This window comes from Taudactylus pleione, unplaced genomic scaffold, assembly GCF_031769625.1.
Source record: "Taudactylus pleione unplaced genomic scaffold, aTauple2 ptg000185l, whole genome shotgun sequence".
NCBI lineage: Eukaryota > Metazoa > Chordata > Amphibia > Anura > Myobatrachidae > Taudactylus > Taudactylus pleione.
In genome coordinates, this window is record NW_028284587.1 from 463,395 (window position 1) to 607,573 (window position 144,179).

General features: G+C 46.5%; 1 protein-coding gene and 1 pseudogene across 1 annotated transcript; one reads left to right on the forward strand and one right to left on the reverse strand.

Moving 5' to 3' along the window:
* Window positions 1-6,917: 6,917 nt before the first annotated feature.
* ADAMTS8 (ADAM metallopeptidase with thrombospondin type 1 motif 8) lies at window positions 6,918-76,362 on the forward strand. The gene is made up of 9 exons (XM_088476230.1): window positions 6,918-8,251; window positions 38,299-38,538; window positions 40,320-40,452; window positions 41,690-41,857; window positions 50,711-51,009; window positions 59,917-60,100; window positions 62,088-62,260; window positions 65,401-65,576; window positions 70,557-76,362. The coding sequence occupies exons 1-9, from the start codon at window positions 7,460-7,462 to the stop codon at window positions 71,290-71,292; spliced, it is 2,901 nt and encodes a 966-aa protein (XP_088332356.1). The 5' UTR covers window positions 6,918-7,459; the 3' UTR covers window positions 71,293-76,362.
* On the reverse strand, window positions 76,338-79,188 carry LOC148519669 (uncharacterized; annotated as a pseudogene).
* Between the last annotated feature and the right edge of the window lie 64,991 nt (window positions 79,189-144,179).

Here is a 144,179-nt window from a genome sequence, read left to right on the forward strand (position 1 = left end):
AACAACAGAGCAGATGAAGCTGCAAAATGGGCAGCAGGGTTAAAAATGTTTTCTCCAACTGAAACAATTATGTCATTCCAAACAATTGATATGCTGAAATTAATTGAGATGCAAAATTTGTGTTCAACTCAAGAAAAATCCATCTGGAAGTCCAAGGGATGTGGGCAAGAGTCCTCCGGGCTCTGGAGGGACGGACAAGGTAAGCCAGTAGCCCCCAAGGCACATTACCCCAGCCTGGCTTAGGCAGCACGCGGCCTGACTCATCTGGGCAAACAAGGTATGTGCAAGTTGGTGAGCATACTGGTGCGCACCAGGTTTTTCTTCACAAGCAGAAAAGATAGCAATGTCCTGTCTGACCTGCTTGAGAAAGAACATAGGGAAAGTGATCCCTACCAAACCGTCCCACATTCCACCACGACTGATGGACCTTTCCAGGTGATACAAATTGATTTAATCCAATTACCACCCTGCAGGAACCTTAAGTATGTATTAGTGTGCACAGACGTATTTTCTAACTGGGTTGAGGCCTACCCAGCGGCCACTAATACTGCTGCGTTTACTGCCGGGAAAATAGTACAGGAATTTGTATGCAGATACGGTATCCCTAGAATCATTGAAAGTGAAAGGGGTACTCATTTCACAGGTGATGTTTTTCAAAATATGTGTAAGCTGATGGGTATTAATAGCCGACTTCATACCCCCTACCGACCGCAAGCCAGTGCCAAGGTAGAGAGGATGAACGGGACTATTAAAAATAAGCTAAGTAAAATCATGGCAGAGACTGGACTAGGATGACCAGAAGCGTTACCTTTGGTCCTACATAGCATAAGGACCACTCCTAGACCTCCCTTAAATCTGTCCCCATTTGAAATATTGTTCGATAGACAACCTCATTTGATTATAAGTGCACAGGAAGACCTGAAGGGTAACAACGAGGTAACTGTAAAGTATCTTATATCAATGAGTAAGCAGTTAAAGCAACAGCAGCAGAAGCTGAAATTGTTGTCTAATGATATGCCTGAAACTAACTGTCATGATGTTGAACCAGGAGAATATGTAATGATCAGAAATTTCTTGCGTTCAGGTTGTTTGACTGATCGGTGGAAAGGTCCATACCAGGTGCTGCTGACAAGTACTACATCTTTGAAAGTGGCCGAAAGAGATACCTGGGTCCATTCCACTCACTGCAAAAAGGTCAATCAACCGGTGAAGAAACAAGTCGGAGACAAGACTGATAGTGTGGACCTGTCGCTCGCGAGCTTGTTCCGGGAGGATGGAAAAGGTTGTAGTGAGATACCTGAACTCAAAGAAACTTGCAGGTTTTGTTGTGACAATGGACGGGCCTGCTGTGTTCATTTTCATATTCTCTTTTAGAGTGTTCACCATCTTGGTCGGTTTGGGAATATCCAGTTTCTGTGATGGGAGACCGATTGAGGAAACGGGAGCTGATGGCAGTGCTGATGGAGTGGAGTCAGGAGTACAATGCCAATCAGGGGAGTGTCTGACCAATCTTAGTACTGTTATTGTTAAGAGAGCTGTCATTTCAGATACTCGGGGACGGTGTGGAGGTTTATCGTCTGAAGATTCCTGTATTTGTGAGCTATGTGGGTCCCAAGTTGATGAAAACTGTATCCAACGGTGCCAACCTAAATATAACCCGTACTGGGGTGGGTATTCTTTAGAGGATTACCATAGCATGGTAGGCAAAGTGTTAAATCAAACTGATTGCTGGGTGTGTTCATATGTGCCACAGGGACAGCATAATGTAGGGTTGGTGCCATTTCCGCTGAATATCACGGAAATTTTAGAATTAACAAAAAGGGAAAACATTGGATGGAAAATTCCTCTCATCCAAACCACCTCATTTCAAACTCTATCAATTCCAAGTAGATAGATCAGTTTTCTGTTTAAACATAACCAACCCCAATAAACCCGGGAGTTGGGAAGTGACGGGGAATAATCAGACGATGACCTTCTCACAAAGAGCTGATAATGAGTGCATAAACCATGATCTGTTACGCTCCATTAAGTCTGGTGGGAAACATTTTAGGAATCGGTATACATTGAGTTCCACCAAAGAAATTATTGGTAAGGTGCCAAATGGTTATTGTGCTAAGATAATACAACCAGAAACTTGCATGTACCAGATGGAAGACCCAGAAATAGGATTGTTTGCAAGGGAAATGTGCTTAATGATAATGATGCATACCATTTCTTATGTTCTCCCTGATAATGTATATTTCATCTGTGGAAGAAAAGCGTATAAATGGCTCTCCCCGAGTTCCGAAGGTTTGTGTTACCTGGGAAGAGTAGTGAGAACAGACAGAAGCGGCCGGCGCTCATAGACGGGGGCAGGGGTGTAACACCACTAGCAGCTCTTTGTAAGAAGTATCCCCTCTTCCTTGGATAATTGAGCAAATTGAAAAAAGCGCTCCGTGGTGTTTGGACAAGATATAAAAAATAGCAGACTATGGTCCTGAACCCTAATGTTCAGGACCCGTATATATATATATGAGAACGGTCACAATAGAAAATCTTTAGAAATTAAAACTGGTGTGCAAAAACTTGAGGCTGGGTGTTCAAGACTTTAAGTCCCTTGACCCACAATTAGGTTTTTCTGATAGGGAGTGTTCTGACGGAAACCTTTTAAAAGTCAGTATAAAGTATGAGTCCAATGAAAAGTTAATATACAGGTGGGCAAAAACTGTTGGCTGGGTGTTGGTTTTGACAGTGGCAGATTAAATCAGTTATGCAAAAACTGTTGGCAGAATGTTGCGTGAAAATCAATGGGCTTTGTCCAGGATTTGGATACAAATGGCCTCCTCCTCCACTGCTCACACCACCTCAGAGAAGGAACGCAGTATCAGAGTGACAGGTACACTAGAATGCAGTGTCATAGGTGAGGAATAATAACTTACCTGACCATGATGTCTGCTGGTCCTGCACGTGATGCTTCTGCAAATGCTGATTGCAAGTGTCAGTGGGTGGCTTGAGGTAGGTAATGAAGACTGAGTATGCTGCACTTATTGGAAAGTAAAACTGTGTTTGGATGGGGATCACTGAAGCACAGTTTATGGTAAAACTGTGAAGAGTAGTACCAGAAGTTATGACCCTCACACATGTTGATATGCTGGGTGTACATAAAAACACATCGTCACCATATCTTCACACACAATATGAACACAGAGGCAAAAGAAATATGATACCTGGTGACGTGCATAAAGCCACTCAGTTAATCAGTGAGACAACTGGCTTTCAAGTTTTAGTCGCACTGGATCCCACCAGGATCGCTCGGGGTACATTACATTTTAGATATATCCAGGAACTTGCTAAATTTCTAGATAATATCACCGAGATGTACGATGACACATTCAGGTACACAGGGAGAGAACTACAAGCGTACAAGAAAGAACTGGTGCAAAACAGGCTAGTGTTGAATTATTTAACTGCTGTTACTGGAGGGTATTGCGTAACGTTGGCCACCCAATTTGGAGTAAAATGTTATACTAGCGACCCCAAGGAGGTGATAGACCAAAAGATGGATGAAATTCTGCAGCTAAAATGGGAGTTTCGTAAGAGCCATAATGCTTCAGTGGCTGAAGTAGAGGAAAAGATAGAAGGATGGGTTTCATGGCTGAACCCAGTAAAATGGTTCTCAGGCCTAGCGGAATGGGTCCAGGAAGTGATCACCAGCATAGGCAAATTCTTGATCCTTATACTAATTGTCATCATAGTAATTGGCATATGCGTCCGGTGTGTTCCTATTGTGTTGAAGTTTGGAAAATGTAAAAATAGAGTAAAACGTAAGAACAAAACTATGATGGTGGTCAGTAATGACATTATGAATACCGAGGTAAATATAGAACTGCATTACAACCCTGAACTAGGAAATACCATCATTTGATGTATTATATTTAGACATGCATAGAATGTATTATTGAAATGTTATCTTTTTTTAGAACACCTCAGATAATGTAAAGTTTCAATTCCCCTTCAAGACTGCTTTTATAAGACTGGTGCATTGCCACACCTTTCACATGATCTTCCAAGATCTGCGGTGTGCATATAATAGTAGTTTTATGTCCCCACCCAGAGACACATTATTGATGGATTAAGGACAACCTTGTGCCATCCCACAATAACACTAAATAATATGTAAATGTAAGCCTAAATTAAATTCTAATAGAAGATTATGATAGCATGTTGTTTGCTATCAAAGGGTGGACTGTCGAAGCTGAGTAATTGGCTGAGACAAGTCCAGTTTAAAATTGAATCGCAGCGACGCCATCTTGCGACTGGCCGCAAGATGCCATCTTGGAAATGAGATTGCAAGACGCCATTTTGCGAATGGCCGCCTAAGCGCCATTTTAGATAAACTCACACTTTAGTACATGTGGCGATAATACTATTAGCACCATGCGATTGCATCTTCCATCATTTCTCATATACACAATAATAGGGCAGAGACCCCCAGTTGTTAGAGGCTGGCAGAGTCTATTTGAATCAGCCTGTTAAATGCTCTGTAACAGATGGATCCCCTTTGGGAGCCAATAGCATCAGCAACAAACTTCTCTATTGTTTTGTCTATCCCTGGGGGGTATAAATATGTGTGCTCCAACACTGGGTTTTTAGTCTTCGTGCTGATTGCTGATAGACGAGGGGTTTCTTGCTGATGCCTAACACCTGGTACCGGAAGCGCTGGTTATGTATACTGTACTTGGGTCTGTATAATTCCTTTGCACCTAAATTGTGTCTGGATCAATTGCGTGTAACTGACTGTACTTTTACTTGAATAATACTTGTGCTGTGGAACCACAGATTCCAGGTCTTAAGTCTTTATTTACTGTATGGCTGCGTACGCAAATTAGCGTCATCCTTAGAAGGTATAGACAGGATATTAGAAGGTATAGGCAGGATATTAGAAGGTATAGGAAGGTGTATAGAGGTTGTGATCCAGTATCGTTATTCTCCTGGCAGATCATAGGGTAAGAGTTACTGACCAAGGACGCCCCTACTGTTCTCCTGGCAGATTGTAAGATAAAAGTTACTGACCAAAGCTGCCACTAATGTTCTCCTGGCGGATCATAGGGTAAGAGTTACTGACAAAGGCCGGGTCTTCTGTTCTCCTGGCAGATCATAGGGTAAGAGTTACTGACAAAGGCTGACCCTAATGTTCTCCTGGCAGATCATAGGGTAAGTTACTGACCAAGGCCAACCATCCTGATCTCTTGGAAAATCCTAAGTTAAATAATGTATCACTGTTGATCAAGGGCTGATAATGCTGCCAGGTTCTATTGCCCTTAGTAAAGTTTATATCAGTGACGTTGGCTGGAAACCAATACTCTTTTGCACTCTTGGATGAATGTAGAGCTCCCACTTATCTTCCCAGTACAGTGTATATAGCTCTAGAGTCCTGATACATATTAATGAAGTTTGTCGGAATATGAACCTACAGTTGTTTTAGTGCATTTGTCATTGAAATGAAAATAAAGTAATGCTTCATTTTACATAGCTGACTATGAAGTGTCCGCGCTCGCAATATCGCTCCAGGAAACTGAAAGGTTAACTATCCCCTGCCATCCCCAGCACACAGGTCAGCAACACGGCCTGGCAACACGGTATTACTGACAGGTCATGTGTTATCTATTATCCGGAAACCCATTTCTAGTGATGTCAGTGGGATGGGCAGGGAATGTTGGCATGGGTAATCAAGGGTTAACTATTCTCATTCACCCACTAACATGGGCTGGCAATCATTACTTGCTTCGAAGGGCGCTCCTTCCCTGGGAATACAAGTTATATAAGTGAATATACCTCCCTGCAGCCAGACAAATCTGCAACTCATTGATTCCTGCGCAGTTCATGCAGTGCTCTATTATCAGGGTTTTATTAACCCTTGTATGTAAGCTAGGAGACCCACTCGTACAAATTGTTCACATGCTGCCAGTGATGGGCCAGAAGTGCTTTTTGCACTGCTATCGCCTTAATGCAGGGGTCAGGGAACTTTTTTACCTTTTGCCCCGAAATATATTTAGATACGCCGACGTTACCCTCTTGATTTGAAAGGAAGGAAATCATATAGTAGTGCCCCCATATAATGCCCCTGTTGTACCGCTTGTACAAAAAAAACACATACCTTAATCCCCGCTCCTGCATCCGCCACCATCCTGTCCGCCCGGCTGCTCCTCGAAACTATGGGAGAGACGTCATGACGTCTCTCCCATAGTGCGCACGGAGAGAGGCGGAAGCTGGAGTTCAGAAGAGAACTCCAGCCTTCACCTAACGCGGCGCTGCAGGGATGGAGCTGGGCGCCCACTGGTAATAGCATCTCAGCGGGCATACGGCTTAGAGCCTCCCTGCGGCACAGTCGGGTATGCATATGAATCATTCTATAGAATGATTCATATGCATGCCCGGCTGTCCGTCCATTACCCCCAGGAATTTAATTTTTACCCCATGTGGGGTAATTTACCCCTGTTTCTTGACCACTGCCTTAATGGATATTGTTTTAGCAGGATTCAGCTGAAAGGGGTGCACCCCCGATAGGACAGGAGTCTGTACACTACGGCTCAGTCACCTTTAGTTAGGTCTCAGTGGCAGAGAGGTGTGTTACCTCTGGGAGGTATAACCTCTTTCCATACATTGCAGCTGTATCTAGGACACCCAACTTGCTCTAGACTTGACAGGGCAGAGGAAGGGTTAAATTACTCAATGATCCTCTTTTTTTTTGCCTTCATGTCTCTCCTCCTTCTCCTGTATGACAAGGAGGAGAGGAGGGAGGGACAAGTGTAGCTAAAGATCAAAAATAAACCTCTTAGGGGGTGGAGGGAGCACACTGTGTGTATATATACTGGGATCTCTCCCAACCAGCTTTGGTGCTTCAACTCTTTCTGGGAATAGAAAGCAGCAGAGCAAGGGGCTGAGAGTTGCAGATACAAGACAAGGAGAATCCCTCTGATCACCCACCTCTGCCCCTAACTGACATCTGACTGCTGCTGTCCACACAGAGGCTCCCAGCCACCCATCACCTCTATACAGTCCACTTTGGGATGGATTTGTCTGGATGACATCTACAAGCCGCCCCTCTCTGCATCTGATACACTGAGAATTTAAGCTGCATGGACACATTGTGTCACACACTAGTGGTTTCTTACATTGATTCATATATATTTTGCACGAAGATCCTAAGGGGTTAGTTTGGCTTTTTTGCAAATGATTAACATATGTAGAAAAGTTTTAGGGAGAAATTGGCAGGTTTTCAATTTTTGCGTCTCGTAGGCTAGAGACACTGCAGATTTCAATTACATGATCATTTATATATTGCATAATACCCAATCCCATGATATTTTCATTTGGTTTCCTCAGACGTAGTTAACCATATTGAAGTCCCTGCTTTGTGACTGAAAAGCCCTGATCCACCTACCTGACATTTTATTATATTAGCTAGAATACTGTCACTATGGCACTGGAATGCCTTCAGGGTACTTGGCTGGCGTTTACACTTTGGCTCATTGGCATTAATGCTTTGCCTAAAGAAGACGTTACAGTACCAGAACTGCTGCCTGGTGCTGATGGAAAGGTGACCTTGAGGTTCACAGCTTTAGGCGAAGCGATGGAATTCCACCTAACTCCTGATGAAGCTTTCCTTGTACCAGGGCTGCAAATTGAACACATAGGCAGGGATGGTGCTAATGAGGAAGGCATGGCTGGTCTGAGGAACTGTTTTTATTCCAGCCAAGAACCATTAGCCGCTTTTAGTATATGCAAAGGAGTCCAGGGTGCTTTCATGAAGGGCTGGGATAGATATGTCATCCAACCCATGAAAAAATGGATGGGTCACTGGACACTGGGTCAGCACCGTGTATTAAAAACTTATAAAGCAGAAACAGAGAGACTGGGCAGCAAGAGTGGTGCCTACAGACCCGACATCTATAGGATACAACGCGATAATCCTGCAGGCACTCACAGGCAGAGCTGGAGAAACACCTATGGGAAAGAGAGTGGAAGGAGCATGCCTGGCTTCTCTGATACCACCTGGAGAAGCAGCAGTTCCTTGCAAGAAACTAAGGATGACCGAGATCCTCAGAGCTCAGACACAAATATCTCGGAGAAGTCCAACGCTGAATCCTTGGGAGGAGCAGCCAAGGTTCACCAACACCGTCAGAAGAGGTTTGTGTCTTCAGAGCACTTTGTGGAAGTTCTCCTGGTGGCTGATGTCTCTATGGTCCAGTTCTATGGGGAGGATTTAAAGGTATGAATACACACTTATCCTGTCTCCAGATTCACAATCACTAGAGTCACAATTGCAGCCTGGACAATCAGAGATTGGGATTTCCTCTCTGGGTTTCAGGAAACTCTTTGGACTTCAGTGATTTTAAAAAATTGGACACTTTAGCGATAAAGTCCTGAATAGCCTTCAAGTCCAGTATGGGAGCAAATCAAGGAAAGTGAGAGGGATTAATAAATAAGGGAAAAGTGCTGTGGAATTTGCTGGTGTTATATATATGATGATGATGATGATGATGATAATAATAATAATAAAGTATATATTATTAATTATTATTATAATAATGGTGCAGAGATAATTTCATATACTAGTAAAGCCCCTGAAGAACATGATCCCTACTGCTCCCTATACGTATCCACTTCTGTTTTCACCTGTGAATGAGTTGGTAACCCAAGTAGACTGGATTTTTTACAACACTGAATGAAGTTACTTTGCAAACTGCATATTTAACTAGACCAGGGGTGGGCAATCTGTACCACTCCATCTGCTGTGGAACTACACATTCCCAGCATGCCCTGCCACAGTTTTAGCATACAGCAGCTGGAGTGGCACAGGTTAGCTACCCCTTAATTAGATGATTAATCATCATATGTATCCTACCTGTTACTTTATCTGGAGAAATACTATAGTAGATAATTAAAGCACTGTACCAGTATTTCGGGTAAGGTGGGTGCTGTGATAGCCCTCCCCGTGGGTGTGATAATAGTGCAGCGCACATTACATGCGGTGACTGTAATCCGTCCTGGCAACATCGGAACCTTCATTCAACACAGTCATAATCTCAGGTTTCTGTATTTTAAAGCTGCTTTTTTTCCCCAAAAAATATTAACCCCCTGAAGCCCGGAGCAGAAAACCAAAATTAGGAATGCTTCTACTTTACATATAAATATACATTCAGTAATATGACTTGCACTGTGCTCAGTTAGTGTAGGGACATTCCAAGGGACAAAGATTTCCAGGGACAATTCTTTACAAGCTGGGAATTAGAGACAGCTCTACTCTCTGTGAGGAACTGGTTGCAGCAACGGCTTCAGTTTAGGAGAAGCTGGGGCCAGCGGCCCCCAGACCGATCAGTGAGACAGGTGACTGTTGTGATCCAGCACTGTCACTGTACTTCAGGCTGCAGCAACCAATCGCAGAGCTGCATTCAGTGCCATTATTCTCACATATTCCACTCTAGTCATTTCTACTTAGAACAGACACTGCAAGCTGCACACTAATCATTACATACTGTACATATCCTGTACGGCTGCATAGTTATTTATGAGTCTATGGGGTCTATGTACTAAGCAGTGATAAGAGACAGAGTGAAAAGTGATAAGTGATAAGGTGCCAGCCAGTCAGCTCCCAACTGTCATTTTTCAAACACAGCCTGTGAGATGACAATTGGGAGCTGATTGGCTGGCACCTTATCACTTACGTATCACTTTTCACTCTGTCTCTTAGCACTGCTTAGTATATAGACCCCTATGTATGTATGTGTATCGTATCCATCCATCTATTTATCTATTTACCTATCTATCAAGGTCCTATGGGGTTTTATTAACACTTTATTATTTATGTTTATTGGAATTCTAAAGATAGTATTGTTACGCTTTTTACACCAGTGTGTCTGTCTAAATATATAGTGTATATTATGCATACAGCGACACAGGTAGGTGGCACTCCCCACAGACAATAGTCACAAACAGCAGGTGCCTTCCTAACAGACTACCAAATCCTGGGAGCTAATGCAAAACATCTCACATTGGCTGGTGGCACTCATTGAATAAGTAATGCCAGGAAACAAAACGTAGCATAGAGACCGACGTTTCAGTGTTATATTGGGAACACTTTCCTCAGGAGAAAGTGTTCACAATATTAAGTGTTCATAATACAACACTAAAATGTTGGTGTCTATGCTACATTTTGATTCCTGCCTTTGTTCACATTTAATGAATACAAATACTCCTTGATCTTGTCAACCCACCCAGGTCTACACAAATAGACAGATCCATACTAAATGTACATCAACAGCCAGATTCATACTATAGTGTGGATCTATCTTTTTTTCTGCAAATTTAGTATGGATCCAGCCTTTACCCACAATCCATAAATCTGTGCAGATAGACTGTTAGTGAGGGACAGCCACCGGGACGAGGCACCCTCCAGCAGCACTACCTCTCCGTGGTCAGGGGGAGCTGGATGGCCCAGCCATGGCCTGATGAGCGATACTGCTGCAGAAATATTAGTTCTTAGTAGAAGACGCCATATCCCAGAGGTGATGTCCCAGTAACAGTTGCTTTAAGGTGCCCATACATCTGCGACGGGGATGCAATCGGAAATTTCCGATCGCCCATTGGATAGTTCCGATCTCCCACCATCGATGTTCTGTGATCCGTCGCCAGATCGCATACATTTGACATGTTAAATGGACCCGAGTTAACGATTGCGATCATTTTTTGATCGGGATCGTCAAATCGCCGAAAATTCAACATGTTGGATTTCTGTGATCCTGCGATTTCGGTTTGCAACAATGCGGGATCGCGGCAATCCATCGCAGATGTATGGGGCCCATTACATTCTGCGTCTTCCCCGACAATCTGAGGTGTGAAATTCTGCCAGGTGTTTGTAATTCCACAGAATTTATAGTTTATAAATAGAGCTAGAGCAACAATGGGGTCAATTCATTCTGCTCTAATGAGATCTAATAAGTGAGAAATCTAGATGGAGTGACCGTCATACGAGGCAATGATGTACAGAACAGTTAAAAAACAAACTGAAGTGTTAAAATGGTCAGAAAACTGCCCTAGTGAGAAACGTGGACAATATTTTGCTGAACAGTTTTGAAAATGTCATTTATCTCTCATGGCTGTAGTGTAGGTTCAGCTTCTTCCAAGGTCCCGGCTGATTTACTTTCCCCAAACTTCTTCCACAATGAAAACAACATTTTTGGGTTAATTAAGCAGTAGCAGAAGAAACGCTGTAAGTGTGTTACTGGTCTCTGCCAATTCCCCTCTGCCTGTGCCTGCTGGCTGCACCGCAGTACATGGAGCTGGAGATGAATGCCGGCACTCTCCCGGACACCTGTAACACATTGGAAGCTGACAGCAGGGGAAACATTAGTGCCTGTAATTCCCTCAGGGGGGCCGGAGCGTATTTCATGTGGTCAGAGCAAATACTCTGTGGTTACTGATGCATCTCATATAACAGTTCAGAGGGGAATTACCCTGTCTCCTGAGTGCATTTGTGTGTATTTAATTATATATATATATATATATATATATATATATATATATATATATATTATATAAATTATATAAATATTTAACTCTCTCTATATATATATGTGTATGCGTGTGTATATATACATATATATCAGGGCAAGTTATACGGCCAACACCGTTATAATGCTTTAAGCTGCATATACAGGGTTGGACTGGCCCACAGGGGTACAGGGGAAATCCCCGGTGGGCCCCTTTCTTCTAGGCGTCAGGTTCCAGAGCTCAATTTATAGGTTGATACTCTATTAGATGGTCAATTACCTGAGGGTGCAAGACCACTGACCAACATGGGGGGCTTATTTCCCTTCTATAGAAACTATACCAAGATTTGCCTAATGGTTAGCCAAATGTCTGTGGTGGCTGGCCACACCCCACTGGTGGATGACCACTCCCCTTAAGCATGGGCCTCTACCACTGCATTCCCCCAGTGGGCCCTACATGCCCCAGTCCGACACCGTGCATATATCCTGCTTGTCGACATAAAGATTGTCGATATCATGAACGCATCCCGTAAAAAAACATTAATTGCCAGGACACCCAGGTATTGTCGATCTTAATGCTGTTGACAGTCAGTGTGTCGATAGCATAATATAGGCAGGACAATGCCGACACTGTTGTAAAGCTATTTAAAGCATTGTAACATTGTCGGCATTATAGCTTTAAACATGATCGTAAAATGTAACATGTTTAAAGCGGACAACGTTACACTTTTATTGACTATCGACAGCATTAAGAACGACAGACTAACTACTTTCCCCGATGTGGTATCAGTCATTTAGAAGGAACATTGGCCCTCATTCAGAGCCGCTCGTTAGCGGCAGTACGCTCGTTCCGAGCGATGTTTGCACATCTGCGCATGCGTACGCTTTTTAGTACGCATGCGCGAACCAGTCAGTGCGGCCGAAAATCGTTTGTACGCTATATAGCGAGTGCCTGCTATTTTGAGTGACAGAATGAGGCGTATGTGGGTGGTAACAGGGGAAGGTGCTTGAAAATGGGGAGTGGAGATCCGAACGCAGGCGTGCTTAAAGGTCAAAACGGGCGTTTTATGGGTGTGTATATTTAAAACAGCAGCGTCATTGACCACGTCACTGGGTTATTTTATAGCCAGAACTGCACGCAAATTTGTGGTAGCAAACACCAACCACAAGAATAGCGAGCAGTTCATACGCTGGTCGATGTACTCGATTAATCTAATAAATAGCGGACATGACGTAGGATGCGTGCGGCCAGGGGGCGTTTTTAACAAATAAACGAGCGTATGTTTTGCTCGTTCGTTCAGACTTAGAGGTGTGAACAGACTGCAATGTGCGTACGGATCATTTGAATAGCCACCCCTTGTTTTTAAACGAACGACCGCAAATAGCGAACGGCTCTGAATCAGGCCCATTATCCAAATAATATTGTGGAAATATATTTAATTACACAGTAGGTACCAGCACAACTTCCCCTCGCCATTGACCCTCTGCAGTTTTGATGTCACTGGCCATTCACCTGCCCCCCAGTAACGTAAGTAAATGCAGCATGTAACTAACATTACGGCACCACAGATTTGTCATCGCAGATCACTCCACAAAATTGGCTTCCAAAACTGTTCTTTAATCCCCTAACAAAGACTCCAGTGAACTGCTTCGACCTCCTCTATGCCCTCCCACCCCTACCTGTGCAGCTATAGTTTCAGAGTCAGCCAGTTCCCAGACAAAGTGGTCTGATCGCCCAGGAAGGGTCCATTATATCCAAGTGGCCAACCCCCCCCCTCTTCCTATTGCAGCTCTGTGGGAATTGGTACAGCAAGACCAGTGGGTGGCAATGTGGGTCAAAGCATCTTTTCTGGCTCCTGTCCTCACAGTTAACTATATCACTGCTGTACTTAACTGCTCTTTACTAAGAGAGATCCATCACAAGTCATGGGAGACTAAGGAGGGTGGTCCCATAACATCTGACATCAAAGTCTCTGCTGCTGGTTTCTATCCAGGGTATTTATCATATTGTGGATTTTAAGGGGCCTACTCATTACCCCTTCAATTCTAAATTTACATTTTCACCTACTTTTGAAGAAATTAAGTATCAGGACCATTCATAATAAAGGTAACGCAGGAGATATCACTTACCTGTAAGTCCCGATCTGGCCCATGTGCGTCTGACACTGCACTAGTGCTGCTGAGTAAGAGGCATCCACACTAGTGCTGCCGAGTCAGAGGCGTGTGCTCTAGTGCTGCCGAGTCAGAGGCGTGTGCACCAGTGCTTCCGAGTCAGAGGCGTGAGCACTAGTGCTGCTGAGTAAGAGGCGTCCACACTAGTGCTGCCGAGTCAGAGGCGTGTGCACTAGTGCTACCGAGTCAGAGGCATGAGCACTAGTGCTGCTGAGTCAGAGGCGTGAGCACTAGAGCTGCTGAGTCAGAGGCATCTGCACTAGTGCTTCCGAGTTAGAGGCGTGAGCACTTGTGCTGCTGAGTAAGAGGCGTCCACACTAGTGCTTCCGAGTCAGAGGCGTGAGCACTAGTGCTGCTGAGTAAGAGGCGTCCACACTAGTGCTGCCGAGTCAGAGGCGTGTGCACTAGTGCTTCCGAGTCAGAGGCGTGAGCACTAGTGCTGCTGAGTCAGAGGCGTGAGCACTAGTGCTGCTGAGTCAGAGGCATCTGCACTAGTGCTTCCGAGTCAGAGGCGTGAGCACTAGTGCTGCTGAGTCAGAGGCGTGAGCACTAGTGCTGCTGAGTCAGAGGCATCTGCACTAGTGCTGCTGAGTAAGAGGCGTGTGCACTAGTGCTGCTGAGTCAGAGGCATCTGCACTAGTGCTGCTGAGTAAGAGGTGTGAGCACTAGTGCTGCTGAGTCAGAGGTATCTGCACTAGTGCTGCTGAGTCAGAGGCATCCCCACAAGTGCTGCCGTGTCAGATGCGTCTGTACTAGCGCTGCCGAGTCAGAGGCGTGTGCACTAGTGCTGCAGATTCAGAGGCGTCCACACTGGTGCTGGTGAGTTAGAGGCGTGTGCACTAGTGCTTCCGAGTCAGAGGCGTGAGCACTAGTGCTGCTGAGTCAGAGGCGTGAGCACTAGTGCTGCTGAGTCAGAGGCATCTGCACTAGTGCTTCCGAGTTAGAGGCGTGAGCACTTGTGCTGCTGAGTAAGAGGCGTCCACACTAGTGCTGCCGAGTCAGAGGCGTGAGCACTAGTGCTTCCGAGTCAGAGGCGTGAGCACTAGTGCTGCTGAGTAAGAGGCGTCCACACTAGTGCTGCCGAGTCAGAGGCGTGTGCACTAGTGCTTCCGAGTCAGAGGCGTGAGCACTAGTGCTGCTGAGTCAGAGGCGTGAGCACTAGTGCTGCTGAGTCAGAGGCATCTGCACTAGTGCTTCCGAGTCAGAGGCATGAGCACTAGTGCTGCTGAGTCAGAGGCGTGAGCACTAGTGCTGCTGAGTCAGAGGCATCTGCACTAGTGCTGCTGAGTAAGAGGCGTGTGCACTAGTGCTGCTGAGTCAGAGGCATCTGCACTAGTGCCTCTGAGTAAGAGGTGTGAGCACTAGTGCTGCTGAGTCAGAGGCATCTGCACTAGTGCTGCTGAGTCAGAGGCATCCCCACAAGTGCTGCCATGTCAGATGCGTCTGTACTAGCGCTGCCGAGTCAGAGGCGTGTGCACTAGTGCTGCAGATTCAGAGGCGTCCACACTGGTGCTGGCGAGTCAGAGGCGTCCACACTAGTGCTGCCAAGTCAGATGCGTCTGTGCTAGCACTGCCGAGTCAGAGGCATGCGCACTAGTGCTGCTGAGTCAGAGGCGTGAGCACTAGTGCTGCTGAGTCAGAGGCATCTGCACTAGTGCTGCCAAGTCAGAGGCGTGAGCACTAGTGCTTCCGAGTCAGAGGCGTGAGCACTAGTGCTGCTGAGTCAGAGGCGTGAGCACTAGTGCTGATGAGTCAGAGGCATCTGCACTAGTGCTGCCGAGTCAGAGGCATGTGCACGAGTGCTTCTGAGTCAGAGGCGTGAGCACTAGTGCTGCTGAGTCAGAGGCATCCCCACAAGTGCTGCCGTGTCAGATGCGTCTGTACTAGCCCTGCCGAGTCAGAGGCGTGTGCACTAGTGCTTCCGAGTCAGAGGCGTGAGCACTAGTGCTGCTGAGTCAGAGGCGTGAGCACTAGTGCTGATGAGTCAGAGGCATCTGCACTAGTGCTGCCGAGTCAGAGGCATGTGCACGAGTGCTTCTGAGTCAGAGGCGTGAGCACTAGTGCTGCTGAGTCAGAGGCATCCCCACAAGTGCTGCCGTGTCAGATGCGTCTGTACTAGCGCTGCCGAGTCAGAGGCGTGTGCACTAGTGCTGTGGATTCAGAGGCGTCCACACTGGTGCTGGCGAGTCAGAGGCGTGTGCACTAGTGCTTCTGGGTCAGAGGCGTGAGCACTAGTGCTGCTGAGTCAGAGGCATCTGCACTAGTGCTGCCAAGTCAGAGGCGTGAGCACTAGTGCTTCCGAGTCAGAGGCGTGAGCACTAGTGCTGCTGAGTCAGAGGCGTGAGCACTAGTGCTGATGAGTCAGAGGCATCTGCACTAGTGCTGCCGAGTCAGAGGCATGTGCACGAGTGCTTCCGAGTCAGAGGCGTGAGCACTAGTGCTGCTGAGTCAGAGGCATCCCCACAAGTGCTGCCGTGTCAGATGCGTCTGTACTAGCCCTGCCGAGTCAGAGGCGTGTGCACTAGTGCTGTGGATTCAGAGGCGTCCACACTGGTGCTGGCGAGTCAGAGGCGTGTGCACTAGTGCTTCTGGGTCAGAGGCGTGAGCACTACTGCTGCCGAGTCAGATGCGTCTGCACTAGTGCTGCCGAGTCTGAGGCATGCGCAGTAGTGCTGCCGAGTCAGAGGCTTCCACACTAGTGCTGCCGAGTCAGAGGCGTGAGCACTAGCGCTGCCGAGTCAGAGGTGTGCGCACTACTGCTTCCGAGTCAGAGGCGTGCGCACTAGCACTGCAGTCAGAGGTGTCCGCACTAGTGCTGCCGAGTCAGAGGCATGAGCACTAGCGCGCCGAGTCAGACTCAGCAGTGCTACGTTTCACCACTACTGAAGTAGCAGAAATAAGGATTAGCTGTCTCCGCATGGAGTAATGTTGAATTGCTCCAGTGATTATGTATCCACCACTGCTACTCGCAGCGAGTTGGATACTTATTTGTCAGGGGCCTACCTGTCCCAGATAATGAAATAGTTACATAACAGGACCTGGCTTTCATTGCAGAAAGTTGTGTAAGATTTGCCTCCTATTATTAATCCGGACCATATGATTATTACATAGAATGATTATTACATAGATCGCATAGTCACATGATTATTACATAGAATGATTATTACATAATCACATAGTCACATGATTATTACATAGAATAATTATTACATAGATCACATAGTCACTTGATTATTACATAGATCACATAGTCACATGATTATTACATAGAATGAGTATTACATAGATCACATAGTCACATGATTATTACATAGAATGATTATTACAAGGATCACATAGTCACATGATTATTACATAGAATGATTATTACATAGATTACATAGTCACATTATTAGTACATAGATCACATAGTCACATGATTATTACATAGAATGATTATTACAAGGATCACATAGTAACATGATTATTACATAGAATGATTATTACATAGATCACAGTCGCATGATTATTACATAGAATGATTATTACATAGATCACATAGTCACATGATTATTACATAGAATGATTATTACATATATCACATAGTCACATGAATATTACATAGATCACATAGTAACATGATTATTACATAGAACGATTATTACATAGATCACAGTCACATGATTATTACATAGAATGATTATTACATAGATCACATAGTCACATGATTGTTACATAGAATGACCAACATGACCAGCGCAGATTGTACTATGGCCCTGATTCAGACCCGCTCGCAGCCACTGGCCGCTCACTGGGTTTGTGGGCAGTTTTTTTTCTCGTGTTCTCCGGCCGCTCGCAAAGCTGTGGGAGACCACCCACAGCTTGTGCAAGCGGCCAGGAGACCATCGCGATAATCGAGTCCATCGGCCTTACGACGAGACCCTACGGCAGGGTCTAGGCTGCCGCAAGGCCGAGTGGACTTCCTGCTCTAATAGAGCAGGAAGTCTACTACTGACATCAGTAGTGATGTCAGTAAGAATTCCCAACAAACGCCTGCGTTTGTCCAGCCACCCCCCCCCCCCTGCTCACCCACAAAACGGGGCGAGCTGTCACTCACCATCGACAGCCGCCCGTCTTATTGCGAGCCCCACAGCGGGGCTCGCGCACACCGGACGCGGCGCATGTGCAGTGCAGAAACATTGGGTCGTTTGGGAGCGCACAGCGCTCGCGAGCAGCTCTGAATCAGGGCCTATGTGCATTAATCCTGGTAACAAGGAGATGGACCATTTTACAGCTCTGATAGAGACACATGATCGCGGGGATTTGCTTTAGTTTAGGAAGTGTATATATCAACTTTAGACAGAAATCTTCCTTTCCAAATCTGTTTATATTTATTCTATGGACCCTGCCTGCCGTTCCCACGTGTGACTCATTTGGAAGATGTACCGTGAAATAAGGCAGAACACATCTGGGTCTGAGGATACATTTATACAAGCAATGTGCACTTTGGTATAAATAACACATAGGGAAGGACACAATTTTGTGGCCTGTACATAAGTGTAGATTTGCAAAGCCCTGGCCTAACGTGTGTACTGTATTTAGAGTTAGGTGCTACTCACACAATACACTGTAAGTATGTGACCGCATAATGACGCGGCTACAGTAAAGATATCCATTGTCATCATAAACTTGATTATAGTGAATGGTTTAAAAGAAAAAAAAAATAAGTATACAGTACTACACAGTGCTATATCCTGGGCTGGTTAACACTAGGGGTGAGCGGGTTCGGATTTCTGAAATCCGAACCCCCCCGAGCCCCCCCGATCCGAGTCCGATCCGAATCAGGCTCGACTTTTCCCGCCTGACTCGGATCTGAAATCGAGGCAAAACGTCATCATCCCGCTTTCCGAGTCTCGCGGGTTTTGGATCCTATATAAGGTACCCGCGTCGGCGCCATTTTCTCACTCGGCTGTGGACAGTGAAGAGGGAGGGTGGGAGTTAGGGCTGTGTAGTGTAGTGTAGTGTAGTGCTGCTGTTGTCCACTACTTCAAAGTCCATAGGGGCTGGCTGTGTTGTGCTGTGCTGCTGTTGTTAATAGGGGCTGTGTCCACTACTTCAAAGTCCATAGGGGCTGGCTGGACTGTGTTGTGCAGTCAGTTCTCCATAGGGGCTGTGTCCACTCCAAAGTCCTGTGCAGTGTCCCAGTCCTAAAGGAGTGCTGTAGTGTTGTCCAGGGGGTGCTCTGTCCATCAGGGGTGCTCCCCCCAAGTGCTAAAAAAATAATATATTTTCTGTGTTTGTGAATTGTGTGCGCAGTAGCCGCACGTGCATCAACAAAGTAGTGCCAAGCGTGCGCCTGTGTCATAAGTAAAGGGCCGGCTGGCTTGACCGTTAAGGGTGCTGTAACCCCCGAAAGTACACTCCAGTCCAAACCAAAAAAAAAATTATTTTCTGTGTTTGTGAATTGTGTGCGCAGTAGCCGCACGTGCATCAACAAAGTAGTGCCAAGCGTGCGCCTGTGTCATAAGTAAAGGGCCGGCTGGCTTGACCGTTAAGGGTGCTGTAACCCCCGAAAGTACACTCCAGTCCAAACCAAAAAAAAAATTATTTTCTGTGTTTGTGAATTGTGTGCGCAGTAGCCGCACGTGCATCAACAAAGTAGTGCCAAGCGTGCGCCTGTGTCATAAGTAAAGGGCCGGCTGGCTTGACCGTTAAGGGTGCTGTAACCCCCGAAAGTACACTCCAGTCCAAACCAAAAAAAAAATTATTTTCTGTGTTTGTGAATTGTGTGCGCAGTAGCCGCACGTGCATCAACAAAGTAGTGTCAAGCGTGCGCCTGTGTCATAAGTAAAGGGCCGGCTGGCTTGACCGTTAAAGGGTGCTGTAACCCCCAAAGTACACTCCAGTCCAAACCAAAAAAAAAATTATTTTCTGTGTTTGTGAATTGTGTGCGCAGTAGCCGCACGTGCATCAACAAAGTAGTGCCAAGCGTGCGCCTGTGTCATAAGTAAAGGGCCGGCTGGCTTGACCGTTAAGGGTGCTGTAACCCCCGAAAGTACACTCCAGTCCAAACCTAAAAAAAAATTATTTTCTGTGTTTGTGAATTGTGTGCGCAGTAGCCGCACGTGCATCAACAAAGTAGTGCCAAGCGTGCGCCTGTGTCATAAGTAAAGGGCCGGCTGGCTTGACCGTTAAAGGGTGCTGTAACCCCCGAAAGTACACTCCAGTCCAAACCAAAAAAATATTATTTTCTGTGTTTGTGAATTGTGTGCGCAGTAGCCGCACGTGCATCAACAAAGTAGTGCCAAGCGTGCGCCTGTGTCATAAGTAAAGGGCCGGCTGGCTTGACCGTTAAGGGTGCTGTAACCCCCGAAAGTACACTCCAGTCCAAACCTAAAAAAAAAATATTTTCTGTGTTTGTGAATTGTGTGCGCAGTAGCCGCACGTGCATCAACAAAGTAGTGCCAAGCGTGTGCCTGTGTCATAAGTAAAGGGCCGGCTGGCTTGACCGTTAAGGGTGCTGTAACCCCCAAAAGTACACTCCAGTCCAAACCAAAAAAAAAATTATTTTCTGTGTTTGTGAATTGTGTGCACTGTGGCTGCACGTGCATCAACAAAGGAGCAGCGCCAAGCGTGCGCCTGTGTCCCATAAGTAAAGAGCCGGCTGGCTCATTTCTTAAAGGGTGGTGTAACCCACAAAGTGCACTACTCTCCAGCCAAAATAAAATAATATTTTCTGTGTTTGTGTGCGCTTTAGCCGCACGTATATATATCAATATAACATAAATGGAGGACCAAACTTTCTCCGATAAAAATAAAATAGGGAAAGATCAAGAACCTCTTCCTCCTAGTGCTGTTGCTGCTGCTGGGAGTTGTTCATCATCCCAGAGAGGAAGTAGGAACATCACTACTTTTACTAAACAATTGACCCTCCAACAGTCCCTAGCGATGAGGATGAAGTACGACAGCAGTCATCCTGAAGCAAAACGTATAACTGAGGCCTTGACTGCTATGTTGGTGTTAGACGTGCGTCCGGTATCCGACATTAGTGCAGTGGGATTTAGACAATTGATGGAGGTAGTGTGTCCTCGGTTCCAAATCCCGTCTAGATTCCACCTGCATCCTCAAAGCAGCAGCGACAAGCGTGCGTCTGTCTGTTAAAGGGTGGTGACACCCTCAAAGTGTGCTACACAAACAATTAAAATATTGTTCTTTTTTTTTCTGTCTTTGTGAATTGTGTGGGCTGTAGCCGCACCTGCATCCTTAAAGCAGCAGCGACAAGCGTGCGTCTGTCTGTTAAAGGGTGGTGACACCCTCAAAGTGTGCTACACAAACAATTAAAATATTGTTCTTTTTTCTGTCTTTGTGAATTGTGTGGGCTGTAGCCGCACCTGCATCCTTAAAGCAGCAGCGACAAGCGTGCGTCTGTCTGTTAAAGGGTGGTGACACCCTCAAAGTGTGCTACACAAACAATTAAAATATTGTTCTTTTTTCTGTCTTTGTGAATTGTGTGGGCTGTAGCCGCACCTGCATCCTTAAAGCAGCAGCGACAAGCGTGCGTCTGTCTGTTAAAGGGTGGTGACACCCTCAAAGTGTGCTACACAAACAATTAAAATATTGTTCTTTTTTCTGTCTTTGTGAATTGTGTGGGCTGTAGCCGCACCTGCATCCTTAAAGCAGCAGCGACAAGCGTGCGTCTGTCTGTTAAAGGGTGGTGACACCCTCAAAGTGTGCTACACAAACAATTAAAATATTGTTCTTTTTTTTTTGGTCTTTGTGAAATGTGTGGGCTGTAGCCGCACCTGCATCCTTAAAGCAGCAGCGACAAGCGTGCGTCTGTCTGTTAAAGGGTGGTGACACCCTCAAAGTGTTCTACACAAACAATTAAAATATTGTTCTTTTTTTTCGGTCTTTGTGAAATGTGTGGGCTGTAGCCGCACCTGCATCCTTAAAGCAGCAGCGACAAGCGTGCGTCTGTCTGTTAAAGGGTGGTGTAACTCTCAAAGTGTTCCAAAAAATAAAAAACTATTTTTTTAATGTGTTTGTGACTTGTGTGCGATGTAGCCACACTTGTATCCTCAAAGCAGCAGCGACAAGCGTGCGTCTGTCTGTTAAAGGGTGGTGACACCCTCAAAGTGTGCTACACAAACAATTAAAATATTGTTCTTTTTTTTTTGGTCTTTGTGAAATGTGTGGGCTGTAGCCACACCTGCATCCTTAAAGCAGCAGCGACAAGCGTGCGTCTGTCTGTTAAAGGGTGGTGACACCCTCAAAGTGTGCTACACAAACAATTAAAATATTGTTCTTTTTTCTGTCTTTGTGAATTGTGTGGGCTGTAGCCGCACCTGCATCCTTAAAGCAGCAGCGACAAGCGTGCGTCTGTCTGTTAAAGGGTGGTGACACCCTCAAAGTGTGCTACACAAACAATTAAAATATTGTTCTTTTTTCTGTCTTTGTGAATTGTGTGGGCTGTAGCCGCACCTGCATCCTTAAAGCAGCAGCGACAAGCGTGCGTCTGTCTGTTAAAGGGTGGTGACACCCTCAAAGTGTGCTACACAAACAATTAAAATATTGTTCTTTTTTTTTCTGTCTTTGTGAATTGTGTGGGCTGTAGCCGCACCTGCATCCTTAAAGCAGCAGCGACAAGCGTGCGTCTGTCTGTTAAAGGGTGGTGACACCCTCAAAGTGTGCTACACAAACAATTAAAATATTGTTCTTTTTTCTGTCTTTGTGAATTGTGTGGGCTGTAGCCGCACCTGCATCCTTAAAGCTGCAGCGACAAGCGTGCGTCTGTCTGTTAAAGGGTGGTGACACCCTCAAAGTGTGCTACACAAACAATTAAAATATTGTTCTTTTTTCTGTCTTTGTGAATTATGTGGGCTGTAGCCGCACCTGCATCCTTAAAGCAGCAGCGACAAGCGTGCGTCTGTCTGTTAAAGGGTGGTGACACCCTCAAAGTGTGCTACACAAACAATTAAAATATTGTTCTTTTTTCTGTCTTTGTGAATTGTGTGGGCTGTAGCCGCACCTGCATCCTTAAAGCAGCAGCGACAAGCGTGCGTCTGTCTGTTAAAGGGTGGTGACACCCTCAAAGTGTGCTACACAAACAATTAAAATATTGTTCTTTTTTCTGTCTTTGTGAATTGTGTGGGCTGTAGCCGCACCTGCATCCTTAAAGCAGCAGCGACAAGCGTGCGTCTGTCTGTTAAAGGGTGGTGACACCCTCAAAGTGTGCTACACAAACAATTAAAATATTGTTCTTTTTTTTGGGTCTTTGTGAAATGTGTGGGCTGTAGCCGCACCTGCATCCTTAAAGCAGCAGCGACAAGCGTGCGTCTGTCTGTTAAAGGGTGGTGACACCCTCAAAGTGTTCTACACAAACAATTAAAATATTGTTCTTTTTTTTCGGTCTTTGTGAAATGTGTGGGCTGTAGCCGCACCTGCATCCTTAAAGCAGCAGCGACAAGCGTGCGTCTGTCTGTTAAAGGGTGGTGTAACTCTCAAAGTGTTCCAAAAAATAAAAAAATATTTTTTTAATGTGTTTGTGACTTGTGTGCGATGTAGCCACACTTGCATCCTCAAAGCAGCAGCGACAAGCGTGCGTCTGTCTGTTAAAGGGTGGTGACACCCTCAAAGTGTGCTACACAAACAATTAAAATATTGTTCTTTTTTTTTTGGTCTTTGTGAAATGTGTGGGCTGTAGCCACACCTGCATCCTTAAAGCAGCAGCGACAAGCGTGCGTCTGTCTGTTAAAGGGTGGTGACACCCTCAAAGTGTGCTACACAAACAATTAAAATATTGTTCTTTTTTCTGTTTTTGTGAATTGTGTGGGCTGTAGCCGCACCTGCATCCTTAAAGCAGCAGCGACAAGCGTGCGTCTGTCTGTTAAAGGGTGGTGACACCCTCAAAGTGTGCTACACAAACAATTAAAATATTGTTCTTTTTTCCGTCTTTGTGAATTGTGTGGGCTGTAGCCGCACCTGCATCCTTAAAGCAGCAGCGACAAGCGTGCGTCTGTCTGTTAAAGGGTGGTGACACCCTCAAAGTGTGCTACACAAACAATTAAAATATTGTTCTTTTTTTTTTGGTCTTTGTGAAATGTGTGGGCTGTAGCCGCACCTGCATCCTTAAAGCAGCAGCGACAAGCGTGCGTCTGTCTGTTAAAGGGTGGTGACACCCTCAAAGTGTTCTACACAAACAATTAAAATATTGTTCTTTTTTTTTCGGTCTTTGTGAAATGTGTGGGCTGTAGCCGCACCTGCATCCTTAAAGCAGCAGCGACAAGCGTGCGTCTGTCTGTTAAAGGGTGGTGTAACTCTCAAAGTGTTCCAAAAAATAAAAAACTATTTTTTTAATGTGTTTGTGACTTGTGTGCGATGTAGCCACACTTGCATCCTCAAAGCAGCAGCGACAAGCGTGCGTCTGTCTGTTAAAGGGTGGTGACACCCTCAAAGTGTGCTACAGAAACAATTAAAATATTGTTCTTTTTTTTTCTGTCTATGTGAATTGTGTGGGCTGTAGCCGCACCTGCATCCTTAAAGCAGCAGCGACAAGCGTGCGTCTGTCTGTTAAAGGGTGATGACACCTCAAAGTGTTCTACACAAACAATTAAAATATTGTTCTTTTTTTTTTCGGTCTTTGTGAAATGTGTGGGCTGTAGCCGCACCTGCATCCTTAAAGCAGCAGCGACAAGCGTGCGTCTGTCTGTTAAAGGGTGGTGACACCTCAAAGTGTTCTACACAAACAATTAAAATATTCTTCTTCTTTTTTCTGTCTTTGTGAATTGTGTGGGCTGTAGCCGCACTTGCATCCTCAAAGCAGCAGCGACAAGCGTGCGTCTGTCTGTTAAAGGGTGGTGTAACCCTCAAAGTGTGCTCCACAAACAATAAAAATATTCTTTTTTTTTTTCTGTCTTTGTGAATTGTGTGGGCTGTAGCCGCACTTGAATCCTCAAAGCAGCAGCGACAAGCGTGCGTCTGTCTGTTAAAGGATTACATCGGTGACAGCATCCAAGTAGGCATGTCAGACAGTCCGTACCTGTACTGGCAGGAAAAAGAAGCAATTTGGAGGTCCCTGTACAAACTGGCTCTATTTTACCTGAGTTGCCCCCCCTCCAGTGTGTACTCCGAAAGAGTGTTTAGTGCAGCCGGGAACCTTGTCAGCGAAAGGCGTAGGAGGTTGCTTCCACAAAATGTGGAGAAGATGATGTTCATAAAATGAATTATCAACTCTTCCAGGGAGACCAGCCTCCAGAACGTACAGAGGGACCTGTGGTTCCAGCAGGGACGAATTAATACTCTGTGAGGATGAGGATGTACACACTGAAGAGGGTGAGGAATCGGTGGATGAGGAGGATGAGGATGACATCTTGCCTCCGTAGAGCCAGTTTGTGCAGGGACACATTAATTGCCAGCTTGTTTTGTGGGGGCCCAAACGAACCAATCATTTCAGCCACAGTTGTGTGGCAGACCCTGGCGCTGAAATGATTGATTTGTTAAAGTGTGCATGTCCTGTTTATACAACATAAGGGTGGGTGGGAGGGCCCAAGGACAATTCCATCTTGCACTTCTTTTTTTTCTTTGCATTATGTACAGTTTGGGGCCTAGTTTTTCTAACTGCCATCCTGTCTGCCACTGCAGTGTCACTCCTAGATGGGTCACGTGTTTGTGCCGCCCACTCGTGTCACTTAGCATAGTCATCCAGCTACCTCGGTGCAACCTTTTGCACATGAAAACACTATTGTGAGGTGTGAGGTGTTCAGAATAGACTGGAAATGAGTGGAAATTAAGGTTATTGAGGTTAATAATAGCATAGGAGCAGAGAAACCTACAAATTCTGTGATTTTAGCTGTTTTTATGCTTTTTTAAAAAAAAATACAGATCCAAAACACAAAACCCAGAACCCAAAACACGGAAGGGTGGTTTTGGCAAAACCAATCCAGATCCAAAACACGAAGAAAGATCCAGATCCAAAACCAAAACACAAAACACGAAAAGTGGCCGGTGCACACCCCTAGTTAACACATACTTCTAGTTGCTCCTCTCCGGTAGAAGCCCGGGGGGGAATAATCATGTGACTATGTGATCTATGTAATAATCATTCTATGTAATAATCATTCTATGTGATCTATGTAATAATCATGTGAGTATGTGATCCTTGTAATTATCATTCTATGTAATAATCATGTGAACTATGTGATCTATGTACTATACCGTCAATATCTGACCATTTCGGGGATGGGTCTAAGCTCTTCGCATACTTTTAGCCCCTTCCCTCCATATGGGCTTCACTAGGAAGTGGACGGGATGTGGGGCATACACCCACTCTTCCGGGTGTGCGGGGGACTACCCGAAAAGCTAGGAGTCTCCCGCACCTTCTGGGAGAGACATCAAATATAGGTTATCAGTAAATGAGGGAGTCTGAAAGAGTGAGGTTCCCCATTAAAGTGGCAACCAGCATCAGGCTGTGCTAGTCACACTAGTCACCCTCAGTGCGGGGCACCCTGTCTTCAAGCGATATTGACCCTCACCAGAATTCCCTAGGGCACTGTTTGCCAATCTCTGTCCCCAATGCATTCTGACAATTCAGGTTTTAAGAAGATTTATGCTTGAGCACCGATGGTTAAACCAAAGTGACTGAGGTATTAATTAACCAGCATTCCCGTGGAGATGTTGAAGAGTCTCTGTTATAGTACCAAGTAGGTTTATAACACTACTTCTGGGTAACTAATAAATGAAACACGTGGGTACAAGATGTAATCATGTTATCAGTCACAAAACCCTCTATGATCTCACTGGACCGAAGAGCTACAATTTAATTGGCTGAAACCACTGAGCTTTCTCGATATTGGCGCTCAATGGATGTGGGCGGGACAAAATTGTTCCAGGTGGTCTAGTGGAGATTTACCTGGTACAGCGGCTCCAGTATTATCTTGTGGGTCCGCTGGTGATGTCCTGATGCTTTCCAGGTGATTCCTGCATTCATCCTTTTTACTGTAGCACATATGCTTGGTATACAGTTTTACAGAGCAATCAGTATATCCATTTAGCTCATACTCTGCTTCCTGATTATCGTGCACATATCAATAATCAATACTTTAATACTTTACAATCTTCCATCATAAATAAATGGGTCTCTTCTTCAGTTGTTAGAAGTTGGACAGCGCAGTTCAAGGCGAAACCCTGAAAGCTGGTTTATATAACCTCGATCATCAGGCCCTAGGGCAAACCTCCACTGATTCTATCTTTCTTAGATCTTAAAACAAACAAACCACAGTCAGAAAACCCCTAAATGACTTTCTGCTCCCGCATTGTAGAATATAGACATCCATTGCCAATGTTTTTACAAGGCAAACTTTGGGCATCGTTTAGATTTGGATGTACAGGTTTTGTCATTGGCGTAAGTTCATCCCAGATGCCCGGAGGCAAGTTATAATTTGGTGCCCCCCCTTGTCACAGCTGATGACACTATAATGTAGCAATTCACATGCAGACGGGCTATAGATAGATGGCGGCAGCTGATGGTCTGACATGGAACTCTCCACTAGTGTATGGTGGCTTCTCAGGTGCCGGGAAAAGGTGCCATGTATTGGGCGGCCGTGACGGTACACTCCGGGTACAAAATTACAGCCCTAAGTGGGGTGAATATGTTGTGGACAATGGAGGAGGTGCCCCTTCAGAGCAGGAGCCTGGCGGCAGGCGCGTCCATTGTCTCCCATAGTTCCTACCCTGGGTTTTGTACATAAAAACAAATTTTTGACTGTAATATTCCAAAATTTCGGTCAGACAGGACTTTTTGCAGTGACACCTTTATTTTATCATGGAAAGTAGAGATGTGTGCAGAACCCCGTTTTCTGGTTTAGGTTCTAAATCTTTGTTGTGTTTTTTGGTTTTGGCAAAACCACCCTTAAGCATTTAGGTTCAGTTTTGATTTTGGATTGCTTTTCTTCCTCCTGTCCTTCCCTGTCTCCTCCTTTCTTCTCCATCTTCTCTTCTTCTACTACTCCATCTCCTCTTCTTCTCCATACCTGTCACCTTCTCCACTCCTTCCCTATCTCCTCCTCTCTTCCCCATCCATCTTCACTTTTTCCTCCTACCCCATCTCCTCTTCCTCTCCATACCTGTCACCTCCTTCCCTGTCCTTCCCTGTCTCCTAGTCTCTTCCCCATCTTCTCTTCCTCTCCAACCCCTTCTCCTCTTTCACTCCATACTTGTCTCTTCCTCCACTGCTTCCCTGTCTCCTCCTCTCTTCCCCATCTTCTCTTCTTTTCCTACCCTTTCTCCTGTTCCTCTCCATACCTGTTACCTTCTCCTGTCCTTCCCTGACTCCTCCTCTCTTCCCCATCTTCTATTTTTTTCCTACTCCATCTCCTCTTCCTCTCCATACCTGTTACCTCCTCCACTCCTTCCCTATCTCCTCCTCTCTTCTCCATCCATCTTCTCTTTTTTTCTCCTACCCCATCTCCTCTTCCTCTCCATACCTGTCACCTCCTTCAATGTTTCCTAGTCTCTTCCCCATCTACTCTTCCTCTCCATACCTGTCACCTCCTTCAATGTTTCCTAGTCTCTTCCCCATCTCCTCTTCCTCTCTATACTTGTATTCTCCTCCACTACTTCCCTGTCTCTTCCTCTCTTCCCCATCTTCTCTTCTTCTCCTACCCTTTCTCCTCTTCCTCTCCTGTCCTTTAATGTCTCCTCCTCTCTTCCCCATTTTCTCTACCTCTCCTATCTTGTCTCCTCTTCCTCTCCATACCTGTCTCTCTTCCTCTCCATTGTCTCCTTTACTTGTTGCCATCTTCTCTTTCTCTCCTTCTCTGTCTCCTCCTCTCTTTTCCATCAATCTTCTATTTTTTCTCCTACCCCATCTCCTTTTCCTCTCCATACCTGTCACCTCCTTCAATGTTTCCTAGTCTCTTCCACATCTTCTCTTCCTCTCCAACTCCTTCTCCTCTTCTTCTCTATACTTGTATCCTCCTCCACTACTTCCCTGTCTCCTCCTCTCTTCCCCATCTTCTCTTCTTCTCCTACCCTTTCTCCTCTTCCTCTCCATACATGTCACCTCCTCCTGTCCTTTCCCGTCTCCTCCTCTCTTCCCCATTTTCTCTACCTCTCCTATTTTGTCTCCTCTTCCTCTCCATACCTGTCTCTCTTCCTCTCCATTGTCTCCTTTACTTTTTGCCATCTTCTTTTTCTCTCCTTCTCTGTCTCTTCTCCCATTTGGGCCCATGCTCCTTTTAATCTCATGCTCCACCTTCTCTTCCTCCTGGACCCATCTCCTATTTATTCTTCAGCCCCAAGTCCTTTTCTCTCCTATCCCAACTCCTTTTCCTCTGCTGCAACATCCTACCTTGTTTCCACTTCCTCTCCTGCCCTGTATCCTCTTACCACAATCCTTTCACCTACTATACTTCTTCCTGGAGAGTGTGGCCAGTGACCAGGGCAAAAGCAAGGAGAGCATATGGCGTAAAACAGTCATGATTTCTGATGCATTTTCCAAAATTGTTGTGGTCTGATGTTAAAAGCAGATAAAAGAGATGTGGATTAGTAGGACCATGGAGTAATTTGGGCTAATCAGGGAAATGGTGAGTTATCAGGAATGCAGGAAAAAGCTCAATTCCATAGATCCTCCTGTTCAGTGCCAAGATAAGAAATGGCTGTGGCTTGGATATTTGGAAAAGTTACACAGGTTTAGTATAGTAGAATTACCTTCTCATTGAATTACCCTATTTTATGTATTTTATGGACTATTGTTAGCAGAAAAACATGACCACATCTGTCGTTTATACAGATGTAACACAGTGCACTATGGGACTGTTGAGGACTTTGATGTTAGGGTGAAGAGGGTGGGGGAGTAAACGCTGTGGGGGTCATTGTTTCTGTGGGGAAGGGGGGATTCAGCTTATGCACCAATAACTGTCACTGGCCAGCAATTTTTTTTATGGTCAAAAAGGTTTATTTAGCAGGGTTCCTGCCACATGCCCATGCCCAGTCTCTGTACTGGAGGCACAAGGCTGGCTGAATACACACTTCTATTAAAGGAGCTCAAACAGGCTCTGTCTGTAACAATCCCTTACAATAGAAAAGTGAACCTTCCCATACATAATAACCAGACATCAGACATTTTAATAACTCAACCAGTGGCCCACTATTTATTCTCCTTCTGTAAAAACATTTACAAAAATGTCACCAACATATCTCAGAAATAGTTGCAGGAGCTCATAAACTTTGAAGCACATACCTCACAAAAGGACAAACAGGGATTTCTGGAGTGAGGTAATATTTCCTGATGGAAATATTCAAGTCTGTAACGGTAATATATGCACAGATGACGGCGCGGTTCATCCGTGTGTCAGTAAGAGCTTCATACACAGATACTGCATGATACAGCAAGGATGTGTCTGGAGAAGAATTTTTTCTTTAATAGTCCTATGTCTGCTGTGAAAAGAAGCCTGTCTCAGACATGTCTCCTAGACAACAATGTAAGACTTGTCAACTGTCCTGGAGAACTTCTTGATACAAAGTTTAAATATCAAATTATGATATACAGTTAGGGCAGTGGTTCCCAAACTGTGCGCCGTTGGCACCCTGGGGTGCCTCGGGACACTTGCATGGGTGCCTCAGGATGGTGGTCTAGAACCAAATCAAATTATTTATGGTCAATGTAATGTAACTATGTGGACAAACAGAAGCGCAAACCTGTCCACCTCCACATTACTGAACCTAAGGATTAAGGTCAGCACAATTTACTTCACTTTACTAGTTTACATATTTTTTATGAATTTCTCAATAACAAACTTCTGGCTTAGGGGAGCCGTGAAAACAATGCTGATACTCTAGGGCGCCGTGATTCAAAAAAGTTTGGGAACCACTGAGCTAGGGGATTCACATAATCGAGGATCAAAATGCTCTGTGCCTGATACTGCTAGAATAAGGAGTGGAAGTATGTTTGTTTAGCAGTGTCCAGGACCTTTCAGTAGATCTGGACGGTGTGGTATGACTTGTCGACATTTAGAATGTCGTAAGATTCTGCATGTTGACATGGTCATTAGGTCAACAACCAATATGTAGCCATGAATTTAGGTCGACATGGCTAAATTGTGGACACTTTCGGAATGTTGACATTTAACATGTCGACACTAAAAACGACAACTTTTTTTATTTTAGCTTTACCCTAAAAATCAACAAAAAAAACATATGTTGATATTTTGGTGTTGACATACTGAACTGGGTCTAATAGTTACCGATATACAGTAGCGGTTATTACTTCAGCATAGATCTTATTATAGCTACCATTGTTGTAGTATGGGTACTATGGGCATACTTGGTGACTTTTAAATATCCCTTTGGTCCTGGAGAGGGCAACCACGTCTGCGGGCTGGCGGGATGTGGTGACATCTCAGATGCAGCTCTGCTTGCAATTGAGCGGGAGTAACTGAGTTTTGGTACATTGGATAAGTGTGTCGTGGGAGTGTAGATGGAATTATTGTCTGTTTAGCCGTGAGCCTGGACAGAGATCTGGCTGATTTCAGATGGATCTTTTGCCCCAAGGACAGATATGGTCCAAGTCTGCACTGAAAATAATGAAGGCGGATCTAGAAGGGAGGTGTGGCTGCATAGATGCGCCCAACACTGAGTACAGGCGGAGATCTGCATTTACTTCTGAGCACCCAATGCGCCCACAGATGCAGCCCCTTTTTGTATTATGATGGGGCCGTATATTATCACTGTCAGTCATGAGGAAAGTAGATACAGGAGGATTCAGATCTTCCAATCAAAAATTCTCAAACTGAGACCAGTTTTTCTAGACCCGTCTGGTTGGACAAATCTCTGCATTGAGATTTGGACCATGAAGAGCATACAAAGGCGGAAAGGACAGTAATATTCCAGGTGCCATGAACTGTCTTTTTCGCCCCACATATTTGATTGTGGCAGATAGTTTCTCAATCAATTTAAACAGATTATGAAAAAAATGCTGGAACCAAAGGTTATGGAGGCTTCTGATCTAAATAAAATGTGTATTACTGTATACTGGGCCTGATTCAGAGCCGGACGCTATTTGCGCTCGCTCGTTCAGAAAAAGGGGCCGGCTATTTAAATTGAGCGCTCGCTCTTTGCGGTCTGTTGACGCCTCTATGTCTGAGCGAGCGAACGAAATATGCGCTCGCTATTTTGTAAAGATGCCCCCTGGCTGCTCGCATCATGCGTCATCTCCTCCGCTATTTATTTGATTAATCGAGTACATCGAAAGGCATCTGAACTGCTCGCAGTGCTTGTGGTTGGATTTTCCTACCGCAATCATGTGAACAGTTCAGGCTAAGAAACAACCAAGTGACGTGGCCGATGACGCTGCTTTGTTAATTATGCACACCCTTAAAACGCCCGTTTTGACTAGGGGTGTGCACCGGCCACTTTTCGTGTTTTGTGTTTTGGTTTTGGATCTGGATCTTTCTTCGTGTTTTGGATCTGGATTGGTTTTGCCAAAACCACCCTTCCGTGTTTTGGGTTCTGGGTTTTGTGTTTTGGATCTGTATTTTTTTGAAAAAAAGCATAAAAACAGCTAAAATCACAGAATTTGTAGGTTTTTCTGCTCCTATGCTATTATTAACCTCAATAACCTTAATTTCCACTCATTTCCAGTCTATTCTGAATACCTCACACCTCACAATAGTGTTTTTATGTCCAAAAGGTTGCACCGAGGTAGCTGGATGACTATGCTAAGCGACACGAGTGGGCGGCACAAACACGTGACCCATCTAGGCGTGAAACTGCAGTGGCAGACAGGATGGCATTGAAAAACTAGGCCCCAAACTGTACATAATGCAAAGAAAAAAAAGAGGTGCAAGATGGAATTGTCCTTGGGCCCTCCCACCCACCCTTATGTTGTATAAACAGGACATGCACACTTTAACAAACCAATCATTTCAGCGCCAGGGTCTGCCACACAACTGTGGCTGAAATGATTGGTTCGTTTGGGCCCCCACAAAACAAGCTGGCAATTTATCTGTCCCTGCACAAACTGGCTCTACGGAGGCAAGATGTCATCCTCATCCTCCTCATCCACCGATTCCTCACCCTCTTCAGTGTGTACATCCTCATCCTCACAGAGTATTAATTCGTCCCTGCTGGAACCACAGGTCCCTCTGTACGTTCTGGAGGCTGGTCTCCCTGGAAGAGTTGATAATTCATTTTATGAACATCATCTTCTCCACATTTTGTGGAAGCAACCTCCTACGCCTTTCGCTGACAAGGTTCCCGGCTGCACTAAACACTCTTTCGGAGTACACACTGGAGGGGGGGCAACTCAGGTAAAATAGAGCCAGTTTGTACAGGGACCTCCAAATTGCTTCTTTTTCCTGCCAGTACAGGTACGGACTGTCTGACATGCCTACTTGGATGCTGTCACCGATGTAATCCTTTAACAGACAGACGCATGCTTGTCGCTGCTGCTTTGAGGATTCAAGTGCGGCTACAGCCCACAAAATTCACAAAGACAGAAAAAAAAAAAGAATATTTTTATTGTTTGTGGAGCACACTTTGAGGGTTACACCACCCTTTAACAGACAGACGCACACTTGTCGCTGCTGCTTTGAGGATGCAGGTGCGGCTACAGCCCACACAATTCACAAAGACAGAAAAAAGAAGAAGAATATTTTTATTGTTTGTGTAGCACACTTTGAGGGTGTCACCACCCTTTAACAGACAGACGCACGCTTGTCGCTGCTGCTTTAAGGATGCAGGTGCGGCTACAGCCCACACATTTCACAAAGACCGAAAAAAAAAGAACAATATTTTAATTGTTTGTGTAGCACACTTTGAGGGTGTCACCACCCTTTAACAGACAGACGCACGCTTGTCGCTGCTGCTTTAAGGATGCAGGTGCGGCTACAGCCCACACAATTCACAAAGACAGAAAAAAGAAGAAGAATATTTTTATTGTTTGTGTAGCACACTTTGAGGGTGTCACCACCCTTTAACAGACAGACGCACGCTTGTCGCTGCTGCTTTGAGGATGCAAGTGCGGCTACATCGCACACAAGTCACAAACACATTAAAAAAATAGTTTTTTATTTTTTGGAGCACTTTGAGAGTTACACCACCCTTTAACAGACAGACGCACGCTTGTCGCTGCTGCTTTAAGGATGCAGGTGTGGCTACAGCCCACACATTTCACAAAGACCGAAAAAAAAAGAACAATATTTTAATTGTTTGTGTAGAACACTTTGAGGTGTCACCACCCTTTAACAGACAGACGCACGCTTGTCGCTGCTGCTTTAAGGATGCAGGTGCGGCTACAGCCCACACAATTCACATAGACAGAAAAAAGAAGAAGAATATTTTTATTGTTTGTGTAGCACACTTTGAGGGTGTCACCACCCTTTAACAGACAGACGCACGCTTGTCGCTGCTGCTTTAAGGATGCAGGTGTGGCTACAGCCCACACATTTCACAAAGACCGAAAAAAAAAGAACAATATTTTAATTGTTTGTGTAGCACACTTTGAGGGTGTCACCACCCTTTAACAGACAGACGCATGCTTGTCGCTGCTGCTTTAAGGATGCAGGTGCGGCTACAGCCCACACAATTCACAAAGACAGAAAAAAAAGAACAATATTTTAATTGTTTGTGTAGCACACTTTGAGGGTGTCACCACCCTTTAACAGACAGACGCACGCTTGTCGCTGCTGCTTTGAGGATGCAGGTGGAATCTAGACGGGATTTGGAACCGAGGACACACTACCTCCATCAATTGTCTAAATCCCACTGCACTAATGTCGGATACCGGATGCACGTCTAACACCAACATAGCAGTCAAGGCCTCAGTTATACGTTTTGCTTCAGGATGACTGCTGTCGTACTTCATCCTCATCGCTAGGGACTGTTGGAGGGTCAATTGTTTAGTAAAAGTAGTGATGTTCCTACTTCCTCTCTGGGATGATGAACAACTCCCAGCAGCAGCAACAGCACTAGGAGGAAGTGGTTCTTGATCTTTCCCTATTTTATTTTTATCGGAGAAAGTTTGGTCCTCCATTTATGTTATATTGATATATATACGTGCGGCTAAAGCGCACACAAACACAGAAAATATTTTTTTATTTTTGCTGGAGAGTAGTGCACTTTGTGGGTTACACCACCCTTTAAGAAATGAGCCAGCCGGCTCTTTACTTATGGGGCACAGGCGCACGCTTGGCGCTGCTCCTTTGTTGATGCACGTGCAGCCACAGTGCACACAAGTCACAAACACAGAAAATATATATTTTTTTGGTTTGGAGTGTACTTTGGGGGTTACAGAACCCTTTAACGGTCAAGCCAGCCCGCCCTTTACTTATGACACAGGCGCACGCTTGGCACTACTTTGTTGATGCACGTGCGGCTACTGCGCACACAATTCACAAACACAGAAAATAATTTTTTTTTTGGTTTGGACTGGAGTGTACTTTCGGGGGTTACAGCACCCTTAACGGTCTAGCCAGCTGGCCCTTTACTTATGACACAGGCGCACGCTTGGCACTACTTTGTTGATGCACGTGCGGCTACTGCGCACACAATTCACAAACACAGAAAATAATTTTTTTTTTGGTTTGGACTGGAGTGTACTTTCGGGGGTTACAGCACCCTATAACGGTCAAGCCAGCCGGCCCTTTACTTATGACACAGGCGCACGCTTGGCACTACTTTGTTGATGCACGTGCGGCTACTGCGCACACAATTCACAAACACAGAAAATAAAATTTTTTTTGGTTTGGACTGGAGTGTACTTTGGGGGTTACAGCACCCTTTAACGGTCAAGCCAGCCGGCCCTTTACTTATGACACAGGCGCACGCTTGGCACTACTTTGTTGATGCACGTGCGGCTACTGCGCACACAATTCACAAACACAGAAAATAATTTTTTTTTTGGTTTGGACTGGAGTGTACTTTCGGGGGTTACAGCACCCTTAACGGTCAAGCCAGCCGGCCCTTTACTTATGACACAGGCGCACGCTTGGTACTACTTTGTTGATGCACGTGCGGCTACTGCGCACACAATTCACAAACACAGAAAATAATTTTTTTTTTGGTTTGGACTGGAGTGTACTTTCGGGGGTTACAGCACCCTTAACGGTCAAGCCAGCCGGCCCTTTACTTATGACACAGGCGCACGCTTGGCACTACTTTGTTGATGCACGTGCGGCTACTGCGCTCACAATTCACAAACACAGAAAATATTTTTTTTTTTGGTTTGGACTGGAGTGTACTTTCGGGGGTTACAGCACCCTTAACGGTCAAGCCAGCCGGCCCCTTACTTATGACACAGGCGCACGCTTGGCACTACTTTGTTGATGCACGTGCGGCTACTGCGCACACAATTCACAAACACAGAAAAGATATTATTTTTTTAGCACTTGGGGGGAGCACCCCTGATGGACAGAGCACCCCCTGGACAACACTACAGCACCCCTTTAGGACTGGGACACTGCACAGGACTTTGGAGTGGACACAGCCCCTATGGAGAACTGACTGCACAACACAGTCCAGCCAGCCCCTATGGACTTTGAAGTAGTGGACACAGCCCCTATTAACAACAGCAGCACAGCACAACACAGCCAGCCCCTATGGACTTTGAAGTAGTGGACAACAGCAGCACTACACTACACTACACTACACAGCCCTAACTCCCACCCTCCCTCTTCACTGTCCACAGCCGAGTGAGAAAATGGCGCCGACGCGGGTACCTTATATAGGATCCAAAACCCGCGAGACTCGGAAGGCGGGATGATGACGTTTTGCCTCGATTTCAGATCCGAGTCAGGCGGGAAAAGTCGAGCCTGATTCGGATCGGACTCGGATCGGGGGGGCTCGGGGGGGTTCGGATTTCAGAAATCCGAACCCGCTCACCCCTAGTTTTGACCTTTTGGCACGTCTGCGTTCGGATCACCACTTCCCGTTTTCAAGCACCTTCCCCTGTTACCACCCACAAAAGTCTCATTCTGTCACTCAAATTAGCAGGCATTCGCTATTTTGCTAGCACCCAATTTCCGACCGCAATGAATGGTTCGCGCATGCGTATTACAACCCATACGCATGCGCAGTTGTGCGAACATTGCTCGGAGCGAACGAGCGGCCGCTTACGAGCGGCTCTGAATCAGGCCCAATGTGCAACACGCAACACAGAGAACCATCGTTATGCCACATATGGTACCTATACAGGCACCAATCACCTATGCTATGGTACCACAAGAAATTGATGCCTTACTATGTATAAGTCCTTTCATTAGATGCATCTGACTTATTTTCTGGCTGGCATAGTGCCCCTAAAAATGCACGGGACGGTTTACTGGAAAGCATTACTTAGTATGGGTGGCACTTAGGGCCTGATTCAGAGCCGGACGCTCTGACAAGAGTGCTCGCTCTGAATCAGGGCCCTCCTACCTGTTATTGGAGCGGCCTCCTGTCCGCTCGCATTGCTGTGGGTTGCGAAGAGACCCTGCGGTAGGGTCTCGCTGCTGCAAGCCAAGGAGTGCTTTTGTCTCTATCAGAGCCAAAAGCACTCCCACTGACATCACTAGTGATGTCAGTGGGGCCGGCCCCAGACGGTAGGCGTTCCCATGGGAATGCCTCCGTCTGGGCAGCCACGACCCCGGGACCGCCCACCAAAGGGGGCGTGCTGTCACCCTTTGGTGTGAGACCCATAGCGACAGCTCGGCCGTTGCTATTCGGGTCTCGCGCATGCGCACGACGGAGCTCCCTCCGTCGTGCTCATGTGCACTAGGGCACCATCGACCCGCTTGCAAGCGCTCAGCGCCCGCGAGCGGGTCAGAATCAGGCCCTTATACAGTTTAATCTCTTATTTTGGTTATGTAGAAAGTAATTGAAATAATTTTGCTTATATTAGTTTAATGCATAACAAGGATTTAATTTTCCTAATGTCCGAGTACATATCAATTAATAATTTGAAAGGCTTTGTGTCTCTCTAGGGTCCTGTAATTCAGTGACGTGAGAAAAAAGCTGATTCCATTGGAACAAACTTGCTGTACTAAATATTGCAGGCACAGAAACAGACAAATCTCAGGTGCACAAAATTATTGATAATATATAAATGCAATAAAATTTTGCAATCAACAGAGGATTTTAGCATAATCATGGCCAAGGTTATGGGCCCACCCACCATATCCAGGTAACCTCTTTAGGGTAGGTCCCCAACATAGGGTTCAAATTCAGAGCACAGGACACCCCCAAACTAGCCCAGCTAAGCCACCCCAGGGCACCGCCATAGTAAGAAAAGTGCAGTGTAAAAGAGATAGTTAGGAGCAGCTGCAGCTGCATATAAAGAATGAAAATAAAAAAGTGAAATACATATATTTTAAACACACAGTGAAAGGTTAAAATGCATTATAAAAGAATAATGTGTTATAATGCGGTGCCCTGAAGCAGATCAACCAAAGCAATCCAGGGGGACCCACGCCCCAAAATTGAACCAAAGTTGCAATACAGTAGATAACTTGTAGGACTTACCTCCCATTATATATATATTCAGGTTGTGCAGTCCAGGAATCTTTCCCATGTAGTAAATATTGTACTGATGTTACCTTACCATGCTGGGAGTAACTCCCTACATTACACTATTGCTCCATTGCAGCTCCACCTGCTGACGTTAATGTCCATCGCTGCCCAGATCTACAAGCACCCAAGTCTGAGAAATTCAGTTAACCTGGTAGTGGTTAAGGTCCTGGTGGTTGAAGATGAAGGCTCCGGGCCAGAAGTCTCAGACAATGGAGGCCTGATACTACGTCACTTCTGCAGGTGGCAACAAGGCTACAACCCAGCCAGTGACCGGCATCCGGAGCATTACGATACAGCCATTCTCATCACACGACAGGTATGTGACCCCTTGTAATGGCACTTCCTAATGTCTGAGCGCCTCAGCCCACAAATGACACTCACAGCTATTCCTGGCTTGGCTGTTACTATAGTCTAGTCACAGCCATGTGCTACTGACAGGAGAAACACCACTTCACAGCCAAAATATCCATTTATATACACAGCCTGATTAAGACCTTTTGGGGCCCTAGGTAAGACACTGGTTTGGGCCCCTTTACACCTCTCAGCTAGTAAAGAAAAAAAACAGGTGACCACTCACCACTGGGCCCTTTGTTGACCCTTTGTTGGCTGCTTATGGATAATCCAGTTCTGTTTATATAGTGTGCTGCTCTCAGTAAATAAATTTCTTTTAAGTCAGTGTTGTTTTTTAATTCCTTCAGTGCTAAGAATGAGTGGGACTCATCCACAGTACTGCACAAGGGGGGGGGACTTCTCTAAAAGTTCCCCACTGCTAGTTTATGCTGCAGAGAGCCTCAGAGGGGTAGGGCTTGACTACATTACTGTGCTGATTGCATCATTAAGTCCCTCCTTACCACAATACTACATGTAATTGTGTGTGTGTGTGTGTGGGAGAGCACTAAAATTACCCTATCTCTTCCATTCTGAACCCTTGTTTGAAAGAGCCCTATGTATCGCGCCTATAAAAGTGCTGCCCCCGATTGCTCTAACCATTTTCCCAGTTTTCCGTTGGATGAGTGCTAATTACACTCTCACGAGTGTGTCCACGTGTTAGCTAGGGAATACTGCCATGACTGCATCTTCTCTCTCATGCCACAAATATATAATACAGAACCTTCTGTCTCACAGACAACACATTATGGGATAATCCTATTATTCAACTGACTTTCTCAGAACAGTTTTTAACACCGTGGAGGATTACAGCAATGCCCCATTCCCCTTCCCTTACTTACAGCAATGTCCTATTGCCCTTCCCTTACAACAATGCGCCATTGCGCTTCCTTTACTTACAGAAATGCCCCATTACCATTCTCTTACTTACAGCAAGGCCCCATTGCCCTTCCCTTACTTACAGCAAGGCCCCATTGCCCTTCCCTTACTTACAGCAATGCCCCATTGCCTTTCCTTACTTACAGCAATGTCCCATTGCCCTTCCCTTACTTATAGCAATGCCCCATTGCCCTTCCCTTACTTACAGCAATGTCCTATTGCCATTCCCTTACTTACAGCAATGTCCCATTGCCCTTCCCTTACAACAATGAGCCATTGCCCTTCCTTTACTTACAGCAATGCCCCATTACCATTCCCTTACTTACAGCAAGGCCCCATTGCCCTTCCCATACTTACAGCAAGGCCCCATTGCCCTTCCCTTACTTACAGCAATGCCCCATTGCCCTTCTCTTACTTACAGAAATTCTCCATTGCCCTTCCTTTACTTACAAAAATGCTCCATTGCCCTTCCCTTACTTACAGTAATGCCCCATTGCCCTTCCCTTACTTGCAGAAATGCTCCATTACCCTTCCCTTACTTACAGAAATGCTCCATTGCCCTTCCCTTACTTACAGAAATGCTCCATTACCCTTCCCTTACTTACAGAAATGTTCCATTGCCCTTCCTTTACTTACAGAAATGCTCCATTGCCCTTCCCTTACTTACAGCAATGCCCCATTGCCCTTCCCTTACTTACAGAAATGCTCCATTACCCTTCCCTTACTTACAGAAATGCTCCATTGCCCTTCCCTTACTTACAGCAATGCCCCATTACCCTTACCTTACTTACAGCTCTGCTGGGACCTGAGTGTGATATCTTTGTGTGGCAGGATATTTGTGGACACGACAGCTGTGACACCCTCGGCGTGGCTGACATTGGTACAGTCTGTGAACCAAGCAAGAGCTGCTCTGTGATTGAAGATGATGGACTGCAGGCTGCCTACACCCTGGCGCATGAACTCGGTATATTGAATACTATATCATTATATATATATGAGCCCCTTCACAAACACTTGTCCTGCATGGACTAAATATAAGCACTGGACAGAAAATTCCGGATACTAAGTCCTTTTACTATGAAATATTAATTTAATATTTCAGAACAGATTTGGCTAGATTCAGAGGAACACTGCATCGCTGAGCTCCATTGCAAAACTTGGGGGCTCGTCGTGCGTGTACAGTGAAGCACTATTTCATCTCCACTGTGGTCAACGCTGTCGGAGTTAGTTTGTTGTCCACAACCAGGACCCATGCTATAAGCCAGGGATGGGGAACCTCAGGCCCGGGGGCCGTATAAGGCCCACGGAATCATTTGGTCTGGCCCTCTGAGCTTTTTTCTGCTAGCCTCATCTGGCTAGCAGGGTGCCTAGAATGACACACTGCAGCCAGAATCTATGCAGCAGTGCAGCCTGGAGCGTCCTTGGGACGCTTCAGATGGGCACACTGCTGCCCTTACAGCTCCAGGCATTGCTGTAATCACCGGCGATTGTGGTCCCGCCACGTGTGACATCACACGGAGGGAGTGTGTCCTGCACAAGGCCCGCAAATAATGTTATATATATCAAAATGGCCCTCGGCAGAAAAAAGATTCCCCACCCCTGCTATAAGCGATAGATTTAATTTTGTAAATATTGATTATTCTATTATCCAGTTCTTGCAGTCAGGACATATGCAAGTTCTGATTTGGATATAAGAAAATAGTCAAACCTGTGCATAAAGAAATACACCCAAAGTATCGTTCTCTGGTGCGATTTCAGCACAGAAACACAACGCTACTTTTATTCCTTGTTTCTAACAACAAGGTAACAAACAGATGCATTTTGATATCCAGTTTTACTTTCAGTTAAGCTCTGAATGTGATCTAAAAGTTATAGTAAAGGATAGTATCTGTTTTACTGGTTGAGTAAGGGATCCCGGCCGTCAGAATCCCTCCCCCTGCAGCCTAACACTACCCCCCCCTCAGCCTAACCCTCCCCCCTGCAGCCTAACCCTCCCCCTCTGCAGATGGGATTCTGACTACATCCCTGTATTACAGATTAATCGATAATGCTAGAAAAAGACATTGGTATATATCATACGTCCATTATATCAAATCCTAATTATCACATAGAAGAAACCTGGGTACAGGTACCATAAATTTCACTAATGATGTATGGATGGTCCTTGCTCTGCTAACCGTCTGTCTTCTCAATTTGCTCAGCTCATGTCCTCAGTATCCCGCATGATAACTCCAACAACTGTAAGAAAGTATTTGGAGAGCTGAACACACACCACTTGATGGCTCCATTGTTTCTGCAGCTGAATAAGTCCACCCCTTGGTCTGCCTGCAGCGCCATGCACCTGACAGAATTCTTCGACAGTGGTCACGGTAAGGATCATCTACAGTTCATGTTTTCATGGTGGCATCATAGTGATGTGAGTGTGATGAGACCTACAACATGTGCAACAGGTGTGAGAATCTGTCCTTCACATCACCGGCCCCTTGTCTATGCGTTGTGGGCCAGAATAGCTGTAACCGGAGGGTAATACTGCAGTATTTGAATAACCTGAATATGGATTGAGGACAACACTCTATGGGGCTAATTCAGGTTTGGGAGCAAAGCAAAAGAAAAGCAGGTAGCTTTGTGCCTGGGACAAACCATGTTGCAATGCGAGCAGGGCAAATATATGCAAACTCTATCTTCTGTCTCCTGAAGCCAGACAGAGGGACTATTTCCGAGATTTGGAATGGGTATGTAATGCCGGCTGTCGGGAAGGCTCCTGTCAAACTACCGACAGCGGCATCCCGATGGTTGGTATCCCGACATGGGGTCGGGTAAGTATACTCCCCCTCCCCCCTTCTCCCCCTAACCCTCCCTTCTTGTAGCCAAACCCTTCCCACCCCGCACCCTAACCCTCCCCGTTAGTGCCTAAACCTAACCCTCCCGTCGTAGTGCCTATCCCTAACCCCCACCCACTGGTGCCTAACCATAACTCTCCCCCCTAGCGGTGCTTAACCCTAACCTCCCCTCAAAAAAAAACCCAAATGCTAACCCCGCTATGCTACCTAAACCAAACCCTCCCCCCCTGTGACTAACAGCTTAGGGCGCCCCGGACTTACCTCATTCGGGCTGGCGTCCTTCTGGATTCCGGTGCTGGGATTAAGATAGGCATCTGTATTTCAACGCCTATCAAGTCCCTTGTCGGGCTTCCCCCATCGGGATTTAGGAAGGCGACATTGTGGCCGCCAGTCTCATAACTACATTCCCGAGATTTACGCAATGCCCATATTGACGCAGATCGGGCGATTGCTAGCCATTGCGCATCCATGAGTGTCGCACTGCACACGCGCGGTGATTGTATTGTGATTACGCTCGTACAGAGGAAGCACTCGCAAAGTGAGTGACAGGTAGTCAGCGTTTGGGGGAGGTAACAGGGGAGTGGATAAGCAAAAGCAGGCGTCTGGCTGTTTGAACGCTGTTTGATGGGTGTGAATAAATTAGCCATAGTGCCCTCCTCCTCTCCGCGTGTCAGGAGAGACGCAGTGTTTGAGGCTGGTCTGACATGACTTACAAGCTGCGTGACTGCCTGATCTGTGTCGATAGTACAGATGTGTACGCTGTTGTACGCCCAGCAGTGGGCGTCCAGGGGTGTATCTATAATGGGTGTAGGGTGTGCTGTGCACACGGGCCTCACACACCCTGCACCCATTTATTAAATACTTACCTTTCTGGAGTCCCGTGTCGGTGTACAAATCACCTGGAAAATGGCTGCCGTGGCCATTTCCCAGGTGACCTGTGCATGTGCAGTAGTCTCTGGCGCGGAGTCTTCTGCGCTCAGTACGCTGCCGTGGACGTCCCCAAGCTCAGGTAAGCGTTTAAAGACGTTAGCATATTTTCGCTATCTCAGTCCGTAAGAGATCGCAGCAGTGATTACATTAGCGTAAATCTCAGAATGACGCCCATATATCGTTGCTATATTACAGAAGACACCATTATTATTAGTTGTGCTCAACCACCAGAGAATATGACTGGATTCAAACTGCTGTACCATGTTATCCTGGACTTTACTCAAGAAATAACCCAGTGTCTGATTCAGACCCGGTCGCAAGGCTGCGTTCGCACGCAGCCGTCCACAGCCAAAGTATGCAAATCCCACGATTGCTCGCAAGATATTAGCACACCCGCTATGTTTTGCCGTGCGATCGCGGTATGAAATTAGACGCCCACCAGCCTGACACAAGACGCCCACTTTCCCTTACTAACAGACGTCATGTTCAGGAAGTGTATTAAACAATCGGTAACATCGGCTGACATCGGAACTATACGCAGCACTTGTGGCTGACCATTCCCTACCGCAAGCACTGCGAGTGCTGCTGTGTGTAATTCATCCATGTGACGTCTACGCTGACGATGCGTCTTAATTATGCACACCCCTGAAATGGCGGTCAGATGCACAGACACTCCTGCATTCGCATCACCACACCCCCGTTACCATTGACCTCCCCATGTCACCACCCACAAACGGCACGTCCTGTCACTCATGGTTGCGGGGCGTCTGTGTACAGGGTGCAAACGTTTCGGGATCGCAGTGACTGGTTCGTCACGCGCACTGCGTCTTGTACGCATGCGCAGATTGCAAACATCGGCAAGCTGCGTGCGAACGCAGCCTTGCGGCCGGGTCTGAATCAGGCCCTCTATTTCCTATGTGGTCACAGACGCCGACTGCCACACAAACCATTCTTTAATATCCTCTCTAACCCAATTCTGAGGTGACATTATTATTAGGACATGTTTTGCCTTCATGTGAAGATATAGGGGGTCATTCAGACCCGGTCGTTAGCGCCGATGCGCTCGGACCGGGTCGATGGCCCCCCACAGAGCATACGCACGACGGCGCCAGCGCCGTCGTGCGCATGCGTGAGACCCCGCTACGACCGACAGCGCCGGTCGTAGCAGGTCTCGATCCAAAGGGGTGAGCTGTCGATGTTGATTGACAGCTCACCCTGTTTGGAAGGCGGGCCGGGGGGGTGGCAGCCCAAACGGAGGCGTTCCCATGGGAACGCCTGCCGTTTGGGGGAGGCCCCACTGACATCACTAGTGATGTCAGTGGAGAGCTTCCGGCTCTGACAGAGCCAGAAGCTCTCCGGGGCTTACGACAAGTGAGACCCTACCCTAGGGTCTCGTCGTAAGCCCCAATGGTCGCGATGGTCAATGACCATCGCGACCATCAGCCTAGCGGTCGTTAGAGCTGTGGGTGTTAACCCACAGCCTAACGTCCGAAACAGAGGTGGGCGGTCAGGATGCAAGCGGCCGCCCAGTTTCTGAGCGACCGCTTGCATCCTCCGACCGCCTCTGAATGAGGCCCATATTGTCTACGGATTCACCCTGAGCACTGATTGTTCCATTCAATTTTATTTATTTCTAAATGATTTACAATGTAAAACATGGCCCCCTCCCATTTTCGGTCAGACTGGTTTCTCTGAGCCACGCAAGGCATAGTGAGCGCTCTATTGCTGACCCCAGACTGGGCACGTTGTTTTATTACACACAAATCTAGACTTTTGTTGTAAGGAGACACCAGTATATTATATCAATAACAATACACTTTATTATTTCATATAAAAATTATCTTGCAAGAACTTGTTATGGTACAATATTGGATAAAAGATAGTATTTAGATAAAAGTGTGATAAGGATAAGGAGAATGTGAGTAATATAAAAGAACCTTATGTTCTTGGAGAACTCGTTCCATTGTCGGGAATATAATCACACAGAAATTATAATAAAATTGATTTGGCATTTACCATCTTCATGTGAGTTTGTCACACTCAGGGCCTGATTCAGACCCGGGCGCTATTTGCGGACGGTCGTTCCAAAAAAGGGGCCGTCTATTTAAATTGAGCGCTCGCTCTTTGCGGTTTGTTGACGCCTCTATGTCTGAGCGAGCGAACGAAAAATGCGCTCGCTATTTTGTAAAGCCGCCCCTTTGCCATTCGCATCACACGTCATCTCCGGTATTTATTAGATTAAACGGGTACATCGAAAGGCATCTGATCTGCTCGCAGTGGTTGTGGTAGGATTTTCTTACCGCTATCACTGCGAGCAGTTCAGGCCAAATGACAACCAAGTGACGTGGTCGATGACGCTCCTTTACTAATTATGCACACCCATTAAACGCCCTTTTGACCGTTAGGCACGCCTGTGTTCGGATCTCCACTCCCCCGTTTTCAAGCACCTTCCCCTGTTACCACCCACAAACGGTATATTCTGTCAATCAAATTAGCAGCCCCTCGCTGTTTTGCGAGCGCACAATTTCCAACCCCAATGACTGGTTTGCGCATGCGCATTACGACCCATACGCATGCGCAGTTGTGCGAACATCGCTCAGAGCGAACGAGCGGCCGCTTACGAGCGGCTCTGAATCAGGCCCTCAGTTCCCGCGAGTAGCGTTTCATCGCCAATACAATGAGTCCTAGCACAAAATGAAATTGAGAATTTTGCAGGTATTAATGATAAAATATATAATCACTTTCTATGAACTGAATATCACATATCAAAATGATAATCAGTATAACTCTAATCGGTTATTGATATTATCGTGCTCCATGGGGTTTAAGGGGTCTATTTACTAAGCAGTGTTAGGAGACAGAGGGCCTGATTCAGAGCCGGACGCAATTAGCGCTCGCTCGTCCAGAAAATAGGGGTGGCTATTCAAATCAACTGTTCGCTCTTTGCGGTCTGTTCACGCCTCTAGGTCTGAACGAGCGAACCAAACTTGCGGTCGTATTTTGAAAAAATATGCCCCCTGGCCACTCGCATCCTACGTCATGTCCGCTATTTGTTAGATTAATCGAGTACATCGACCAGTGTATGAACTGCTCGCTATTCTTGTGGCTGGTTTTTCCTACCACAATTTTGCGAGCAGTTCTGACTATAAAATAACCCAGTGACGTGGTCAATGACGCTGCTGTTTTAATTATGCACACCCATAAAACGCCCGTTTTGACCTTTAAGCACGCCTGCATTCTGATCTCCACTCCCCGTTTTCAAGCAACTTCCCCCGTTACCACTCACATACGCCTCCTCCTGTCACTCAAATTATCAGGCATTCGCTATTTTGCGAGCACATGAATTTCGACCGCACTGACTGGTTCGCGCATACGTATAACGATCAGTACGCATGCGCAGTTAGGCAAACATCGCTGGGAGCGAACGAGCGGCCGCTTACGAGCGGCTCTGAATCAGGCCCAGAGTGAAAAGTGATAAGGTGCCAGCCAATCAGCTCCCAACTGTCATCTCAGGCTGTGTTTGAAAAATGACAGTTGGGAGCTGATTGGCTGGCACCTTATCACTTTTCACTCTGGGCCTGATTCAGACCCGCTCGCGAGCGCTATGCGCTTGCAAGCGGGTCGATGGTGGCCCAGTGCGCATGCGCACGACGCGCAAAATGCGAGCGCGCTCTCTGTGTGAGGGCGGCCGCTTCTCTATAATGAGTCGGCCTCCTGGCAGCTCGCTAAGCTGTGGGTGTCTACCCACAGCTTTAGCGAGCGGCCAGGTTGATGGTCGCGACGGTCATGACCTTCGCGACCATCGGGGTTTGCGAAGAGACCCTTGTGGTAGGGTCTCGTCTGCTGCAAGCACCAGTGAGCTTTCGGCTCTAATAGAGCCGGAAGCTCACCACTGACATCACGAGTGATGTCAGAGGGGCCACCCCTAAACGGCAGGCATTCCCTCGGGAACGCCTCCGTTTGGCCAGCCACCCCCCACCCCGCCCACAAAACGGTGCGAGCTGTCGATCACCGTCAAATTTCTCTCTCGCTCCGGGGCTTGCGCACGCGCAGTGCGGCCGCTGCGCACGTGCAGAGCTTCAACATCGAGCCGCTTGCGAGCGCTTAGCGCTTGCGAGCGGGTCTGAATGAGACCCTTAGTTGCAGGGTTCTCATATGTGACCTACTGTATAAGGAGAAAGTCAAGGTCTGGAAAGGTTCCAGTATATAAATGTGAGAGCTGAAGAAACGCCCCATAATTTAACGTCACTTGTATCTGTAGCTTTGTCTCAGCTAGTCAGTGAGGAATGGGTTCTGTGGATAATTTATCAGGCAGTACTGTCAGAGCAGGATGTTCTTGTGATCTAGGCCCAGATCGGTCCATCTTGAATGACAGAGAAAAAGCTTCAGGATAAGAACTTCGTGTTCCCCTGTCGGCTCATCCAGCAACCCCTGAGGTTGGATGGCGTCACGCCTGAACTGCAGCCTGGAGAAGGTGAAGCTGGAAGAAAAGGCAAGACTACCGGCACCTGTGAAAACAATATCTACATAAATCTCGCCGGGCTGACAAGAGATTGGATCTGGGCGCTTTGATTAAAGATGAGCCAGGTTTATAGACCATAGCACAGGTGTCATCATGGAGAGCAATGACTGATGTTACAGATGAAGGACATGTTCCCAGCTACTCAGTGATGACTGAGGATAGTTTTCTGTCTTCTAGATTTGTATCAGTCACTGCGGCAACCAAACATCCTTTCTGCAAAGTCACCTGACAATATGGTGATGACGTAAAATACATCGTTGTTAACGTTTCTGCTGGAAATAAAGTTCTTTCTGACTTATCTACCTGTGAGCTGGATACTTCAACTGACAAATCAATTCAGTTTTATAATATATTATACCCCTTTTCCATTACCGCAATAACCCGGGTTATTTCCGGGTCTTCCCGGGTCACTGCTCAGTGGAAAAAGGTCCCAAAAAAATAACACTGGCCCAGGAAGGACCTGGGTTAAGGGGCAGTGTAAACGGGTAACCCGGGTCAGACAACCCAGGTCCCATTTACAGCATGTGAAGACCCGGCTTTACCGGCGCTTGGAGGTGACGCTCTACTGCAATCGGCTGCTGTGTGAACGGCGCCGACCTAGGAATAACCGGGGTGGGCGACGTGGTGTGAAAGGGGTCTGTCCTGGGTCTGACCAGAATTAGAAGCGTGTTCCAAATCCCGGGTCGGACCTGGTATTTTGATGGAAAAGATGTATTAGTCTGAGCCTTCCCATCTCATCTTAATCCCCCAAATTTTGACTTTGTTGTTATAATGTTGCTACATTCTGATAACCAGCTAGCCCATAGTACTGCAGAGAGGATTAGATATAGAGCAGTGTTAGAATGGATTCTAGCTATGGATTCTAGCTATCCAAGTGAATGGGGAACTCTCGTCACCTGGAGCATTAAGCTCTGGCCAAGTTCCAGGCAATGTTTTCTAAGCGTAGTAACCCTGGTGGGGCAAGGGAGGAGCGATCCCCATTCACTCCAATGGGTCAGCACAGAACAACTAAGTCCTATCAACTCTACAATTCAAACCACAATTCCCTACACTCCTGGAACATCCCAATGTTTGGTGCGTCCCACAGACTCCCGAAGGAATAGGTCACCCTCCTAGTAAAATATTTGGGAGGTGGTGGGGGGAGGAGTGATGACATGATTCTCACCTTCAGCGGTGAATCAGCCAATCAGAAACAACCATCATTATCTTCAGTGAGTATTGTCCCAGCCATCAGGCACCATAACTAATTTGACTAGTGACTGGTTGTATAATATGTTATATCGCGGATTCCTGAGGGAGTCTGACTTCTCTATCACTATCGTCGCAGACACCGTTTGGCACATGTGCCAATCGGCAATCCTGCACATGTGCCAATCGGCAACCATCGGTGTTGTAGGCAGACCATCGGATCTGAGTACATCTCTGAATCAGGACTATAGTTTTTAAATTAAAAATATATAATGTGCAAAAGAATCTTGTTTATTTCATACACACATTTATGGTTTGTTTTTTTGTAAAGCGGCAACATATACTTATATAGACATTTATCACATAGCAGTTTGTTTTCCTACGTATTTTGTCCCAGATTACGATTGTGATTGGGTTAAGGGGTTGGGAAGAGGAAAAGAACAGGGAGGGGGGGAGTGCGGAGTCTGCATGGTGTAAGGTTTTCCTTGTCTCCTTGCATAACATAAATCTGTCACAAGTGTAAAGATTTGCTCCAGATAGGAAACTTTTTACAAGAACTGTTAGTTCAGACTACGGCAGGTGGTTTCTGCAGAAACTCTTATTAATGTCTGATAGCTGCAGGCATATGGAATAAATGCTGCTTATCATTTATCAGCACAGAACCTAATGTAACCTCGTGTAGTGACGTTTCATGCTGGGATATTTAATTACTATTGTCCGCAATAGTCACACATTTAACTCTGTATTGGATCCTACTTAGGAGAACCACTAAACAGCTGCTACCACTATAGCATTAGAAATGCCCTAGTAGTACAACTCATATGATACTTTACTCATCCTGCAAGCAGTACACGCTTTAATCAGTTACACATAACTGCTGCTCTAGGAATGATTTATGGGTTCGATTTACTACAGAACGCAACTGTGAATGCAATAGTGATTACGCACGTTCAACTGCGAAAGTATACTAATTTATTGCCGTCGCAGCACTACATAAGGACACCCACCTTACCTTACACACATCCGTAATGTTTAGCAAGACTGCGAAACCATCGGTACCATCGAGTACCATCGCAGCCTCACGCACACTTGCACGAGCCCTGACCTTACTCATCGCACGCTATCAGGCCTCGTAGTGGATAATTTACGCAAGGCCCCTGCAACAGCGCTCAAACGCACTGGCACGTCTGCGTTCGGCCGACCACCCCCCCTCACCACCCACAAATGGTACTTCCTGTCAATCACTCTGCGATGGGTCTGCGTCCCCATCACAGTGGCTGGTTCGCGCACTGTATACGCAGTACGCAACAATCGGCCAATGACGTGCGTATTAGCAACTACGTTCCTTGCTGAATCAGGGCCTATGTTCGGTTGACCCTACCCGTTTTGTAAACGAGTCACTGCCGCCGCTCCTGCCTCGTTCCCACCCCCAAATGTCAATCATGCTGTGGCTTAGAGGGCACTGTTGAATATTTACTATACACTGTATTTAATTGTATCAAGTATATATGTGTTTTATTGTTCCTGTATGATAGCCTCTATGTAACAATAGATAAATATATCTAATTCTGCATCAATCCCCCTCCCACCATTCTCTTTATTGCTTCACGAAAAAAGTCAAATAAAATCCTCTTTCAAAAAATAAAAACTAATGTTCAGAAAGTGGAAGTGAAGAGGGTTTGTGGAGCCAGGAATTGCGGCTAACGTCCTCTGTGTTTTAATGTGTGTCTTTCCTCCATAAGGAGACTGTCTATTGGATGCACCAAGCTCCTCTCTTGAACTTCCACGGGAACTTCCTGGAACATCTGCCCGATATGACCTGGACAACCAGTGTCGCCAAGTATTTGGAAAAGAGTTTTCTCATTGCCCAAACACCAGAGAAGATGATATCTGTGCTCAACTGTGGTGTAAAGTTCAAGATGAGCATGTCTGTCACACCAAGAACGGAAGCCTTCCTTGGGCTGATGGGACTTCCTGCGGAGATCACCACGTCTGCTGGAACGGGGTTTGCCAGGTGGAAGAAGATGTTGTAAGGCCTAAGGTAGCTTCATAACTGTGATCATTGTAATAAACGTTGTAACTGTAAAACTATGCATTTTGTACAAGTTAAGTGTACAATCCAGGTACTGCATACAATTCCACTACAGAAACCTGAATAGAATATGAGTTTTCATATTCTCCCAATGCGAACACAGTTAAAGGGGGTACACATTGGGCCGTATTCAATTAGAAGTGAAAAGTCAGGTTTCGGCTATAATTTATCGCCGATTACGTCATTTTCGCCATTTTCACTTATCCCCATATTCAATTTCAAAGACTTTTCGCAGGTGCGAAAAGTCTTTGTCAAAAAACGGAGATACATTTTCACCATAGAATAGGTGGCGAAAAAAAGTACAGAATTGGGGTTTTGGGGTGCAGACTTTAAAAAGTAAGCTGCAGCCCTTTGAATGTCCCCTAAAAGTTATCTGTGTCAATAAAATTTTAAAAAGTAGCATAGGACACCCAAAAAAAGTGCTTTCGTTTTGGGGGCAAAAAAAAAAAGTTGGGGGACTAACTTAAAAACTAGCAAAATAAATTTAGGGGGGGGGGGTCCCCAAGTATGCTGCAGGTGTTTTCTAGAATGCGGTTGGTTGCGGCAGGTGGATTTGTGAAGAATTTTAAAAGTTCACTTTAGGGACTTCAAAATATGCTTGCAACCATTTTCATGTACCCCACATTTGATGGGACTACATTTGATGGGACCCCAAAAAAATTTGCTAAGTACTATTCTTCACCACCTTTACAAAGACGCTTAAAAGCACCTGCCGACATTGTATAAAAACCCCGAATACCTTTAGCAGGCCAATTCGGGGGTACCCAGAGTGGTCCCCCTTGTCAGACCATCTTTTGGGGGGGGTGACAGGCTGATTTCCCCAAAAGTGACAGGACTTTTCAATACTTACCTTTTCGCGATTCCTAATTGAATACGGGGATAGCGGGCACGCGCCCGATACTTTATCCCCAGGAAAATTGGCGATGATGGCAAAAAGTCCGACCTCGGACTTTTCGCCTCTAATTGAATATGGCCCTATATTGTCCACATTGGCAAGTGTGTACCCACTATGAGTGACCATGCGCGCTCCCACTGGGTCGTTCATCGCATCGACAGATCGAGCCTACATACTGCTCAATCTGTCAACGACCCCATGCTTGTGGATGCGGCTGGTGAAAGAGATTGTGCGGTCGTTTACCAGATCGCACGGTGTCAAATGACGGTACGATATGTCTGCTAAGGCAGAACAGACGTTAGTATCAGGATATGTTTGGAATGGTACAAAATTACTGATATCTATTTGCCACCATTGAGGAATTATACAGAAAATAGTGAAGGTACTGTATAGCATATTTTAGGGGTGTGCACCGGCCACTTTTTGTGTTTTGGTTTTGGATCTGGATCTTTCTTCGTGTTTTGGATCTGGATTGGTTTTGCCAAAACCACCCTTCCGTGTTTTGGGTTCTGGGTTTTGTGTTTTGGATCTGTATTTTTTTAAAAAAAAGCATAAAAACAGCTAAAATCACAGAATTTGTAGGTTTTTCTGCTCCTATGCTATTATTAACCTCAATAACCTTAATTTCCACTCATTTCCAGTCTATTCTGAACACCTCACACCTCACAATAGTGTTTTTATGTCCAAAAGGTTGCACCGAGGTAGCTGGATGACTATGCTAAGCGACACGAGTGGGCGGCACAAACACGTGACCCATCTAGGAGTGACACTGCAGTGGCAGACAGGATGGCAGTTTGAAAAACTAGGCCCCAAACTGTACATAATGCAAAGAAAAAAAAGAGGTGCAAGATGGAATTGTCCTTGGGCCCTCCCACCCACCCTTATGTTGTATAAACAGGACATGCACACTTTAACAAACCAATCATTTCAGCGCCAGGGTCTGCCACACAACTGTGGCTGAAATGATTGGTTCGTTTGGGCCCCCACAAAACAAGCTGGCAATTAATGTGTCCCTGCACAAACTGGCTCTATGGAGGCAAGATGTCATCCTCATCCTCCTCATCCACCGATTCCTCACCCTCTTCAGTGTGTACATCCTCATCCTCACAAAGTATTAACTCGTCCCCACTTGAATCCACCACCACAGGTCCCTCTGTACCTTCTGGAGGCTGGTCTCCCTGGAAGAGCTGATAATTCATTTTGATGAACATCATCTTCTCCACATTCTGTGGAAGCAACCTCCTACGCCTTTCGCTGACAAGGTTCCCGGCTGCACTAAACACTCTTTCGGAGTACACACTGGAGGGGGGGCAACTCAGGTAAAATAGAGCCAGTTTGTACAGGGGCCTCCAAATTGCCTCTTTTTCCTGCCAGTACAGGTATGGACTGTCTGCCATGCCTACTTGGATGCTGTCACCGATGTAATCCTCCACCATTCTGTCAATGGTGACAGTATCATATGCAGTGACAGTAGACATGTCAGAAATTGTTGCCAGGTCCTTCAGTCCGGACCAGATGTCCAAACTTGGTCCTGCCTGCCCTGCATCACCGCCAGCGGGTTGCTTAGGATACCTAAGTTTTTTCCTGGCAGCCCCAGTTGCAGGAGAAAATGAAGAAGGAGCCGTTGACGTGTCACGTTCCGCTTCAGCTGACAGTGTGTTCACCAGCAGGTCTTTGCACCTCTGCAGGCTTGTGTCGGCCGGAAAGAGAGACACCACATAGGCTTTAAACCTAGGATCGAGCACGGTGGCCAAAACGTAGTGGTCTGATTTCAACAGATTGACCACCCTGGAATCCTGGCAAAGCGAATGAAGGGCTTCATCCACAAGTCCCACATGCCGAGCGGAATCGCTCCGTCTTAGCTCCTCCTTCACTTTCTCCAGCTGCTTCTGCAAAAGCCTGATGAGGGGAATGACCTGACTCAAGCTGGCAGTGTCTGAACTGACTTCACGTGTGGCAAGTTCGAAGGGCTGGAGAACCTTGCACAACACGGAAATCATTCTCCACTGCGCTTGAGTCAGGTGCATACCCCCTCCTTTGCCTATGTCATAGGTGGATGTATAGGCTTGTATGGCCTTTTGCTGCTCCTCCATCCTCTGAAGCATATAGAGGGTTGAGTTCCACCGCGTCACAACCTCTTGCTTCAGGTGATGGCGGGGCAGGTTCAAGAGTGTTTGCTGGCGCTCCAGTCTTCGGCACGCAGTCGCTGAATGGCGAAAGTGGCCAGAAATTTTTCGGGCCACCCAAAGCGTCTCCTGCACGCCCCTGTCGCTTTTCAGAAAATTCTGCACCACCAAGTTTATTGTGTGAGCAAAACATGGGACGTGCTGGAATTTGCCCAGATGTAATGCCCGCACAATATTGGTGGCGTTGTCAGATATCACAAATCCCCAGGAGAGTCTAAGTGGGGTAAGCCACTGGGCGATGATTTCCCTCAGTTTCTCTAAGAGGTTGTCGGCGGTGTGCCTCTTACTGAAACCGGTGATAGACAGCGTAGCCTGCCTTGTAACGAGCTGGCGTTTCTGAGATGCTGCTACTGGTGACGCTGCTGCTGTTGCTGCGTAAGGTGATACATCTACCCAGTGGGCTGTCACAGTCATATAGTCCTTAGTCTGCCCTGTTCCACTTGTCCACATGTCCGTGGTTAAGTGGACATTGTGTACAACGGCATTTTTCAGGACACTGAGTACACTTTTTCTGACGTTTCTGTACAGTCTCGGTATCGCCTGCCTAGTGAAGTGGAATCTAGACGGGATTTGGAACCGGGGACACACTACCTCCATCAATTGTCTAAATCCCACTGCACTAATGGCGGATACCGGACGCACGTCTAACACCAACATAGCAGTCAAGGCCTCAGTTATACGTTTTGCTTCAGGATGACTGCTGTCGTACTTCATCCTCCTCGCTAAGGACTGTTGGAGGGTCAATTGTTTAGTAAAAGTAGTGGTGTTCCTACTTCCTCTCTGGGATGATGAACGACTCCCAGCAACAGCAGCAGCAGCAGTAGGCGTAGCAATGCAGGATCCTCCAGAGGAATCCCGGATAGGAGAGTCAGTCATGCCAGTGACATGGCCTGCAGGACTACTTCCGATCCTGACTAAGGAGGAAATTGACGAGGAGGGAGTTGACGGTGTGGTTTGCAGGCGCTTGGATACAACAGGACAACGGGATTTAGGTGTCCCTGGACTGCTTACGGTCTTAGCCAAAGTTTCTGAACTTGACAGTAACTTTTTATGAACGCGCTGCAGGTGCCGTATAAGGGAGGATGTTCCTAGGTGGTTGACGTCCCTACCCCTACTTATTTCACCTTTACATATGGTACATATGGCAAGACAGTTGTTGTCCGGATTTGGATAGAAATATTGCCAGACCAAAGAGGTGGAATGTTTGGTCTTCTGCCCAGGCATGACCGTGATGGTCTTTTTCATCCCACGGACAACAACTGTCTCCCCCGGAGCCTGATTTAAACAAACCACATCACCATCAGAATCCTCCTCGCCAACTTCCTCCTCAGCGCCAGCTACACCAGTATCCTCATCCTGTTGTACTTCAACAGTGACATCTTCAATTTGCATATCAGCAAGTGGACTGTGGGTGCTCCTTTCAGCACTTGCAGGGGGCGTGCAAATGGTGGAAAGAGCCACCTCTTCCCGTCCAGTGCTGGGAAGGTCAGGCATCGCAACCACCACCACACTTGGACTCTCCTTGGGGATTTGTGATATCTTCTTAGAAAGCACAGTTCTTCGCTGTGCTTTTGCCAGCTTAACTCTTTTCATTTTTTTAGTGGGAGGAGGGCTTCCATCGTCATGTGAAGCTGAACCACTAGTCATGAACATACTAGGGATCGACCTTAGCCGTTCCTTGCCACTCCGTGTCGTAAATGGCATATTGGCAAGTTTATGTTTCTCTTCAGCTGATTTAAATGTCTTTTTCAAGGTCATTTTCCTGAACTTTGCCATTTGGGATTGTATGTGCCCTCTACTATGACATTGGGCATCGGCCTTGGCAGACGACGTTGATGGCATGTTATCGTCTATGTCATGACTAGTGGCAGCAGCTTCAGCACTAGGAGGAAGTGGTTCTTGATCTTTCTCTATTTTATTTTTATCGGAGAAAGTTTGGTCCTCCATTTATGTTATATCGATTTGATATATACGTGCGGCTAAACACAGAAAATAATTTTTTTTTTGGTTTGGACTGGAGTGTACTTTGTGGGTTACAGCACCCTTTAACGGTCAAGCCAGCCGGCCCTTTACTTATGACACAGGCGCACGCTTGGCACTACTTTGTTGATGCACGTGCGGCTACTGCGCACACAATTCACAAACACAGAAAATAATTTTTTTTTGGTTTGGACTGGAGTGTACTTTCGGGGGTTACAGCACCCTTAACGGTCAAGCCAGCTGGCCCTTTACTTATGACACAGGCGCACGCTTGGCACTACTTTGTTGATGCACGTGCGGCTACTGCGCACACAATTCACAAACATAGAAAATAATATTTTTTTTGGTTTGGACTGGAGTGTACTTTGGGGGTTACAGCACCCTTTAACGGTCAAGCCAGCCGGCCCTTTACTTATGACACAGGCGCACGCTTGGCACTACTTTGTTGATGCACGTGCGGCTACTGCGCACACAATTCACAAACACAGAAAATAATATTTTTTTTGGTTTGGACTGGAGTGTACTTTGGGGGTTACAGCACCCTTTAACGGTCAAGCCAGCCGGCCCTTTACTTATGGCACAGGCGCACGCTTGGCACTACTTTGTTGATGCACGTGCGGCTACTGCGCACACAATTCACAAACACAGAAAATAATTTTTTTTTGGTTTGGACTGGAGTGTACTTTCGGGGGTTACAGCACCCTTTAACGGTCAAGCCAGCCGGCCCTTTACTTATGACACAGGCGCACGCTTGGCACTACTTTGTTGATGCACGTGCGGCTACTGCGCACACAATTCACAAACACAGAAAATAATATTTTTTTTGGTTTGGACTGGAGTGTACTTTCGGGGGTTACAGCACCCTTAACGGTCAAGCCAGCCGGCCCTTTACTTATGACACAGGCGCACGCTTGGCACTACTTTGTTGATGCACGTGCGGCTACTGCGCACACAATTCACAAACACAGAAAATAATTTTTTTTTGGTTTGGACTGGAGTGTACTTTCGGGGGTTACAGCACCCTTTAACGGTCAAGCCAGCCGGCCCTTTACTTATGACACAGGCGCACGCTTGGCACTACTTTGTTGATGCACGTGCGGCTACTGCGCACACAATTCACAAACACAGAAAATAATTTTTTTTTTGGTTTGGACTGGAGTGTACTTTCGGGGGTTACAGCACCCTTAACGGTCAAGCCAGCCGGCCCTTTACTTATGACACAGGCGCACGCTTGGCACTACTTTGTTGATGCACGTGCGGCTACTGCGCACACAATTCACAAACACAGAAAATAATTTTTTTTTGGTTTGGACTGGAGTGTACTTTCGGGGGTTACAGCACCCTTTAACGGTCAAGCCAGCCGGCCCTTTACTTATGACACAGGCGCACGCTTGGCACTACTTTGTTGATGCACGTGCAGCTACTGCGCACACAATTCACAAACACAGAAAATAATTTTTTTTTTTGTTTGGACTAGAGTGTACTTTGGGGGTTACAGCACCCTTTAACGGTCAAGCCAGCCGGCCCTTTACTTATGACACAGGCGCACGCTTGGCACTACTTTGTTGATGCACGTGCGGCTACTGCGCACACAATTCACAAACACAGAAAATAATTTTTTTTTTGGTTTGGACTGGAGTGTACTTTCGGGGGTTACAGCACCCTTAACGGTCAAGCCAGCCGGCCCTTTACTTATGACACAGGTGCACGCTTGGCACTACTTTGTTGATGCACGTGCGGCTACTGCGCACACAATTCACAAACACAGAAAATAATTTTTTTTTTGGTTTGGACTGGAGTGTACTTTCGGGGGTTACAGCACCCTTAACGGTCAAGCCAGCCGGCCCTTTACTTATGACACAGGCGCACGCTTGGCACTACTTTGTTGATGCACGTGCGGCTACTGCGCACACAATTCACAAACACAGAAAATAATTTTTTTTTGGTTTGGACTGGAGTGTACTTTCGGGGGTTACAGCACCCTTAACGGTCAAGCCAGCCGGCCCTTTACTTATGACACAGGCGCACGCTTGGCACTACTTTGTTGATGCACGTGCGGCTACTGCGCACACAATTCACAAACACAGAAAATAATTTTTTTTTTGGTTTGGACTGGAGTGTACTTTCGGGGGTTACAGCACCCTTAACGGTCAAGCCAGCCGGCCCTTTACTTATGACACAGGCGCACGCTTGGCACTACTTTGTTGATGCACGTGCGGCTACTGCGCACACAATTCACAAACACAGAAAATAATTTTTTTTTGGTTTGGACTGGAGTGTACTTTCGGGGGTTACAGCACCCTTTAACGGTCAAGCCAGCCGGCCCTTTACTTATGACACAGGCGCACGCTTGGCACTACTTTGTTGATGCACGTGCGGCTACTGCGCACACAATTCACAAACACAGAAAATAATTTTTTTTTTGGTTTGCACTGGAGTGTACTTTCGGGGGTTACAGCACCCTTAACGGTCAAGCCAGCCGGCCCTTTACTTATGACACAGGCGCACGCTTGGCACTACTGTGTTGATGCACGTGCGGCTACTGCGCACACAATTCACAAACACAGAAAATAATTTTTTTTTTGGTTTGGACTGGAGTGTACTTTCGGGGGTTACAGCACCCTTAACGGTCAAGCCAGCCGGCCCTTTACTTATGACACAGGCGCACGCTTGGCACTACTTTGTTGATGCACGTGCGGCTACTGCGCACACAATTCACAAACACAGAAAATAATTTTTTTTTTGGTTTGGACTGGAGTGTACTTTCGGGGGTTACAGCACCCTTAACGGTCAAGCCAGCCGGCCCTTTACTTATGACACAGGCGCACGCTTGGCACTACTTTGTTGATGCACGTGCGGCTACTGCGCACACAATTCACAAACACAGAAAATAATTTTTTTTTGGTTTGGACTGGAGTGTACTTTCGGGGGTTACAGCACCCTTTAACGGTCAAGCCAGCCGGCCCTTTACTTATGACACAGGCGCACGCTTGGCACTACTTTGTTGATGCACGTGCGGCTACTGCGCACACAATTCACAAACACAGAAAATATATTATATTTTTAGCACTTGGGGGGAGCACCCCTGATGGACAGAGCACCCCCTGGACAACACTACAGCACCTCTTTAGGACTGGGACACTGCACAGGACTTTGGAGTGGACACAGCCCCTATGGAGAACTGACTGCACAACACAGTCCAGCCAGCCCCTATGGACTTTGAAGTAGTGGACACAGCCCCTATTAACAACAGCAGCACAGCACAACACAGCCAGCCCCTATGGACTTTGAAGTAGTGGACAACAGCAGCACTACACTACACTACACAGCCCTAACTCCCACCCTCCCTCTTCACTGTCCACAGCCGAGTGAGAAAATGGCGCCGACGTGGGTACCTTATATAGGATCCAAAACCCGCGAGACTCGGAAGGCGGGAAGATGACGTTTTGCCTCGATTTCAGAATCCGAGTCAGGCGGGAAAAGTCGAGCCTGACTCGGATCGGACTCGGATCGGGGGGGCTCGGGGGGGTTCGGATTTCAGAAATCCGAACCCGCTCACCCCTAGCATATTTGTATAGTGTATAGTGCATCTAGGTGTTCCATACAATGCTCGGATTCTATACATTGCTTGTAAAATATACAGAAAACGGTATCAACCAATGATCCATTGACTCATGGTAGATACTAATGTTTATTAAATGAATATGTGGCTAAACAAACATAATGGAGTTATAATTATATTGTACACCACTCCTTTACATGTCAGCATCAAGACCTGTAATCTGTGTCTACCAGGTGCCCGTAGATGGAAACTGGGGCAGTTGGGGCTCATGGGGCGAGTGCTCGCGAAGCTGTGGTGGAGGGGTTCGATTTTCCTATCGAGAGTGTAATGACCCTGAGCCTGAGAATGAAGGGAAGTACTGTCAAGGCCAGAGAGCCATCTATGAGTCCTGTAACACCCAGGAGTGTCCACTACAAGGTATGTATAAAAAAAACGGTGCCTTTGTTGTGGACCCTAATGTACCACAAACACTACCCAATGAAGACACTTTTTTTAATGTGTCTCTATCAGTTATGTTTAAAGGGACATCTGTAATATAAAGCTGAAGAGTGATAAAAATGATGTCATCAGGTTGGCATGTAATGACAGTTGGTGTCAACTCTGACCTCTCACAAGTGTCAGTGATGTTTCTTCTAGATCGGGCCTGGCTAACCTGTGTCTCTCTAGCTGTTGTAAAACTACAAGTCCCAGCATGCTTTACCAGCTTTTCAGTGGAAGGATATGCTGGGACTTGTAGTTTCACAACAGCTGGAGAGCCACATGTTGGCCAGAGCTATTCTACACAATCTCAGAATAACACACATCTACAGTCTCCAGACACTTCTGTTATTAATCCGCATACTTACTTATCACACACTGTACCACCTCCTGATAAAAACTCAAGCCCTACCGATAACCACACAATCACAACATCACAGCATTATCCAGAAACAAAAATAAGTATAACAGTGTAGAAGAAAGGAAAAAGGAGCACTGGCATCAGGGGCATATCTATAATGGGTGCAGAGTATGCGGGGCACGCGGGCCCCTGGGTCCAAAGGGGCCCCACACAGCACACCCTGCACCCATAATATTAATTACCTCTCCGGAGTCCCACGTCGGCGGGGGTCCGGCGCTGTAAAAATGACTGGAAAATGGCTGCCGTGGCCATTTTCCCATCGTATGCGCAGTACAGGGAAAATGGCCGCCGCGGCCATTTTCCCTGTGACCTGTGCATACTCTATAGACTCTGGGCTCACTCTAGTGTGCCGGCCGCCAGAGAGAGAGGAGGGGGCCCGTGTGCAGTCTCTGACACGGGCCCCCTCCTCTCTAGAAACGCCCCTGACTGGCATGCACAGGCCACATACAGAGAGAAAAAAACACTGTGTAGAGGAGTCCCAAAAACTACAATAGTGAGATGAAAAGGAAAAAGGTAACGCTAAGGGCAATCTATATAATAGCATCAAGTGCTCCTAAGACAGATGAGGGGGAGAAGAGAGTTATGCTGGGAACACACTAAACAGATATAGCTGCAGATGATGGTTGTTCGTACACACTGAACAACTATCATCTGTGTCCAGTGTGTAGGAGGGGGCATGTCCCGCTGGCCAGGGGGCGGGGAAGGGGAGTGTCCACCCCTTCCTAACGGCTGCCGCTGCAGACCGCCCGTATACAGATATGTCTGTGAACGACGTCGTTCGGGTTGCAGGAGAATTACCCACTATAGAGTAGGCAAGTACAGTATGTATACCACTCAGAATTATATGCAAACTCCTCTTTCTCCCCTACAAAGCTTCTCCACCTCACCACTTCCCCCTACATTCCCAGCCTCACGTACTCCCTCCAGTCCTCTGCCCTCTGATAATGATTTCTCTCCTCCCTAGTCACCAATTCCTTCTCTCACATTGAGGGTTTCTCCCGGGCTGCTCCTAACCCCTGAAATGCTCTCTCTCCCTCCATTAGACTCTCCTCCAGCCTCCCAGCTAATGTAGCAATGTATATTATCCTTGTCCTCATCCTGTATTGTATTGTACTGAAAGTCACTGGTCAACCTGGTTTATGTACTTTGTAAGGCGCTGCGGAACACTTGATAATAATAATAAAATGGAGATGCACAATGTATTTGAAGATCACCAGTTGTACCCTCTCTTCCAAGACAGAACACAAAAGTGACCTGAGCCCGACAGTAAAACTAACAGTAATTTATGGCAATCCTCAGAAAATCACTCTTGTGGCCAAGTCCTCTGACCACCCACAAATCATATTCAGCATCACTAAACCTGGTGAATCATACTGAATGGCCCTATTGGGCAGTAGCTGACACACGCACAGACCTGACCACCCCCTCACTCAGCTGATCTGCGCTCAGTGTCCTATTCGGGTTTTCACGTCTTGTTTTACAGTTTTATTTAATTCTGATTTCTAGAGAAGAGTTTCCGAGAAGTTCAGTGTGAAAAATACAACACCTATAACTACACTGACCGGCACGGGAACCTCATTGAGTGGATACCGAAATTCTCAGGTGTGTCTCCCCGGGATCGCTGCAAGCTAATGTGCCGGGCACGAGGGGGCAGTGAATTCAAAGTCTTCCAGTCAAAGGTGAGCCTTCACTTGTGCTAAGGAGTCTAACTTGCTGTAAATATAAGCGTGCACCTCTCTCCAAAGCCGTATAATGCTGCTGACCAACTTTCCACTTCATTTAATATGGAAGTTACAGTACATGGGCTGAAATAATTAACTGGGATGTAGTTTCCCGACCGTGAAATCCCAGCATGGGACTAATGATAGGCGCCTAAATATCTCCGCCTATTATCAGACCCACACCGAAATCCCAACGCCCGGCATACCAATCGTAGGTAAGCCGGGCGTCGGGAGCGCTTAGCTGCGGAGGGAGAGGGTTAGGATTAGGGACTCCCTTAGCGTTAGGCACCCCCCCCCCCCCCGGGAGGGTTAGGGTTAGGCTAGGGGAAGGGGGGAGTTAGGGTCAGACACCACCGGGGGGAAGTTAGGTTTAGACGCCCCCCGGGAGGGTTAGGTTTAGGGTGCGGAGAGGGGAGGTTAGGTTTAGGCACCCCTGGGGGGAGGTCAGGGTTAGGCACTAGGGGGGAGGTTAGGGTTAGGCACTAGGGGGAAGGTTAGGGTTAGGCACCCCTAAGGGAGGGTTAGGGGGGAGAGGGGAGGGTTAGGGGTGTTACATAGTCGGAATCTTCAGCTGCCGGCCTTCCGGCGTCTGCATTTCATCCGCAGGGCTTAGGTCCGGCGGTGATTCATACCGATTCCAATTAACTGATGTTAGGAAAAACACCCAGATGACTGCAATACTAAATAAAGTGGTTGCTCAGGGGGTGTAGTCTCCTATGTCCCAGCTAACATTAGTAACATTATGTATAGTATATGTGTAGTGTTCATTAATATGCTGAGATCTGTGACCTATAGGGGTCTAAGCGCTAAGCCCTGGAGAGAGATAAAGTACCAACCAATCAGCTCCTGTCTCTTTTCAAACACAGCCTGTAACATGACAGTTAGGAGCTGATTGGTTGGTACTTTATCTCTCTCCAGGGCTTAGTACATTTCCCCCATAGTGTGGTATGACATTCAGTTAACATTCAGATGGTCGACAGGTTCTGAATGTCGACATGGCCATTAGGTCGACAACCAATATGTCTACATACAGTTAGGTCAACATGGGTAAAATGTTGTTCAGAATGTCGATATTTAACATGTTGGAATATGGTTTTTTGCTTATTTTAGACTTAAAAATATGTCAACATTGCGAAAGTGTTGACATTTTAACCATGTTGACCTAACTGTATGAGGACATATTGGTTGTCGACCTAGCGTCCATGTCGATGTTGACCTTCTGAATGTCGACTAGCTGACCGGAAAGTGATCCATACAGTCTTTATGGTGTCAGGTGACATATTTGTATCTAATTATAATTATGTACTTGTCTAGTGTCACTTTATTACACAGAACTTTCCAGGGAATTCTGAATCATTCATATCAGTCCCTGCCCCATTGGAGTGTATCCAGCATGTAGGATGATACACTGCAGATGTTCTCCTTGGGGCCCGTTCAGACAAGTGCTTATTGAGCATTTACTAAGGATTTGCTCAGACAATATCCCAGATAGACCTGTGGGGCTGATTCACTACGGATCGCAACTGCGATTGCAATAGTGATTACGCACGCAGTTCAACTGCGATAGTATGCTAATCCATTGCGATCGCGACTCCATTGCCGCAGCACAACATAAGGATGCCCACTTTACCTTACACACATCCGTAATCCTTAGCAAGACTGTGAATTCATCGGTAACAGTGAGTACCATCGCAGCCTCACGCACACTTGCACAAGCTCTGACCTTACTCAGGAATTGCTAACTTCATCGCACGCTGTGAGTACTCAGGCTGTTTATGGCACCACAGTGGCTAATTTATGCCCGCCCCTGTAATAGCGTTCGAACGCACTGACACGACTGCGTTTTGCCGACCATGCCCCCCCCCCACCCAAACGGCACTTCCTGTCAATCACTCTGCAATGTGTCTGCGTAGCTGCGTAGCCACTACGATCGGGACTGAGATTCGCGCACGCGCACTGCGGCGCATATGCATGCGCAGATCACAACAATCGGCCGATTGTGTGCGTAATTGCCGTTGCGATCGGTAGTGGATCAGACCCAGTGTGAGAAGACTGCATTAGGCGTCTTCTATCCTTGTGTCTTTAGCCCCCTCCTGTCCAGGTGAACAGCGGTAGAAGCTGCAGGTCAGACTCTAATTTTGGAATATTGCGCATTCCGCTATTTGTGGCTGTCCAGCAATTTGCAAATTATATATCCTTTATTACCACTTATGCTCACTACTGTACAACTTGTATTCCCACATCCTGGGATAAACATCACTTGCCAGATGACCCAATCTCATGTAATAATCTGCATTAGTGTACACAGTGGGCCTGAGTCAGACGGATGGAATTGCAAAGCCGCACACAAGCTGATTTGCAATTCCGTCCATCTTAATACAAATGTAGAAGTAAGTGTCAGACACATCCTTGCTGCATTTGTGAGCACCATTGCGACAGATAGTCACGATGGTTGCTCCCTTAGTCAGGCGAGCTGAAACTTCCCGTAGCCCGAGCAGGTGTTAGTCACTTAAGAGGCCAGCAATTTGCCTCTACCGACGCAGACTCTGGCCTCGTCCCTCCCGGACCACTGGGTGACACGCCCCCTTTTCTGGGACGGTGACCAGCCACGCCCCCCAATTGCTGCGGCTTGGGGTGGCTGTGAGCGTAATCGCGGGGCCCGTTCACCTAACCATCGGAGATGTAAGTTCATCATCTCTCAATGAGGTCGGTGACTGCTCCATTGACATCATATTACACTATTACAAATAAAATAGCTAAGTACATACAGATAAAGCACAGGTGCAAACAGTGGAGACTGATCAAAACCCTACAACAACATCTGGAAACCATAAACACAACACATATAGCCCAGCAAGTGGAACATTTTGCAGACCTTGTTCCACTCACGTAAATGCTCTGCAATGTGTCAAGTTCAATTATACAAAAATGTCCTGCTCACATCAGCCTGACCGTGCCATCTATAAGGCTAGACTCATTGACATATCTGCTGGGGAGACAGATTATTAATACATAAACCCATGAAAGCCCACGTTGTAATGCACTGATAACCCTCATGACTGTTATTGGCTTTGTCTCTCCCTTGCTCTCGCTGGAAGGTGGTGGATGGTACTCTGTGCGGGCCGGAAAGTCTGTCTGTGTGTGTGCAGGGTCAGTGCGTCAAAGCTGGCTGTGATCACATACTGCATTCTTCCAATAAACTGGACAAGTGCGGTGTGTGCGGAGGAGATGGACTGAGCTGCAGGAAGATATCTGGATCACTCAACAAGTCTAAGTAAGTCATTAGGTGTCCTTCTATGGCTGTATACAGTCAGCAGCACCATACTGTAAGCCTCATATTGTATGTACAGTATATAGTGGAATAACTGCATAACACAGGTATTTGTCAGTAGTGGGATATGCTCCAACATCACACCCTTTATAAGTATAGTCTGGTTTATTTGTATAACGCCACCATTTTAGACAAGATTCAGAAAACATTTACAGGCATATTTATCAATTTTATTTTATTAAAATAATGTAAAATGGGTGTTTTCATGAGTTGGGTAAAGGATCCCGGCGTTCAGGATCCCGATGCTGGCACCCCGACAAGGTAAGGATCCCAACACTTTGTTGGTTGGTATCCTAACCCTCCCCCTCTCCCTACCCTAACCCTTCCTCCCTCCCCGGTGCCTAACCCTACCCTCCCCCCCAGTGCCTAAACCTAACCCTCTCCCTCTATCTACCCTAACCCTCCCTCCCTGGTGCCTAACCCTACCCTCCCCCAGTGCCTAAACCTAACCCTCCCACCTCTCCCTACCCTAAGCCTCCCTCCCCGGTGCCTAACCCTACCCTCCCCCCAGTGCCTAAACCTAACCTTCCCCTCTCCCAACCCCAGGGGCGTATCTACCCATTGGCCAGGATGGCACTCGCCAGGGGCGCCGTCCAAAGAGGGAGCGCCGTCCGGCAGTGCCACCAGCAGCTAATGTGTGGACTACCTCAGGGGCTTGGGCCACAAGTGTAGGGCAGACTGCAGTGAGAGCGGTCTGCCCTACACAGAAACAAGCACACAGCCATCAGTGGCAGTTGTGTGTTTGTTTATAGCAGACAGCCAATGAGAGTCAGACAGACTCTCATTGGCTGCTGCATCGTCCACGGAGGGAGCCGGCTGGAGCTCACTCATGAGCTCCGCCTTCTGGCTCCCCCTGCAGCGGGAGATGGGAGAGACGTCATGACGTCTCTCCCATCCCATAGTGCAGAGTGAGAGCGGGCCCCGGAGGAGTGGACAGCGGCGGACGTTGGCAGGAGCGGGGATCAGGTAAGTTGCTTTTTTTTTCTGTGTGTTTTTTTTTCTGGTACAGCAGATGGGGTGAGTGTGGCTACTAGGGGGCACTGTATAGGAGTAGCCGCTACTGGGGGCACTTTATGGGGGTGGTGGCTGCTACTTGGGGCACTGTATAGGGGGGCCACTACTGGGGGCACGTTATGGGGGGATGGCCTCTACAAGGGGCACTGTATAGGGGGGACTACTACTGGGGGCAATGCGTAAGGGGGACCACTACTGTGGGCACTGTATAGAGGGGACACTTCCTGAAATTATGGAGGGGGGGGCGCCAGTCCATTACCTTGCCAGGGGCGCTCGGTTCCCTAGATACACCCCTGCCCAACCCTAACCTGAACCCTCCCTCCCCAGTCCCTAACCCTACCCCCCAAGAGCCTAAACCTAACCCTCCCCCTCTCCCTACCCTAACCCTCCCTCCCCGGTACCTAACCCTACCCTCCCCCCAGTGCCTAAACCTAACCTCCCCCTCTCCGCGCCCTAAACCTAATCCTCCCTACTTAGGGCCTAACCCTAAATCTTCCCCTAGTGCCTCCTCCTAACCCTCCCTCCAACACCACTACTTACCTTCAGGATTCTGGCAGCCGGGATTCCAAGTGTCAGGATTCCGGCGTTGGCATTCTGACCGCCGTAATCCCAGCGGTCGGGATATTGACCACATCCCATTTTCACACCCTTTTCACATTAGTTTAGTATCACTTAATTGAGTTAAAGGGCTTTTGGAGCAGTTTTCGGATAAAAAACTACTCCAAGCCCTTAAGCACTTAACTGACGATTTTTTTCTGGCAAAACCGGTCAGAAATTGCCGGGTCCGCAGGAGAGTCCGGGGTGCACATATGTAAAACTGACTTCCTCTTTAAAAACACAGCGGGGTGGTTGCACCTTGTCAGCTGAAGCATAGTTGGCTGCGTTCGCATCCCATGCGACCACATCAGTTAAGTGGTTAAATTTGCATCATTTTAGTAAGCAGATTGCATTTCCCTTATCTGTAATGGGAAATGTTATCTGCTCAAGTTTAGTCAAATAAAAGTGTAAAAAAATAACTGGGGGAGCCCTGCAATAATAACGTCACCTGGAGATGTTGGTTTTAGAGCCTTCCCCTGATTCACCGACTCCTGCTCTGCTCTGACATGCAGAGCAGAAATGGGAGCCTGCTCCTGTGATCAGCCTTGTGTGTCTAAATAGGCCACAGGCTGATCACAGTGGAAAGAAAGACACTATTTAAAATAGAAGAAAAAAATAACACTTACCTGCAACCAGTGATCGGTGATCCGGTGAGCTCCACTATGGCTCCAGTCAGCTGATTGCCCGGGCTTCTGCTCTGTAAATCCAGAGCAGCTGACCGGAGTCACAAAGGAGTTCACCGGATCACCGGTCCATGGATGCAGGAAAGTGTTAGCTTAGTGGGGGAGAGGGGGGTAAAGATTGTGGGGAGGAGGGGGGGAATCTTGTGCAAGCTCTGTCCCTGCATGTGATATTTGATACATTCTTGCAATGTATTCAATTATTGCATTACGATTTTGGGTGCATTTATCACATCCCATCCGCATCTGAGATGCAGAATGTGATAAATATGCCCCTTAGTATTCACATCAGTCCTTTCCCCATTGCATCTCCCATTACAATAAATTCTCCACCACAAACTCACTATGGTCAATTCTGTCAGACGCCAATGAACCTGTACCAGTATGTTATCATTGTTTTTCTATTCACTTCACACTTGTATTCATTTTTTGTTTATCTATGGCGTGCTTGAGGTGATTTTCATATCTAGATGTGTTTTCCTGTTTGAGTATCTAAAGTCACACAGACAAGCAGATAGGGCAACTTGGTGTCTCCGTCCTTAAATGTTTAGCACCTCCCTGCAATGTATGCATATGTAATATATGTACTCAACTAATCGGGAACCAGAGGATCTCCACCTCTTCTGAAGCTGCGTCCCAGCATACTGTACCATTCAATCTGTCTGGCAGAAAATGTAGTTCTGCAACATAGATAGAGAGGTCTAAACAGCACTGTCAAGGTCGCTGTCCTCAATATAAACGTGTTTGACCTAGACACAAGGAAATACACATAGTTACTATACTGTATATACTGAGAAAACAGTCAAACAAATGTCAAAAATTCCTACCAATGGAGAAAACCCGGGACACTCCACTAATAATACCCCTTTTCCACCAAAATTCCGGGTCTGACCGGGAGTTGGAACAGTGGGGGTCATTCAGACCCGCTCGTGAGCGGCAGGACGCTCGCAAGCGGGTCGATGTTCCCCATTGTGTATGCGCACGACGGAGGGAGCTCCGTCGTGCGCATGCGCGAGACCCGACGAGCGACGGGCTTGCCATCGCTCCGGGTCTCACACCAAAGGGGGCGTGCTGTCGATGTTGATTGACAGCACGCCCCCTTTGGTGGGCGTGCCAGGGGCGTGCCTGCCAGACGGAGGCGTTCCCATGGGAACACCTACCGTCTGAAGCCGGCCCAACTGATAGAGCCAAAATCACTCCAGGGCTTGCGGCAGGGAGACCCTACCGCAGGGTCTCCGTCGCAAGTCCGATGGTCATGATGGTCAAGACCATCGCGACCATCTTTTTGGCCGCTCGCATATGCTGTGGAGGCCGCTCCATTTTCATGGAGGAGGGCCCTGATTCAGAGCGAGCGCTCTGGTCAGAGCGTTCAGCTCTGAATCAGGCCCAGAGTTCCTATCCGGATCAGACCCGGAATTTAGTCGGCGCCGACTCGCGATATTCCTGAGTCGGCGCCGCTCACACCGGAGTCGGGTCTGCATAGACCCGGCTTTCCCGGCATGAAAGAGGACGCTTGGAGATGATGTCATCTCCAAGCGCCACTGAAGGCGGTCCAATCGGCCGACTAGCAGCGCACTCCCGGTCATCGTGACCCGGAGTGTGCTGTTCTAACAGCAGGGTTTCACGGGTTACGCCCGTGTTAAACCCTGCTATTTACCTGGGTTGGATTGCCGGGTGACTCGACCCGGCGATCCAACCCTCTCCCCTTTTACACCAGGGAGCTGCACGGGTTAACCCTGCAATAACCCGGGTTTTATCTCCGGTGTAAAAGGGGTATATAAAGTCTGCAAAGAAGATGACCCGCGTTCCACTCTGGCTGGTGTGCAGACCCCCTATCAACCAACCACCACCAATGCATTTCGGCTCCTGGAGCCTTTGTCAAGGTGTACAAAGGCTCACAGAGTCTTTGTACACCTTACACCTTGACAAAGGCTCACGAAGCTGAAATGCATTGGTGGTGGTTGGTCGATAGGGGGTCTTTCCACCAGCCAGAGTGGAATGTGGGTACCTTTCATTGCAAACTTTTTAGCAGAGTGTCCTGAGCTTTCTCCATTGACAGTAGTAGGCTATGATACTTTTTCTTCTTTTCGAGTTACATGAAATGAAAAGAAGAATTGGATCGCCATTAAAGAAAAAGCGTTTTGCTACAAGGAACTATGACATTTGCTCAACACAAGTATGTGCTGTTTTGTAGTTCTACAACATCCAAAGAGGGACAGGTAGCAATAGCTTGGTGTGCAGAAGTAAAATTATGTCTACATTAACAAGTGTTGGCTAACCTTGACACTCCAGCTGTTGTGGAACTATATATCCCAGCATGCCCTGCCACAGTTTTAGCATGCCCTAATAGCAAAACTGTAGCAGTGCATGCTGGGTTATGTAGTTCCATAACAGCTGGAGTGTCAAGGTTAGCCAACACTGGGCTAAGCTGCCAAGTATAAGCTAGATGTAACAGTGAACATTGTTTCAATTTGTATTAGCAAACAAAAATACAATGGTATCCACAGCTGTGCTATTATATACATTATATTGGTTCATCGGACATCCACTGGTCCTTATGAAGCTGTGCTAAATCTGAGCATATTTATCTTTCATTAGAATCCATTAATTAACGATACATGTCTACAAACAGGTATGGATATTCAGATATCATCACCATCCCAGCTGGAGCCACGAACATAGATGTCAAGCAACGCAGTCACCGTGGTATCATATATGACGGGATCTACCTGGCAATCAAGAGAGCAGATGAAAGCTACCTTCTAAACGGGGATTTTGTGGTTTCTTCCATTGAGCAGGATGTGCATCTAAGAGGAACAATATTGATATATAGTGGCTCCAACACCACACTGGAGAGAATACAGAGCTTCCGCTCCCTACCGGAACCATTGACAATACAACTCCTCCGTGTAGTGGCAGAGTCTGTCCCACCCAAAATTAAATACACATTTTTCGTTCCTAAGAATTTGCCTTATGGACGACCAAAGGCCAAGGATAAAGTCTCCCATCATTTGCTTAGACCATTATTACATTCTCAGTGGTTTTTGGGAGACTGGTCTCCCTGCTCTAAGAGTTGTGGCTCTGGATGGAAAAGGAGGACAGTAGAGTGCCGAGATATGGAGGGGAGGTCCTCAGACCTTTGCTCGCAAGAGCTGAGACCTGAGGACATTCGGGCTTGTGGGGACTTGCCCTGCCCAATGTGGAGAGTAGGGAGCTGGTCAGTTTGTTCACAGACCTGTGGAGAAGGAATAAGGACACAGAGGGTCTTTTGTGTGGACTACGCTGGGAAAGAGACAGAAGAGGACAAATGCGACCCAAGAAAGCAACCCGAAGGGAATGTGATTCCTTGTATGCTGGAGGAGTGCTAATGACAATGAGGCATATATAACATAGAGGCAGCTATAAATGTTAGCCCCATTGCTGCTGGACATGGACATCCCCTTTCTGTTGGGCCTAAGAACTTTTGCTTTAATAGAATGTATGCATATTCCAAAGGATCACACTTCACTTCCAACGTTATGCTTGTACGCTATTGAGTACTACAATCAACTGGTCCACAGAACTAACTTATAGTACAGGTTCCATCAGCAGCAATGGGAGCAATATGTGCAGTGTACGACAAGAGCGGGATATTGCCCTGCTTTACTATAGACTAACTGCACAACGGGGACGCACATGATGTGTCAGAAACAGGCTATAAATCTACCTCACTAGAGTATAACCAAACTTGTGTATCAGCTCTGTGTCCAATGTCTTCTCACAGAAAGTTCAGAAGAATGATCTATTGTACTTGGTTTATCTTTGTTGCAAGGAGGTCATACTTTGTGTTACAGTATGTTGAAACCATGTTGCATAATTATTTCAGTGTTCCTTCCCTCAGGCCAGCACAATTTGAGAGGAATGTGTTTGTAAACTTGGTTTCATTACACGCTGAACCTTTATATAACCATTTGTTTATCTCGTACCAGATAGACATCATTGGAGATGTGGGATTTTACCAGTCCAGCAAAGTGATGCTATTAAGTGAACTCGATGTACAGTACAATGACTAACCAGATGTTACTGATTAATCTCCCTTGTTGATAGAGCATTAATGAGGTTATTTACAGGACCTCAGTACAAACAGCAGAGATAAGCTGTACTACGACATGACTGCCATTACTCCATATTATACTACTACTAGTACATTTGGGCATAATTCAGAGGTGAATACAGTTGCGATGATGGCGGAGTTGAGTGATTATTTTTGTACACCCTGCGTCCCGGTGGATTACCAGCAGCGGTCGCAGTAAGGATTTGGATGTACTGACAGTGAGCGTCTGTGGAAGGTAATGGGGGATGGTCAGTCAAACGCAGTCGCGCCACAAACGTTTCAGGGGCGTGACTCAGCCTGGGGCTGTGTACGCAGTTACAATAGCTCCTGTAGGGTTGCTCTGAGGATTGATGATGCGACCGATGGAGCAATTTTGTACGCTAGCAGCAGATCAGTGACGGCACCGATGGACATCGGTACAAAGCTCGGGGGCTGCAGCAGTTGTATACTTTCACAGAACCGCTGAGTACAGAATCGCAGTCGCGACAGGATTTGCGTCCACCATTGAATCGGGCCCTCTGTAACTAGGAGAGTACATTAGATTGTTATAGAGAGTGTGTGGTACAGTATATAGTACAGAGCCAGGGACTAGCTTAGCAGTGGGAGGTGCAGTGGGCTCAAAAAGTAAAAGATCTTGTTTTGTTACTTGGATCACTTGTACAGGCTCCAGAACACTTTATAGAATGAGTTTCTATATTCAGATAGCTTCTGAGCCTTGTATAGCCTCCGGGAGAACAGGGTGGAGAAGATTCAGGTGTCTGTTAGCCAAAGTTAAGAAAAATAGATGTTTGCTTTTGTGTACTGAATGAGGAAACGGCAAATCCTGCACCTGATCATTACATTTCCTAGGATTTCTGTAAACCCTCTATTGTGAAATGCTTTACCTGGGATGGCTGCCAGTGACTCTTACTACAGTAGGAGCGAGTACAATTGTATAGTGGCTTTCTCAGTACCATGTCCTTGTTCTCCTCAGGGAGAAATCTCATTCTTACATATGTTTATTATTACAGTTGCTGTATCTCCAGTTCATTTAATGAATGGAAAGAAGTAGGTGGAAATTACACAGCAACTCAAGAGAGTAGCGAAGGGTGACTGACTCGCTCCTAGACTGAGTCCTCAAATTGTGATTGACCCAATTTGAAGACTACATCTGGACAGTTGGAACGTGTGTATAAGACCGGGAGCTTTCTGCTCTTGCTCATACATTGCGGTGCAGCCTCAGTCAATCAAGTGGCCCATGTAGACCAAGAACAGGTGGCAAATGCCCCTTCTGCCCCCTCATAACCATGCCCCTGAAAGGAACCATAGGAAACACTCATTTTATTTTCACCCAGAACCTGCAGTTACACTTAGTAATGGATGAAGACTGAACAGCTATACACTAAGTGATACATGAGAAGAGGTCCTGTATTGTGAACTTACAATACATCATACTTGCCAACAATCAGCTCCCTCCTTCCAGGAGGGAGCTGATTGTCAGCTAATAGCGAGGGGCGTGTCAGGACAGTTATGACACATTGGGGGTGGGGCCGCACGATCTCATCATCGCGGCCCCGCCCCCTCTTCACAATGCCGTTATTTTCGGCATTGTGAAGCAGGGGGTGGGGCCACGGTGACGCGATTCACGTCACTGCCCCCCCCCACCTGCTGGGATTTCTAGTTTATTCTGGAGGGAGGTCGGGAGGGTTGGTGGATGCCGGGAGGCTTGTCTGCCTTTCCGGGGGGCCGGGAGCGGATAACATGTGCAGAGATTTGCAGTGTAAAAACAAACCTGTCCAGAATTTCTAGGCTACATGCCAAAGCAGCCAGTATTTACCCTCCAGGCAGAACAAAACAAATGTATATGAGCACCAATGTCTTGTTTGCAGTACAGATGGGAAATTTCCTGATTTAGGGGATGATTTTGAGTTGGGAGCAAAGTAAAAAAGAGCCAGACACGCTTCCACAATTTGGCCATGCCCCCTTTTCCCAAGTACCAGGGCTCATCTAATCTCTTGACGGCCCTGCCTAAGGGTGGAAGAGACCAGATTCTCATCTTCCCTCTTCCGACACTCCTGTTACCCTTATTGCAGGACAAAGTGCTGGGTAGCACAGGTCACTGGTACCCCTCCCTGCCTTAGCTGCTTAGTGACCAATAGTGTCCCTACACCAATCACTGTCAGGGGGTATATTTACTAAAGTGTGGGTTTTTAGAAGTGGAGATGTTGCCCATAGCAACCAATCAGATTCTAGCTATTATCTTCTAGAAGGTACTAGTTAAATGTTAAATAGAACCTGTTTGGTTGCTATGGCAACATCTCCCTCAGTCTCCACACCACCAAGTGATCGTAGAATTTAATTATTGCACAGCGTCCCCAGTGACCAGAGAAGGGGAAAGGGGCAAAACAAGCACTACATCTAGCAATAGAACAGGGTGGAGTGGCGATATCTTATTCCATGGCCATCAATGAGCTCCGGCCATTAAAGTATAAATAAGCTAGAATACCTGATGTAACATCCCCAATAGTTATGTTACATACATTGACAACATGTGGCATGTGTGACAATGTGCTTGCCTTTTCTGTGTAGCCAAGCACAAGCTATTGTTCTCAGTGATCAGGTTATGGTAAAAGTGGATGACTAGAGTGATCTTCCAGGTGAATACTAACAGGAAGGATGTCGGGTACAGGAAAACCTTCCCCATGTTACAGCTTTATCCCAACATATCTGTGAATGTTCCTAGTAGCCGTCTCCTACAGAGCCAGTTATATTTTGGGTTTAGCTGAGCATTAAGGGGCACATTCACTGGAAACTCTCATTGTCTGATGTTGTGCTTACCGCCTGGAGCAAAAGTCGGCAGACATCTGATTGGCGACAGCTGTCCACTCTCTCCACGATCCCTCCCAGTACCTCACATCTAAGGCTGCTGTTGTGAATTTACTGGGAACACTAAAATAGATTTGTTGTGCAAGAATCTCGATCTCCTACTTGCCAAATATGTGTTACAGTTACAGTCTGACACATGTCCTGTTGTGTTCCAGGACAAATCAATTCATCACATAGAATAACTACTTATTTACAAAAGGGGACTAGGTGTTCTAACTTCTAACAGAGCCCCACTCATTCCAATGGTAGATAAGTGCTAACACCTATCACCCCTTTGTGTAGGGCTGATGTTCCTACCGTTATAACAATTCACAAACAATGCACTCATCCAGTGACTTCAAATGAAATAGTAATGAAGCTCCAGTGTAAAAACAGCCCCTTAAATATGATTAATACCAATACGGTTACTATAATAGCTGTGCTGGCTTTCCCATAATAACTATCACTAGTGCAATAGTTAATCTGAGATAAGCGCTCCTCTGGGTGGGGTGGTTATGCAGTTTCTGACAGACAACAGCTGGAACACATGTGGGATTTCAGTGCAAATTTCCAAACAGGCTTCCAAGTGTGGGAATAATTGTGTATGGAGACCTGGTCTGAGAGGAGGAAAGGACATAGCAGGTGGGCATCCTAGTGCATTAACCATTAAAGTGCTGCAGAAGTCTAGCTGTACTCCCACCAGACTAACATGACTCGGGCAAATAGGAGCAAGGCAGTGCAGCCGGTGCCATGGCACAGGGCACCACAGGTCAGGGGGTGTTGTTTGGGCTTGTTAAATTTGAGTTTATTATCATTCTTGCTTGTAGCTTCCTCTTATTTCATCCCCAGCATCTCCTGGCCTCTCCTATTTCTTCCCTGGCCCTTCCCCATGAAGCCATGGCCCTTTTTTGGGTGCATTATGTCCCTTTGAAAAATGAGGGGGGCGCCAATGCTCTTTCTGGCACAGGGCACCAAAAAGTCTAGTTACAGCTCTGAATAGGAGATCCTGCTTCTGGTTTTACATTCCCCTAATCTGTGTAAAGCTCCAGTATCAGGACCTCAGCCTCAGGAAGAGTAGTTCCTGTTATATATTAGCTTGGAGTAATACTCACAATATAGTCAGCAATGATGGAACCCTTAAATCACTCAGTGGTCACGGTGGAAAATGTAGATGAACTTTGGTCTCCATGACAATAAAAAGATCCCACTTTAGGTCTATGGGTTGACTTATAACCATGTATCGGTGCCTTTCTGTTTGGGGGAGCAGATAAAAGAGGCAGCTGGTGGAAATTTGGGGGCCCCTCTATACAGCATCAGGATAATCACACTGAATAGAACGACGGAAGTGTCACTTGCTGCCTACGTTCTATTATCAATGACTGTGTGTCACTGAGATAAAATAGTCTAGTCTAGAATGAATTTATCCTGCTATATCTGTCAGGAATATGGATGTGAGTCTGTGACAAATAACACAATTTATAAAGTTAAGCTTTAAATGAGAACAAACATGTAAAAATTTAAATAAAACTTTTTAATTTTGTAGAAAAAAAAAAGTGTCTGTTTCTTCCTGTTTATCACAATGAGGGGCGGGGGATGTACTAAGCCCTGGAGGGAGATAAAGTACCAACCAATCAGCTCCTAACTGTCTGACATTGCGTATATTCGCCAGTACGCAGAGATACGCCGACCCCGCCTGTGTGCTTGATTTGATACTAGTCATCACCATCAGTGTGTGCTTGCACTAGCCTATGCTACTAAGGGGCAAAAGGAACACAGGAAACAGGTGTATGTACCCTTATGTGCAGCCCTCAGTTACGTTGACACAACCTCACTGAACATCCCCGGTTTTATCACGCTGGGGGCGTGCACGGGGGTGCAGAGATACTAATTGCCAGGGAATGATAGAGGGGCCCACAGCCCCCCCTCCCTTACCTGTCAGCAGCAGCTTCTCCCCGCAGCCCTGCACACGCTGCTGTCTGCTGGGCTGCGGTGGTACCCAGGAGACTGCTGCCGCTGATTTTTTTAGAAAGAGGAGGTATAGCCATGCCTACTTACATTAGGCCATACCCCCTCAATATTACCAAGGCCGGGCAAGGCACTCTACAGCCCTGGGCATGCCCAGCAGTCCAGGAAGTGCCGGGCTGCCCTCAGAGACTCTCCCTGCACTGCCGGCTCCTCCGCAGTGACCGGGAGCTGGGCGCTGCACTGTGATGTTAGTGCGCAGTGCCCGGCTCCCTGTCACTTAAGGAGTAGCTGGCATTTTGGTGAATCCCCCTCAGAAGGGGACACCTGGTGCGGTCCGTACCCCCTGCAACATTTCAGTAGTAAGTGTAGGTGCATTCAACTGCATACGATTCTGTATTGGTATAAAATGTGTGCCACAAAAATGCCATGTGTACATGTTTATTTTGAGTGACACTTAACTTAAAAATACATGCAACTGAAAATAGCATGCTAAATGCCTCCACATGTAAATATGTTTACATCAAGATATGCTTTAAACATATCATGATGTGGCCGCATATTACAGATGCTAGTCATTGTAATCAACTTCATGACTGTCATTTTAATGAAAAAACAAAATAGAAGTAGTATAGGTGGGAGTAGGGTACTGTAGGTGTGAGGATGTACCAGTGTGAGAAGTATAGGTGGGAGTAAGATAGGATTGAGGGTGTAGCAGTGTGTGTAGTACACTGTAGGTGGGAGCAGTGGCGATACAAGGGGGGTGCAAGCCGCTCCCGGGTGTCACCCGCGAAGGGGTGACACCAAGGTGCAGACTCCCCCTCAGTGACAGGAGTCAGTGCTGCACTGTAGAATTATGTGTAGCACTCGGCTCCTGTCACAGTGGGAGTGAGGGTAGGGTGTATTAGTTTGGGTTGTATAGATGGCAGTAGGGTAGGTGTGAGGGTGTACCAGTGTGAGTAGTATAGGTGGGAGTAGGGTAGGTGTGAGGGTGTACCAGTGTGAGCAGTATAGGTGGGAGTAGGGTAGGTGCGAGGGTGTACCAGTGTGAGTAGTATTGGTAGGAGTAGGGTAGGTGTGAGGGTGTACCAGTGTGAGTAGTATAGGTGGGAGTAGGGTAGGTGTGAGGGTGTACCAGTGTGAGTAGTATAGGTGGGAGTAAGGTAGGTGAGAGGGTGTACCAGTGTGAGTAGTATAGGTGGGAATAGGGTAGGTGTGAGGGTGTACCAGTGTGAATAGGGTAGGTGTGTCATTGTACCAGAGTGAGTGGTATAGGTGGGAGTAAGGTAGGTGTGAGGGTGTACCAGTGTGAGTAGTATAGGTGGGAGTAGGGTAGGTGTGAGGGTGTACCAGTGTGAATAGGGTAGGTGGGTCATTGTACCAGAGCGAGTGGTATAGGTGGGAGTAGGGAAGGAGTGAGGGTGTACAAGTGTGAATAGGGTAGGTGTGAGGTTGCATCAGTATGAGTAGTATAGGTGGGGGTAGGGTAGGTGTGAGAGTGTATTAGTGCGAGTAAGGTACTGTAGGTGTGAAGTAGTACTAGTGTGAGTAGTATAGGTGGGAGTAGGGTAGGTGGGATCATGTGCCAGTATGAGTAGTATAGGTGAAAGGAGTGTAGGTGTGAGTGTGTACCAGTGTGAATAGTATAGGTGGGACTAGGGTAGGTGTAAGTGTGTACCAGTATGAGTAGTATAGCTGGAAGGATGGTAGGTGTGAGTGTGTATCAGTATGAGTAGCATAGGTGGGAGTAGGGTAGGTGTGAGGGTGTATCAGTGTGAGTAGTATAGGTTGGAGTAGGGTAGGTGTGAGGATGTACCAGTGTGAGTAGTATTGGTAGGAGTAGGGTAGGTGTGAGGGTGTACCAGTGTGAGTAGTATAGGTGAGAGTAGGGTAGGTGTGAGGGTGTACTAGTGTAAGTAGTATAGGTGGGAGTAGGGTAGGTGTGAGGATGTACCAGTGGGAGTAGTATGGGTGGGTGTGAGGGTGTACCAGTGTGAGTAGTATAGGTGGGAGTAGGGTAGGTGTGAGGCTGTACCAGTGTGAGAAGTATAGGTGGGAGTAGGGTAGGTGTGAGGCTGTACCAGTGTGAGTAGTATAGGTGGGAGTAGGGTAGGTGTGAGGGTGTACCAGTGTGAGTAGTATAGGTGGGAGTAAGGTAGGTGTGAGGGTGTACCAGTGTGAGTAGTATAGGTGGGAGTAGGGTAGGTGTGAGAGTGTACCAGAAAGTAGTATTGGTAGGAGTAGGGTAGGTGTGAGGGTGTACCAGTGTGAGTAGTACAGAGGGGAGTAGGGTAGGTGTGAGAGTGTACCAGTGTGAGTAGTATAGGTGGGAGTAGGGTAGGTGTGAGGGTGTACCAGTGTGAGTAGTACAGATGGGAGTAGGGTAGGTATGAGAGTGTACCAGTAAGTAGTATAGGTAGGAGTAGGGTAGGTGTGAGGGTGTACCAGTGTGAGTAGTACAGATGGAAGTAGGGTAGGTGTGAGAGTGTACCAGTAAGTATTATAGGTAGGAGTAGGGTAGGTGTGAGGGTGTACCAGTGTGAGTAGTACAGATGGGAGTAGGGTAGGTGTGAGAGTGTACCAGTAAGTATTATAGGTAGGAGTAGTGTAGGTGTGAGGTTGTACCAGTGTGAGTAGTACAGATGGGAGTAGGGTAGGTGTGAGGGTGTACCAGTGTGAGTAGTATAGGTGGGAGTAAGGTAGGTGTGAGAGTGTACCAGTAAGTAGTATAGGTAGGAGTAGGGTAGGTGTGAGGGTGTACCAGTGTGAGTAGTACAGATGGGAGTAGGGTAGGTGTGAGGGTGTACCAGTGTGAGTAGTATAGGTGAGAGTAGGGTAGGTGTGAGTTTGTACCAGTGTGAGTAGTATAGGTGGGAGTAGGGTAGATGTAAAGGTGTACCAGTGTAAGTGGTATAGTTGGTAGTAGGGTAGTTGGTAGTAGGGTAGGTGTGAGGGTGTACCAGTGTGAGTTGTATAGGTAAGAGAAGGGTAGGTGTGATGGTGTACCAGTGTGAGTAGGGTAGGTGTGAGGTTGTACCAGTGTGAGTAGTATAGGTGGGGGTAGGGTAGGTGTGAGGGTGTACCAGTCTGAATAGTATAGGTGGGAGTAGGGTCGGTGTAAGGATGTACTACTGTAAGTAGTTTGGGCGAGATTTAGGGGCTATTCATCATCGATATATGGCCCAGTAACAATGCGGAAACACTAGTTTCATCATCTGGGGTCCGATTGGACCCCCTGATATTTATCAAACTCCGAAAACTGAAAGTTTTCAGAGTTTGCTCTTGAGAACATGGCGGTGCCCAGACAGCCGTGACGCGGAGACGCCACTAGTCTTACCCTGTCAGGACGGCCCGACGCTGGCAGACCTCTGCGTACACGCAATGCCAATCTCCACACGCCAGCTCCCCTGCCAGAAGGACCGCGCCACAGTACCCTCACCGGTAAGGACCGCAAACCTCCACGCCGCAAAACCTGGGTTGTGACACAGCCATTACTGAAAGGGAGAGAATGTTTATATTTTTCACTTAATTTATTTAAATTTAAATTTACTATTAAGAGTCCAGATAGCACAAACTGTATGCGTTTTGAGCTATCTCGCCTTTCATAACCATCCCTTCTCCGGCTAGATTTTTTGGCTTTTTTTCAGGGTTTAACAAGGCACACATTGATAAATGTGACACTTTGTATACATTGCATTGTGACTTTGAATTTGCAGCTTTATAAAACAGCCCTCTATCAGCAGTTTTACAGTATTTTTGTAAATTGCAATGTAATAAATGTTTCACCCTGGTCTTCGGAGTGGTAGAAAAAATAATCAATGTTGTTTTCAAAAAGAAAGAAAATGTTTTCAAATTGGTGGAAGGGAGTTAATGAACTGAGCTGAGAGTCACAAAGAAGGGGTTATACGAGAGATAACGTAAATAGATGATTTGCTGAAGTCTGGAAAGTGTGTGTGTTGCATATTCAAGAGTTGGGTTTGGTCCAGAACCTGTGCCGAGTAAAAGAGATATTTGCAAAGGAGAACTAAAGTGAAGTATACTGTGGCACACGCTGGTTATTTTAGTGGCACACCTCCTGCCAGCAGGCTGCTGGGTCAGAAAAGTAGTTTGCTGTGTGGAAAATGCTTATGAAGATAAAGTTTTCTGCTGTTTAAAGCTATCATAAAATAAGTTGTTGTTGTCTATACAGATTGTGTTCAGTTCAGATAAAATACAAGGACAAGAGCAAGAAAATTGTAAGAGAGAAAGATTGCTTACAGGTGTTTCAAAAGCTCGAGCTCAGTTCGGAAAAATGCAAAACCGGGGATGGAGTCTGCAGACTAGAGCTATGGGCCTGATTCAGACCCGGTCGCAAGCGCTGAGCGCTCGCAACCAGGTCGATGGTGGCCCTGAGCGCATGCGCACGACGGAGCCGGCTCCGTGGTGCGCATGCACGAGACCCGGATAGCGACGGGCAAGCCGTCGCTTCTTGTCTCACACCAAAGGGGGCGTGCTGTCAATGTTGGGGTGGCTGCCCAGAGAGAGGCGTGAGAACGCATACCGTCTGGGACCGGCACCACTGACATCGCAAGTGATGTCATTGGGAGTGCTTTCAGCTCTGTTAGAGCCGAAAGCTCTCTGGGGCTTGCGGCAACGAGACCCTACCACAAGGGTCTCGTCGCAAGCCCGATGGGCGCGATGGTCAAGAACCATCTTCCTGGCCACTCGCTATAGCTGTGGGTGATCACCCACAGCTATGCGAGCCGCCAGGAGGCCGTTCTAAAAAAAAAATAGCCCGGCCCTGATTCAGAGCGAGCGCTCTGTCAGAGCGTCCGGCTCTGAATCAGGGCCTATGTTACAAGGCAGAAATTTAAAAAAATGATGGTGCACTCTTGTGCTACCAGAATGGACTGAGAAGTTAAAGTGTCCCTAGAAATAATTCTAAAGGGGCATACACACAAGACGATATCTTTGAACTATATGAACAATACTGATATCGTTCAACGGTATATTGTTCATATCGTTCTGTGTGTGTGCAATGAACGACCAATGATGCGCGCTCCCACTGGACGATAACGATATATTTGGTCGTCCGTACATGCAGGCCAATTTGGACAATATCGTCAAGAATTGCCTGTTCAGAGATGTGGCAGGATGACTTCACTGAAAGATAATTTTCAAAGATATCTTTCAGTGTCTATACCCCATATCGTTTGTCCTGCACTACAGAAAGTTCAAGGGAAATCTTTCACCAATATCGTTCATACAGCATATTGTCCCGTGTGTATGCACCTTAAAAGTGGCTTTGTGTTGTGGGTGTAGCTAAATTGTCAGTAGGCAGGGTCAATTTGACAGGAGGCAGGCAATGTATGCACAACCACACTGCAGGGTGTCTCCCCTGCTGCACAATACAGAGATGTCTTGTGTCCATTGCACAATAGAGAACCTTCATGTGATCCCTGCAGAATACAGAGAGCCTTCCTGTAACTCCTGCACAATACAAAGAGCCTTCCAGTGTCCCTCACACAATACTTGTGTTTAGAGAACATTCCCGTGTTTCTTGAATAATAGAATCTTTTTTTGTGACCACTGCATAATATATAGAGCCTTCCTGTGTCTTGCTACACAATACAGTGAGCATTCCCGTGTCTGCTGCACAATATAGAGAACCTTCCTGTATCGCTTGCATAATATAGTCTTTGTGTTACCACTTCACAATATTGAAAACAATCATGTGATCCTGCTCAATACATAGAACCTTTCCAGGGTCACAAATAATACAGAGAGCTGCATAGTGACCCCTGCACTATACAGATATATTTCCAGTGGGCCATGCATAATACATGCATAATACATAAGAGTCTTCCAGTGACCCCTGCACAACACTGAAAGCCTTCCAGTGCACAATGCAGAGTCATTTAGTAACCCCTGCTTGATAAAATGAGTATCCTAGTGACTGCAATATAATATAGAGAGCTCATAGTGTTACATTTAATACAAAGAACAATCTAGTGGCTTCCATACAAGGAGAAATTGCACTCTGCACAGGAATAAATTCCCCAAAATCCCAATGCTGCTTCCTGCTCAATTGCGCCACACTACACTGACTTGAAGCCACTGTCCTGGACTGCAGCCAGAGGCACCCACCCCCGCCCGTCCGACGGTGCCCACGGCATGTGCCCAGCTCTACTTCCCCATGTTACGCTACTGACATCATATAAGCATTTTGTGGTTGGTCTATCTAGCTTTGGATGCTATTTTCTTTAAGTGCACAATCTTAGCACTGTGTTAGATATAAGGATCCCTATATGCTCCATATTTGGTGCTTGTTTAATGACGCAGTGTGCATCCTGTGGAGAACACCAGCGTCTATCCAGGTGCACACTTTTTGAATTTTAGAGCCAGATCTGCACCCGAACGTAGCAGACTGATTATCCTTGGGTAGGCAGCCCTGCCCTTGGATTACAGCATCAGATGGTGCATCATTAGGACTGAAGAGAAGGTAAGTACATGCACTACAGAAAAATAACCATCTAAACTACTTATGCTAGACAAGTTTCAAGTCTATATAGATCTACAAAGGTTCATTAGAAAACTGACCTTGAAGAAGTTTTTCAAAGTAGTCAAATACGTATACACCCTCTTTCAAACCTAAATCAGTGTTCTTTCCAACCCATAACAAGGGATGTTGGATTGAAACTTTTAAAAAATTAGTGAAAGTAGACTTGGAAATGGTCACCTTCAAACCTGTCAAAGGGAACCTGATGAAGCAAGAAAAAGAAGCATTAATTAACTTAATATCTGCAGACAACATTGTAATTAAACCCACCGATAATGGCGGGTGGTGTGGTAATTCAAAATGTGTCTGATTATAGCCAGGAGATATATAGACAACTGGTGGATATAAGTACATATAAAAAATTAAGAGGGAATCCCACTATAAATATCACTAAAAAACTCAAAGACCTGTTGTCAAGGAATATGGAGAAAGGTATTTTGATGGAGGAAGAATGGGAAATTTATACAGATAAAGAAACCATCTATTCTGTATTATGCACCCTACCAAAATCCATAAGGATAGTAATCATCCACCTGGGAGACTCATAGTGGCCGGAAAAGAGTCTACCTCTTTCAATGTGTCTTTATACATAGACAGCTTATTACAACCGGTGGTGATAAAAAACACTTCCTACTTCAAAGATTCATTACAGGTTATAAAGAATTTGGAAAATATCAAATGGGACCTGTAGATGATTCTAGTACCGGCAGACTTTACATCCCTTTATACGATTATAGATCACAATCATGGATTGGAGGCTACCAAATACTTTGTGGACTGGATCCTGAGAGGAAATAATTTATTATTGAAGGCATACTGTAACTTTTCTGGTTTGGAGATTGCTTTTATAGGCAAATCAAAGGGACTGCGATGGGCACCAGATTCACCCCTAGTTATGCCAACTTATTCATGGCCTTCTGAGAGTAATACTGTGTCTATGAAGGCCATGAATACGGGGCGAATCTGGTGTCCTGGACACGATATATTGATGACATCTTGTTTATATGGAGAGACAGTCAGGAATCATTGGAAGCTTTCTCTAAGTATCTCAATGACAATAACAGTAACATCAAATTAACATTCCAGAGCAGTCGTGAGACAGTGGATTTTTTAGACCTGATGATGTTTATCAAGAGCGGAAATATCCACATGAAATCTTTTGTGAAACCCATAGACTGCAACTCATATATAGATTACAAGAGTAATCATCATATTAATTGGTTGTCTTCCATTCTGAAAAGTCAATTTTATCAAATATGAAGACACATGCACTATACAGGAGGATTATGCAACACAGGGTGCTGTGATGAAAAAACAGTTCTTACAAAAATGTTATAACAGAAACCTTATATAAAAATCTTTTGAAAAATACTTGGAATGTGACAGGTCAAAATTAATTGCAGTAAAAGAGAGGAGTAATAAACCACATGAAATATGTAATCGATTTGAATTGCTTCAACAAGGAGGCTATGCACTGAATTTATGTGGTATATTATGTGCTGATGCTCCATGACAAGGCTACAATTTTCTTGTTGAACTCCGCACCAATGTTGAGTATATTCTACAAACTCAGTAGTTAATATCTGCCTGTGATCGCTTGATAATATCCTTTTGAATAAAAACCTTTTGTCACGATCCAGTGCAAGAATTCCTCTGTGGAGGACGGTGAGCCGAGGGGTTCGGGTGACTAGGGGAGTGACTAGACTAGGTCTCCAAGTTGCGGCCAAACCCAGGTTTGGCTAGACCTGCCCAGAGGTGCGGAGTCTAACTCACTTGGTGGTTTTCTCCAGTGACCCCTCCAATAGGGATTTGGTTTTCAGCTGCACCAAGTGAGCAGGTCGCGGCCCTCTGGACAGGTACCTGGGAATTGCAGAAGACCGGAAACTATAATGAATGCAATATGACTGGAGGTGAATGGAATGAATGAACTCTGGAAATGGAACTGAATGCTATAACACAGGCAATGACTGGAAACAGTTAAGTATGCAGAAAAACACAGACATATACTGGGGATTGCAAAGGCAAGAGCAGAGTGGACTCAGGGAATATATGGAAATGCTGGAAATGATTGGAGCTGATTACCGGAGACAAGACACTGAACAAAGAACACAGACATATACTGGAGATTGCACAGACAAGAGCAGAGTGGACACAGGGAATATATGGGAACGCTGGAAATGATTGGCAGAGACAAGACACAAAGAGAAGTCAGGCATACACTAGGAGAGTGCTAAATGCAAGTGCAGATTTGCACTGACAAGACACAGGGCAGATTGACACAGATATGTGCTGGGAGGTCCAACTGTGGGCTAATTAATACCAGCAGGTAATCTGACACCTCAGTGACACAAGGAAGCTGCAATACTAGCAGCACATATACAAAGACACACAGACATAGAAAACAAAACAGTCTGGATACTGGGAGAGAACTACTCTCAGACTAAGAATAGCTTGGAAGCTAATACTGGAAACTGGAGAACTGTGAACAGGCTGAAGTAACTCTCTGAAAGATTAGCACAGAGCAACGCTGGTATCACTGGAACAGAGAAGAAGAAGTTGAACAGCAACTTCCTGGAGTTCTGGAGGCGGATTTATACCCAGAGGTAGCAGATTACTGGAGCACAGCATCAGCTGACTGAAATCATGCTACCATAGGTTAGGAGTACTGTCACATGAGAGGAACTGTCATGGCGGCGCCCATGATGGGAACTCCGATCCCCAGCACACACAGCCGACCATGGAAGCTCGCAAAAAGCACCTAAGGCAGAATACTCAGCCCCACATCCATCACTACACTAGACGTCTGACCGCAAGGAAGATAGGGGAAGCCAGCAAGGAGGTGAGAGAGGCCGATCCTAGGCTGAACCCTGACAGTACCCCCTCCTTTTAGGGTGGGCACCGAACACCCATAAAGGCTCAACTGGACCTCCTCAGAAAGACACAAAAAATATATATTTGAAAAACACAGGAAACTCTAAAATCTTGATTGAAGATACAATAAGAACTGGAAAATGTAGAAGAACAAGGTTCCCAATACCAGATGGATCCTGAGACTAATAATTGGAAGAAATAGTCAACTTGGTCCAAGAAAGGTTGGTCACCAGGAAGTCATCGATTCTTCTTCTTTTTCCAAGACTTTTTCGAACCACTTGAAGAAGAAGAAGACTTAAGTTGCAAAGTGTCTTTCATGGGAACTACCGAAATTGTTTTTTCATCATACTCAGGATCATAGTCAGAATCTGTGTTATAATTCATCATCCTTATGCCTCCTTGAGTATTATCCTTCTGGACAGGTTGTTTTTGTACTGGATCTTTTTGAGAAGGACTCAAAGAAATGCATCTGAGCTTAATAGCAGAGGGTAATACCCCAGAACTTGAGACTTTGTTGAGATGAGTATCCTCGAGAGAACTGTAAGGATAAGTTGGACCAAATTCTTTAATGACTGCCGCAGTAAAGGCTACTAAATCTGACAGCATCAGATCCTTTGAATCATAAATAGGCTCAACCCAGTCCCAAGCTTTACCTCGGAAAGATGAAATTATAAATTTTACTACATTAGTAGGCTTGATTTCAGACCATGGAGAGGATTTCATAATAGCGATGAAATGATCCACCAAAGCATAATACTGCATTATATCTCCATTAAAAAAAATGGACATAGAAACATCAGATGGATCCTGAGGTATACCTTTAAATGTAGTGGTAGCATCATCTTGTGAACCTCTTAACGGATTGGGCACTAAAACATTTGACTTTGACACAACACTAGAAGATTCTTCCTTGAGTAAAGAACCGGAGATCTTTCCTTGGGATACAGATTTTGAAATCCCTTTTTGAGATGTAAAACTTGAGACTTTCCCCTGGACTATGAGACCTGATACCCCCTGCCAGGGTACATAACTAGAAACCTCCTCTGGAGGTATAATGCTTGAACCCCCATCTTGGGGAGTAACACTTGGAAACCCTTGTTCTTGGGGTACAAGACTTGAGACCCCCTCCTGGGGTAAGACACTTGAACTCTCCTTTGGAAATGTAATACTCGAAATCCCCCCCTGGGGGATGGCACTAGGAATCCCATCCTGGGGTTAGACACTTGAAGTCCCCTCCAGGGGAATAACACCATGAACCCCATCTTGGGGCATTACACTGGGAACCCCGTCCTGGGGTAAAACACTTGAATTCCCCTCCTGGGGTATAACACTGGGAACCCCATCTTGGGATGAGGCACTTGAAATCCCCTCCTGGTGTATAACACTGGGAATCCCATCTTGGAGAATAACACTTGAAATTCCCCCTTGGGGCACAACACTGGGAACCCCATCCTGGGGTGAGACACTTGAAGTCCGCTCCAGGGGAATAACACCACAAACCCCATCTTGGGGCATTACACTGGGAACCCCATCCTGGGGTAAGACACTTGAATTCCCCTCCTGGGGTATAACACTGGGAACCCCATCTTGGGATGAGGCACTTGAAATCCCCTCCTGGGGTATCACACTGGAAACCACATCCTGGGGTGGAATTCTTGAAATCCCTTTCTGGGGAAGAATATTTAAGGCTCCCTCCTGGGGTGTAACACTAGGAACCCCCTCTTGGAGTATAACATTAGAGGCCCCTCCTTGGGGTACAACACTTGAAACCCTCTCCTGGGGTATAGAGTCAGGAAACCCCTGTTGAGGTACTTGACTTGAGGCCCCTTCCTGGGAAACAAGATTTGAAACCTTCTTTTGGGGTGAGAGACTCAAGGCCCCCTCCGGGAGTACAGAACTTGACGCTCCCTGTTGGAGTATGGGACCTAAAACCCCCTTCTGGGGAAGCTGACTTGGCTTTTCCTTTCAGGGTACGCAATATGAAACCCCCTTTTGGGATGCAAGAACACAGACTTCCTCCTGGGGTGAGTGGCTCAGAACCCCCTTTTGAGGTATGGAAATTGAGACCCTTCTTGGGGAGTAACACTTGAAATTACCGGCCCGCTCCTGGGGCATAACACTCGAAATGATGGGCCTCCCCTTGAGGCATGAAACTCGAAACGAAGGCCCTCTCCTGGGGCAAGAAACTTGAAACGATGGTCTCCTCTTGAGGCGTGTAACTCGAAACGAAGGCCCCCTCCTGGGGCAGGAAACTCGAAATGAAGACCCCTCCCTGGGGCGTGAAACTTGAAATGAAAGCCCCCTCCTGGGGTACAACACTTGTAACCCCCTTCTGGGGTGAGAGATTTGAAACCCCCTCCTGGGACATGAAACTTGAAATGAAAGCCCCCTTCTGGGGCATGGAACTTGAGACCCCCTCTTGGGGTGCGAGACTTGAGACCCCCTCCTGGGGTGCGAGACTTGGGGCCCACTCCTGGGGTGCGAGACTTGGGACCCCCTCCTGGGGTGTGAGACTTGGGACCCCTTCCTGGGGTGCGAGACTTGGGACCCCCTCCTTGGGTGCGAGACTTGGGACCCCCTGCTGGGGTGCGAGACTTGGGACCTCCACTCGGGGTAAGGTAGTTGAGACCCCTCCTGGGACTACTGACTGGAGTCCCGTATTGGGAAAAACAGAATCCGGACTGGGACCGATGAAAATGGAATCCGGGCTGTGACCAGTAGAAATGGAATGAGTAGTGTCCCTGACTATAGAAGGTTGAAATATCCTCCCAATATTTCTTAGACGAGGGTTGAAGCATCTTGTAGCAGGGCCCCAATCAAAAACTTGAACTTTCTTTTGCTCAGTGGACATCACCTCCTTATCTGTAACTGAAGAAACGGAAATCACTGATGGATGATGGGGAGCACTGAAAGCACAGAAATTGGGAGTCACACACTTGTCACCACTTCTCAGTGGGCGCAGAGTACAGTCCTTAAGAAAGTGATTGTCATAACCACAATATAAACAGAGATGCAGTTCCCGGCGTCGCTGACGTTCAACCTCAGTAAGTTTAGGGCGCAGGAAACTTTGATGCTTTACTTTAGTTTGTTTGGAAAAGCTGTTAGTCAAGTCAGGAGTAGCTCTAGAAAGCTTGGGAATAACTTGAAAAATTTTGGGATGGAGATTTTGTAGTTGTTCTAGAAGCCAGTAGAAACTCTTGAAAGGTTCAGGGTCACGCATATCAGAAAATTGGGGAACCAGAGGACACTTGAGAGGTTCACTAGCTTGCACAGAAAATTTTTCATCTGTAGGTGTAATTGAAACTTCAGAACAAAACTGTGGAGAATTCACTGGTGGAACTTGTGGTGTGTCTGGGGACAAAGCAGCTATAACTGAAATAATAACCATCATTTGACTAGAGAGTTCTTGCAGCTGCTGTCTGACGGATTGCAAAGCTGTCTCCTGTGCAGTCACACGAAAGAGTAAATCCTGAAACCCTGCATCACCCTGGAACACGGCGGCTTGCATATTGGGCTGTTCAAACTGTCACGATCCAGTGCAAGAATTCCTCTGTGGAGGACGGTGAGCCGAGGGGTTCGGGTGACTAGGGGAGTGACTAGATTAGGCCTCCTAGTTGCGGCCAAACCCAGGTTTGGCTAGACCTGCCCAGAGGCACGGAGTCTTAACTCACTTGGTGGTTTTCTCCAGTGACCCCTCCAATTGGGATTTGGTTTTCAGCTGCACCAAGTGAGCAGGTCGCGGCCCTCTGGACAGGTACCTGGGAAAGGCAGAAGACCAGAAACTATAATGAATGCAATATGACTGGAGGTGAATGGAATGAATGAACTCTGGAAATGGAACTGAATGCTATAACACAGGCAATGACTGGAAACAGTGTGCAGAAAAACACAGACATATACTGGGGATTGCAAAGGCAAGAGCAGAGTGGACTCAGGGAATATATGGAAATGCTGGAAATGATTGGATCTGATTACCGGAGACAAGACACTGAGCAAAGAACACAGACATATACTGGAGATTGCACAGACAAGAGCAGAGTGGACTCAGGGAATATATGGGAACGCTGGAAATGATTGGCAGAGACAAGACACAAAGAGAAGTCAGGCATACACTAGGAGAGTGCTAAATGCAAGTGCAGATTTGCACTGACAAGACACAGGGCAGATTGACACAGATATGTGCTGGGAGGTCCAACTGTTGGCTAATTAATACCAGCAGGTAATCTGACACCTCAGTGACACAAGGAAGCTGCAATACTAGCAGCACATATACAAAGACACACAGACATAGAAAACAAAACAGTCTGGATACTGGGAGAGAACTACTCTCAGACTAAGAATAGCTTGGAAGCTAATACTGGAAACTGGAGAACTGTGAACAGGCTGAAGTAACTCTCTGAAAGATTAGCACAGAGCAACGCTGGTATCACTGGAACAAAGTTGAACAGCAACTTCCTGGAGTTCTGGAGGCGGATTTATACCCAGGGGTAGCAGATTACTGGAGCACAGCATCAGCTGACTGAAATCATGCTACCATAGGTTAGGAGTACTGTCACATGAGAGGAACTGTCATGGCGGCGCCCATGATGGGAACTCCGATCCCCAGCACACACAGCCGACCATGGAAGCTCGCAAAAAGCACCTAAGGCAGAATACTCAGCCCCACATCCATCACTGCACCAGACGTCTGACCGCAAGGAAGTCAGGGGAAGCCGGCAAGGAGGTGAGAGAGGCCGATCCTAGGCTGAACCCTGACACCTTTTTTTAACATAAAAGGATTACCTAACCAGGGCCACCATCAGGGGGGGAATGCCAGGCCTGTAGCCCCGGGCCCAGAGAGAGAAGGGGCCCATATGTCAGCAGTGGGGATCAATCATTAATTTACTGGCAGCCAGGGAGAAGAAACGATGCGCAGGCAACATTCCATAAGTTGCCGGCCACAAGCCAATCACAGCTCGCGGACTGGCAGCCAATCAGGAGCGGCCGCTCCTGATTGGCTGCTCGCAAGCTGGCAGGCAATCAGCAGCGGCCTCTGCTGATTGGCTGCCGGTCTGTGACCTGTGATTGGCTCGCGGCCAACGCCGTATTTAAAATGATGCCGGCACTGTTTCTTCTTACTGGCTGCCGATGCAATCTACAACGCTGACATCCAGGCCCGGTTTCCTCCATGCCTGACTGGCTGCCAGTGACAGGTAAGCATACTGACCTTTCCCTGCACCCGCAGCCAGCTTTTCCTGCGCTTCACCCACAGTCCAGCAAGCCAGCCCCAGTCCAGCCATCCTTGTCTGTCCTTTCCCCCTCTACTCCAGCCAGCCCTCCCTGCCCTGTGCCCCACCAGTCCAGCCAGCCTTCCCTGCCCTGTGCCCCCCCAGTCCAGCCAATCTTCCCAGCCCTGTGCCCTCCCCTAATCCAGCCAGCTCTGTGCCCCCCCCAGTCCAGCCATTCTTCCCAGCCCTGTGCCCTCCCCTAGTCCAGCCAGCCTTCCCAGACCTGTGCCCCCCACTCCCTAGTCCAGCCAGCCTTCCCAGCCCTGTGCCCCCCATCCCGGGGAGGGTTCCCTGCCTATTTTGTTAGTATCGGGCGACATAATTTCTGATGGCAGCCCTGTACCTAACAAATACTTTCACCCAATGAGCTCTGGCATAGAAGATTAATTTAAACTTTCAATTCAATTTTTTTTACACTAAGGGGCATATGTATCAAAGTTTGATGTGAGATAAAATTGTGAAATATATATCACCAACCAATCAACTCCAAACTATTTCTTAAACACAGCCTGCAAAATGTAAGTTAGAAGCTGATTGGTTGGTGATATATATCTCACAATTTTATCTCACATTAAGCTTTGATACATAAGCCTCTAATTTCACTGGGAAAAAATTTCAAAGTCATTCCTGGAAGTCACCACACATGCATGTCCCAGCCGATTCACGCATATGCAGTGGACTGGAAGCCTGGACTGTTTAAAACTCTGGAGACTCTTTTGTGCACCAAAACACAGGGAACTGACTGAGTAGAACTAGTACAGGTTGTAGCCTATCATGATATGGAATTCCTAACCCTGGGTATGCCCATAAATTAAATAATGTATAACAAAGCACAATGGGCAGAAGATGTAAATCTTACACAACACATATAATATGATGCATACTCAACAATGTGTGATGCAATAATATTATTGTGTCCAAGAGGAGATCTGATACAGTAGTGACAATGGCATGGACATACTGTGGAGAAGTCAACAAAGAACACTATTCCTAACAGTGTCTTGCAGTTACAGTAGGTCCGCTTCCCCTTCCCACCCTGTCTCCAGCTCACTCCATCCTCTGGTGTCTGCATTACTATCGTGGTCGCAGTGCTTCCCTATGAGTTGGGTTTGCAGCTTTCTGGAAGTTCTATAGGCACTTTATGATGTTATTCTGGCACCAAAACGTTGTGAATCCTCTCTATATAAACTATTGGGTGCCAGTGTACATGAGGTCTCACTGCCTTCTCCAGCATTCCATTAGTGTTGAAGATTTCCTGAGTACGCCCCCTGCTTGTTCTGTCACTCTGAATCTTGCCTGTCCCCCTGACCTGAATGACAATAATGCATCTTTGTCTGTGGCTCTGACCTCAGCTTGTAATATTGTTCTACATTTGTGCCTATGACCATGACCTTGGCTACCTCTGTACACAGGGCCGGATTAAGGGCAGGGCGACAGGGGTGTCGTCCCGGGGCCCCCACACATAGGGACCCCACACACTGCCCCTGGCCACATCCCCATAATAAACAATTTTTTTAAATCTTTTAATGGTGCCGAGGCCCGCAATTAGGCCCTGCCCCTCCCGCCATTTGGTTCGCCCCCTTTTCAAACTGACCGGGCCACCTCCTTTATCGGCTCCTCCGCTCCTGTCCTTTCTTCTCTGTACACACACAAGGCGGCCGGGGGCCCGGGTTCTGCTTCCTCTGCTCTGTCAGTGGACGCAGTGAGCACCATGGAGGGAGCACAAGCAGTACACTGCAGCTGGAAGGTAGGGGGGTGCCTGGGTGCTGGTAGTGTAGGAGGGGTGTCTGTGTGTTTTTAGTGTAGTTGGGGGGGTGTCTGTGTGTTTTTAGTGTAGTAGGGGGGTGTCTGTGTGTTTTTAGTGTAGGAGAGGGTGTCTGTGTTTTTAGTGTAGGAGGGGGTGTCTGGGTGCTGGTAGTGTAGTAGGGGGTGTCTGGGTGCTGGTAGTGTAGTAGGGGGTGTCTGGATGCTGGTAGTGTTGTAGGGGGGTATCTGTTTGTTTCTAGTGTAGGAGGGGGTGTCTGGGTGTTGGTAGTGTTGTAGGGGGGTATCTGTTTGTTTCTAGTGTAGGAGGGGGTGTCTGGGTGTTGGTAGTGTAGTAGGGGGTGTCTGGGTGTTGGTAGTATAGTAGGGGGTGTCTGTGTGTTTTTAGTGTATGAGGGGGGTGTCTGTGTATTTTTAGTGTATGAGGGGGTGTCTGTGTTTTTAGTGTAGTAGGGGGGTGTCTAGGTGTTGGTAGGGTAGTAGGGGGGTGCCTGGGTGATGGTAGCGTATGAGAAGAGTGCCTGGGTGTTGGTAGTGTATGGGGGAATATCTGAGTGCTGTGAATGTAAGAGAGTGATTGGGTTCTGCTGAGGTGTCGTTAGTGCATGACAGAGGAGGAAACTAATTGGTGAATGAGGGTAGTATTTGGGTATATACAGTATGTGTGTTAAAAAAATATATATATATACATATATATATATATATATATATACACATATGTGTGTTAAAATATATACAGCCAGGTGCATAAATATTGGGACATTGACAGAATTTTCATATTTTGGCCTCTATTCACCACCACAATGGCTTTGAAATGAAACAAACAGGATGTACTTTAACTGCAGACTTTCAGATTTAATTTAAGGGTAATTACATCCAAATCAGGTGAACGGTGTAGGAATTACAATGGTTTCTATATGTGCCTCCCACTTTTTAAGGGGCCAAAAGTAATGGGACAAACTAAACAATCCTATATCTAACTTTCACTCTTTAATACTTTGTTGCAAATCCTTTGCAGGCAATTACAGCTTGAAGTCTGGAACGCAGAGACATCACCAGACGCTGGGTTTCATCCCTGGTGATGCTCTGCCAGGCCTCTACTGCAAATGTCTTCAGTTCCTGCTTGTTCTTGGGGCATTTTCCCTTCAGTTTTGTCTTCATCAAGTGAAATGCATGCTCAATCGGATTCAGGTCAGGGGATTGACTTGGCCATTGCATAACATTCCACTTTTTAGCCTTAAAAAACTCTTTGGTTGCTTTTGCAGTATGCTTCGGGTCATTGTCCATCTGTACTGTGAAGCGCCATCCAATGAGTTCTGAAGCATTTGACTGAATATGAAGATATAATATTGGCCGAAACACTTCAGAATTCATTCTGCTGCTTTTGTCAGCAGTCACATCATCAATAAATACAAGGGAACCAGTTTCATTGGCAGCCATACATGCCCACGCCATGACACTACCACCACCATGCTTCACTGATGAGGTGGTATGTTTTGGATCATGAGCAGTTAATTTCCTTCTCCATACTCTTCTCTTCCCATCACTCTGGAACAAGTTGATCTTTGTCTCATCTGTCCATAGGATGTTGTTCCAGAACTGTATTGGCTTTTCTAGATGTTGTTCGGCAAACTCTAATCTGGTCTTCCTGTTTTTGTGGCTCACCAATGGTTTACATCTTATGGTGAACCCTCTATATTCACTCTTGTGAAGTCTTCTCTTGATTGTTGACTTTGACACATATACACCTTCCTCCTGGAGAGTGTTCTTGATTTTGCCAACTGTTGTGAAGGAGTTTTTCTTCACCAGGGAAATAATTCTTCTGTCGTCCATCACAGTTGTTTTCCGTGGTCTTCCAGGTCTTTTGGTGTTGCTGAGCTCTCCGGTGCATTCTTTCTTTTTAAGAATGTTCCAAACAGTTGATTTGGCCACACCTAATGTTTTTGCTATCTCTCTGATGGGTTTGTTTTGATTTTTCAGCCTAATGATGGCTTGCTTCATTGATAGTGACAGCTCTTTGGATCTCATATTGAAAGTCAACAGCAACTGATTCCAAATGCAAATTTCACACCTAGAATCAACTCCAGACCTTTTACCTGCTTAATTGATAATGAAATAACGAGGGAATAGCCCACACCTATCCATGAAATAGCTTTTTAGTTAATAGTCCCATTACTTTTGGCCCCTTAAAAAGTGGGCGGCACATATAGAAACCATTGTAATTCCTACACCGTTCACCTGATTTGGATGTAATTACCCTCAAATTAAATCTGAAAGTCTGCAGTTAAAGCACATCTTGTTCGTTTCATTTCAAAGCCATTGTGGTGGTGAATAGAGGCCAAAATATGAAAATTCTGTCAATGTCCCAATATTTATGCACCTGACTGTATATATACGCGTGTGTGTGCATTATATATATATATATATATATATATATATACATTATATATATATATATGCAAATGGATATGTGTTGATTGGAATTTGAGTTGCTGGCACCACAGTCTTTTTAACTCTATCTAAGGGAGTGCCGACCTAATGGGACTTGATATATATATATATATATATATATATAATTTTCAACTTTTATTGATAGGGGCCCCCACAGACCTTAATCTGGCCATGTCTGTACACTGTCCTGCCTGCTGATCTAGCACTTTATCTTGTTAAATCTTACTCCTAACTAGGGGTGTGCACCGGACACTTTTCGTGTTTTGTGTTTTGGTTTTGGATCTGGATCTTTCTTCGTGTTTTGGATCTGGATTGGTTTTGCCAAAACCACCCTTCCGTGTTTTGGGTTCTGGGTTTTGTGTTTTGGATCTGTATTTTTTTTTTAAAAAGCATAAAAACAGCTAAAATCACAGAATTTGTGGGTTTTTCTGCTCCTATGCTATTATTAACCTCAATAACCTTAATTTCCACTCATATCCAGTCTATTCTGAACACCTCACAATAGTGTTTTTATGTCCAAAAGGTTGCACCGAGGTAGCTGGATGACTATGCTAAGCGACACGAGTGGGCGGCACAAACACGTGGCCCATCTAGGAGTGACACTGCAGTGGCAGACAGGATGGCAGTTTGAAAAACTAGGCCCCAAACAGTACATACTGCAAAGAAAAAAAAGAGGTGCAAGATGGAATTGTCCTTGGGCCCTCCCACCCACCCTTATGTTGTATAAATAGGACATGCACACTTAACAAACCAATCATTTCAGCGCCAGGGTCTGCCACATGACTGTGGCTGAAATGATTGGTTCGTTTGGGCCCCCACAAAACAAGCTGGCAATTAAAGTGTCCCTGCACAAACTGGTTCTACGGAGGCAAGATGTCGTCCTCATCCTCCTCATCCACCGATTCCTTGGACAAAACAGGAAAAAGGGATTTAGGTGACCCTGGACTGCTTACGGTCTGAGCCAAAGTTTCTGAACTTGACAGTAACTTTTTATGAACGCGCTGCAGGTGCCGTATAAGGGAGGATGTTCCTAGGTGGTTAACGTCCCTACCCCTACTTATTTCACCTTTACATATGGTACATATGGCAAGACAGTTGTTGTCCGGATTTGGATAGAAATATTGCCAGACCAAAGAGGTGGAATGTTTGGTCTTCTGCCCAGGCATGACCGTGATGGGCTTTTTCATCCCATGGACAACAACTGTCTCCCCCGGAGCCTGATTTAAACAAACCACATCACCATCAGAATCCTCCTCGCCAACTTCCTCCTCAGTGCCAGCTACACCAGTATCCTCATCCTGTTGTACTTCAACAGTGACATCTTCAATTTGCATATCAGCAAGTGGACTGTGGGTGCTCCTTTCAGCACTTGCAGGGGGCGTGCAAATGGTGGAAAGAGCCACCTCTTCCCGTCCAGTGCTGGGAAGGTCAGGCATCGCAACCGCCACCACACTTGGACTCTCCTTGGGGATTTGTGATATCTTCTTAGAAAGCACAGTTCTTCACTGTGCTTTTGCCAGCTTAACTCGTTTGATTTTTTTAGCGGGAGGAGGGCTTCCATCGTCATGTGAAGCTGAACCACTAGTCATGAACATAGGGAAAGACCTTAGCCGTTCCTTGCCACTCCGTGTCGTAAATGGCTTATTGGCAAGTTTACGTTTCTCTTCAGATGATTTAAATGTTTTTTTCAAGGTCATTTTCCTGAACTTTGTCATTTGTGATTGTATGTGCCCTCTACTATGACATTGGGCATCGGCCTTGGCAGACGACGTTGATGGCATGTTATCGTCTATGTCATGACTAGTGGCAGCAGCTTCAGCACTAGGAGGAAGTGGTTCTTGATCTTTCCCTATTTTATTTTTATCGGAGAAAGTTTGGTCCTCCATTTATGTTATATTGAAATATACGTGCGGCTAAGGCGCACACAAACACAGAAAATAATTTTTTATTTTTGTTGGAGACTAGTGCACTTTGTGGGTTACACCACCCTTTAAGAAATGAGCCAGCCGGCCCTTTACTTATGGGACACAGGCGCACGCTTGGCACTACTTTGTTGATGCACGTGCGGCTACTGCGCACACAATTCACAAACACAGAAAATATTTTTTTATTTGGTTTGGACTGGAGTGTACTTTGGGGGTTACAACACCCTTTAACGGTCAAGCCAGGCGGCCCTTTACTTATGACACAGGCGCACGCTTGGCACTACTTTGTTGATGCACGTGCGGCTACTGCGCACACAATTCACAAACACAGAAAAAAAAAAATTATTTGGTTTGGAGTGTACTTTGGGGGTTACAGCACCCTTTAACGGTCAAGCCAGCCGGCCCTTTACTTATGACACAGGCGCACGCTTGGCACTACTTTGTTGATGCACGTGCGGCTACTGCGCACACAATTCACAAATACAGAAAATATTTTTTTATTTGGTTTGGAGTGTACTTTGGGGGTTACAGCACCCTTTAATGGTCAAGACAGCCGGCCCTTTACTTATGACACAGGTGCACGCTTGGCACTACTTTGATGATGCACATGCGGCTACTGCGCACACAATTCACAAACACAGAAAAAAAAAATTTATTTGGTTTGGAGTGTACTTTGGGGGTTACAGCACCCTTTAATGGTCAAGCCAGCCGGCCCTTTACTTATGACACAGGCGTACGCTTGGCACTACTTTGATGATGCACGTGCGGCTACTGCGCACACAATTCACAAACACAGAAAAAAAATTTTTATTTGGTTTGGAGTGTACTTTGGGCGTTACAGCACCCTTTAACGGTCAAGCCAGCCGGCCCTTTACTTATGAAACAGGCGCACGCTTGGCACTACTTTGTTGATGCACGTGCGGATACTGCGAACACAATTCACAAACACAGAAAATATTTTTTTATTTGGTTTGGACTGGAGTGTACTTTGGGGGTTACAGCACCCTTTAACGGTCAAGCCAGCCGGCCCTTTACTTATGACACAGGCGCACGCTTGGCACTACTTTGTTGATGCACGTGCGGCTACTGCGCACACAATTCACAAACACAGAAAAAAAAAATTTATTTGGTTTGGAGTGTACTTTGGGGGTTACAGCACCCTTTAACGGTCAAGCCAGCCGGCCCTTTACTTATGACACAGGCGCACGCTTGGCACTACTTTGTTGATGCACGTGCGGCTACTGCGCACACAATGCACAAACACAGAAAAAATATATTTTTTTTAGCACTTGGGGGGAGCACCCCTGATGAACAGGGCACCCCCTGGACAACACTACAGCACCCCTTTAGGACTGGGACACTGCACACGACTTTGGAGTGGACACAGCCCCTATGGACAACTGACTGCACAACACAGTCCAGCCAGCCCCTATGGACTTTGAAGTAGTGGACACAGCCCCTATTAACAACAGCAGCACAGCACAACACAGCCAGCCCCTATGGACTTTGAAGTAGTGGACACAGCCCCTATGGACAACAGCAGCACAGCGCAGCACAGCACAGCACAACACTACTCTGCACTACACTACACTACACAGCCCAGCCAGCCCTAACTCCCACCCTCCCTCTTCACTGTCCACAGCCGAGTGAGAAAATGGCGCCGACGCGGGTACCTTATATAGGATCCAAAACCCGCGAGACTCGGAAGGCGGGATAATGACGTTTTGCCTCGATTTCAGAATCCGAGTCAGGCGGGAAAAGTCGAGCCTGACTCGGATCGGACTCGGATCCGGGGTGCTCGGGGGGGTTCGGATTTCAGAAATCCGAACCCGCTCACCCCTACTCCTAACATGTACCACAGCAGGGGCACAGCTACAGGGCAGCGAGTTAGGGGCTCCTGGCATCCAAGCTCATACCACCTTGCTCTGGTTCTTGGTGAAGAAAAGGCTACCTAACTGAGGCACCTCAGAACAGCATACATTCATTCAGAATGTCAGTATTGACAGAATGTCCACATTCGACATGTCGACATTCACCATTCGACAGTGACAGAATGTTGACAGACGATTTTAAGTTTGGGTTAGGCTTGTCGACATGCCGACTGTAGACAATCACATTGTCGATATGCAGACATTCAAGTGTTGACGCTTTATATCCCAGCCCTCAGATCAGGGCCATCTTAACCTATGGGCTCACTGGGCATCTGCCCAGGACCCCACAATTCTAGGGGCCTTCAAGTAGGGACGGACTGGGCTAGGGGAGAATCTACAGAGTGTGCAGTCGCTTGCTCCGAGCATAGGGCAGTCCTTTTTCGAGGTAAAGAAAAATGCTCTTAGACCGCTCTGCACGTCCCCCCGTGCCCCTCTCTCTAATGGGGCCTCCATAGGTTAATCACAGCTCCACTGGAGAGCAGGAACTGCACTGCGAGCTGGAGAAGAGAAGAGGGAGGCGAAGTCTGTAATCCTTGCTTTACATCATTTTTTCATGTTTAAACATTGATTTTGTTGAAAGTACCAATAAATCTATATGTTTAATTTTATTGACCAAATACATTTTTATTCCCGTAAATGGGTAGGTAGCGGCCTTTGCCCAGGGCCTACAATGCTGTTAAGACAGCCCTGCCTCAGATAGCATATTCATGAGATCTTGGTTCATCCTGTAAAATAGCTCCCTCCATCCTCTTTACCAGACAGGTGCAAAGGTAAACAATTGAAGTATATTAGTTTTATACAGATGAATGTCAAACAGTGGCAATCAGTGGTTATAGGGATCCAAGCTCTGCAGAGTTGCCAAGAAAATGTTAAAACTCTCAAATTGAAATGAATTTCAAGAACATTTATATATCTCACTGTGAATGTCTGTTCATAGTACCCTGTGTTTTACAACGGCGGCATCAGAATTCTAACCTCGAACATTGTAAGACAATCAGAGCTGGAAAAGGAGCGAGGCAGAGTTCAATCAGAAACAGTCTTGTTGTTGGACTCACCTGTCTTCTATCAACATTTTCTTTCCCTAGTCCTGCCAGGAGCAGAATCAACTGAACGACTGTATTCAATTAGAGATGTGTTTCTCAACTGCAATCCTCAGGGACCACTATCAATGCACATTTTGAGGATAGCCCAGTATAAGCACAGCTTGCTTGATATTATTTATATTTGTACAACTTAAAACTAATGGGATTGAGAAACAGTAGGGGACTGCTATAATGGCAGTACTGCACCATTTATGTGATCCCTGGAGCAAAAGGAAATTTTTATTGCCTGCTAATCGGAGATGAAAGGAGCAGCAGTTATCGGTGGGTCATTTAAAAGACTAATGGGCACATTGGTGTTATTGGTCCTTCTCATACATACTCATAGTCAAACATAACAGAGTGGTGAGTAGAAGGTGAGGGGTGTACACCATGCATAGACAGCAAGGGAGGCTTACAGAAGAGTCTGTCTCTGCAACATACAGTAATAGATGGAAGACGTGTGGAATCGGTAAGATTTACCGCTGGACCCATGCCCGGCGGTTGGAATCCCGACAGCGGCATCCCGGCAGAGGAGGAAATCCCGATCGTCAAAGGTAAGTATATACTAACCTATTTCTACCCCCTAACTCTAACCCTCCCTTAGGGGTGCCTAACCCTAACATTCCCCCCCCAGTGCCTAACCCTAATCCCCCCTCTAAGTGCCTAAACCTAACCCCCCTTTTCCGCCGCCTAAACCTAAGTCCCCCAGGGGGGTGTCTATCCCTAAGTCACCCCCAGGGGTGCCTAACACTAACCCCCCCTTCCCTTAGCCTAAACCTAACCTCCCGGGGGGTGCCTAACCCTAAGTCCCCCCCCCCGGAACCCAAAACTTAACCCTACCCCCGCGGCTATTCCCACTTGGTGCCGGGGTCCCTTCCATCGGGATGCTGGGCTCCCGGCGTGTGTCTAATAACAGGCGTTGGCATATCGACGCCTGTCTTTAGACCCTTGCTGGAATATGACAGTCGGGAAGCCGGCTGTCGGGATTAGGTCCGCCGGCTTCCCAACTGCATACCAGACGTGTGGGGGAGGGGGCATTCATTAATAGGAGGTATGGGCGATTACTTTAACATTGGATAATGATGGTGGCTATTAATTGTATGGTCGGGTCTATTCATTTAGTGCAGGTGCGGTTTGGGTGCTAGATGGGGAAAAGGAGGAGTGTGTATTACATGTGTGTTAGGGGATGAAGTCAGGAAGCCGATGGTCGAAATACTGACCGCTGGCTTCTCGACTGTCTAATCCCGGCAGGGGGTCTAATGACAGGCGTCGAGATCCCGATGCTTGTCATTTTACCTACGCTGGGAGCCCGACGTGCGTCATACCAATCGAAGGTAAGCCAGGCGCCGGGCGTGGACAGACGTGGGGGGAGGATTAGGTTTAGTGGCTCCCGGGGGGGACTTAGGGTCAGGCACCCCCCCTGGGAGGGTAAGGGTAGGGAAAGGGGGGGTTAGGGTTAGGCACCCCGGCGGGAGGTTAGTCTGAGGCACCCCCCGGCCGGGAGACATGTTTAGGCTGCGGGGAAGGGGGGGTTAGGCACTTGGGGGGGAGGTTAGGGTTAGGCACCGCTGCTTTTAGGTTAGTAATAGTAGAAATACTTACCTGTCGGGATCTTCACTGCCAGTCTTCCAGCGTCAGGATTTGAACCGACTTGAGTCCGGCGGTATTTCATACCGATCCCGTGTGTTAGGGCTGGCATAGGGAAACAGAAGTTTTGCACAGGCTGTGGGGAGGAGTTGGGCAAAGCGAGGGGTTCCTTGAGTAGTATGGAGTAGGTGGAACAATATGCCTTTGCAGGCCAGGGCAGGAATGATTTTCCTTTTTGTGGAGCAAGATTATTTAAATAAGATAAGACGGCACCGTACCAATTCCACATTTTTAAGGGCACTCCACAAAGTGTTTCACTCCACAAATGTATTTTCATTTTACACCAGCCGGGACCTTACCGTCATTGGGCCTAAGATTTAAATGGGGCACTTTCATGTTGAACTTCGCTGGGGAACCAAAAGCGCTTAGAAGAGCACAGCCCAGTTGCAATCCTTGATGTCCCCCTGAGCCGACCATCCATGTGCAACATGAGAGAAACCAAAGCGATTTGCATACACATAAAGAGAGATTTACCAATAAGGTCCAGAAAAGCAACGCATACGGTATATGTAATGGTCTGGATCAGCCACCTGCAGGTTGCTATGATCTACCAATCAATATATACATAGGGTGGAAGAGTTACACAGTAGGAAGAGGAGACTGGTGAATGATGACACTTTATATTTAACTACAATTCTATTTTAACTTGTCACATGTCCCATGTTAGAACTGTTACAAGTGGTGTATGCTGAGACCTCAGAAGATAACTTTAGTACAAGATGCTATGTGAATTCACTGCTGTGGTGCCGGCTGGTGCCAATTCTCTGATGAAATAAAAAGCATTCTTTGCATGCCACAGTGATGGAACTTCGCATACGGTAAGAAGCACTGAAATCATCAAATACATTTGTACGTTTTGCCACACTGTCCTGTGTATTACTGTTATACAGTTCACAGGTAAAGTTCAGGGGACAAGTGCACATTGGCACACACACACACTTACGTGCCAAGCCTATTAATACACCCACATGCATAGCCAGACTATATGAGGAAATTAAACTGTACTGTAATGATACTACACACACTCTAGCCTGATAAGCTCCTGCCATTGACATGTTGCAATAACACCTCTATATTATCCACATGATATTCTCAAGAGACTGCGCCATTATTGTGCTTTGCATAAAATAACTGCCCCTTATGTACTAAGCATATGGACAGTTTTGTTACAGTGTTTGGACAGCCAGACCAGTCCTCTTCCATATAACATACTAGCTGTAATGCCCAATCTTCCTAGCTTTTTTTTTCTCTCTCTGACTCCTCACCCGTTATTTCTTTCCACCTCTCCCCACACCCCACACTCTATCTTCCCTCCAAATACATTCTCCCCACCTCTCTCTCTCCTGTCACCCCTACCTTTTCTCTCTGTTAACCACCCAAACACTTTCTCCCCACCTCTCCTTCTACCTCACGCACTGTCCCTCTCGATCACCATCCCCCACAGTCTCTTTGGTGCAAATCCGACTGTTGCAGCAGGAGTCAGAAGTCAAAACAACTGTAATTTCATTCCAAGGTGATGACATCATTTTTATCAGCATTCAATATTATTATATCAAAACTACATTTAACAATTCACATAGTAGAAATAGAAAGAAAAACAAAAAACTATGCAACAATCTATATAGAATGGGTTTGAATAACTCAGATAGTGCCAAAATTATCAATGTGAAGTAAATATTAGCATCATCATGTACAACTCCATGGAAAAAACAATAAATCTGGAGAACTGCTTTAGTTTCAGAGCCTCCCAAAACTTAAGTTATTTAAAAACACCAATTTTGTCTGTCATCATACACTTTCATGTAGACGGATCGGTATGTTCGTCACTGCGAAATGCGTTGCAGTTATAAAACTAGTATGACTTTTTTATCTTAAGCTTTATTTTTATGCCTGTTCTTAATGTGTTTTTATATATATATATATATATATATACACACACACACACATCTATAGTACTTTTTATGATTGTATATAATGCAATTTTATTCTTTTATTCTGTGATTTGTGACGTAAATCTGGATTCATTGTGTGTCCATTTTAGGAGTTAATATAGCTTCAGGGTTCTCGGGTACCTTATGTATTTTTTGATAAAACCATTTTCCCTTATTTACAAATAGCTCATTATTCAGTAAGAAGGGTTATCCAACAAAGACATTATAAAACTATACTGTGGTTTTAAAAAACCCTAGTTAGCACTGCAGAACTAACATATTGCTATAGAGATTTGTATATTGGGGGTTGGGTATGAAATCCCAGCGGCTGAATAGCTGCCGGGTGAAATACCGATGGTGGAAGCACGAACATGAAGAATCCTGATGACTAAGGTAAGTAAGCTAACTTATCTTGTAGATAGCATCGCCGATAATGACAGGGGCGCTGCGCTGATGCCGCTAAGGCGGTTAATACATCTCCCCCGTCTCCTGTCGTTCTTCATGCTGAGTGCCGCTGGATTCTGATGTGTGTATATTCACTCACAAGCTGGCCTACGGAGGCCACCGGTAATTATTTATGTATGAGGAGAGTGCCACTGGTCATTGGACTATGTATGTGTATAATATAATATATACAGTATATACAGTATATATATATATATATATATATATATATATATATATATACACAGGTTGAGTCTCCCATATCCAAAATGCTTGGGACAAGGGGTATTTTGGATAATGGAATATTCCGTATTTTGGAATATTTGCATAAAATAATGAAATATCTTGGGAATAGGCCCCCAAATCTAAACACAGAATGCATTTGTGTGTTATATACACCTTATACACACAGCCTGCAGGTCATTTTATACTATATTTTTCATAATTTTGTGCATCAAAAAAAGTTTGTGTACATACATGAAATTCATTTATGTTTCATATACACCCTATACACACAGCCTGAAGGTTATTTATACAATATTTTTTAATAATTTGTGCGTTACACAAAGTTTGTGTACATTGAACCATCTGAAAGCAAAGGTTTCACTTTCTCAGTCATGCTAAAAATATTCCGTATTTCGGAATATTCCGTATTTCGGAATATTTGGATATGGGAGACTCAACCTGTATATATATATATATATATATATATATATATATATATATATATATATATATATATATATATATATCTATATATATATATATATATATATATATATAACCTTTATGTACAGTATATGCTGCCACAAGGGTTCTGCAGCACCCTTACAAAGTATATAAACAATTAAGCAATACAAGAAAGTTGTGACTTATAGTACAAGACATAGCACAGGATGTTCCAGCATCAGGGCAGCGGAGACCAAGGGGGTATGGCATATATCATAGTATAAGTGAATGAAGGAAAAGCACATGAGGTGAAGAGGGCCCTGCTTGTGAGAGCTTACATATACATATTTTATTTGGGGGGGGGGGGTTCCTGAACCGGTATATTGCCTAGGGCTCCATGAGGTATAAATCCGGCTCTGCCTAACCCTAAAACTCCCGAGGTGGTGCCTATCCCTAAGTCCCCCCTGGGTGCCAAAATCTCCCCCTCCACAGCCTAACCCTCCCCGGGGGTGCCTAAACCTAAATAAATATGTAGATAAATAAATACTTTAATAAAAATTTGAGAAAATTGGACTGATGATTAAATGAATTAGTACACGTAGCACATCTAAATCTAAATGAATAGAAATATCAAAAAACATGTAACACACATATAGCGAAATTTATTGAATATCAAATGTCAGTTTGGCACACAATAATATGAATAAATACAGAGGAGATCAGTATCAAAATCTGATGATTGTAGAAATGAAAAGAGTACTTAGTTAATGATTTGTATGTATGGGTCAAAAATCCAGAAAAAGTCACAAGGAGGGAATTCCTGATATGTGGAAAATGCAGGGGAAATATAGGAAAAGTCTTGTATGCAGAATGATGATGGTACCAGCGGCGTCCCGCTGGTACCTAACAATACAGTTCTGGTGCTGGTACTGAGATGCCCGGGATAGGTTTCTTGAGGAAGGGAGTACGGACTGGTCGGCAAGTGAGGGGTTATTCTCAAACGGCTTGGCACACCTAGTGCAACTGCTAGCAGTACGCCTGGTCCCAGGCGCCTGCCAGCACCGCCCCGCGGAGTGACTGCTACGTTGGTGGGGAGGGATGTTATGGTTTGGGCTATATGAAGCCGATTACCATATACCCCCTCCACACTAGAGACTTACCTTCCTGTGTCTCGCCGCTGTCCACTCTTCCTCCGGCTGGTTATTCTTGCTTGTAGTCCTTGTCCTTCCTTCTGCTTGTGTAGTTGCACTGGCTTGGTTACGTGCAGCAGTCTGTTCCTCCGTCTGTTACTTCCGGGTTGTGATCACATGGTGGTGATCGAGCCGCGGCTTGGTGGGTCCTTATTCAGCAGTGATTTAAGTATAAAGATCTCCAATTGGTAATGATAGAGTCTCAATGTCTCCAACACGTTTCAGCCAGGTTTGGCCTTTTTCAAGGAGGTTTGTATGAATATTGGAAGTCATGTTCCATGGGTTTGTATGGAAAGGATTCTTCTCATGGATTGGTTGTATGCAAATAGAGTTCATTCTGATTGGTCATTCCATTAGTTCCTACTTTTTCTTGATAGACAGGGTTATTAGCCAATTATATGCTCTGCAAAGGCTACATGATATAAGTGCCTGACTGGTTGTCTATAGGGGCATGTTAATTACACATTTAAGTAGGTAAATAAATGTTAATAATAATTCTAAATATAAATATAACTGACAATGATAATAAATAATAAATACAAATATAAATATAAATGTAAACCCTCCCCACCAACATAGCAGTCACTCCGTGGGGCGGTGCTGGCAGGCGCCTGGGACCAGGCGTACTGCTAGCAGTTGCACTAGGAGTGCCAAGCTGTCTGAGAATAACCCCTCACTTGCCGACCAGTCCGTACTCCCTTCCTCAAGAAACCTATCCCGGGCATCTCAGTCCCAGCACCAGAACTGTATTGTTAGGTATCAGCGGGACGCCGCTGGTACCATCATCATTCTGAATACAAGACTTTTCCTATATTTCCCCTGCATTTTCCACATATCAGGAATTCCCTCCTTGTGACTTTTTCCGGCTTTTTGACCCATACATACAAATCATTAACTAAGTACTCTTTTCATTTCTACAATCATCAGATTTTGATACTGATCTCCTCTGTATTTATTCATATAATTGTGTGCCAAACTGACATTTGATATTCAATTAATTTCGCTATATGTGTGTTACATGTTTTTTGATATTTCTATTCATTTACATTTAGATGTGCTACGTGTACTAATTCATTTAATCATCAGTCCAATTTTGTCTAATTTTCATTAAAGTATTTATTTATCTACATATTTATTTATTTATTTATTTATTAGCAAGACTAGTGTATATGGGATTATGTTCCCAATTGAGAACCTTAGAGCTGAGCGCAGTATTTATCTATTTATCTAATTCATGTCCAACAGAGTCAGCTGTTAATTATACTGCAGCTTGCTAGCAATCAATCCAACTCAGTGCGCAGGTATCCCCCCCTTTTTTTCGTGCCTAAACCTAACCCTCCCCCCACCCATGGTTAAGAGCTAACAGTAGCCGGCTTACCTTTGTTCGGGAAGCCGTCGGGATTCTGTCGTCGGGCTAAAGATAGGTGTCGGGATTTAGACGCCTATCTTTAGTTCCAAGTCGAGACTTTGACGCCGTGATTTAGTTAGACGCCTTCCCGGCCGTCGGTATATTGACTACAACCTGTATGTTGGAATTGATGTATTTTCTAGATGGACTGATAATATTCCGAAAAATTGTCTGATATAGAGCAGAAGGCTTAAATGAATGAGAAAATGCGGTCCTGATCCTAAGGTGCACAGGTGAATAAGCGATGCTTGGCTACCGTATTCAGCGGTAATGTGCACAGCTGACCATCAGGCTGAATTGTATTCCCCCAGAATTTTTTTTATGACTTGGACATTGCAATGAGCAGCAATGGTTTGGTCCTACGCCATTAACGACACTGTTACCCACTGATTTGTAAGTCATAAATACTAATTTTACCCTACAGATCCCTGGAAGTTGCTCTGGTGTTATCACTTTATTCTTGTGATGGAGTTGGAAGGACGGTCAGTCTTGGGTAGAGTTGAGGGGCAGTACTAAATATTCCCATTTTAAGATAAGGTTTATATTGATGGTGTCACAGAGTTTAACAAATTGTTTTGTAAGCTTTCCAGTAAGATAGTCATCATTTATTTTTAAGGAGGTCTACGGAAATATCTTTTGAGAGGGACATAACGTTCCTTCAAAATTTATGTGGTGAGAACTTCATCAGAGCCAACATTAGAGAGATTTATATCTGGCACGGCAAGTCAATACTGATTAATAAATTATTCATGCAGCTGATCTTAGATATGCAGGGGACTGGTAGCACCTGGTATTTTGGATCACTTAGCACAAACAAACATTCTGTGGGTCTTTAGAATTAGAGATGTTGCCCATAGCAACCAATCAGATTCTAGCTATTATCTTCTAGAAGGTACTAATTAAATGTTACGTAGAATCTGATTGGTTGCTATAGGCAACATCTCCACTTCTAAAAACCTGCACTTTAGTAAGTATACTCCTGTGTGAGAGAAAGTAATTTATCTTAATACAGACACTTACTCCCGTCAATAATTATAATGTGGGTTCCATGTCTTTAATCAAGGTGGATACTGAGCTTTATGGCTACTCCCTCCCTTACCCCTTCCAATACCCAAAATCTCTCTCCTATAGTCCCAGGGAAGTAGTCGCGTAGCATGTTGCATGATAAGGACGTCTTGGCTTTGTGGGCGGGTTAGTGGCGACATACTATATTTCTAAGGGCATGATCAGGAGTGAGCAAGAGAATTAATTGCCTGGTTTGAATACATTTGGATGGTCACAGTGGTAGCCAGGGAAATTTAGGTTCAATACTGTATACCATTTTCTCTATTTAGTGAAATATACACTATAACAGAGATCTGCTTAGAACTAATGGCAAAAGCAGATTTTGTACAGACCCCCCAAAAAAAACCTAGGTTATCCCAAAGAGGGATGATGGGAGAGTCAGTGTCGGAACAGCTACATTTTCATAGAGAATTTATCGTCGGGAAGGAGGCGAGCAGAGGGAATCTGTTCCAGATTTAAATTTGTGCGCATCAAACCATGGACACGTGCTTCGCCATGTTCAGAAAACGTGGCCTTAGGCTAAATTTCCTGGTTTTCTAAGCATGTCTGATCGAGTACTGTGACAATTTGAATTTAAATTGCAACAGTGAATTATGAACTGGATTTGTCATTATACTGGTAATTAACAACACAAGATGTTTATTCAGTAAGTGGTCCAGATAAGCTCCTAAAGTCAATATGATAAGTTGATCACTGAGGGCTCTATTAATTATGTTAATTATCGGGGTCCAACCAGACCCCAATAATTAACCTTCCAACTTGATGCGAGCGCCGGAGCAATTACTCATTGACCAAATCAGCTGTCTCCCCGAGTCATTTAACTGCAGTGGAACTAGTGCATCTGCGTGACCTGCACAAAAGCCCCGGCATCCGGTGGAAGGAGCAGGACAGGGGCAGAAAAGATCCCTCTTCGCAACCCAGGACTACTTCCCATAGCATTGTATTTTCGGAGCTTGATGAATTCTGTCCCATACTAGTGTACAGGGACAACGGGCCATTTCCGGAAGTGAAAGGTAAGCAGGAGTAGTATCTGTGATATCTCCTGCGCAGTGGCGTAACTAGGGTATTTGGAGCCCAGGGCAAATTTGCAAAGGGAGCCCCCCCATGTGCGCGACAAAAAATGGGCGTGGTCACTTAAAAATGGGGCATGTCAACATGACACACCCCTTTATTTTCAAACTGAACATTCCTATCCATATGCACCTTAACCCCAGTAGTACCCCTTATACAGTACCCCCAGTATGCAGTTGTGGTCCCTCTCATGCAGGCCCATAGTAGAGCCCCTTATACAGTATCCCCAGTAGTGGTCCCTCTTATACAGCCCCCAATTAGTTCCCCTTACTCAGTACCCCCAGTAGTGGCCCCCCCAAATGCAGTGCCCCACGTAGTGTTCCCCCTTATGCAGTGCCCCCAGTAGCAGTCCCCACAATGCAGTGCGCCCAGTAGCGGTATCCCCTTATGCAGTGCCCTTTTATATAGTGCCCCCAGCAGTAGTCCCCCCCATGCAGTTTTCCCAGTAGTGGTCCCCTTATGCAGGCACCCTGTAGTGATCCCCCCTATCTAGTGCCCCCTGTAGTGGTCCCCACAGTGCCCCTAGCAGTAAGCCCCTTATATAATGCCCCCAGCAGTAGTGCCCCCCCTCCCATGCAGTGCCCCCAGTAGTGGTCCCCCTGATGCAGGCTCCCAGTAGTGACCCCCCCCTATCCAGTGGTCCCTGTAGTGGCCCTTCCTATTATTGCCCCCAGTAGTGGTCCCCCGAGTGCAGTGCCTCTAGTAATAGGCCCCTTTTAGAGTGGTAATCCCCCCCCCAAGTAGTAGTCCCCCCCCCAGTAGAGGTCCTCCCAATGGCACCCCCAGTAGTAGCCACAACTCCCCCAGTAGAGGTCCCCCCAGTAGTAGCCAACCCCTCCCCCGTTGTGCAGATAGGTTTAAAAATAAATAAATATATATAAAAATATACTTACCTGATTCCACGCTGCTCCTGCTCCTGTCCGCGATGCCGCTCCCGCCCTCCAGTCCGCCCGGGCTGGCACGCTCAGCATTATGGGACTGACGTCATGACGTCAGTCCCATTACCCACTGCAGGAGCTGGACGGAAGTCCGGCTCTTGCAGTGGGTGCTGCAGCAGTCAATGAGAGTCTATCTGACTCTCATTGGCTGCTGTTTAACACACGCATCGCCGCCAGCGCTGGCGGCGATGCGTGTGTTATGCACAGCCTGAGCCCGCCTCCTGGCCTTATTGGGCAAGCGCTCAGGGGGAGGGAACGGGCTTAGGCGTGCAGCACAGGACCGGCGCTGGAAGCCTAGCATCGGTCCTGTGCAAATGTGTAGCGCTGACCGCACTCATTGCGGTCGGCGCTACACTGGCTATCTAGGGCAGGCAGGCCGGTACCGTGGCCGGCGGCGCCCCCCCGTGCCGCCGGTCCAACGGCGCCCAGGGCACAAACCCCGCTCGGCTCGCCCTGCCCTAGTTACGCCACTGCTCCGGTTTTACCTTAATGTTAATTTTCACCTGCTTTTGTAGAAATTAAGTGATGATGAATAGACACCCCTCCAACCCCAAACAAAGGTGTAGGGACTTCATTTCAGCTACTGTAGATTTCTCAAATCTTCTGATAAACAAATAGTTTTATCCCACTCCAGTCATCCAGAATGCTGTGTGCCTCTAGTTGACTTCTGATCATATAAATGATTACATGGAGAGGAGCCTAGAACAAGAGATGAGATCATAATAGCTGAGGTACAGCTTTAATGAAGAAGCCTTCGCTGTGCCAACTCTCCCATGCCACCGAAAATACTGAAAGACCGAGTGAGTGCAAGTGGGTGCTATTTGTACATAGAGCCAGATCTCAAGAACTAAGCTTCTGTCAGGGAGGCGGGAGCTGGAATGGCACTTGGCTAAAACAGGATGGATTATAGCCTTGTCCTGGGGTGACTGCCTGTTAAATACCAGCAGCCTGCTTCTCGCAAATGACCCTGTGCAACTTGGCACCCGAGCAAATGTTATTGTTAAGGAGATGACTTCATTTCAGTATTACTTTATCTGCCAGTAGCTAAAGTCATTAACCCCTGCCGCGCTGTGGCACCAAACTGCTTGAGGTGACTGCACAATATTGGTCTGGTGACTACAGTACGTATCAGTAATTAATTACAGTTCTGACCTCAACACCTGCAGAAGTTTGAAGTTCTAATGAATAATTGTCGACATTTGGAATGTTGATATGGTCTAAATGTCAACATTGTGACTGTCAACAGGGCCTCAATGTTGATGTTTGACATGTTGACATGTTCAACGTGGTGAGAATGTCGTTATTACTATCTAACGCTAACCGCAGCCTAACCCTGTAGACATATATAATGGTGACATATTGAGCATGTTGATATTATGTCAAATAGCGACATTCAGAACCATTTCACATTGCAGCAACGGCATTGTAAATGTCGTCAATATGACGGCATACCCTGCAGAAGGGGCATTTAAGAGTTCTGAAAAGGAGCAACAATTTTCACCAATCAGCTATTAAAGGTAATGCCCTTATATTACTTGTGTTATTTCATTTCCAAAACTCTCTAACCGAATTACATCCATCTGTAACACTGCTTCCATCCCCACTGTACATTCTCCTGGTGACACAGCCTTCAGTTTTTCAAGAAGTCCGTAATTGTCCAGAACATGGAAAAGTAAGTGTTCCTAATGAGTAATAGCCTTGCCAAATGGTAATGAGCCAAGTAATGAAAGGAAGCCTGTTCTTTATACAATTTAACGTGATTATCATAGCACCTGATAAGGGGCTGCTTCATGTCCACTCCACACAATCAGTCATCAGTGTGTTCTGTATAAGGATTGTGGGCACATTCATGTGTAACCACTGGCAGATGTGTACATGAATCTGTAACTGACAATGGCTTACTTCTAGACTGTTTGTGTATAGGCAGGTCACACATTTTATTTCACACTCCTGTGCCAGCTTATGAAAGTTGCCGACCTCCCGATACTTGCCTTCCAGGGTCCCCATATGTCTTGTCGACATTTGACTGTCGACAAGCAGGGCCAGGATCCGGTCAAAATACAGACAGTCGGGATGCCAGTGCTTAGAATGCCTAGCACCGGAATCCTGACACCTGTCAGAATCCCAGCACCAGCATACCGACCGCCGACATCCCAACAGCAAGTACTGGGGTTAGGGGGAGGGTTAGGCACTAAGGGGTGAGGGTCAGGTTTAGGGTGCGGGGAGGGGAGGGGGAGGTTAGGTTTAGGCACTAGGGGTGTAGGATTAGGTTTAGGGTGTGGGGATGGGGAGGTTAGGGCTAGGCACTAGGGGGGAGGTTAGGTTTAGGCCCCGGGTAGGGAGGCTTAGGGAGAGGGAGGGAGGCTTAGGGAGAAGTGTCAGTATCCTGACCCTGTCGGGATGCTGGTGTCGGGATTCTGACTACCAGGACCCCGAGTTCCGGCATCCCACACCCAACCTGCAGGGCCGACCTGACCATTACGCTGACTTCGCTTGTGCGCAGAGCGCCAGACCAGCAGAGGTCACCATTAGGAACACGTGGTCCCTGCTGTCAGCCGACTGCCAACAACTCAGCAGCGTGCTGGACTTAGGGGGCAGAGGAGGAAAGCTCCCCGGGGATCAGAACAGTGAGACAGGGCAGAAAGAGTGAGATGGGGGGAGCTGAATGCCTGCACACAGCGGGGGGGGGGGGCCATGGCCGGGCACTGACTCCACATGGGGGCGGGGCCAGGGCAAGATTTTAATAAATAGACTACTTCAATAAGATATTCAGATTGTATTTACCTCATTTATAGGATTACATTATATACAGGTTGAGCGCCAAGGTATAACCAAAATCTATTAATCAACACGTACATCGAGGGTGGTTACCTCCTATACCTATAGCTGCTCCCACCCAGAGCCGGATTTAGACCTCATGTGGCCCTAGGCAAGATACCAGTGTGGGGCCCCACTCCCTCAAACTACCTCTCACAACAGCCCCTCATATCCTCTCCATCACAGCCCCTCTCAATCCCCCTCATTACAGTCACCTCCATCACAGCCCCTCATATCCTCTCCATCACAGCCCCTCTCAATCCCCCTCATTACAGTCACCTCCATCATAGCTCCTCATATCCCCTCTTCACAGCGAACCTTCATCCTAGCTCACTCATCTCCCCCATGGAGCCCCTCACAGCCCAGCACCCCTCATCACAGCCCCTCACAGCACCCCTCACCATAGCCCCAGTCATCACAGCCCCTCTCACTCCCCACTCCCCTTATCACAGCCCCCATATCCCTTTCATCACAGCCCCTCCATCACAGCCCTCCATCACATCTCAGTCCCCCTCATCGCAGCCCCCTCCATCACAGCTCCTCATATCCCCTCTTCACAGCCCCTCCATCACAGCCCCTCCCCATAGCCCCTCCCCGTAGCCCCCTCCATCACAGCCTCTCCTCATAGCCCCCTCCATCACAGCCTTTCCATCACAGCCTCTCCGCATAGCCCCCTCCATCACAGCCTCTCCATCACAGCCCCTCCTCATAGCCCCCTCCATCACAGCCTCTCCATCACAGCCCCTCCTCATAGCCCCCTCCATCACAGCCCCCCACTTAGACTTACCTGGTCCTGGTGGCTTCGACAGCAGAAGACTAGCGGCGGGGGACAGGTCTCGCAGCAACGTCGGCAGGAACCCTCCTGAGCGCTGTGGTGCAGTGATACAGTCTGCCCAGAGGCTCTCTGGGAGTGCAGACGAGACCGCGTGACGACATGACGTCACGTGGTACTCGCGTAGTGCTCCTCTGGGAGCGCTGTGATCAAGTAATTTCTTCGGGCAAAGGGGCCCTTGGGTCCCGCCGGGCCCTAGGCGAGCGCCTAGGATGCCTAGCGGGAAATCCGGCCCTGCTCCCACCACAAGACTTATTGATCTTAGAGCGCTTTGGCACACAAATATAATTAACTTGGAAATAAAACTTATAAACAGCCTGTAGCCCGGCATTTCTTTGAAGTTGGCCATAGTCTGGCAACATTAAAACATATTATTATTGACCATGTTCCTAAATCCATAAGAGGTGGAGACAGAGGAGGTCAGCTGCTGAGATGTGAGGCACGATGGATTCACTATTTGAATACCATTAATCCAAATGGGCTTAACGAAAAAATGCAATGGAGTGTGTTCTTTTAATATAATTGAGAACACACTAACGGTAGCATTGTGTGATATTTGATTCTATGGTCCTGATATCTAGTACCAAGCATTACCTAAGTATCCAAACTCAGTTATGGAGGTACTCTCGCTAGTTTTTGTAAGAATATAGCTGTGATTGTATTCCTCTCCTATATGGTGGCCATCTATTCTCTTATAATTATTGAATTCTTGATCTCTTTGATATTGATGTTTCTTAATATATCATTGATGCCGTTAGTAATGTTAATTATGATATTGATACTATGTTTTTACATTTTATTATGATTGATTGAGAGATATTCATTATTGCTCATGTAGTTGTTACAGCACTAGTCTGGCTGGTGAGACAGTGCACCTGTTCGGCGTAGCGTTACTATGGTAACCACGGACGCAATGCGGGTGATGTCATTGAAAGGGGACGTCCTGCCTGACAGTCCACGTGATCCGCTGGATGTGCCCCTGCCCTCGGCTGTAAGATGTTTTACATGTAACTTCTTTGACTGTATTCCTTGATAAAAGGGCCAATAGGCTCTGAAACGTTGGACATATAATACACGTTGTTTTGACCTCCTAAAGTCTTTGAGTGGCGCTGTATTTCTTTCTATATATATATATATATATATATATAATTATATATTAGGAGTGAGCGGGTTCGGATTTCTGAAATCTGAACCCCCCCGAGCGCCCCCGATCCGAGTCCGATCCGAGTCAGGCTCGACTTTTCCCGCCTGACTCGGATCTGAAATCGAGGCAAAACGTCATCATCCCGCCTTTCCGAGTCTCGCGGGTTTTGGATCCTATATAAGGTACCCGCGTCGGTGCCATTTTCTCACTCGGCTGTGGACAGTGAAGAGGGAGGGTGGGAGTTAGGGCTGGCTGGGCTGGGCTGTGTAGTGTAGTGTAGTGTAGTGCTGCTGTTGTCCACTACTTCAAAGTCCATAGGGGCTGGCTGGGTTGTGCTGTGCTGCTGTTGTTAATAGGGGCTGTGTCCACTACTTCAAAGTCCATAGGGGCTGGCTGGACTGTGTTGTGCAGTCAGTTCTCCATAGGAGCTGTGTCCACTCCAAAGTCCTGTGCAGTGTCCCAGTCCTAAAGGGGTGCTGTAGTGTTGTCCAGGGGGTGCTCTGTCCATCAGGGGTGCTCCCCCCAAGTGCTAAAAAAATAATATATTTTCTGTGTTTGTGAATTGTGTGCGCAGTAGCCGCACGTGCATCAACAAAGTAGTGCCAAGCGTGCGCCTGTGTCATAAGTAAAGGGCCGGCTGGCTTGACCGTTAAGGGTGCTGTAACCCCCGAAAGTACACTCCAGTCCAAACCAAAAAAAAAATTATTTTCTGTGTTTGTGAATTGTGTGCGCAGTAGCCGCACGTGCATCAACAAAGTAGTGCCAAGCGTGCGCCTGTGTCATAAGTAAAGGGCCGGCTGGCTTGACCGTTAAGGGTGCTGTAACCCCCGAAAGTACACTCCAGTCCAAACCAAAAAAAAAATTATTTTCTGTGTTTGTGAATTGTGTGCGCAGTAGCCGCACGTGCATCAACAAAGTAGTGCCAAGCGTGCGCCTGTGTCATAAGTAAAGGGCCGGCTGGCTTGACCGTTAAAGGGTGCTGTAACCCCCGAAAGTACACTCCAGTCCAAACCAAAAAAAAAATTATTTTCTGTGTTTGTGAATTGTGTGCGCAGTAGCCGCACGTGCATCAACAAAGTAGTGCCAAGCGTGCGCCTGTGTCATAAGTAAAGGGCCGGTTGGCTTGACCGTTAAGGGTGCTGTAACCCCCGAAAGTACACTCCAGTCCAAACCAAAAAAAAAAATATTTTCTGTGTTTGTGAATTGTGTGCGCAGTAGCCGCACGTGCATCAACAAAGTAGTGCCAAGCGTGCGCCTGTGTCATAAGTAAAGGGCCGGCTGGCTTGACCGTTAAGGGTGCTGTAACCCCCGAAAGTACACTCCAGTCCAAGCCAAAAAAAAAATTATTTTCTGTGTTTGTGAATTGTGTGCGCAGTAGCCGCACGTGCATCAACAAAGTAGTGCCAAGCGTGCGCCTGTGTCATAAGTAAAGGGCTGGCTGGCTTGACCGTTAAGGGTGCTGTAACCCCCGAAAGTACACTCCAGTCCAAACCAAAAAAAAAATTATTTTCTGTGTTTGTGAATTGTGTGCGCAGTAGCCGCACGTGCATCAACAAAGTAGTGCCAAGCATACGCCTGTGTCATAAGTAAAGGGCTGGCTGGCTTGACCGTTAAGGGTGCTGTAACCCCCGAAAGTACACTCCAGTCCAAACCAAAAAAAAAATTATTTTCTGTGTTTGTGAATTGTGTGCGCAGTAGCCGCACGTGCATCAACAAAGTAGTGCCAAGCGTGCGCCTGTGTCATAAGTAAAGGGCCGGCTGGCTTGACCGTTAAGGGTGCTGTAACCCCCGAAAGTACACTCCAGTCCAAACCAAAAAAAAAATTATTTTCTGTGTTTGTGAATTGTGTGCGCAGTAGCCGCACGTGCATCAACAAAGTAGTGCCAAGCGTGCGCCTGTGTCATAAGTAAAGGGCCGGCTGGCTTGACCGTTAAAGGGTGCTATAACCCCCGAAAGTACACTCCAGTCCAAACCAAAAAAAAAATTATTTTCTGTGTTTGTGAATTGTGTGCGCAGTAGCCGCACGTGCATCAACAAAGTAGTGCCAAGAGTGCGCCTGTGTCATAAGTAAAGGGCCGGCTGGCTTGACCGTTAAAGGGTGCTGTAACCCCCAAAGTACACTCCAGTCCAAACCAAAAAAAAAATTATTTTCTGTGTTTAGCCGCACGTATATATCAAATCGATATAACATAAATGGAGGACCAAACTTTCTCCGATAAAAATAAAATAGAGAAAGATCAAGAACCACTTCCTCCTAGTGCTGAAGCTGCTGCCACTAGTCATGACATAGACGATAACATGCCATCAACGTCGTCTGCCAAGGCCGATGCCCAATGTCATAGTAGAGGGCACATACAATCCCAAATGGCAAAGTTCAGGAAAATGACCTTGAAAAAGACATTTAAATCAGCTGAAGAGAAACGTAAACTTGCCAATATGCCATTTACGACACGGAGTGGCAAGGAACAGCTAAGGTCGATCCCTAGTATGTTCATGACTAGTGGTTCAGCTTCACATGACGATGGAAGCCCTCCTCCCACTAAAAAAATCAAAAGAGTTAAGCTGGCAAAAGCACAGCGAAGAACTGTGCTTTCTAAGAAGATATCACAAATCCCCAAGGAGAGTCCAAGTGTGGTGGTGGTTGCGATGCCTGACCTTCCCAGCACTGGACGGGAAGAGGTGGCTCTTTCCACCATTTGCACGCCCCCTGCAAGTGCTGAAAGGAGCACCCACAGTCCATTTGCTGATATGCAAATTGAAGATGTCACTGTTGAAGTACAACAGGATGAGGATACTGGTGTAGCTGGCGCTGAGGAGGAAGTTGGCGAGGAGGATTCTGATGGTGATGTGGTTTGTTTAAATCAGGCTCCGGGGGAGACAGTTGTTGTCCGTGGGATGAAAAAGCCCATCACGGTCATGCCTGGGCAGAAGACCAAACATTCCACCTCTTTGGTCTGGCAATATTTCTATCCAAATCCGGACAACAACTGTCTTGCCATATGTACCATATGTAAAGGTGAAATAAGTAGGGGTAGGGACGTCAACCACCTAGGAACATCCTCCCTTATACGGCACCTGCAGCGCGTTCATAAAAAGTTACTGTCAAGTTCAGAAACTTTGGCTAAGACCGTAAGCAGTCCAGGGACACCTAAATCCCGTTGTCCTGTTGTATCCAAGCGCCTGCAAACCACACCGTCAACTCCCTCCTCGTCAATTTCCTCCTTAGTCAGGATCGGAAGTAGTCCTGCAGGCCATGTCACTGGCATGACTGACTCTCCTATCCGGGATTCCTCTGGAGGATCCTGCATTGCTACGCCTACTGCTGCCGCTGCTGCTGTTGCTGCTGCTGGGAGTCGTTCATCATCCCAGAGAGGAAGTAGGAACACCACTACTTTTACTAAACAATTGACCCTCCAACAGTCCTTAGCGAGGAGGATGAAGTACGACAGCAGTCATCCTGAAGCAAAACGTATAACTGAGGCCTTGACTGCTATGTTGGTGTTAGACGTGCGTCCGGTATCCGCCATTAGTGCAGTGGGATTTAGACAATTGATGGAGGTAGTGTGTCCCCGGTTCCAAATCCCGTCTAGAATCCACTTCACTAGGCAGGCGATACCGAGACTGTACAGAAACGTCAGAAAAAGTGTCCTCAGTGTCCTGAAAAATGCCGTTGTACACAATGTCCACTTAACCATGGACATGTGGACAAGTGGAACAGGGCAGACTAAGGACTATATGACTGTGACAGCCCACTGGGTAGATGTATCACCTTACGCAGCAACAGCAGCAGCGTCACCAGTAGCAGCATCTCAGAAACGCCAGCTCGTTCCAAGGCAGGCTACGCTGTGTATCACCGGTTTCAGTAAGAGGCACACCGCCGACAACCTCTTAGAGAAACTGAGGGAAATCATCGCCCAGTGGCTTACCCCACTTAGACTCTCCTGGGGATTTGTGATATCTGACAACGCCACCAATATTGTGCGGGCATTACATCTGGGCAAATTCCAGCACGTCCCATGTTTTGCTCACACAATAAACTTGGTGGTGCAGAATTTTCTGAAAAGCGACAAGGGCATGCAGGAGACGCTTTGGGTGGCCCGAAAAATTTCTGCCCACTTTCGCCATTCAGCGACTGCGTGCCGAAGACTGGAGCGCCAGCAAACACTCTTGAACCTGCCCCGCCATCACCTGAAGCAAGAGGTTGTGACGCGGTGGAACTCAACCCTCTATATGCTTCAGAGGATGGAGGAGCAGCAAAAGGCCATACAAGCCTATACATCCACCTATGACATAGGCAAAGGAGGGGGTATGCACCTGACTCAAGCGCAGTGGAGAATGATTTCCGTGTTGTGCAAGGTTCTCCAGCCCTTCGAACTTGCCACACGTGAAGTCAGTTCAGACACAGCCAGCTTGAGTCAGGTCATTCCCCTCATCAGGCTTTTGCAGAAGCAGCTGGAGAAAGTGAAGGAGGAGCTAAGACGGAGCGATTCCGCTCGGCATGTGGGACTTGTGGATGAAGCCCTTCATTCGCTTTGCCAGGATTCCAGGGTGGTCAATCTGTTGAAATCAGACCACTACATTTTGGCCACCGTGCTCGATCCTAGGTTTAAAGCCTATGTGGTGTCTCTCTTTCCGGCCGACACAAGCCTGCAGAGGTGCAAAGACCTGCTGGTGAACACACTGTCAGCTGAAGCGGAACGTGACACGTCAACGGCTCCTTCTTCATTTTCTCCCGCAACTGGGGCTGCCAGGAAAAAACTTAGATATCCTAAGCAACCCGCTGGCGGTGATGCAGGGCAGGCAGGACCAAGTTTGGACATCTGGTCCGGACTGAAGGACCTGGCAACAATTTCTGACATGTCTACTGTCACTGCATATGATACTGTCACCATTGACAGAATGGTGGAGGATTACATCGGTGACAGCATCCAAGTAGGCAGGTCAGACAGTCCATACCTGTACTGGCAGGAAAAAGAGGCAATTTGGAGGCCCCTGTACAAGCTGGCTCTATTTTACCTGAGTTGCCCCCCCTCCAGTGTGTACTCCGAAAGAGTGTTTAGTGCAGCCGGGAACCTTGTCAGCGAAAGGCGTAGGAGGTTGCTTCCACAGAATGTGGAGAAGATGATGTTCATCAAAATGAATTATCAGCTCTTCCAGGGAGACCAGCCTCCAGAAGGTACAGAGGGACCTGTGGTGGTGGTTTCAAGTGGGGACGAGTTAATACTTTGTGAGGATGAGGATGTACACACTGAAGAGGGTGAGGAATCGGTGGATGAGGAGGATGAGGATGACATCTTGCCTCCGTAGAGCCAGTTTGTGCAGGGACACATTAATTGCCAGCTTGTTTTGTGGGGGCCCAAACGAACCAATCATTTCAGCCACAGTTGTGTGGCAGACCCTGGCGCTGAAATGATTGATTTGTTAAAGTGTGCATGTCATGTTTATACAACATAAGGGTGGGTGGGAGGGCCCAAGGACAATTCCATCTTGCACTTCTTTTTTTTCTTTGCATTATGTACAGTTTGGGGCCTAGTTTTTCTAACTGCCATCCTGTCTGCCACTGCAGTGTCACTCCTAGATGGGTCACGTGTTTGTGCCGCCCACTCGTGTCGCTTAGCATAGTCATCCAGCTACCTCGGTGCAACCTTTTGGACATGAAAACACTATTGTGAGGTGTGAGGTGTTCAGAATAGACTGGAAATGAGTGGAAATTAAGGTTATTGAGGTTAATAATAGCATAGGAGCAGAGAAACCAACAAATTCTGTGATTTTAGCTGTTTTTATGCTTTTTTTAAAAAAAATACAGATCCAAAACACAAAACCCAGAACCCAAAACACGGAAGGGTGGTTTTGGCAAAACCAATCCAGATCCAAAACACGAAGAAAGATCCAGATCCAAAACCAAAACACAAAACACGAAAAGTGGCCGGTGCACACCCCTAGTCATAAGTAAAGGGCTGGCTGGCTTGACCGTTAAAGGGTGCTGTAACCCCCAAAGTACACTCCAGTCCAAACCAAAAAAAAAAATATTTTCTGTGTTTGTGAATTGTGTGCGCAGTAGCCGCACGTGCATCAACAAAGTAGTGCCAAGCGTGCGCCTGTGTCATAAGTAAAGGGCCGGCTGGCTTGACCGTTAAAGGGTGCTGTAACCCCCAAAGTACACTCCAGTCCAAACCGAAAAAAAATTATTTTCTGTGTTTGTGAATTGTGTGCGCAGTAGCCGCACGTGCATCAACAAAGTAGTGCCAAGCGTGCGCCTGTGTCATAAGTAAAGGGCCGGCTGGCTTGACCGTTAAGGGTGCTGTAACCCCCGAAAGTACACTCCAGTCCAAACAAAAAAAAAAATTATTTTCTGTGTTTGTGAATTGTGTGCGCAGTAGCCGCACGTGCATCAACAAAGTAGTGCCAAGCGTGCGCCTGTGTCATAAGTAAAGGGCCGGCTGGCTTGACCGTTAAAGGGTGCTGTAACCCCCGAAAGTACACTCCAGTCCAAACCAAAAAAAAAATTATTTTCTGTGTTTGTGAATTGTGTGCGCAGTAGCCGCACGTGCATCAACAAAGTAGTGCCAAGAGTGCGCCTGTGTCATAAGTAAAGGGCCGGCTGGCTTGACCGGTAAAGGGTGCTGTAACCCCCAAAGTACACTCCAGTCCAAACCAAAAAAAAAATTATTTTCTGTGTTTAGCCGCACGTATATATCAAATCGATATAACATAAATGGAGGACCAAACTTTCTCCGATAAAAATAAAATAGAGAAAGATCAAGAACCACTTCCTCCTAGTGCTGAAGCTGCTGCCACTAGTCATGACATAGACGATAACATGCCATCAACGTCGTCTGCCAAGGCCGATGCCCAATGTCATAGTAGAGGGCACATACAATCCCAAATGGCAAAGTTCAGGAAAATGACCTTGAAAAAGACATTTAAATCAGCTGAAGAGAAACGTAAACTTGCCAATATGCCATTTACGACACGGAGTGGTAAGGAACGGCTAAGGTCGATCCCTAGTATGTTCATGACTAGTGGTTCAGCTTCACATGACGATGGAAGCCCTCCTCCCACTAAAAAAATCAAAAGAGTTAAGCTGGCAAAAGCACAGCGAAGAACTGTGCTTTCTAAGAAGATATCACAAATCCCCAAGGAGAGCCCAAGTGTGGTGGTGGTTGCGATGCCTGACCTTCCCAGCACTGGACGGGAAGAGGTGGCTCTTTCCACCATTTGCACGCCCCCTGCAAGTGCTGAAAGGAGCACCCACAGTCCACTTGCTGATATGCAAATTGAAGATGTCACTGTTGAAGTACAACAGGATGAGGATACTGGTGTAGCTGGCGCTGAGGAGGAAGTTGGCGAGGAGGATTCTGATGGTGATGTGGTTTGTTTAAATCAGGCTCCGGGGGAGACAGTTGTTGTCCGTGGGATGAAAAAGCCCATCACGGTCATGCCTGGGCAGAAGACCAAACATTCCACCTCTTTGGTCTGGCAATATTTCTATCCAAATCCGGACAACAACTGTCTTGCCATATGTACCATATGTAAAGGTGAAATAAGTAGGGGTAGGGACGTCAACCACCTAGGAACATCCTCCCTTATACGGCACCTGCAGCGCGTTCATAAAAAGTTACTGTCAAGTTCAGAAACTTTGGCTAAGACCGTAAGCAGTCCAGGGACACCTAAATCCCGTTGTCCTGTTGTATCCAAGCGCCTGCAAACCACACCGTCAACTCCCTCCTCGTCAATTTCCTCCTTAGTCAGGATCGGAAGTAGTCCTGCAGGCCATGTCACTGGCATGACTGACTCTCCTATCCGGGATTCCTCTGGAGGATCCTGCATTGCTACGCCTACTGCTGCCGCTGCTGCTGTTGCTGCTGCTGGGAGTCGTTCATCATCCCAGAGAGGAAGTAGGAACACCACTACTTTTACTAAACAATTGACCCTCCAACAGTCCTTAGCGAGGAGGATGAAGTACGACAGCAGTCATCCTGAAGCAAAACGTATAACTGAGGCCTTGACTGCTATGTTGGTGTTAGACGTGCGTCCGGTATCCGCCATTAGTGCAGTGGGATTTAGACAATTGATGGAGGTAGTGTGTCCCCGGTTCCAAATCCCGTCTAGATTCCACTTCACTAGGCAGGCGATACTGAGACTGTACAGAAACGTCAGAAAAAGTGTCCTCAGTGTCCTGAAAAATGCCGTTGTACACAATGTCCACTTAACCACGGACATGTGGACAAGTGGAACAGGGCAGACTAAGGACTATATGACTGTGACAGCCCACTGGGTAGATGTATCACCTTACGCAGCAACAGCAGCAGCATCACCAGTAGCAGCATCTCAGAAACGCCAGCTCGTTCCAAGGCAGGCTACGCTGTGTATCACCGGTTTCAGTAATAGGCACACCGCCGACAACCTCTTAGAGAAACTGAGGGAAATCATCGCCCAGTGGCTTACCCCACTTAGACTCTCCTGGGGATTTGTGATATCTGACAACGCCACCAATATTGTGCGGGCATTACATCTGGGCAAATTCCAGCACGTCCCATGTTTTGCTCACACAATAAACTTGGTGGTGCAGAATTTTCTGAAAAGCGACAGGGGCGTGCAGGAGACGCTTTGGGTGGCCCGAAAAATTTCTGGCCACTTTCGCCATTCAGCGACTGCGTGCCGAAGACTGGAGCGCCAGCAAACACTCTTGAACCTTCCCCGCCATCACCTGAAGCAAGAGGTTGTGACGCGGTGGAACTCAACCCTCTATATGCTTCAGAGGATGGAGGAGCAGCAAAAGGCCATACAAGCCTATACATCCACCTATGACATAGGCAAAGGAGGGGGTATGCACCTGACTCAAGCGCAGTGGAGAATGATTTCCGTGTTGTGCAAGGTTCTCCAGCCCTTCGAACTTGCCACACGTGAAGTCAGTTCAGACACAGCCAGCTTGAGTCAGGTCATTCCCCTCATCAGGCTTTTGCAGAAGCAGCTGGAGAAAGTGAAGGAGGAGCTAAGATGGAGCGATTCCGCTCGGCATGTGGGACTTGTGGATGAAGCCCTTCATTCGCTTTGCCAGGATTCCAGGGTGGTCAATCTGTTGAAATCAGACCACTACATTTTGGCCACCGCGCTTGATCCTAGGTTTAAAGCCTATGTGGTGTCTCTCTTTCCGGCCGACACAAGCCTGCAGAGGTGCAAAGACCTGCTGGTGAACACACTGTCAGCTGAAGCGGAACGTGACACGTCAACGGCTCCTTCTTCATTTTCTCCCGCAACTGGGGCTGCCAGGAAAAAACTTAGATATCCTAAGCAACCCGCTGGCGGTGATGCAGGGCAGGCAGGACCAAGTTTGGACATCTGGTCCGGACTGAAGGACCTGGCAACAATTTCTGACATGTCTACTGTCACTGCATATGATACTGTCACCATTGACAGAATGGTGGAGGATTACATCGGTGACAGCATCCAAGTAGGCATGTCAGACAGTCCATACCTGTACTGGCAGAAAAAAGAGGCAATTTGGAGGCCCCTGTACAAGCTGGCTCTATTTTACCTGTGTTGCCCCCCCTCCAGTGTGTACTCCGAAAGAGTGTTTAGTGCAGCCGGGAACCTTGTCAGCGAAAGGCGTAGGAGGTTGCTTCCACAGAATGTGGAGAAGATGATGTTCATCAATATGAATTATCAGCTCTTCCAGGGAGACCAGCCTCCAGAAGGTACAGAGGGACCTGTGGTGGTGGATTCAAGTGGGGACGAGTTAATACTTTGTGAGGATGAGGATGTACACACTGAAGAGGGTGAGGAATCGGTGGATGAGGAGGATGAGGATGACATCTTGCCTCCGTAGAGCCAGTTTGTGCAGGGACACATTAATTGCCAGCTTGTTTTGTGGGGGCCCAAACGAACCAATCATTTCAGCCACAGTTGTGTGGCAGACCCTGGCGCTGAAATGATTGATTTGTTAAAGTGTGCATGTCCTGTTTATACAACATAAGGGTGGGTGGGAGGGCCCAAGGACAATTCCATCTTGCACCTCTTTTTTTTCTTTGCATTATGTACAGTTTGGGGCCTAGTTTTTCTAACTGCCATCCTGTCTGCCACTGCAGTGTCACTCCTAGATGGGTCACGTGTTTGTGCCGCCCACTCGTGTCGCTTAGCATAGTCATCCAGCTACCTCGGTGCAACCTTTTGGACATAAAAACACTATTGTGAGGTGTGAGGTGTTCAGAATAGACTGGAAATGAGTGGAAATTAAGGTTATTGAGGTTAATAATAGCATAGGAGCAGAAAAACCTACAAATTCTGTGATTTTAGCTGTTATTATGCTTTTTTTCAAAAAAATACAGATCCAAAACACAAAACCCAGAACCCAAAACACGGAAGGGTGGTTTTGGCAAAACCAATCCATATCCAAAACACGAAGAAAGATCCAGATCCAAAACCAAAACACAAAACACGAAAAGTGGCCGGTGCACACCCCTAGTCATAAGTAAAGGGCTGGCTGGCTTGACCGTTAAAGGGTGCTGTAACCCCCAAAGTACACTCCAGTCCAAACCAAAAAAAAAATTATTTTCTGTGTTTGTGAATTGTGTGCGCAGTAGCCGCACGTGCATCAACAAAGTAGTGCCAAGCGTGCGCCTGTGTCATAAGTAAAGGGCCGGCTGGCTTGACCGTTAAAGGGTGCTGTAACCCCCAAAGTACACTCCAGTCCAAACCAAAAAAAAAATTATTTTCTGTGTTTGTGAATTGTGTGCGCAGTAGCCGCACGTGCATCAACAAAGGAGCAGCGCCAAGAGTGCGCCTGTGTCCCATAAGTAAAGAGCCGGCTGGCTCATTTCTTAAAGGTTGGTGTAACCCACAAAGTGCACTACTCTCCAGCAAAAATAAAAAAATATTTTCTGTGTTTAGCCGCACGTATATATCAAATCGATATAACATAAATGGAGGACCAAACTTTCTCCGATAAAAATAAAATAGAGAAAGATCAAGAACCACTTCCTCCTAGTGCTGAAGCTGCTGCCACTAGTCATGACATAGACGATAACATGCCATCAACATCGTCTGCCAAGGGCGATGCCCAATGTCATAATAGAGGGCACATACAATCCCAAATGACAAAGTTCAGGAAAATGACCTTGAAAAAAACTTTTAAATCAGCTGAAGAGAAACGTAAACTTGCCAATATGCCATTTACGACACGGAGTGGCAAGGAACGGCTAAGGTCGATCCCTAGTATGTTCATGACTAGTGGTTCAGCTTCACATGACGATGGAAGCCCTCCTCCCACTAAAAAAATCAAAAGAGTTAAGCTGGCAAAAGCACAGCGAAGAACTGTGCTTTCTAAGAAGATATCACAAATCCCCAAGGAGAGCCCAAGTGTGGTGGTGGTTGCGATGCCTGACCTTCCCAGCACTGGACGGGAAGAGGTGGCTCTTTCCACCATTTGCACGCCCCCTGCAAGTGCTGAAAGGAGCACCCACAGTCCACTTGCTGATATGCAAATTGAAGATGTCACTGTTGAAGTACAACAGGATGAGGATACTGGTGTAGCTGGCGCTGAGGAGGAAGTTGGCGAGGAGGATTCTGATGGTGATGTGGTTTGTTTAAATCAGGCTCCAGGGGAGACAGTTGTTGTCCGTGGGATGAAAAAGCCCATCACGGTCATGCTTGGGCAGAAGACCAAACATTCCACCTCTTTGGTCTGGCAATATTTCTATCCAAATCCGGACAACAACTGTCTTGCCATATGTACCTTATGTAAAGGTGGAATAAGTAGGGGTAGGTACGTTAACCACCTAGGAACATCCTCCCTTATACGGCACCTGCAGCGCGTTCATAATAAGTTACTGTCAAGTTCGTAAACTTTGGCTAAGACCGTAAGCAGTCCAGGGACACCTAAATCCTGTTGTCCTGTTGTATCCAAGCGCCTGCAAACCACACCGTCAACTCCCTCCTCGTCAATTTCCTCCTTAGTCAGGATCGGAAGTAGTCCTGCAGGCCATGTCACTGGCATGACTGACTCTCCTATCCCGGATTCCTCCGGAGGATCCTGCATTGCTACGCCTACTGCTGCCGCTGCTGCTGTTGCTGCTGCTGGGAGTCGTTCATCATCCCAGAGAGGAAGTAGGAACACCACTACTTTTACTAAACAATTGACCCTCCAACGGTCCTTAGCGAGGAGGATGAAGTACGACAGCAGTCATCCTGAAGCAAAACGTATAACTGAGGCCTTGACTGCTATGTTGGTGTTAGACGTGCGTCCGGTATCCGCCATTAGTGCAGTGGGATTTAGACAATTGCTGGAGGTAGTGTGTCCCCGGTTCCAAATCCCGTCTAGATTCCACTTCACTAGGCAGGCGATACCGAGACTGTACAGAAACATCAGAAAAAGTGTCCTCAGTGTCCTGAAAAATGCGGTTGTACCCAATGTCCACTTAACCACGGACATGTGGACAAGTGGAACAGGGCAGACTAAGGACTATATGACTGTGACAGCCCACTGGGTAGATGTATCACCTTACGCAGCAACAGCAGCAGCGTCACCAGTCGCAGCATCTCAGAAACGCCAGCTCGTTCCAAGGCAGGCTACGCTGTGTATCACCGGTTTCAGTAAGAGGCACACCACCGACAACCTCTTAGAGAAACTGAGGGAAATCATCGCCCAGTGGCTTACCCCACTTAGACTATCCTGGGGATTTGTGATATCTGACAACGCCACCAATATTGTGCGGGCATTACATCTGGGCAAATTCCAGCATGTCCCATGTTTTGCTCACACAATAAACTTGGTGGTGCAGAATTTTCTGAAAAGCGACAGGGGCGTGCAGGAGACGCTTTGGGTGGCCCGAAAAATTTCTGGCCACTTTCGCCATTCAGCGACTGCGTGCCGAAGACTGGAGCGCCAGCAAACACTCTTGAACCTTCCCCGCCATCACCTGAAGCAAGAGGTTGTGACGCGGTGGAACTCAACCCTCTATATGCTTCAGAGGATGGAGGAGCAGCAAAAGGCCATTCAAGCCTATACATCCACCTATGACATAGGCAAAGGAGGGGGTATGCACCTGACTCAAGCGCAGTGGAGAATGATTTCCGTGTTGTGCAAGGTTCTCCAGCCCTTCGAACTTGCCACACGTGAAGTCAGTTCAGACACTGCCAGCTTGAGTCAGGTCATTCCCCTCATCAGGCTTTTGCAGAAGCAGCTGGAGAAAGTGAAGGAGGAGCTAAGACGGAGCGATTCCGCTCGGCATGTGGGACTTGTGGATGAAGCCCTTCATTCGCTTTGCCAGGATTCCAGGGTGGTCAATCTGTTGAAATCAGACCACTACATTTTGGCCACCGTGCTCGATCCTAGGTTTAAAGCCTATGTGGTGTCTCTCTTTCCGGCCGACACAAGCCTGCAGAGGTGCAAAGACCTGCTGGTGAATACACTGTCAGCTGAAGCGGAACGTGACACGTCAACAGCTCCTTCTTCATTTTCTCCCGCAACTGGGGCTGCCAGGAAAAAACGTAGGTATCCTAAGCAACCCGCTGGCGGTGATGCAGGGCAGGCAGGACCAAGTTTGGACATCTGGTCCGGACTGAAGGACCTGGCAACAATTTCTGACATGTCTACTGTCACTGCATATGATACTGTCACCATTGACAGAATGGTGGAGGATTACATCGGTGACAGCATCCAAGTAGGCATGTCAGACAGTCCATACCTGTACTGGCAGGAAAAAGAGGCAATTTGGAGGCCCCTGTACAAACTGGCTCTATTTTACCTGAGTTGCCCCCCCTCCAGTGTGTACTCCGAAAGAGTGTTTAGTGCAGCCGGGAACCTTGTCAGCGAAAGGCGTAGGAGGTTGCTTCCACAGAATGTGGAGAAGATGATGTTCATCAAAATGAATTATCAGCTCTTCCAGGGAGACCAGCCTCCAGAACATACAGAGGGACCTGTGGTGGTGGATTCAAGTGGGGACGAGTTAATACTTTATGAGGATGAGGATGTACACACTGAAGAGGGTGAGGAATCGGTGGATGAGGAGGATGAGGATGACATCTTGCCTCCGTAGAGCCAGTTTGTGCAGGGACACATTAATTGCCAGCTTGTTTTGTGGGGGCCCAAACGAACCAATCATTTCAGCCACAGTTGTGTGGCAGACCCTGGCGCTGAAATGATTGGTTTGTTAAAGTGTGCATGTCCTGTTTATACAACATAAGGGTGGGTGGGAGGGCCCAAGGACAATTCCATCTTGCACCTCTTTTTTTTCTTTGCATTATGTACAGTTTGGGGCCTAGTTTTTCAAACTGCCATCCTGTCTGCTACTGCAGTATCACGCCTAGATGGGTCACGTGTTTGTGCCGCCCACTCGTGTCGCTTAGCATAGTCATCCAGCTACCTCGGTGCAACCTTTTGGACATAAAAACACTATTGTGAGGTGTGAGGTGTTCAGAATAGACTGGAAATGAGTGGAAATTAAGGTTATTGAGGTTAATAATAGCATAGGAGCAGAAAAACCTACAAATTCTGTGATTTTAGCTGTTTTTATGTTTTTTTTCAAAAAAATACAGATCCAAAACACAAAACCCAGAACCCAAAACACGGAAGGGTGGTTTTGGCAAAACCAATCCATATCCAAAACACGAAGAAAGATCCAGATCCAAAGCCAAAACACGAAAAGTTGCCGGTGCACACCCCTATTATATATATATATATATATATATATATATATCCAGAGCCGTAGCAGGGCACAATGCACCATGTGCATTACGTCACTCAGTGGGAGCTTTGCTAATGTATAATATACAGATGTGTAGTGTTCACTCTAGGGGGTAAATTTACTAAAGTGAGAGTTTTTAGAAGTCAGTTTTAGAAGTGATGTGGCCCATAGCTACCAATCAGATTCTAGCTATTATCTTCTAGGACACAGGTTCTCCAACTCGATCCTCAGTACCCCCACACAGTGCATGTTTTCCAGGTATCCACACATAATCACAAGTGGAATAATTAGCACCACCTGTGAATCTTTTAAAATGTGTCAGCCAGTAATGAATGCACCTGAGCACCTGCTGGGTGATCTGGAAAATGTGACCTGTGTGGGGTCCTGAGGACCGAGTTTGAGAATCTCTGTTCTAGGAGGTGCTAATTAAATGTTAAGTAGAATCTGATTGGTTGCTATGGGCAACATCACTTCTAAAACTCACTTCTAAAAACTCTCACTGTAGTAAATTTACCCCTAGGTGCAGAGCACTGTAGCGATATATCACGCCTAAAATGTTGTCTGGGTTTTCAGTTCCAAATCAACCTGTTTTATATTTATTCCATTTGACTTTGCAAATACAGTCTTGGCATTTTGCAATAATTTTGTCTTGTAAATAATTTTTATATTTAGTGGTAGTGATGAAGGCGGGGGGGGGTTGAAGATGGCTGAAGTTTTGCCTAGGGTGCCGGGACACCTTGCACCGGCCCTGAGTCCACTCCCCGGCAGACAAGGAGCAGGATCAAGAGAGAGCCCGAGACAACACGTCTTCTCTGGTTCACAGACAAGCCACGCCCCCTCAGACTGCGTTAGATTTTTATTTTGCAATATCTATGCTCCCAATAATTATTCTAAAGATTTCTTTATACAAGTATTAAATTGTTTATATGGTTAGGCCGCCTCTTCTATTGTTTTGGGCGGTGATTTCAATATAGTAGCTGCCCCACAGCTGGACAGGTCTTCTCATACTGGGACAAGAGCTGCAGCACCGAAGTTTGGGATTCCACATATTTCTAAACAGCTCCATTTGGTTCACGCGTGGAGGGCGCGCCACCCTTTGGCATATGATTATATCTGCAGCTCATGGCACGATCTCCCGGATCTACTATTTGTTGTTGTCAGAGTCCCTATTTTCTTGTGTCTTAGACTCTAAAATTTAGCCCATTTGTGTTTCAGACCACACTCTTTGCTGGGTCAAAGTGGCAACCTCCCATTCATTAAAATTTTGCAGCATGGTTGAAACGACTTGGATGAATTATAAACATAATAATGCAGAGACGGAATGGGACTCCCCTCTTATTTTCTGGCATGCCTCAAAACCAGTAATACGTGTTGACATCAGGGGGTATATTCATGATGTTAATTAACAGGTCCAAACGGACCCCGATAGTTAACATTCTAACACGCTGCGGCTACCGGAGCAATTCATCATTGCTCCAGCGCGGTGACAGCTGATGCGATGTCAGCTGTCCCCGCAAGCGGCTTCACTGCTCCTTTTCGGAGCAGTGACAGGACTGTGCACGCGCGACCTACAGGTCACGCATGTGCACAGGAGCCCCAACGTCCGGCGGAAGGAGCCGGACAGGGGCGGAGAGATCCTAAAGAATCCTTCATCGCAACCAGGACCTCCTTCCCATAGGGAAGGTGCAGGTTGTGATCCCAAAGCAGGAGCATTCGCCATCTGAAGATGGTGAATGCTCCCGCAGTCAAGCTCCAAAAATATATTTACGGAGCTTGATGATTTCTAATCCCATACTATTGTATGGGGACAGCGGGCAATTCCGCAAAAGGAAGGTAAGTAGGAGATATCTTTGATACTAGTGTATGGGGACAGCAGCCATTCCACGAGAGGAAGGTAAGTAGTAGATATCTGTGATATGTGTGTATGGGGACAGCGGCCTTTCCACGAGAGGAAAGTAAGTAGGAGATATCTGTGATACTAGTGTATGGGGACAGCGGGCCATTCCGGGAGAGGATGGTAAGCAGGAGATATCTGTTATACTAGTGTATGGGGACAGCGGACCATTCCAGGAGCGAAAGGTAAGCAGGAGATATCTGTGATACTAGTGTATGGGGACAGCGGGCCATTCCGGGAGAGGAAGGTAAGCAGAAGATATCTGTGATACTAGTGTATGGGGACAGCGGGCCATTCCGGGAAAGGAAGGTAAGTAGTGTATATCTGTGATACTAGTGTATGGGGACAGTGGGCCATTCTGGGAGAGGAAGGTAAGTAGTGTATATCTGTGATACTAGTGTATGGGGACAGCGAGCCATTCCGGGAGAGGAAGGTAAGTAGTGTATATCTGTGATACTAGTGTATGAGGACAGCGGGCCATTCCGGGAGAGGAAGGTAAGTAGTGTATATCTGTGATACTAGTGTATGGGGACAGCGGGCCATTCCAGGAGAGGAAAGTAAGTAGTGTATATCTGTGATACTAGTGTATGGGGACAGCGGGCCATTCCAGGAGAGGAAGGTAAGTAGTGTATATCTGTGATACTAGTGTATGGGGACAGCGGGCCATTCCGGGAGAGGAAGGTAAGTAGTGTATATCTGTGATACTAGTGTATGGGGACAGCGGGCCATTCCGGGAGAGGAAGGTAAGTAGTGTATATCTGTGATATCTCCTGCTTTACCTTTGTGATGAATGGCCCGATAACTTGTTAATTTTCACCTGCTTTTGCAAAATGTAAGTGATGATGAATAGGCCCCTATGTCTTAAGGTGCGTACACACTGGGCAACAAAGTGGACGACTGAACGATAATGATATCGTTATCGTTCAGTCGTCCACTTTATCGTCCATTTTTAACACCAAAAAGATGAACGATAACGACGACGCGCGTTCCTGCGGGATGTTCATCATTATCGTTCATCGGGCTGACATGCAGGCCAACCTGACGATCTCGACAGGTTGCTGCATGTCAGGGAATGGGGGAGAGAGCCCAGCGCTGAACGATATCATTAATGATATCGTTCAGCGGCTGTGCTCAATGTCATGAACGACATTGAGCACAGCCTGCCGGGGACAACACTACACGATATCGCTCAGGGAGCATATCGTGTAGTGTGTACCCACCATTACTGCTCTCATAGAGATAAAGTGTTTCATAAAACATATCTTGAGACACAATCAGCTCTGAATGATACATATCAGCTGTTTAAGACCAGTCCCACCCCAGCTAATAGAGAGGCATATTTACACCATAAATCATAATTTAATAATTTGCTGACGCAAACAGAAGCTAGCTATTCTACAATATTAACACTGAAAACTCTGTAAATAAATTAGAAAACTGTCTATATTAAATATAAATAACATATACCTACAGGTCACGCATGTGCACAGGAGCCCCAACGTCCGGCGGAAGGAGCCGGACAGGGGCGGAGAGATCCTAAAGAATCCTTCATCGCAACCAGGACCTCCTTCCCATAGGGAAGGTGCAGGTTGTGATCCCAAAGCAGGAGCATTCGCCATCTGAAGATGGCGAATGCTCCCGCAGTCAAGCTCCAAATATATTATATTTACGGAGCTTGATGATTTCTAATCCCATACTAGTGTATGGGGACAGCGGGCAATTCCGCAAAAGGAAGGTAAGTAGGAGATATCTGTGATACTAGTGTATGGGGACAGTGGCCATTCCACGAGAGGAAGGTAAGCAGGAGATATCTGTTATACTAGTGTATGGGGACAGCGGGCATTCCGGGAAAGGAAGGTAAGTAGTGTATATCTGTGATACTAGTGTATGGGGACAGCGGGTCTTCCGGTAGAGGAAGGTAAGTGTATATCTGTGATACTAATGTATGGTTACAGTGGGCCATTACGGGAGAGGAAGGTAAGTAGTGTATATCATTGATACTAGTGTATGGGGACAGCGGGCCATTCTGGGAGAGGAAGGTAAGTAGTGTATATCTGTGATACTAGTGTATAGGGACAGCAGGCCATTCCGGGAGAGGAAGGTAAGTAGTGTATATCTGTGATACTAATGTATCGGGACAGCGGGGCCATTCCGGGAGAGGAAGGCAAGTAGTGTATATCTGTGATACTAGTGTATGGGGACAGCGGGCCATTCCAGGAGAGGAAGGTAAGTAGTGTATATCTGTGATACTAGTGTATGGGGACAGCAGGCCATTCCGGGAGAGGAAGGTAAGTAGTGTATATCTGTGATACTAGTGTATGGGGACAGTGGGCCATTCCGGGAGAGGAAGGTAAGTAGTGTATATCTGTTATACTAGTGTATGGGGACAGCGGGCCATTCTGGGAGAGGAAGGTAAGTAGTGTATATCTGTGATATCTCCTGCTTTACCTTTGTGATGAATGGCCCGATAACTTGATTTTCACAATTGCAGGTGAAAATTTAAATTTTCACCTGCTTTTGCAAAATGTAAGTGATGATGAATAGGCCCCTATGTCTTAAGGTGCGTACACACTGGGCGAGAAAGTGGATGACTGAACGATAATGATATCGTTATCGTTCAGTCGTCCACTTTATCGTCCATTTTTAACACCAAAAAGATGAACGATAACGACGACGCGCTTTCCCGCGGGTCGGTCGTCATTATCGTTCATCGGGCTGACATGCAGGCCAACCTGACGATCTCGACAGGTTGCTGCATGTCAGGGAATGGGGGAGAGAGCCCAGCGCTGAACGATATCATTAATGATATCGTTCAGCGGCTGTGCTCAATGTCATGAACGACATTGAGCACAGCCTGCCGGGGACAACACTACACGATATCGCTCAGGGAGCATATCGTGTAGTGTGTACCCACCATTACTGCTCTCATAGAGATAAAGTGTTTCATAAAACATATCTTGAGACACAATCAGCTCTGAATGATACATATCAGCTGTTTAAGACCAGTCCCACCCCAGCTAATAGAGAGGCATATTTACACCATAAATCATAATTTAATAATTTGCTGACGCAAACAGAAGCTAGCTATTCTACAATATTAACACTGAAAACTCTGTAAATAAATTAGAAAACTGTCTATATTAAATATAAACAACATATACCTACAGGTCACGCATGTGCACAGGAGCCCCAACGTCCGGCGGAAGGAGCCCCAACGTCCGGCGGAAGGAGTCGGACAGGGGCGGAGAGATCCTAAAGAATCCTTCATCGCAACCAGGACCTCCTTCCCATAGGGAAGGTGCAGGTTGTGATCCCAAAGCAGGAGCATTCGCCATCTGAAGATGGCGAATGCTCCCGCAGTCAAGCTCCAAACATATTATATTTACGGAGCTTGATGATTTCTAATCCCATACTAGTGTATGGGGACAGCGGGCAATTCCGCAAAAGGAAGGTAAGTAGGAGATATCTGTGATACTAGTGTATGGGGACAGTGGCCATTCCACGAGAGGAAGGTAAGCAGGAGATATCTGTTATACTAGTGTATGGGGACAGCGGGCATTCCGGGAAAGGAAGGTAAGTAGTGTATATCTGTGATACTAGTGTATGGGGACAGCGGGTCTTCCGGTAGAGGAAGGTAAGTGTATATCTGTGATACTAATGTATGGGGACAGTGGGCCATTACGGGAGAGGAAGGTAAGTAGTGTATATCATTGATACTAGTGTATGGGGACAGCGGGCCATTCTGGGAGAGGAAGGTAAGTAGTGTATATCTGTGATACTAGTGTATAGGGACAGCAGGCCATTCCGGGAGAGGAAGGTAAGTAGTGTATATCTGTGATACTAATGTATGGGGACAGCGGGGCCATTCCGGGAGAGGAAGGCAAGTAGTGTATATCTGTGATACTAGTGTATGGGGACAGCGGGCCATTCCAGGAGAGGAAGGTAAGTAGTGTATATCTGTGATACTAGTGTATGGGGACAGCAGGCCATTCTGGGAGAGGAAGGTAAGTAGTGTATATCTGTGATACTAGTGTATGGGGACAGTGGGCCATTCCGGGAGAGGAAGGTAAGTAGTGTATATCTGTTATACTAGTGTATGGGGACAGCGGGCCATTCTGGGAGAGGAAGGTAAGTAGTGTATATCTGTGATATCTCCTGCTTTACCTTTGTGATGAATGGCCCGATAACTTGATTTTCACAATTGCAGGTGAAAATTTAAATTTTCACCTGCTTTTGCAAAATGTAAGTGATGATGAATAGGCCCCTATGTCTTAAGGTGCGTACACACTGGGCGAGAAAGTGGATGACTGAACGATAATGATATCGTTATCGTTCAGTCGTCCACTTTATCGTCCATTTTTAACACCAAAAAGATGAACGATAACGACGACGCGCTTTCCCGCGGGTCGGTCGTCATTATCGTTCATCGGGCTGACATGCAGGCCAACCTGATGATCTCGTCAGGTTGCTGCAAGTCAGGGAATGGGGGAGAGAGCCCGGCGCTGAGCGATATCGTTAATGATATCGTTCAACGGCTGTGCTCAATGTCATGAACGACATTGAGCACAGCCTGCCGGGGACAACACTACACGATATCGCTCAGGGAGCATATCGTGTAGTGTGTACCCACCATTACTGCTCTCATAGAGATAAAGTGTTTCATAAAACATATCTTGAGACACAAACAGCTCTGAATGATACATATCAGCTGTTTAAGACCAGTCCCACCCCAGCTAATAGAGAGGCATTTTTACACCATAAATCATTATTTAATAAATTGCTGACGCAAACAGAAGCTAGATATTCTACAATATTAACACTGCAAACTCTGTAAATACATTAGAAAACTGTCTATATTAAATATAAACAACATATACAAGCTATTATATACCTGTATTGAGAAAGAAAGATAAGAGAGGTCTTGTGAAAAAGTAAGAAGGAGAAGAAAAAGAGGGAAGAGAGAATAAAAGAAGAAAAAAAAGGGAGAAGAGGGGGGAGGTAGGCATGAGATTGTTTAGTAATAAGAAAGACCAGGTGTAGGGGCTAAGCCGTTATGTCAGACCAGGGAGAGGTGCATAATGAAGGGCATACCAAGGCCTCCAGACTGCGTGGAACCCCTCCGCTGTGTTGTTTTGGAGGCTAGTCAAATATTCCATCTTAGACATGCACCATATTCTATTGATCAGTTCCTAGCGGGAGGGTGGAGAGGACTGTTTCCAAGCTCTAGCGATCTGGTATTTAGCCACACAAGAGATATGCAGAATCAATTTATTGGTTTGCTTGGCTAACTGGCAGACTGGGGCACATAAGAGAAGCATGGCTGGAGAGAGAGGGGGAAGAGCAGGTGCTACTGAAGTTATAAGTGAGCTGACTATAGTCCAGAAGGGCACTATCTGCGGACAATTCCACCATATGTGAAAAAAGATGCCTACCTGGCCACGCTGGCGCCAGCATAATCTTGAGACATTGGGGAACATTTGGTTCAGATGGTCCGGGACAAGATACCAACGTGAGTACACCTTGAATGAGTTCTCTTTAATAATGACACTAATGGAGCATTTTCCTATATTAGATCGAACTTCCTCCCAGACGTCCTCTCCCAAAGAGAAGCCAAGGTCCACTTCCCAAGATAGTTTGCGGGCTACCAAGGATGTACAGGCTGGACTTAAGATGGAGTGATATAGTTGAGAAATAGTGCCTCTATCCGAGGGGCGATAAATACATAAACGCTCCATTGGGGTGGGAACACTAGGGGAAGCAGAAGAAGGGAAGCAAGGATCAACAATGCTCCATATTTGCAAGTATTGAAAGAAGCAAGAGCGGGGTATGGAATGTCTTTCTTGAAGTTCTGCAAAAGATTGAGGAGCGAACCCACCTCAAATATGCCGAAAATGGGTAACTCCAGCTGAAGTCCAGATTGAGGCCATGCGTGAAGACTGGCACGGGGAAAAATGAGGGGTGATGCCATATAGGTGTTTGGGGGGAGGAATAAAGTAAAGAGATTGAACTTTGAGGCCAGAGAGTCCCATACAAACAAAGTAAGGGCAACCAGGGGGATCAATAATGCTAAAGAGGATCTGTGTTTACGGAGAAGCCAGGGTTGGTATGATATTGTGTCCACCTTGCCTGGCACTCCCTTGGGGGAGTGCCAGGCCACCAATTGACTAAGGCAAGTGGCCTGTTAGTATTTTAAGATAGATGGCAGACTCAGGCCACCTTCGGAGGATCGCTGAAAAAGAATTTCCCCACGTAGGTATGGTTTATGAGAGTCCCAAATGAATTTTCCAAAGGAGGTTTGTAGGGAAGCAAGCACACGGGTGGGGACTGCAACTGGAAGGGTTTAGAAGAGATAAAGGAATTAAGGGAGGACATTCATCTGGATTGCATTTATGCGTCCTATCCAGGATATATAGTATTTGTCCTATCTAGATATGTCATCCGCAATGGCCCTAAGTTGGCATTATATAAACGTTCATAGGACTTGGTAAGGTGAATACCAAGGTATTTCAAGGAATCTTTTCTCCAAGTAAAATGGAAGTTTAGTTGTAAAAGAGTTATCAGGATATGTAAAAGAGACTTCAGGATATGTAAAAGACACTTCGGGATGTGTAAAGGCAGAGTCTCGGATTTATCGTGGTTAACTTTATACCCGAAGGAGAGCCCATAAGTCAACAATTCTTGAAAAAGGTTCGGAAGGGAAATTAAGGGGTTGGACAGGGTGAGGAAGGACGTCATCGGCAAAGAGGGAAATTCCTGACGGTGACGCCAGATATGCAAGGGTTAGCCTGGATCTGACAGGCAAGAAGATCGATAACTAAGGTGAAAATAAGTGGAGAAAGCAGGCACCCTTGTCTAGTTCCATTCGAGATGCTAAAGGAGTCTGATAGGAGTCCCCCTGCAGAGGTAGAAGGATTGTGGTATAGGGCCCATACAGCCTTTAAAAAATTGCCTTCAAAGCCAAACTGCCGAAGTGTGTTGATCATAAAGGGCCAGGAAACCCTATCAAAGGCCTTTTCTGCATCTAGGACTAGGAGCAGAGAGGGCAGTTTGACTACATTAATGTGGTGGATTAAATCCACAGTGCGTCTGGTGTTGTCTAGGGCCTGACGAGTTGGCACAAAACCCACCTGGTCTGGGTGAATAAATGAAGGGAGGACAGAATTCAACCTGATAGCAAGAATTTTGGCAAACAGCTTAAGGTCTGTATTTAATAAAGAGATTGGGCGATAATTAGTGACCAGTTGGGGATCTTTGTCTGGTTTGGGCAGGACTGTGATCTTCGCCCTTGTGGTATCTGGGTAGAAAAATGTACTGTTTGGTTAAAGGTAGCCGTGAGGTGGGGAATAAGAGACACCTGGAAAGTTTTGTAGTAGGAAAAGGGAAAACCATCTGGACCTGGTGCTTTGGAGGGTTTCTGAGTCTTGAGAGCTTTAAGGACTTCCTCTTCGGTAATACGGATGATTAGCGCATTTGAGGTCGCAAGATTAATTTTAGGTAGGGCACAGGAAGCTAAATGCTCTGATATGGAAGGGGAGGAATCGGATGGGTGGCTGGAACATTCAGGAGCATTATAGAGCCGACTATAATATTCCTTGAAAAGAGAGTTAATTTTGGGTGGGTTATAATAAGTGGAACCTGCAGCATCTCTAATCGCTGATATGGCCAAAGCAGCTTTACGAGCCTTTAGACAGTTAGCGAGAACGGAGTCAGCTTTATTACTTTTTTTCGAAGATACGTTGGTTTAACCACCGTAAGGACTTTCCAACTTTCCAACTTTCCTGATTTGTCCATCTTCCCTGGAAAGTGTGATGACCTGTCACTGCCCCCCATCCGCGAAGACTGGCGTCCATGGTGAGAAGCACCCAATTTGGAATCCAGAATGGACGCTCTTTGTGCTCCTTTTTTAGCCACCACAGGAGGGAGTGATGAACCTATGGAGTGAGAATATCATCTGGGACCGTATTAAATGATGCTGTCCATTCCACCTGGAGAGAATCAACCTTTGCAGAGGCCTGGAATGGAACTGAGCATACCCCACCATGTCGAAAGTTAATACCATTAATCCCAGCATCTGCATTGCTGACAGAATGGATATTCTTCGCTTGCGTAGCAGCATGTGTATCCGCCTAAGTATCTAGAAATGCTCCCAGATGTACCATCTGCTGTGTTGGAGAAAGTGATAATTTCTTCCAATTGATGTTCCAGCCGTGCCTTTGTAGGCAGGCTATGGTCAGTTGAATATGGTGTTGCAAAATCACCGGAGTCCGTGCCAATATCAGAAAGTCATCCAGATATGGCAGAATACTGACTCCCTGATGCCTGAGATAATTCGTCAAGATCGACACTATTTTGGTAAATACCCGGGGACCCGTATGAAGGACAAAGGGTAGAGCCTGAAATTGGTAATGTTGCTGAAGGACAGCAAATTGTAAAAATTGCTGGTTGGATGGGATCATTGGAGTATGCAGATATCTTGAATATCCAGGGAAACCATGTAAACTCCCGACTCCATAGCCAAAATAATTGACCAGAGAGTTTCCATGCAAATTTGGGAACATGGATAAACCTGTTGAGGGTTTTTAGATTCAGTATAGGGAGATATGCCTCATTCGGCTTCTGAACCAGAAATAGATTTGAGTAATAACCCCTTCCTTGTTGGAACACAGGAACTGGGACTATTACCCCTGCCTGTAGCAGGGAGTGAATGACTTCCTGAAAAGCCAAGGCCTTGTCCACATCTGATGGAGACTTTGTGGCAAAAAACTTCTGCTGGGGATGACTCTTAAAAATAAGGGCATACCCCCGAGAGGCCACTTCTCGAACCCAGGCATCTGTAGTTGTTTGATCCCAATAATCCGCAAACTGAAGAAGTAGGCCCCCCACCCTGGGATCCCCCAGGAGGAGGCCCACTCCATCAGGCCGAGGACTTGCTGCCCAGCTTAGAAGCTGAACGTCCTGCCTTAGTTTGTTGCTTTGACTTACGAAAACTAGTCGGCCTAGAAGTCTGTACTTTACCTCTTCCCTGAGGATGGAAGGACTGAAAAGAAACCTGCCTAGCTCTATAATTTTACTTAGATGGCAGACCTGTTGACTTGAAGCCACCAGAGTAGAAATTATGTTATCCAATTCTGCTCCAAAAAGTACCTTTCAATGAAAAGGTGTAAAACTTCCAGCGCCCTCTTTGATCCTGTATCAGCTTTCCAAGATCTTAACCAAAGGGACCTGCGTGCTACTATGGATGCTACTGATGCCTGAGAAGCTAAAATTCCAGCATCTACTGCAGCTCCTCCCAGATAGGACACCGCTTCCCATATATGGGAGATATTTATTATCTGTTCTCTGGTAGCATTTGGTAGAGAATTTTCCAATGCCCCAATCCATTTTTCAACAGTCTTAGCTACCCAGGCTCCAGCAAAAGCAGGACAAGTAACAGCTCCAGATGATGAAAATATTGCCTTAAGACAGGCTTCAATCTTTTTATCTGTGGAATCCCTCAGAGAAGATGCTGATGGAATAGGCAATGTAGCATTTCTAATTAATTGCGTTACATGAGCATCCACAGTAGAAGGTATCTCCCACTTAGCACATACAGAAGGTGGGAATGGATATAATGATTTTATCCTCTTATCTACATAAAAACACTTATCAGGGTTACCCCATGCCTCCTCAATAAGCTCTGTGAGATGTATAGACACAGGGAACTCCATCTTGACCACCTTTTGGTGTTGATTAAACACTGTAGTCTTCTTACTATGAGCTGGTTCATCATCCTGAATATCTAATTTAACCGCCCTCACCAAAGAAGAGACATCCACAGTAGATGGATGATCCTCCTCCCCAGAAGTAGATCTTGGCGAGGAATCCTGTGCATTATCTGATTCTCCTGATGATGCATCTGAATCCATATGTTGAGCAGACTGAGACAACTTGCATTAAGGCGCTTTAGTCACTACTGATCTGTTATCAAAATTAGATGGTGCCATATTCTGACTAGAATGGCCATCAACATCCCTTATTGCGGAATGCATATGAGGTGAAAACATATGTGGACACCCCATCCAAGGAGGCATTGTTGGAGTAGCCAAACGTTCCATCACTTGCATCATAATCTGGGACAAAGAGGATACCCAAGATGGCTCTTGTCCAACAACAGGTAACCCGGACTGGTGAGGTGGCACTTTATAACAGTCAAAACACAAACCCTCCTTTATGTCCTGTGAGGATACACAAGCCTTACATGAGTTACATGAAACCAGCACAGGTGGCTCCTCCTCCTGTTTCCCTTTACCTTTTGACATACTCAAAGCACAAAATCGCAAAGTTATGTGACATCCTTCACAAAATCTCAATTAATGTGAAGTACTTCAGAAAGAAACAACAGTGATAGTTATAATTGACAGAACTGAAATACAGTATCAGTCAACAGTTAGCAAACAGTCACATACAATGCACATGTACTATAATTACAATTGGCTCTAAATCCACTACCGCAATGCAAAGGAATGGTAGGACATAGGGCCTGATTCAGAGCTGAACGCTCTGACCAGGGCCCTCCTACCTTTTTTTGGAGCGTCCTCATGGACGCTCGCATAGCTGTGGGTTACCACCCACAGCTATAGCGAGCGTCCATGATGATGGTCGCGATGGTCTTGACCATCGCGACCATCGTGCTTGTAACGGAGACCCTGCGGTAGGGTCTCGTTGCCGCAAGCCCTGGAGTGATTTTGGCTCTATCAGAGCCAAAATAACTCCCACTGACATCACTAGTGATGTCAGCGGGGCCGGCTTGAGATGGTAGGTGTTCCTATTGGAACGTCTCCATCTGGCAGGCACGCCCCCGGCACGCCCACCAAAGGGGGCGTGCTGTCAATCAACATCGACAGCACGCCCCCTTTGGTGCGTGACCCGGAGGAGTGCCTACCTCAGCTAAGCTGCATTAACCAGCCGGGTCTGCTGCCGATTAAGATTTCTCTTAATACATATGCTTAGGACCTCATTCAGAATCGCTCGAAGCGGCCGCACGGTCGTATGCCACTGATGTTCGCTATACTGCGCATGCGTAAAGTTCGCAATGCGCGTGCGCAAACTAGCCGCTACGATCAGAAATTTCTCTCTCCTTGAACACAGCCAGGTCGGCAGTTTGAGTGACAGATTGAGGCGTTTGTGGGTGGTAACAGGGGAAGGTGCTTGAAAACGGGGGAGAGGAGATCCGAACGCAGGCGTTCCATAATTATGCGAACGGCATTTTATGGGAGTGCATATGGTTTATGGGAGTGCATAATTAACAAAGTAGCGTCATGGCACATGTGACATGGGAGGTTTTTACACTGACATGATCGTAGAGCTTAAGAGAGGGTATGGTCAACCTTAAGCTCTACGACCAGTTCCGATGGTTCCCGATGGTCTCAATTAATCCTTATATGCCCGGAGATGACGTGCAATGCGTACGAGAAGGGGGTGTATTTTTTTGAATTCCGGCCGCATCCTCCCCTTGGTCGGCCAGCTACCGATCCGAACTTAGGGACGCAACTTGCGAGGGACTCATTTGCATATCCGGACCCTTTTCCCGTACGACCGTGCGGCCGCTTTGACCGACTCTGAATGAGGTCCTTAGTACTGCCAACTCAAAAAACTTAAAATAAAACAATAAAAAGCTTAGGACTGCCTGCACTACACACTGTCGATATTACAGGCAGTGTGAAGCAGGGGACGGGGCCAAAATGACGCGATTCCGCGTGAATCACGTCACCCCCCCCGCTGTGGGGGTTTTGCATGTAATTGCGAGGGGATAGG

Bases quoted from the DNA above. Each gene is read 5' to 3' on its own strand.
- ADAMTS8 (XM_088476230.1), top strand. From the start codon at position 7,460: ATGGCACTGGAATGCCTTCAGGGTACTTGGCTGGCGTTTACACTTTGG. The intron at 40,453-41,689 runs GTATATTGAATA...CAATTTGCTCAG, and splicing joins CACCCTGGCGCATGAACTCG to CTCATGTCCTCAGTATCCCG. The intron at 51,010-59,916 runs GTAGCTTCATAA...TGTGTCTACCAG, and splicing joins AAGATGTTGTAAGGCCTAAG to GTGCCCGTAGATGGAAACTG.